At 46.0% G+C, this 144,179-nt stretch overlaps 2 protein-coding genes across 7 annotated transcripts; one reads left to right on the top strand and one right to left on the bottom strand.

The window, feature by feature from the left end:
- Window positions 1-37,131: 37,131 nt before the first annotated feature.
- On the top strand, window positions 37,132-57,201 carry CCSAP (centriole, cilia and spindle associated protein). 4 transcript variants are annotated; one of them, XR_016388009.1, is made up of 4 exons: window positions 37,132-37,646; window positions 49,530-49,798; window positions 50,288-51,294; window positions 51,415-51,451. XR_016388009.1 is itself a non-coding variant. In XM_022553231.2 (4 exons), the coding sequence occupies exons 1-3, from the start codon at window positions 37,265-37,267 to the stop codon at window positions 51,287-51,289; spliced, it is 732 nt and encodes a 243-aa protein (XP_022408939.1). In that variant the 5' UTR covers window positions 37,132-37,264; the 3' UTR covers window positions 51,290-51,294; window positions 51,415-51,510. The 4 variants fall into 4 exon arrangements, 3 of the variants coding, with proteins under 3 accessions (XP_022408939.1, XP_022408937.1, XP_022408938.1); XM_022553231.2 differs by having other exon boundaries at window positions 51,209-51,294; window positions 51,415-51,510; XM_022553229.3 differs by having other exon boundaries at window positions 50,288-51,510.
- An 11,658-nt stretch (window positions 57,202-68,859) lies between these two features.
- On the bottom strand, window positions 68,860-122,448 carry RAB4A (RAB4A, member RAS oncogene family). 3 transcript variants are annotated; one of them, XM_022553232.2, is made up of 8 exons: window positions 122,205-122,448; window positions 90,442-90,522; window positions 88,215-88,329; window positions 82,569-82,631; window positions 81,255-81,409; window positions 79,028-79,123; window positions 75,200-75,334; window positions 68,860-70,562 (listed from the first exon to the last, which is right to left on the bottom strand). In XM_022553232.2, exons 1-7 carry the CDS (start codon window positions 122,233-122,235, stop codon window positions 75,219-75,221), a joined length of 657 nt encoding a protein of 218 aa, XP_022408940.1. In that variant the 5' UTR covers window positions 122,236-122,448; the 3' UTR covers window positions 68,860-70,562; window positions 75,200-75,218. The 3 variants fall into 3 exon arrangements, with proteins under 3 accessions (XP_022408940.1, XP_030619371.1, XP_089753502.1); XM_030763511.2 differs by lacking the exons at window positions 90,442-90,522; window positions 122,205-122,448 and having other exon boundaries at window positions 81,255-81,371; window positions 88,215-88,328; XM_089897376.1 differs by lacking the exons at window positions 88,215-88,329; window positions 90,442-90,522; window positions 122,205-122,448 and having other exon boundaries at window positions 81,255-81,371; window positions 82,569-83,377.
- Window positions 122,449-144,179: the final 21,731 nt, after the last annotated feature.

Below are 144,179 nucleotides of genomic sequence, written 5' to 3'. Positions count from 1 at the left end.
TGGGCGACATTTCTGTGCACACGTGTCTGTGAGGATGTGGGTGCCATGTTCTCTAAACCTCTCCAGAAATAGACGAACTAAAACTTCCACGAGATTGAGGAAGGCTTAAAGCAACAACCCCACTCTAGTCTCTGTGCATTGTAGCTGAACCCTCCATAAATGGAGGTCCCCAGTCATGTCACAGATGCGCCACATGGAAACCAGCAAAGCTCGCGTCCCACGCCCTGCCATTCACGACGGCGCTCAGAAAGCAGCACCTGCGCATCATATAGCATCTTAAACCTATTCTCATTGTACAATTGAGAGCTGCTTCTTTGCCTCTGAGACTTGAAATATGGCAAGTCTGGGCTGTCTAGGTGCTGGGCTCCTTGCCTAGTGTGGTGGTGAGGCAGGTATTTGTCGATGCATCACGTGCCTCACCCTGGAGCCTATAACTCAACGCGGATTAGCTTGCGTCGTGTATACTTCTTGATTGATGGATGCTCAAGTGATTTTCAACAGAAGTGCCAAGACCACTGGATATCCACATGCAAGAGAATGAAGTTGGACCCCTACCTTATACCAACACAAAATTAACTCAAAATCAATCATAAATCTAAATGCAAAAGTCAAAATCTTAGAAGAAACATGGCAATCGATCTTTGTGTCCTTGGAATAGGTGATAGTTTCTTAGATATGATACCAAAGGCACAAGTCACAAAAGAAATAGGTAAATTAGACTTCATCAAAATTAAAAACTTTTTTCCAAGTTCTGTGTCTTCTTTTTTCAAAAACTGAGATATAATTGACATATAACATTATATTCGTTTCAGGTGTACAACATACTGTTTGACACTGTATATATTACAGAATGATCACCACAAATGTCTAGTTAACATCCATCACCACACACATTTATAATTTTTATAATCAAGTAAGTGATTTCTGTGACTGGAAGAAAATGAGGACTCAAAGTAGGTAGGTGCCAACTGCAAGCTGCCAGGGGGAAAAAAAGAAGAAATGAATAAAAAAGTGAAAGAAAGGGGAGGGGAGATGTGTGCGGACAGCAGACCCTGGGGAGCATCAATTTTTCCTTTAGAAATTTGATGGGGAAGAAAAGGCCTTGGTTGTTGACTTCATTTCCTTTTCTTTGTTCACTAGTGAATTGAAGTTTGTTTTTTGTGAAGCGTGTGTGGCATATGCTCACTGGGCAAACTTGGCCTTTTGTGACGGGCCTGTTGCATCCTCTGTTGAAAAGCACATCCGATTTTCTGATTAGTTTGTAAGGACTCTACACTCCAGCTTCTGGGCAGGTTTACAAGTTGTGAGCATATTTTGCGGCTCCTCAATTTGAGAAGCTGTGGTGGATTTGCAGGTATTTACACATTCTCAGCGTGTGTCACACATCTATGGCTGGAGTCTGGTTTTGAATTTCATGTGCGAGAAAAACTCATGTCACTGGGGATGATAAATTTCCTTCCCTCTAGAGTCTGGTAGAGCGGGGCTGAGAGTGCTTTGTGGGCCCGGAGAGGTCTGTGACACCCTTGCTCGTGGGTGAGGGAAGAGGAATGGCAGACAATCATGGCGTGACAGGGAGAATAATGATGCGGACTTTAGATAGTGGGACAGAAGCCTCCTGACTTGCAGTGAGATCTTGGCAAGAGCTGGAATTTCTGCTGGAGAGGGTGTGGAGACAAGGGAACCCTCCTACACTGTTGGCAGGAATGTAAATTTGTACAGCCACTGTGAAAAACAGTATGGAGGTTCCTTAAAAAACTAAAAATAGAGTTACCATATGATCCAGCAATCCCACTCATGGGCATATATCCGGAGAAAACTATAATTCAAAAAGATACATGCACCCCAATGTACATTGCAGCACTATTTACAATAGCCAGGGCATGGAAGCAACCTGAATGTCCATCGACAGATGAATGGATACAGAAGATGTGGTACATATATACAATGGAATATTACTCAGCCATAAAAAAGAATGAAATAATGCTATTTGCGGCAACATGGATGGACCTAGAGATTGTCATATTAAGTGAAGTAAGTCAGACAGAGAGGGACAAATATCGTGTAGGATATCACTTATATGTGGAATCTAAAAAAAGTGGTACAAATGAACTTATTTACAAAACAGAAATAGAGTTACAGATGTAGAAAACAATCTTGTGATTAGCAAGAGGGAAAGGGGGGAAGGGATAAATTGGGAGATTGGGATTGACACATACACACTACTATATATAAAATTGATAACTAATAAGGACCTACTGTACAGCACAGGGAACTCAATATTCTGTAATGACTATATGGGAAAAGAATCTAAAAAGAGTGGATATATGTGTATGTATAACTGATTCACTTTGCTGTACAGCAGAGGCTAACACAACATTGTAAATCAACCATACTCCAGTAAAAATTAATTTAAAAAAAAACTATGTGCCAAAAAAACCAGAAAACCAAAAATCTGAGCTTAGAAGTCAAAGCCAAGGATACTCGGCCTCTCCTGATGCAACAAACGGCAGCCTCTTTAATGATGAAAGAGTCACAGGATAGAGAGGAGGTACGGAGAATAATGACATTTCAAAATATTCTGCTTCATCAACATCAACAGATGTAATGATTCATGTGTCTCAGAGCATATTCAGGGAATAAGCAAAAAGAGGAAAGAAATAGAATTAAGCAACCTTGGCCCTACTTTGTCTCCTAACTTCTTCAATGTGACATGACACTTGTCATCTTTGTTTAGGCCACTTTTCCTCACGGTGCTAGGAACTTCTTGATCGCTCTTAAGAGTGATACTGATTTTGATTACATCTTTGAAGATTACATCTTTGATTACATCTTTGTAATTTTGATTACAACTGATGATACGGTAATAAGGAGAAAAACGGATCAAAACGTAAACAAATGATTCATCGTGTGGAAACTGGCAATTGATCCAGCCCTGTTACCACTGTGTGTGCAGCGCATTTCCCACAGTCAGGGAGAAAAAACACTTTGTACCTTCATACAAAATAAAAATAATATGGCCACTCTATCTAGTTTTGGTCTCACCAAAGAACAAAATCTAGAGCATTTCCTGTAAGCCTGGACTCTCAGCAGGGACCACGCCATCCTGGATTTGGGGTTAATGTCTGAGACAGTAACACAACATCAGGGCGTGAGGAGCTGATCCTTTCCCACCATGAACAGACAGATGTAAACATGCAATCTTGTGGGGTTTTATACTTGTTGGATTTTTTATTGGATGAGCTGGTCTTACTGAAGTCTGGCTCCCTTGCCCTTTTTGCAAATAAAAAAATTTTTTTCATCCTGAAATACTTTTTGCCTCTGAACCTTCCCTTGAACAGACTCAATGAATTTGATCTCACAGTTTTGAAAAGCCATACATGTCGCTCTTTGTAGAGCCATGTGGAACATCTAAGGGGTCCCAGAGCCCCAGTGCCTGCTTTCCCATGGCTCCATCCCAGGGCTAGCACCCTCCTTCACGGTGAAACTGGCATCAAGGCTCAAGGGACAGCAACGGCCTCACTGGAAGCCTGGAAACTCCACGGGGCTGCCTCTCTCAGCCCACTGTGTAATCCATGCAACTGACAGCGCTCAGCTTCATCTCCTTGAGAAAGTGTTAGCCCTGGGGCTGCAGGCGGGCAAGATGTTGCTGGAGGAGTTTGGTGACCTTTGAACCCAGTCCCCATCACCTAGGGCCATTTGTAGGCATCCATGTATTTGGAAAGAAACATGGAGATGTATATGGCCTGATCCCCGGACCAGCCACAACGTGTCTGAAACCACCTCTGCCCTGCAAATCCAGGGCTGTGCTCGCCCCAACTGTGTGTCTGCTTTCCATCGGGGCTCCTGGACCCGGGAGGCTGCCCTCACTAGAGGAAGCTCTGCAGGCGGCATGTCAGCTCTGACGGAGGGAGGGCCGCCCCATCAGTGTGTCTCTAGCTCAATGTCAAAGCTCCGGGGTTCTAAGGGTCCCCATGGTCCTGTGGCAGCTGCCTGTGTCACGCCTGCGTTACACGGTAACTGAAGCCTTCTTACCATAGCAGGGGGTCGCTAGCAGAGCACCTGTCCCGACGCTGCTGTTCGGCCTCAGTGAGAGGACCTGAGCGCTGACATCCCCCGCGTGGACCTTTCCGTGGGGAGAAAGAGAACGGCTGCGCGCAGACCTGGCGGAAGTGCTGCGCGCGCCGCGCAGGCGCAGAACGGGTGCTGAGACTGGCGGGTGCTTTCTGGCAGCCGTCTGTCCACACCCTTCTGTCCTCCTGGGGACTGGCCCTCGATGCTGCCCTGCACTGTCAATCACATTGTGGTGCACCCATCCCCCCACCCCCGCCCGCCAAATCGGAACCGGGCGCCTGACCCGGGATCAGCTGGAAGCAGCATTTGGTCCTGGATGAGTCCGTGATCCAAATGGTCCAGTCGTCGCCCAGATAGGTCTGTGGAGTGCAGAGATGGGGGCTGCTTCTGCGGGGCCGGGGCGTGCCACATGGGGGGGGGGATGGCGCTGTGCGGCTAGGACCCGCCCGGGGAGGGAGCTGGGAGACAGAGAGACAGGTGGAGGCGCTCGGATCGGGTCTGAGGACCCAGTCATGCCCGCATCCATTCCCATTGCTTGAATAATGGGAATTTACTTCCTTCCCACCTTTGTTTGGCTTCAGCTAGTTTGATTTGGGCTTCTGTCATTTTCAACTAAAACAGTCCCAGCTGTCCCTTGTACCCAGGCAGCTACCTAGTGGTTAAAGGCACAGATGCCCGGGTTCTGATGCTGGTTCCACCTCTCCAAGTGCAGGACTCTGACGCCCCAGCCTGTTTCCTCAGGTGCGAGGTGGCCCCGGTCGCTGTTAAAGAGCCTGTTGGTCATGCCCAGGTGATAACGGGTAAGAAAGCTTCCAACACCTGCCAATCATTATGACTGGGTCCTTTCAAGGCCTCCAACTGTTAGGTGCTCCAAAGAAGAGCTTTCCTTTGGAAAGAATGTTCTTATTTTTGAGGCAGTTTTAAGTGTAACTGGATTAACCCGAAGACCTCTACTTGCTTATTATAGGGAAATGTATCCAGAGGAAAGGAACACATTCCCATTTCTCCAGAGAGCTCTTCAAGAAAGGAAATCCTCCTTTACCCCAAACATTCTGCTAAATTCCAAGGCAGAGGTGTTTTAATTAAGTGTGTAATAAATACCTATCGTGGCCAGGACAGTAGTAGGTCACGTTCCTCTTTCAGCTGCAGAGCCTCTTTTAAGAGCTGCAGGGCATTGTTTTGTAGAGTTCTGATTGCTTTTTGTGAAATCGCTGAAGGCTTTCATTCACATAGTGATTTGTATGCAAATCCTTGCAGGAGGCTGAAATGCTGTTTGTTTTTTTATTGGTTTTTTGTTTGGTTTTGTACACCTTCTTGTTCCAGAAAAGGTTTATGATAATTTATACAAGATTATAAAAGATAAAATAAAAACAAATAAGTGAAGAAATTGGACCATGGAGGGTGGAAAGCTAAGAAAAATCTAGGAGTAAGATTTATAGGCAGGTATAAATAAACCATAAATTTAATTCTGAGCTTAGTAGCAGTTTACACAGAGAGGGAAATACAAGCAGGTATGTTTGTGTTAATCATGCCTTTTTTTTTTACGTCTTTATTGGAGTATAATTGCTTTACGATGTAATCATGCCTTTTTATTCTGATGCTTTGACATCTTGGGGTCTTGATGACCTTGTGAAGACCCTCCCCCCCTCCCCTACAAGGGCTGGCTAATTCCTGGAGATAGTAAACAGCTGGCCTTCAAGCACCTTCCAAATGCAAACCAACCAATGCCACACCCCAACTACCTCCTCTATGGGTCTCTCACTCTGGGCCACATCCCCCTGCCCTAATCACCCAGGGCCAGGTAGCAGACACCTAGGGACAGCTCCTATGCCCCAAAGCCCACTGAGATTATTCAAACTCAATTACTCAAAATCAAATTAGCCAATATTACACCTGCTTCCCCTGCCTCTTGCCTTGCTTGCAGGAACCACAATAAAGGCTGCTGGCTGAATTTTCCCCACTCCCTCTCTCCTCTGGCTGACCCTGGTACTTCCCTGTACGGTCGTGCCTCTTATTTCTAGGGACTTGTGGATATACAAAAATTTTTCCTTCGTGACAGATATTTCCACGTCTGCGTGTCTTACCGTACCTGAGTAAAACGAATCCCTGGCACATTCTACAGTAGTGCTTCATGGCATCCAAGGAGAAAACCAAGCCAGTTGCTCAGAAGCACGATTATTTATAAAAGTGAGGCCAGAGGTAATTATCTCCTGTGAGTCCTCTTAAAGAGGACATTGTGCCATGATGTGAACGAAGACTCAAAGGCAAATGCACAACAGAATGCCTTGGTATCAGTTAGGACACTTTCAGCAGCAAGTGATAGAAAACTGACTGAAAGAGGAATAGACACCAAAAGTTCAGAGGTAGGGCGGTTCCACAGAATTTACAGTTCCAGGAGAGCTTGGTTTCTTTGTGATTCTTTGGGTTTTTTTTTTTGCTTCCCCACTGAACACTTTCTGAGACACAGTAGATCTGTTTATCTTAATGTAGTAAGAAAAAAAAAATATATATATATATATATATATATTTTTTTTTTTTGCGGTACGCGGGCCTCTCACTGTTGTGGCCTCTCCCGTTGCGGAGCACAGGCTCTGGACGCGCAGGCTCAGCGGCTATGGCTCACGGGTCCAGCTGCTCCGCGGCATGTGGGATCTTCCTGGACCGGGGCACGAACCTGTGTACCCAGTATCGGCAGGCTGACTCTCAACCACTGCGCCACCAGGGAAGCCCATAAGAAAATATTTTGACATATTAACTGTTCATTTTTACTTTTGGTATTCCTGTCTACCCCGTGGCCTTTCTTTTTAACATTAGAGGCTAAGTCCAGAGATTAAAAAATGGAGTCAAAATCTTAGCCTTGACTTTAAATAAAATAGGCTTGTGAAAACCATAGCAGAGGTAATGTCTTGAAAACTAAGGATTTCAACTGACAAGAATCTGGCCTTTGGGGGAGGATCAAAAAGATCAGAGTGAAGAGCTGAGTGCATGATGTTTACCTGGAAATGACAACTGGAAGAACACCTACCAGCCCATTCTCTCCACCACAGAGCGAGGGGAGGAAGGCCCTTTCTGGGCTACAGGGAGGAGAGTTTCTCCAAATTTCAGAGGGTAGGATAGTAGGGAAGGCTACTGATGCTGAGGGTCTCCGAGAAGGAACTCTGTGTCAGGCGCGTCCAGGCTGAATGAGCCATGATAATGACCCTTGGATAAGTTGGGAGGACCCCCGAGCACTGGGGTCTGTGCCCTAAGAAATGGCCAGCATGGACCAGGGCTCAGAGCATCATCTAAGCAGGGTCTGTGCGTGGCCAAGGCTATGGTTCTCAGGGTAGATCAGGGAAAGGTCCTGAGACTCCAGGAGGTCCCAGAGGTGCTGAGAGAGCTGGGGGAGCCTCGTGGTTCTGGTGAGGGGGTGTAGCTACTTACAGAGCTGGGGATCTGGCATCCAGGACCATAGCAAGGCTGCGGGGGATGCAGAGGCATGGGAATGAGGACCCAGAGGGGCCAGGTGGGCAGAGCTGGACTGAGGCCAGCACCTTCTTCTCCTCACAGCTGCAGCACTTACCTGGGTCCCCCAGAGCCTTGACCAATCCCTAGGGCAGAGTGGGGGAGAAACATCTGAACTTAAATCCTGAAATGGCTCCATAGTCATTAATAGAGTTTGTCTGGAAATACCAAGATTATTTTTGCTCTTGGGAGAAAATAGGGGCTCAAGGCAAAAGTAAACATCACGGAAAAATACTGTTTCGTTTCCTCATGGTTGAGCTCACAGATCCTAGCGAAGCTCGGTGTAAGGTATTTTGGTGTTTAGTAAAATAGTTTCACTCCAACTAATACCCAATTATTGGTTATTAGCTGTAGGCAGGACTCAAATGAGTCTTAAATTTTCTCTTTTATCCTTATAGGAAAATAATTTGCCTATATTTCCTCATTTTTATTAATTTCCTATAGTGAACATTATTGCTGTGGCATTTATTCATTCAATAAACTACTGGGGACTTCTAGGCACCAAAGGCATCATGCATCAGTTTGGCATGAGAGACAAAATACCAGCGACTTGAATGAGATAGAAAAGTATTTCTCTTTCTTATAAAATCCTGGGAATAGACAGTCCAGGACTGGAGTTGTGGCTCCACAACTCCACAGGTCCTCATGCACTCAGGACTCTTCTCTTGCCGTGTATGGTCTCATTTCACATAGTCACTTCCTGGTCTAACATGGCTGCCCAGGTCCAGTCATCACACCCATATTCTGGCTAGTGGGAAGGAGGAAAACAAAGGACATGCCTAGCTGTCTTCTATGGAAAGCTCCTGGAGGCTGCCATGTGATACTGCTATTTACATGTCCTTGGGCGAATCTTGGTCAAAATGCATTGCTTTAAGAGTGACACAGCAAAGTAATTTTTATTCTGAGTGGCATGTACTCAAAAAAGTGGCAGTTCTATAAAGATGTAAGAAAGGGGAATGATTTAAGGGGATAACTGACAATCTCTAACAAGCACTAACAAAATCTCTTGGCATGTTTCATTTATGTCAATTTAGTTCAACAAACACTGATGGAGCATTTATCACAAGGCAGAAACGGGCAAGACAGGTGCTGGCGGGGTCCTCCTCCCTTCAGGCTGCTCTCCCCCTGAGGAGGCAACTGTCTTCTCATTCCCTTCTGATCTGATTTGGCTTTGCAGAGACAGATTTCTTTCAACAATATTTTCCGCTAGCAGTGTTGCCTAATGCTGAACTTTGAGGGTAAAGAATTGTTTTACTTACCTGCCACTTTGATTCTTTATGAGGAATCACCTAGCCTACAATTACCTCTAGGCTTTGAGTGTGAGTCATCAATTGATACTAAATCTCTTAGACCCAGAATCACAGAATTTTAAAGCTAGAATGGTCTCAGAGAACACGGAGCCCACCCCACTCATACACCCGGGAAGGGATGCAGAGGCTGGCCAGCGCCAGAGGGTGCTCGGGGTTTGTGGTCCTGTCCAGGCCCTCTGCCTAGCCCTCCACAGGGGAGGGCAGCATCTCGCTAGACCAGCGCGCAGTACAGTCCCAGGCCTCTGTCACATGTCAGCAGGCAGTGCAAAGGGAGGCTGTAATTGATGCTCCATCCTGCTCTTTCATCCCCAGGTGGCTTGTCCCAATTCTGCAGATACACGGTTCTGAGCCCTGCTGGAGGCAAAGCTTGCTCCTTGTCGCCTCTCTCCACCCTCCTCCCCTCTCCTCATCTGAGCCTTCCAGCCACCCACGCCACCGTCCACCCCCTCAGCACTTGTCCATCTGTCTTTCTACCCATCCCTGGGTGCAGTGGGTGGGGGGCAGAACTTACCCGCACCCGGCCCGGGCAGCATGTCCTGAGTAGGCGGGTTGCGTGTAATTTGTTGTCCTACTAGTAGAAAGAACTCTGGTGGTAAGTGATTGAGTGGGTGTATAAAGAGTTAAAATGACCAAGGTCATTCTTACTTGGGCTTAAGTTACAGCCAGGGGGGCTGGGGATTAATTAGCCTGGTCCTGGCACACCTGGAGGCTGAATCAGCATCTCCTCCAGCCCCGCCCTGGTCACACAGCCTCCGCCTTCGATCGATCGTGTCCCCCGCCTGGCCGGCCAGCGCTCCTTGCCGCCCCTTCCCCACGGTTTCCGTCCTCGGAGCGGAGCGCATCCTCTCCTCGGCCCCTCGCGGGCACCACCTGCGCTTCGCTCGAGCTTTCCGGGCACGCGCGGGAGCCAGGGTGGCCAGCGTTCTCCTCTCCTGTGCGTGAGTAACCCAGAGGTGCAGACAGGGCAGCGGGACAGGTCGGGATAGAAAAAGACTACGGGAGCATCTCACTCCAACGGATGCAAGATGAGTCCCCTTCCAGTCCCACCCTCGGCGAACTGGTCGTCAGATGTCTCCGTGATCCGGATTCATCTGACTCAAGGTCCCAACTGCTTGCCACAGGGCAGGGGTCGCTCAGAGCTGTCAACACTCTGCTTTTGAGCCCTCCTTTAAAGCACTGGGGCGGGGGTGTGCGATGGGGCATAGACGTTGATAAGTGTTGGGGGAAGGGTGTGTCTGTTCTCCACAAGGAGGTTGAGAAAGTGTTGCCTGAGACGCAGAAACTCCTTTTTTCCACATGCTTTGTTGTTCTCTGTGTGTCTCGTGCATTTCAGAATTCCCCGCAGAGAATCGAACCAGAATGGAAAAAACAAATATTCCGGGCTGAAAAAGAAAGATGCTTCCCGGATGTTATGATGGCATCGCATCGCGTGGGAGCGCCTTCCTTCTGTGGCCGAGAAAACGGAGGGCTATTAATGGATACAGATTGTGGGTGGCCTATTTCCTTGCAAGTCATCCTAAGTGGAAGGCCTAACTGTGCTCCGTCAGGCTCTTTTCCTCGAATTCATTTGCAAAAAATTGCTTCCAGAGTTTCCCTGCAGAGGAAGAATACACCATATTATTTTAGAGAAGGCCAAACACCGCGCGAGAATTCCTGGTCCCCTAGCCTTGTCTCCCACACCCGTGTGCATCCCTGACTGAAGGCTTGCAGCTACTTGGTGCTCACTGTTGCTGGCAGGCTGGGGCGGGGGAGGGCGGCCCCCGTTTCCAGGCTCTACCACTCTTTTATTTATTTTTTTTCGGTACGCGGACCTCTCACTGTTGTGGCCTTTCCTGTTGAGGAGCACAGGCTCTGGACGCGCAGACTTAGTGGCCATGGCTCACGGGCCCAGCCGCTCCGCGGCATGTGGGATCTTCCCGGACCGGGGCACGAACCCGTGTCCCCGGCTATCGGCAGGCGGACTCTCAACCACTGCGCCACCAGGGAAGCCCTCTACCACTCTTTTAGGGCACAGATGGAGGAGGGGTGAAGTGTGTTCCTAGGTCCTCCTCAGCACAAAGGTCCTGGTCTAGTGCATTTTGGATGTGACCTCGAGAGACACCTCTGTCCACAAAAATGGCCCCAGGTAGCAGTAATCAGAGTCCGGGAAGGCCCTAGGGCCAGAGGTCCATTTGGCTACCTTGGGATCTGTCCTTAAGGCCACAGAACAGCCTCAGCTGGGGTCCCCCTGGAGCCTGTACTCGCACTTTTTCTTCCTCTAGTCCCGATTCCCTATCAGGAACCTAGTGTTTAAAGTGGGAGGACAGACGTGGTGAGGAAGAATTAGACTTGGGCAGTGAATCTTCTTTGTAGTCTGAGAAATAAGTGAAGATCTACCTCGGGTCATCTTATCCGAGCTTTAGCCTTAACAAGACAGGCTATCCAATGCCACGGGTGGAGGAGATGTTATTCATTGAAAGTTCTCTTAGGGCAAGTTCTCTTAGATATTTCTTTGGAAGCATGTGTCCACAGAATGAAATCCCAAGGGTATAATGAAACCGCAGAAGGGGATTCCCAAACTGATACAAGACCAGAGGTACTTGCTTTGCTTGGTGGCGGAATGGGGATGGCTAGAGAGAGATAGAGGGAAAGGGGCCAGTGAAATAAATGAGCCCTCTGCAATCTTCAGAAAATACACTTGACTAATGAACTCACCAAATGCTCAGAGGCTGGGTGGGGGAGGGTAATGGGGTCACAGACATTGGGGGCTTCTATTCTGATGGGCCCCAAGATTGATAGTTGGGTTGGGGATGGATCTCAGCCAAACAAACTTAGACCTTAGGGTGTAAGGGGATGCCAGTGGACATGTGTATTCCATCACAAATAAACAAGTGAGTTTGGAATGAAAAGCAAAATCTACCTGCACTTTCCTTTTTATGCTACTTGAGAATGTCACCCATTTCCAAGTGGCAGGCTTTGGTCTTTGAGTGTGTTTGTGCTTGACGATGAGTGTCCAGCATCCCTGCTCACCCATGTGGATCACGCGACACATGCATCCCTGTCCGTGGCAGGCAGGGTACAATTCTCAATCTGCCTCCTTGACTGAGAATTCACACCCAGGGAGCGACATTGTGCCTCCAAATACCTCCAACTTTTCCCGTGGTGACTTGGGTTTCCTTTTGAATATTGCAGGACCCCCTTTCTGCCTTTTCCTCAATTCTCCCTCCCCCACAGTTGGGTCAGTGTGTCTCAAGTTTTTGGTGTAGAGTATTGCCCGGAGGTCCTATTAAAATGCAGGTTCGAATTCAGTAGATCTGGGTGGTCTGAGATTGTATTTTTAACACACTCCAGGTGAGGCAGGATGCTGGTTTGTGGACCACAGTTTCAGTGCTGACCCTCTAGATCCCAGAGGAATTTCTCAGCCCAGTGTGGTCCTCAAGCCGTCGGCATCAGAGTCCCAGGGAGGTGGAGGTGGGGGTGGGGGGGGGAGGGACTGGGCTCCAAACAGAATCCAGGGAGGACACCTGGCACCCACAGTAAAGTCCCAGATGACGCCTGTGTGGGCAGACGTTGGTGAGCAGCTGCTCCAGGAGAAGAAAGACTCACAGCCTGGCCCCCCGAGCCCCCCAGCCCCTCGCCGGGCAGAGCCGAGGTCACAATGACCCATGGGCTTGTGCTGCTGCTACTTGCACAGTCTCCTCCACCTGGGCCTCCAGGTTTTGGCCTCCCGAGTCCTGGAAATAGGAGATCGTCTTCGTGGGATGGCTCCAATAAGTAGCACTTCAGATCCTGGCATAAAGAAGCCCTCTTCGAGGGGAATACCACATAAAAGAAAAATCACCCAGGAAAGCACTGGAGGGGGGCAGGGTGGGGAAGGACGCTCCCCCGACTTTGTTCCATGGAGCATCCCTCAGCACAGGGGAATCCCCTGGGCCATCGCTGAGGCCGTGAGGATGGTGAGCCCGGCAGAGCTGGTCAGCAGGACCCTGGCTGCCAACCCAGGATGCCGCCTCGGGGTGGCACCGGCACCCTCCATGGTGGACGCAGAACCTCCCAGGAGATGCGCCTTCCCGCGGGGTAGAGACAGGCATTTAGCCCGGTAAACCCTGCCCTGCCCCAGCCCCCAGCAGAGCATGCACTGGATCCCACGCCTGAAAAACGCAGGTGACAAACCATGTACAAATCTGATCACGTGAGTAGATGGTGTGGTCCCCTTGGCACTCATACCTGGTGACTGCTGAAACCCTAGAAAGAGACTGTAATTAGAGCGTAATTACACCATGCTTGCTTCATACATTCATTTCCCTGGTCAAGTGAGAAGTCTCACCCTTAACCAATGGTTTTATCTTCCCTGAAGGCTGTCTGCCTGCCCAGTGTGGACCTACGGATGATTTCCACTTTCATTTTAACGTAGACATAATAACAACCCTAATGTTATTACCACTTCCCATAGCAATGATGGTGCCCCTCGTGTGTGAAAGGACTTGCACTTTGAAAGCATGGTTCCCCAGCGCCAGATCCTTGGAGACTCCGAGCCGCCTTCCTACCCCCTTCCTCCGAACACGCAGGGTGCCTGTCAGGTGCGGGCGTGGAGAAGTGCAGAGACAGCCAGCCAGTTAGACCCCCTGTGATGAGTGCGGTGAGGAGGGCGCAGCGGGAGGGAGGCTTCTAGAAGCCCCCCCGTGCCTGGACTGAGCCCTGGAGACCGAGCAGGAGTTTTATAGGGAAACACACCAAGGCTGGAAGGTCCCTCCCATTCAGGGAACGGGAAGCAGCCAGCACTGCTGGCGCTGAAGATGGACATGGGCTGGGGAAGGGGAGGAGAGAAAGGCAGGCAGGGCCAGAGCGGGAAAACTTCCTATGTCCTGCCTAAGGTTTTGCCCCCTCCCCCCCCACCGCAGGATCCCCTGTAAGGCCTTACGCAGAGGAGCCTTTAGGAGTGGGTCCTGGTGGAGGCACCAGCCGGCAGTGCGTGGCTGCCCGCCTGGAGAGGATGGCCTTGGCATGCATCAGCGCTGCGCTTGCGCAGGCGGAGAGATCGTTGCAGACTTTGGTGCTTGGCTCTTCATAGGGCAGTTCCCCCACTACCCTTCACGCCCCGGTTGGTGCCCTGAATGGATCTAGAATTCGCCATATGTCTGCGATGGTGGCGGCAGGACTGAGGGAACCCAGCCATCAAGTTCATTTTCAAACAATTGGCGGGGAAAATACTTGGCACAATTAGAGAAATGGTTAATATGGTCTTACTTAAAATGGAAAATTGACCTTAAAAAAAAATCCAGGGCTTCCCTGGTGGCGCAGTGGTTGAGAGTCCGCCTGCCGATTCAGGGGACACGGGTTCGTGCCCCGGTCCGGGAAGATCCCACATGCCGCGGAGCGGCTGGGCCCGTGAGCCATGGCCGCTGAGCCTGCGCGTCTGGAGCCTGTGCTCCGAAACTGGAGAGGCTACAACAGTGAGAGACCCGCGTACCGCAAAAAACAAAACAAAACAAAACAAAACAAAAAACCAGTGATCTAGTAAGTAAAGGGTTTCTCTCACTTCTGGGGGCTGCTCTAGCAAATTAATCAAACCCCAGGAGGGTACCCTTGGAACCTCCAAATTATAGGCAGCTGGTCAGAAGCACAGGTGGATTTGCAGCTGGCGTCTGAAGTGGCGGCAGTCTTGTGGGGCTGAGTCCTCAGCCTGCGGGACCTGATGCCGTCTCCAGGTGGAGAGTGGCAGAACCGAGTTGAATTGTAGGACCCCCGGCTGCCGTCAGAGTGCTGCTTGTTGGCAGTGTAGGGAAAAGCTCCCCGCACGCTGGACTCGGTACTAGAATCATCAGACCTGCACCTGGCCTTGGAGGAGCTCTGGTTCCAGCGCTGAGACCCAGGGCATCTGGTCCAGGTTGGACTCCTGAGTCTTCCTGGACATCACCTGGGCAGCAGGGACCCTGGAGCTGACCTCAAAGCCATCACAGGCCTGGGGCACTCGGACGTGGAACGCTGTTCACAGAGGTACTTGGGGTCCCTCGGTGCCTTGAGTCTTGCTGCAGGGCAGGTCCTCACACTTACATCTGGGAACTCAGCCTTTGAGGCTGGGGGATGCTCTTCCTCCTTCTCCAGCCTGTGTGGTGGTCGGAAGGGGAAATGGGGGGACACAGCATGTTTGCTCAAAGGACCTGCTGAAGTCTGAAGGCTCAGGTTTCTGAACTCTGAGTGGAAACCAGAGCCCTATGGGGCCCTCAGGTTACGATGGACAGACCTGGGAAAGGTATTTTCATGGACCTCTGCTGTGGGTTTGGGAACCAAGGTCGTTAAGCTGGTGGCCATCACGATTTAACTGTAGTGGGAGCAGAGGGGCCAGGGTCAGGGGGCTCCAAGAGAAGAAAGCCATGCAGTTTGGCTGGTATCCACCCGCCCAGTGTACCCAGTTGTCTGACCTACTGGCAGGAAAGCAATCTCAGGCACTCATTTAGAAATCAACACTGTTCCTCCGGCCCCCACGAGGGAGGTGGCCCTGAAAGTCCCCACTGGATGGATACTGTTCTCTGGGGACTGCAGACCTTGCACTCACCCAGCCCGGCTCCTGCATCACCCCTCGGCAGGGTGGCCGTGCCCTCCCTGGGGGCCTACAGGGGACAGTCCCGGCCCCTCCCCACCCTGCTCCGGCTCAGGTGTGCCTCGCTTCTCACAGGGCCGAGGGGCAGGCTAGAACCTGGTCTGCTGCCCACTGCAGTTGGGCCTTGGTGCATCCCACACTCTGGTCCACACCTGTGGGGCTGTGGTCAGCGATAAACAGTGATGCTGACCCAGGGTGACGGTTCTCCGTGTCGGGGTCCACACTGAAAGCAGCCTCCTGCTGAGCAAACAAGCCGGCCATGCAGTTGCTCAGTGGACAGTCAGCATCTTTGAGGCCTTAGACCTCCTCCACGGGTGACGTGTTTCTGTTTCAGACCACGGTCCTGGGTGCTTTACGAGCTGCCTGGGTTTGTGTAGAATACTACTGGGCAAGGATTTTGGCAGTTAGGATCCATCGATTCTGCGGGCCACTCTTCAGATAAATTCCCCAGTCAAATCCACCTTTGTTTCTCCAGAGAAACCGGATCTGGATCTTCAGCCCCCATCAGTGAGAAGGTGCTGAGTCTGCCCGCCTAGCCGAGATGCCGGAGAGGACCAGTCTGAACATAGCGTCAGATCAGAAAGTGGAGAACCGGGTTCCAGCTTCTCAAAAAAAATCAAGCCGTCAGCCTCTTCGGGAGCTAAGTCTTCTTTTCAACATCTCAGTTATTACACACACCCCAAACTTAGTTCCCTAACCTCTGAGAAAACTTCCGGTCCGATACTGACCACTGTTGTCAAACCCACCAAATCTAACTTCAGAAGGGAGTTGATCTGAACATCCTCGGTTCTGTATGGGCTTGGTTCAATGCTTTTATTTCATGCAAAGCAACCGCTGAAGAAGGATAGCCATTTCCTTTGTGCCCAGGAGCCCCTGGCCCCTCCAGAGATGTTTGGAGCTATTTATAAATGTGACACACGCTGATGCCTGCCTTGGCAAGCGGGTCATACAGAACTTGAAGTTTGGGGAGGTTGGAACAGATACCCCAGTCTGAATCTGGCCATGATGTCATTTGCCTTCTAATTCCAGGTGGCCTGCTGCCCGGGGAAGCCATCTGAGCCCTTGAGGGAAGCAGGGCCCCACGGGAAATTTTGGTCCCTGAGGACCCCCGCTGGTAGGTTGGGAAACGTCTGGAGCTGTAACAGGTCCTGGGGTGGGAAGGCTCCAGCACTCCATTTTGGGAATTTATGCCCCCAGAGAAGTTCTCAGGTGTTTTAATGGAAATCAGTTTCCCTCTGCCTCACTGGCCTCTGTCTTGTCCTTTTAGGCAACAGCACAACCCAGGGCAGAGCAAGGTGCTTTAACCACCCAGACCCCAGACTCAGGTAATCTACCGCTGGGTCTTCTGAAGATGCTCCTGGATGTAATTTGGAACCGTTTTTTTTTTTTTTTTTTCTTTTTGGTGATTTTTAAGGCCTCATTGAGAATAGTAGAAATGACAAAAAGATTAGAATCAGACAAACATTCTTTTAAGGAAAATATAATAGATCCTAAGAAACTGTATGTCTGCTTGGCATTGCTTCCCAGAAAACTCCTGGGATCGATGGTTGAACATATGGTTTGTGACTATCATGCAAAGCACGCAGAGGTGGCTGGGGGGCTGCGCTGGCTCAGCAAGTGCAGGTCATGCCAACCTGGCACCCCGTGTCGTTCAGATCATGCTGTTCAGTTTATACCTCAGGTGGAGCACATAGAGAGTATTTTTCTTATTTCATAAAATATGAAATATAAAGTATGAAGTAGATCAGATCAATGAATAAAATACCAACCAAGAGGAATATCAAGTTTGGATTTCAAATTTTAAATATGAAAAAAAGAGTGGATATATGTATAACTGATTCACTTTGCTGTACACCTGAAACTAACACAAGATTGTAAATCAGCTATATTCCAATAAATATTCAAAACAAAACAAAACAAAAATTTTAAGTATGGGAGAAACGTTTTGGCAATTCATGGGAAAAATAACTGGGGAGCTGTTAAACAAACCACAATGTGGTGTGATTGAAAAGCACACATAAACCTGCCCTGCCTGCCTGAGCAGCTACGTCCTCCTTGAGGGTGGGTTCTGTTCACATTGTCACATCTGTTCCTACACCAGTGCCAGCCACACGCTGGGGGCTCAGCCGTCTCTGGCGGTTCCTGCCTCAGCCCTCGTGGGCTGCAGGGAGAGGGACAGCCCTGACCCCAAGGTGGTTCCCAAAGGCTGGGTGTCCCCTGTGAGAGGCAGTGCAGCAGCTGGAGGACCGAAGGCCTGCACTGAGTTTAGGGACAAGTCGGTGCTCGCCCAGGTGACAGCAGTTGGAGGGGCTCCAGATGGAGCCGTGCAGAGGAGCCCGTTTGCAGGTCCAGGTGAATGACCTTGGCAGACACAGTGCTCAGCGAACACCCACGGGCTCCTCTACATTTTCCTCTGCGGTTGGTTGAGTTCATGTGACCAGATCTCACGGCCACGGATGTTACGAGCTGGTGTGTCTCCTCCATCCCTCTGAAATTATAGAATATATATGTACATATATAATCTCTGTCCCTGGTTCCCGTCACAGAACTCCTAAAATCCAGGTAACTTCCCAAGTTGTAAGAACACTTGGAACATCCTTTGTTCTAATATTTGGTCTCTGACTTTTGTTCCTGACACAGATCTCTTAAATCCTGTGGGATTTCTTGGGCAATAGGCATGTCTGCTGTTCTAATGAGGCGACTCTTGGTGGGTTCCTGGGTGGCTTCCAGATGCCGGCTGGGCACGAGAAAGGTCAAGCCGTTCTAATCATGCTTAGAATGTTCAGCCCTACCCCTGCATCCTCCGGGAAGGACAGAGAGCTGGAGATGGAGTTAACGATGGATCTTGCCTATATGATAAAGCCTGTATAAAGACTCCCAGAGTGTGGGGTGCTAAGAGCTTCCGGGCTGACGAACACATCTACGTGCAAGAAGGTGGTGCCCCCCGACTCCACAGGGACAGAAACTCCTGCGCTCGGGACCCTTTTGGACATTGCCTTATGTGTCTCTTCATCTAGCTGTTCATTCATATCTTCTACTGTCTCTTTTTTTTTCCCGGTACGCGGGCCTCTCACTGCTGTGGCCTTTCCCGTTGCGGAGCACAGGCTCCGGACGTGCAGGCTCAGCGGCCATGGCTCACGGGCCCAGCCGCTCCGCGGCACGTGGGATCTTCCCGGACCGGGGCACGAACCCGTGTCCCTTGCATCGGCAGGCGGACTCTCAACCACTGCGCCCCCTGGGAAGCCCCTATCTTCTTTATAACAGACCAGCAAATGTTTCCCTGAGTTCTGTGAGCCATTCTAGCAAATGATCAGATCTAAGGAGGGGTTCATGGGAACCTCTGATTTGCAGCCAAGTCGAACAGAAGGTGTGGGTCACCTGGGGACCAACTACGGGTTCTTGGCATCTGAAGTGGAGGCGGTCTTGTGGGACTGAGCCCTTAACCTGTGGGGTCTGATGCTAAACTTCAGGTAGACAGGGTCAGAACTGAATTGCTGGACACCCAGCTGGTGTCACAGGCTTTCTTGATGTGTGGAAAACCTACATTTCCGGTGTCAGGAGTATTGTGAGTGAGTGGTATCGTGAGAGTGAAGGTGAAACACGCAGGGAATGATTTTCTCCAAGGAAACCCTCCCTTCCCTTCTCCTTGTGTCCTGGAAGCTATGTGTCACGATGGCCGTGTCACAAGGTGAAGGGATCTGGTATCTCTGACTCATGCTGGGAGGACAGTCCCTCTTTGTTTGAGTGAGAAATAGACTTCTATTGTTTTTAATACTGAGACTTTTAAAATTGAAGTAGAGTTGATTTACAATGTTGTGTTAATTTCTCTTGTACAGCAAAGTGAGTCAGTTATACATCTATATACATTCTTTCTCATATTCTTTTCCATTATGGTTTATCATAGAATATTGAATATAATTCCCTGTGCTATACAGCAGGACGTTGTTGTTTATCCATCCTGTATATAAGAGTTTGCATCTGCTAATCCCAAACTCCCAATCCATCCCTCCCTCACCCGCCTCCCCCTTGGCAACCACACTTCTGTTCTCTATGTCTGTGAGGCTGTTTCTGTTTTGTAAATAAGTTCATACGTATCATTTTTTTAGATTCCACATGCAAGTGATCTCATATGGTATTTGTCTTTCTCTGTCTGACTGACTTCACTTAGTATGATAATCTCTAGGTCCATCCATGTTGCTGCAAGTGGCATTATTTCATTCTTTTGTATGGCTGAGTTGTAAATACTGAGATGTTTGAATTTGTCTACTATAGAAGCTGGTGGCTCCTTGCTCTGTCTAATACACTGACCAAGTAGGAAGTGTTTACAGGGACTATTATCTTATCCAGATGTGATGAAAGGCAGCCTGCTCAGATTTCCCTACTTTTCTAGAGAGTGAGGATCGTCACCTTGGTTTCGTCTATCTGCATTACTTGTTCAAGCTCCTTTGGTCAGATTGTCTTTAATAAAAGGCTTCTGCTGATTTTTCAAAAGGCATAAAATAAATGAAATTTTCTAGCATTTATGGAGGGCTTGTGAAGCCCCCAGTGTGCATCTTGCTTCGTCCTCCCAGCAACCCTATGACACAGGTGCTGTTACCAGCCCCATTTTTCAGGTTCAGAAGCTGAGGTGACAGAGGCAGGTGGCTCCCCTGGGCACAGTGGAGGTAGGTGGGGAGCTAGGTTCTCAGCCCTAGTCCAACTGACTGCAGAGTCCTCTCTCCTAACGGCTAAGTGACTCCGCTGATCTCATTTATCCTCCACTAATGCTTGAGTCCCCAACAAGTGTCTTCCGTAGTCTCTCTGGTAGAGCCCTCAAACACATTTCTGGTCCATTTTAATTTGCCAGAAAGTTCTTTATCCTGAGGTGAAATCTGAGTCCCAGACCTCCAATAGATGAATCATGAAGCATTCATGTGTCATCGTTCTCCTTCTACACTGTATTCTGTATGCACCTTTCTATTTTAAGACGACAAAGCATCTGCACAGGAAACGGGACGAGCTAAAGGAGAGTTTCCGACCCGCATCCACTGCAGAGAGAGGCATCACACGGCAGCACAGGAAACGGGACGAGCTAAAGGAGAGCTTCCGACCAGCATCCACTGCAGAGAGAGGCATCACACGGCAGAGCCGATGAGTATTACGTAGTGCATTTCAAAGTCGTGGTGAGGGATGAAGGGTGACGTTCGCCATCGGTCTCAGGATCTTGTGCTGTGCTTTTATTGCTATTTGAACATCCTGTACATCGAAATTATTTTTCGAAACATCTTTATCATGAACCATAGACAATAGTATTCTTCGGAATCATCTTTGGGGTTTATAGCAGGTGGCTCTCACAGAATGTAATATATTTTCTTGCATGTGAATGAGTCAAATGAAGGAGTGGATTCTGCAGCTCTGTCAGTAAAGGTATGATCTTGGGACACTCACTTACCTTCGCTAGGGCCTTGTAAATGTGCTCTCAGCTTGCAAGACTAATGGGATGTGGTGTAAGGAATATCTAGGCAGCCTCTGAATTTCAGAGGACCCATGAGGGAATATTTTTTATATTTAATCCCACCTCCACCACTCCCAAACCCCACCAACAGGGATTCTAATTTAACTTTGCAGTCTTGATCAGAAGGCTCAGATACTTTTCCTCTACTATCTATGCTTTTTAATCAAGATTTCTTGATGACCTGTGTCCGTGTGTTTAATCTCTAGTAGTGAGAAGTTATGGAGCACAGTTCACAAGACAACCTTCCCTTTGGGCACTTGAGTTTGGTAATTCTCTAGAAGGATTCACAGAACTCATTGAAAGCTGATATACTCATGGTTACAGTTTATAACAGCAAAAGGATGTAGATTAAAAACACATAAGTGGAGAAGCACATGGGCAGAGTCCAGGAGGGAGGGCTCCTGACTCGGGCCTTCCAGTCTCCTCTCCCCATGGAGCCATGAACAGTGCTAACTCCTCCCAGCAATTATGTGTGACAGTACGCGGGGAATATTGCCAACCAGGGAAGTTCACCCAGGCCTTGGTGTCCAGGGCCTTTATTGGAGCTCTGAGGCTGGCCTCAGTCTCTAAACCTTCTGGAGGTTGAGCTGATACTGTATGACTCAAAAGCCCCCCACCATCAACATATTGCTAGACACTCCGGTGCAGTCCAAAACCCCAGGTCAACAAATGCCCCACTCATTGGTAGGGCATTCCAAAGGCTTAGAAATTACCCACAAGGGGGTGAGGGCAAAGGTCAGCCCTCCTATTGGTCCATGTTAAAATTCTCACTGCATATGCAGAAATGTTTTCTTTTAGATAAGCTTGCAAACACCAGTCTTTTTTTTTTCTTTTAATCTTGTTTTCTGTTTGAGACAAACCAGTCAACGGCTTCATCCACAGTAAATGCACTTTGAACGCCTGCTCTTGTGCTTGGAGAATCCTGTGTTAACTGCTGACATATTTTACCTTGCCATACCTCAGCCATGTCTTCTCTATCAGCAGGTCACGGCATGTGACATGTTACATGCGCCAGCAGCACAAATGGATGGAGTTGTGGAAGGGTTACCACCGCTTGACCACAGAGTGCTCAAGGCTCAACCTGGCTTCTGACCAGTACTGTTATTTTGGTCGTGGTTGCCAGTTCCCAGGGTTCTGAAAGGAAGGCATGATGAGATGCAGAACAATGTTAGCAGCCTCAAAATCTACAGTTGATTTGTCACGGTCACTCGATTCCCTTTCACATACCCGTTTTCTCCTTCTCTCCAGGCCCAGAAAATGGGCAACACCCTGGCTCCACAAGGCTAAGACCTCTGCCTGTGCGTGAGGTCTCATTTATCCCACTTTCAGCCCCTTTCTCTCCTCGATTTTTCCCCTTCTCCAAATATGAACAAGTTACTCCTGTCTCTGAGAAACATTTTTATTTGACCTAATTATATCCCAATTTCCTGTTAGAGTTATTTATTTGTTTGTTTATTAGATTAAACACAAGCCAAAGACTTATTTAACTCATGATTGAAGGAGCCAGTGAACTGAGAGAGCTGTTTCAAGGGACTATGGGAGATACAGAAGTATTTATAGGCACAGAAAGAATGCTGGAAGAAGATTACAAAATTCCATACAAATTGGTTAATGTTCTATAGCGGAATAATAACTTTTGGAGTCTTCTTTTCTGTAAGGTATGAATCATTTGCATCTCTGCAGGACAAAATTCTTTGGATAACAATAATTTGTGAGTGATATTAGCAAAATTATTTTGTACCTATTTCTTTTCTTTTTTTTTTTTCTTTGCTGTACGCAGGCCTCTCACTGCTGTGGCCTCTCCCATTGCGGAGCACAGGCTCCGCACGTGCAGGCTCAGCGGCCATGGCTCACGGGGCCAGCCGCTCCACGGCATGTGGGATCTTCCCGGACCGGGGCACGAACCCGTGTCCCCCTGCATCGGCAGGCGGACTCTCAACCACTGTGCCACCAGGGAAGCCCTGTACCTATTTCTGTTAAGCCACATACAAAATATCTTTTCTGATCACAATGGAATAAAACTAGAAGTCAATAACAAAATGAAAACTGGAAAATTCACAAATATATGGAAATTAAACAATACTCTCAAACAACCAATGGGTCAAGGAAAAAGTTACAAGTGAAATTAGAAAATATCTCGCAAGAAATGAAAATGAAAACAAAACATAATTATGGGAGGCCAAAACTTATGGGAGGCAGCAAACACAATGCTAAGAGGGAAATCTCTAGCCGTTAACACATTTAAAAAGGAAGATCTCAATTCAACAACCTAACTTTACAGTAGAGAAAAAGAAGAAAAAACTAAACCCAAAGCTAACAAAAGGAAGGAAGTAATAAACACTAGAGTGGAGATAAGATAGAGATAGAAAAACAATAGAAAACAATCCGTGAAACCAAAAGTTGGTTCTTGAAAAATATGAACAAAATTGACAAATCTTTTTTTCTATATAAATTTATTTATTTATTTATATTTATTTTTGGCTGTGTTGGGTCTTCGCTGCTGTGCACGAGCTTTCTTTTAGTTGCAGTAAGCCGGGATTACTCTCTGTTGCAGTGTGCGAGCTTCTCATTGTCGCAGCTTTTCTTGTTGTGGAGCACGGGCTCTAGGCGCACGGGCTTCAGTAGTTGTGGCATGTGGGCTCAGTAGTTGTGGCTTGTGGGCTCTAGAGCTCAGGCTCATTAGTTGTGGCGCACGGGCTTAGTTGCTCCGCGGCATGTGAGGTCTTCCCAGGCCAGGTCTCGAACCCATGTCCCTTGCACTGGCAGGCAGATTGTTAACCACTGCGCCACCAGGGAAGCCCAAAGTTGACAAATCTTTAGCTAAATCGATTAGGAAGAAAAGGGGAGAGAAGAAAAGTCAAGTTACAAAAGTCAGAAATGAAAGTGGGGCCGTTACTACTTATTTTATAGGAATAAAAAGGATTATAAGAGAGTAGTAGGAACAATTGTATGTCAACAAATTGAATAGCCTAGGTGAAATTTACAAATTCCTAGAAACACACAACCTACTGAGACTGAATCATGATGAAATAGGACATACAAATAGACCTCTAACTAGTAAGGAGATTGTATCAGTAATCAAAAATCTTCCAACACAGAAAAGCCCTGGGTCAGATTGCTTCTCTTGTGAATTCTACCAAACATTTAAAGAGGGATTAACCCCAATCCTTCTCAAGCTGTGCTGAAATATTGAAGAGGAGGGAACACCTCCTAACTTGTTCTATGAAACCAGAATTTCTCTGATACCAAAGCCAGACAAAGACATTACAAGGAAAGAAAACTACACACCTTTACTTTTGAATATTATGTAAAAATCCCTAACAAAATACTAGCAAACCAAAATTAGCAGCATGTTAAAAAGATTATACACTGTGACCAAGTGGGATTGTGGGATTTATTCTCAGAATGCAAGGATGGCTCAACATATGAAAATCAATTAATGTAATACATATTAACAGAATGAAGGAAACAAATTGTGTGATCATCTTAATTGATTCAGAAAAAGATTTTTGACAAAATTCAACATCCTTTTATGATAAAAAGACTCAATAAACTAGTAATGGAAAGAAACTTCCTCAACATAATAAAGGCCATATATGAAAACCTACAGCTAACATCATATTCAATGGTGAAAGACTGAAAACTTTTTCACTAAGGTCAGGAACAAGAAAAGGATGCCTATTTTTTGTCATTTCTTTTCAGAATAGTGTTGGAAGTTCTAGCCAGAACAATTAAGCAAAATCAATCTATCAATAAATGACATTTAAATTAGAAAGGAAGAAGTAAAATTATCTCTGTTCACAGATGCCATGATCATATATGTAGAAAACCCTAAAGATTACACACAAAAACCTGTCAGAACTAATAAATGAATTCAGCAAAATTGCAGGACATAAAATCAACATACAAAAATCTGTAGTGTTTCTATACAATAATAATGACAATCCAGAAAGGAAATTAAGAAAACAATTCTATTTACAATAGCATCAGAAATAATAAAATTCTTAGGAATAAACTTAATCAAGGTGGCAAAGGACTTGTACACTGAAAATTATAAAGCATTGCTTAAAGAAATTAAAGAATACACAAATGAATGGGAAGACATCCTTTGTTCACAGATTGAAAAGACTTAATATTGTAAGATGCCAATACTACCCAAAGTCATTCACAGATTCAATGCAATCCTTATCAAAATCCCAATGATATTTTTCCAGAAATAGAAAAACTCATCTTAAAATTCAAGGAACCCTGAACAGCCAAAGCAATCTGACAGAGAAAAACAAAGTTGGAGGACTCACAGTTCCGGATTTCAAAACTTATTGCAAAGCTACAGTAGTTTTAATAAGTGTGATACTGGCATAAAGGCATATATATCAGTGGAATAGAATAGACAGCCCCCAAATAAACCCTTTCACATAAATAAACCTTGGCACAAGGGTACCAAGACCGTTCAATAAGGGAAAGACAGATTTCTCAACAAATGGTGCTGAGAAAACTGGATACCCTCATGCAAAAGAATGAAGTTGTACCCTTACCTTACACCATACACAAAAAATCAACTCAAAATGGATCAGAGTTAACTGTAAGAGCTAAAACTATAAAACTCTTAGAAGAAAACGGAAAAGCTTCATAACATTAGCTTTGGCAACAATGTCCTGGCTATGCCACTGAAAGCACAAGCAACAGAAGAAAACATACATAAATTGGACTTCATCAAAATTTAAAATTCTGTGCATCAAAGTACACTATTAACAGAGGGAAAAGACAACCCGCGGATTGGGAGGAAATATTTGCAAACCATATATCTGATAAGGGGTTAATACCCAGAATATATAAAGAATTCCTGCAACTTAACAACAATTAAAACAACCCGATTTAAAAATAGGCAAAATGCTTAAATAGACATATCTCCAAATAAGGTATACGAAGGCCAATAGGCACATGAAAAAACGCTCTGCAGTCTACATTAATGACTGTTAGGGAAATACAAATCAAAACCACTATGCGATGTCACTTCACATTCATTCAGAGTATTGGTAAGGATGTGGAGAAACTGGAATCCTTGTGCATCGCTGGTGGCATTGTAAAATGGTGAAGCTGCTGTATAAAACACAGAATCACTATTTGACCCAGCAATTCCACTTCTGGGTATACACTCAAAAGAATTGAAAGCAGGGACTTGGACAGATATTTGTACACCCATGTTCACAGCAGCATTAGTCATAATAGCCAACGGGTGATAACAACACAAATGTCTATTGACGGATGAATGGATGAACAAAATGTGGTCTACAAAACGTGGAATGTTATTAAGCTTTAAAAAGGAAGGAAATTCTAATACATGCTACAAAATTGATGAACTTTCAAGACATGATGCTAATTGATATGTCAGTCACCGAAGGATAAATACCCTGTGGTTCCACTTATATGAGGTGGAATTTGACTTAGAATAGTCAAAAGTCATAGAGATAGAAAGCAGAATGGTGGTTGCCAGGGGCTGGGGGAGGAGGGAAAGAGGAGTTAGTGTTTGATGTGTAGGGAGTTTGAGAAGATGAAAAAGTTCTGGAGATGAGATTCACAGCAATGTGAACGCACTTAATGTCACTACAATTAAAATGGTAAATTTTGGGTTACGTATACTTTACCACAATAAACAATTATTTACATTTTTACAAGTTGACACCAATCCTTACACAAGTTAAAAAATTTTAATCAATAACTAAGCGAGATACATACCACTAGCGCAGGGTTTCCCAACCTTGGCACTACTGATGTTTTGGGCCAGATGATCAACTCTTGTGGGCATTGTCCTGTGCACTGTAGGGTGTTTAGCAGCATCTCTGCCCTCCTCCCACTAAATGCCACTAGCACCCCTCTCCCCTTGTGACAACCAAAAACGTCTTCAGACATTGGCAGATGCCACATCTCTATTGGTTGGGAACCGCTAGTAAGGGTTCTGGAAATTCTGACTTAATCTCTGATATTGAATGTCGTCTAAACAGCATCAGCTTGGAAGTCTATAGCCATAAACTTATTCCCTGAGCTATCGATCATTAGAAGTTTCTGGTGGAGCCCTTTGCACCAACATCCTTTAGACCATCATTCTCTGCTGTAATCCAACTTCCAGAGTCTGTAGTTTAGAGCAGAGCAAGTCCATACCTCAGAGGACTGATCTCGTTTATGGTGTGCATGAACTATTTACGTGACTGACTTGAGTTCATAAACAGACAGGTGAGACTATTAAGCACCCCACCCTCACAAAGACTATTAACCCCAAGTCTTTACTGTATTTCGTGTGGCAGAGAAAGATTCTCATGATCTTCCTATATGCTTAGATCATAAAGCCAGATTCCTAATCACCGCTGCCAGTGGGGAATAAATTATTGGCCACGGGCAAATCAGAAGCAGAAACAAACTAGTCTGAGGACCAGAAATAGAACCAAAAATCGTGGGACAAGGGTGGAGGGCAGAGAAACAGAGAGTCAAAGAGGTGTATTCTATTACCACTCGGGATTCACTCCAGGCACCAAGAAAATATGTTCCTGGGCTTACCTGGCCTAGGAGGTGCACCTTTTTGGGCAATGACGTTCTGAAAGTTGGATCCACTTGGACTTCACAATGGGATCTCCAAAACTGTCAAAGTCCCAGATGCGTACGTTGAAGCTCCAACCCCAATGTGACTGGGTTTAGAGTTAGGGCCTGTGAGGAAGTGATAAGGGTGCCCTAATCTGGCAGGGCTGGTGTCCCTATAAGAAGAGGAAGAGACACCAGAGCTCTCTCTCCACCACGTAAGGACACAGCAAGAAGGCGACCGTCTACAAGCCGGGAAGAGAGCTCTCAGCAGGATCTCATCATGCCAGACCTTGATCTTGAACTTATAAGCACCAGAACTGTGAGAAGTAAGTTTCCATTGTTTAAGCACTCCATCTATGGTATTTAGTTAAGGCAGCCTGAGCAGACTCATACAGTGTAATCCCCCCAAAGTTGTCAGCATGACTTACAAATACAGGAAGAACGTGTGTCCAAGATACATTTAGCCCTTCAGTGGGGGCCCAGCGTGATGGGCCTGGATTCATCCCCAAGGCCCGGGGTCATCCTGCTGTGCTGGTTTCTAATGAAAAGACCTACCGTCTATCGATCGCTTATTAAATGCAGACACAGTTCTCACTACTTCATAAACGGTAATTTTATCTAATCCACACAAGAACTTGCTGTTAAGCTTATTTTATACCTAAGATCACTGATGCACAAAGAAGTTAAATTACTTGACCAGGGTCACGGAGTTAGTGGCAGAGCCAAGATTCAAACTCATGCAACCTGGCCCCAGCGTCCTGTATACTTACCCCCACACCTCGTTGTCTGCACCCTCTCTTCTCTCTGTCTCAGAGTGCCTGGCTGATTATTCCTCTGTTGAATTCCTTTTGTCTTAATCAATCCCTTCTAGCAACATGAGTGTTAACTCTGGAGCCAGCCATACCTGAGTTCCAGTTCTATCTCTGTTACTTACTGGCTGTGTAATCTTGGTCAAGTTATTTACTAGGTCTAGTCCTCAGTTTCCTCATCTGTGAAATGGGTGTAATAGTAGATTCTATTTCAAAGAGTTGCTGTGAGAATTAACTGAGACAATGTAAGGAAAATGTCTGAAATATAGTGGGCATTTGATGCCAGTTCTATTAGAAAGCTAATCATATATTGTTTTTCTCTTGAATACAGGATAGGGGCTCTTGTTCTGGGATCCATAAGCCAGCACGGGGAGAGGCTGACAGGCAGGCAAATGTCTTGTGTGTACCTTTATTTTTTTCTGGGGAGAAAGCCTACAGCTTTTATTATATTCCCAAGAGAGTATGGACCTCCCCGAAAGTTGGGAACCACTGAACTTTGAGTCTGGAGGCTGAGACCGGAGTCCTTCACATGTCCTGCCCTCAGCACAGCTGGGCCACAGCAGGACATGGGTCTTTCAGGTCTCCTCCCCCGAGTGCAGCGCTGGGCACACAGAAAGCTTTCAGCAACGAGCCTGGAATTGAATTCCACTGGAATTTAGCAGCTATGTCATGGCCTGGGACAGTGAGGTCCCTGATGTTACCAGCCTGTCCTCATTCCATTCAAAGATGCCCACGGTTAAAAGATTTCCAGATCACGTCTCTGGTCCAATAACAATATTTCAAAGCTGAATATCCCAAATGCTGCATTGGCAAAGGATACTGGTTACATCAATCAAGCTGCACTGTGACGTTTACTGCTGGCTGACTACTACACGGGTGGAGCGGACGACTGTGTGTATGGCAAGTCTCTGTTATCCCTCTTGGCCCTGGCTTCACTGGAGTACCTTAAAATAATAGCAGCTATCATGTAAAGAGTAGAAACAAACGATTCATTTTAATTTTTACCCTTCTACTTGGGGTTTGTTATACCCATCCCCAATTCAAAAAGGATTCATACATACATATATATATATACACACACACACATATGTATATTTATTTTTTGAAGTATAGTTGATTTACAATGTTGTGTTAGTTTCAGGTGTACAGCAAAGTGATTCATTTATGCATACATATATATGTATCTATGTGTTTATATATGTAGGCATAATGAATAGATATACATATATACATATACAGTATTCACGTATATTTAGATATTGATTTCCAATTAAGGTATTAAATATATCTTATGTATCTTATATATCTATATGAGATCTGTGTAGTTTTATAGTACACATCTCCTGCAAGTCTCATTGAATTAAAAAGTTCACATTTTACATGAATTCTGGAAAATAAATAACAATTTTCAAGCATTTAAAAAAGCATTTAAGTCAGCTTCCAAAATATACATGATACAAAAGGATCAAATCCATAAGAGAGGAAATCAGAGGAAAAGAAAAGAATATAAAATAGAATAAAACTGTGGTATGTTAATGTACAAAATTGGTACACAAATTTGGCTCTATACTTTATAGCAGCTGAAGCAAAGAAAAAAACCAAAAACAAACAAACAAACAAAACCCCCCAGGATTTCCAGTGTCCAAAATGTAAAAAACTAGTCAGCTTGTCAATAAAAGCCCGAGAAGAATTTGTGCCATGAGTTGTCACAAGGGGTCACAGGGGAAGCGTGGACCAGGTCACCTCCCTTCATGGATCTAACAGTTCCGTCTGCCTGTTTCTGGTCCAGTGCCTCAGAGAAGCTGATGCCCTGACACTAAGTGCAATTCAGAAAAAGCAATTCTGTGAGGCGCCAGAGCAGTACTCTTGAAGTACACTGTTTTCTAGTAAATTGGCTAGAAGGCAAGGGGAAAAAAAAAAGGCTTTGGAATCCTAGAGCAATGGAGAGAGTGCGTATTCATTAGCAAGCCTCCATGAAGGATATTTTCTTTCTCCCCAGCCTGGCGCTGTTCTCTAGGGGGGAAACCTGAAGCGTAGGGAGTCTGTGCTGCTCGACTAAGAATGTCATCCTCTCATGAATATTCTGAAGCCTCAGAAAATGATAGGTATCCTGATGTGCATGGTGCCGGGCTGATGGAGTATGGGCAGTTTGGTTGAGAATGCCTTCAGAAATGCACACAACTAGGCAGCCCAGGGCTCAGCACTCCACCGCACAGAGCAAGACAGCCGGAATTCGAGTCTGGGCACGCCCTCAAGGCAGGCGTGCCGGATGCTGCCGACGGACACACACGGAGAATTCCGTTCTGACGAATTGCCATGGTAATCGCACTGCTTTTCTGGATTTGCTGGCCTATTACCGAGTAGTCAGGCGATTGGGGATACCTTGGCTTCTCTGTTAGATGGGACCAAGAGTGGGAGCAGCAGGGAAGGGGAGTTTTCTGGAGGGAGACAGAGGCACTGCTGGAAGTGGAGGGGGGGAGGGAGGGGGAGGGTGGGGGAGAGCTGGGGGGCGGTGCAGGAGAGGCCCTAGAAGATAAGAAGCGGCAGCGGGGGAGGAAGGGCAGAGGACAAGTGTTGCTATGGTCTGAATGTCCACGTCTCCCTAAAATTCATATGTGAAGCCTACTCCCCAAGGTGATGGTATCAAGAGGTGGGGCCTTTGGGGAGCCCTCATGAATGGGATTCCTGCTCTAAGAGAAAAAGCCCCAGAGAGCTCCCTGGCCCCTTTGCCCACCTGTGAGAGAGAGAAAGCGGATTCTCCCCAGAACTCGACCATGCTGGCGGGCACCTTGATGTCAGCGCTGTCAGAAATAAATGTCTGTCGATGATAAGCTGCCCAACTTGTGGTACTTTGTTATAGTGGCCCGATCGGACAGAGACGGGGTCTTCACCTGAGAGCCCGTCCCAGGGCTGAGTAGCCTCTCAGGGAAGAGCTTAGCTGGTGGTCCAGGTCAGGGTCTGTGGTCAGTGGGTGCCAGCACAGAGCCTCTCTTTGCCTCTTCTCAGGAAGTGAAGGACTCCAGGGCTTCCCTGGTGGCGCAGTGGTTGAGAGTCCGCCTGCCGATGCAGGGGACACGGGTTCGTGTCCCGGTCCGGGAAGATCCCACATGCCGCGGAGCGGCTGGGCCCGTGAGCCATGGCCGCTGAGCCTGCGCGTCCGGAGCCTGTGCTCCACAGCGGGAGAGGCCACAACAGTGAGAGGCCCGCGTACTGCAAAAAAAAAAAAAAAAAAATTAGGTTACATCAGGAGGTGAAGGACTCCAGAAGCCCCTGAGATAAGCAGGGGTCTGGACACCCTCACTGCTGCATAGACAGAGTGTGTTCTGCACTGAGGCTGGGGCTTGCTGTTTGGGAACCCTCTTCCAGTGAACAAGGCTCCAGGCTACCAAGTTGCAGGTATTTCTCCCAGGCTTCTTGGTAGGAACTCAAGCTAAATACTTCGTTGTTTTCAATGCATATTCTTGATTTTTCCTGTGGCCGGTATGGCCTTGAGACAAAAGGTTATGACCACCAGCACTAATCCAGTGACACAAAGGCTTTGCCCAGACCTTGTCCACATAAAAGGAACTGTTTATATGTATTTTTCTACAGGATAGCCCCTGGCTACATCCACTATAGACAAGAAGGGAGAGAGGGCAGTTAAGCAGTACTGAGCTGCACTTGAGGATATTTTGGTTTTAATATTATTTTTCTTTGCCCTCATTGAGCAGTCTGGACCAGGCTGTGGCTCTGACAGCCCCCTCTGGGGTCAAGGGGGCTTCCCCAGCAGTCGTGCATGGGGGCGGGGCCGAGGGTGCAGCAACTAGCCGGGCCCGCTCGGGCTGCAGACCCCTTGTTTGGATCAGGTCCTCGCTCTCTGCAGGGCCTCAAAGGGGGCTTGATGCTTGTGAGTGTGCCCCCATCCCCGACCAAGGTGATAAGGGGAGGGGGGATGGACATGTGAGACACCATCTGATGGACATGATCGCCCTAGCCAGTGATTGCATGTGGGCAGCCAGGCTCAAGGATGACCCTGACATTTTGACCCTGTGACTGGGAGAATGAAAATGCCATTAACAGAAATGGGGAAAGGAGACAAAGGGACTGGTGGCGAGAGCACGATGGTAAACATGAACACTGAACATGAGCTGTTGGCAAGCTATGCACCAGGGGAGAATGGCCAGTGAGCTGGACGGCGGTCTGCAGGGTGGGGGCCATGGAGGTATTGATGCCCCGGTAGAGAGCAGTAATCACTGCTATGTGGTCCCTTGTGCAGAGATGGCAGGCGGAGAGAGGTGAGGAAAGAATGAGGAATCCTTACTTTAAGAAAGAGGAGGGGCTTCCCTGGTGGCGCAGTGGTTGAGAGTCTGCCTGCCGATGCAGGGGACACGGGTTCATGCCCCGGTCCGGGAGGATCCCACATGCCGCGGAGCGGCTGGGCCCATGAGCCGTGGCCACTGAGCCTGCGCGTCCGGAGCCTGTGCTCCGCAACCGGAGAGGCCGCAGCAGTGAGAGGCCCGCATAGGAGGAAGGAGTCAGGACAGACCAGTGTATCCAACGAAGTGCTCGATTGCTCTCAGAGAAATCAACTCTGCTCGTTTCAGCAGTAAAGACACATATTTAAAAGTCACTTGGGTGGCTTCCAGAATCTCTGGAAGAGGTCTGGGGCTCTGAGAGGAAGAGCATCAGTGGAGACCAATGGGGCTTGCATTGCTGACACCATTGGCTCTGGACACTGGCATTTCTGCAAGCACTGGGGTCCCTGCTGCTCCAGGAACTCAGTTCTGAAACTGGCATTTCAGCCAAAGAGACCCTCCTGGTCCTTGCTTCTCTGCACCAGCAGACCCTGATTCTAAGCCTGGGGGCAGGAGTATCTGATTAGCAGAGTTTAGGTCTCAGGACTACTCTAGCTGCAAGGGAGGCTGGCAGAAATATAGCATCTGTAGCTTCCACACTGGGAGATAGGTTTATAAAAAAGGTAGAGGGGATAGGGGACTCCTGAGTCTTGTCTGTGTTTGGAGAGAGAAGGAGAGGGAAAAGGCAAGGGAGGGGGAGGGAGGGAGGGAGACAGAGACAGAGAGAGGCGACATCCAGAGACGAATGGGAAGACGGAGGCTGATGGAGGGAACACCGGCTGGGAGGGGTCAGGAGAGGCAGGAGGCGAGCATATGACATGGAAAGAACAACTTGGGAGGAAGGAAGTGTGAAGTCAAGGAAGCTCTTGGAAGATCGCCTCTCTTGGCTCAGAAGGATACGGATTGACACAGGATGGGATGGCACCCTGAGGGGAGGGAGTGACAGTGCCGGGGCGGCAGGTGGCAGGGCTCTGGAAGTAGGGAGTGCAGGAAGTTCAGCCCAGCAGCCCAGAAGGAGGACAGCCTGCGGGGTTCGCCACTTTGTGAGGCTGCCATCCCAGTGCAGCCAGACTTAGTCAGTAGCAGGCTTCTTATATGGAATCTGTATGTCTAGGTAGCAAATCTCTATTATCTTTCTATGATCTTTCAGGAGTCCGCCATTGACCTTCCTTTCTATTGGCTTCGACTCTCCCTCATGGAGGGGCCCGCCCAGGGTTGCCTCTCACTGAAGACTCCTTCTACCAAAGTCCTCTCCTCTCCATGCGGGGACTCTGCTGCCCGGCCTCTGAGGTCCCTTTGGTGCCTGCCCATTTTCTACTCTCTCTGTTTCTTCTGTGAGCTCCTTAGGCCAGTCCTAAAGTTTCCCTCTTGCTTCAGAAACCAGTTGCAAGTCCACAACATTGGCCACAGTTGTGTCTTGTAATCTCTGCTCGTTGGTCCTGATTCTACCTGCAGAACAAATCGATACCGTCATCCACACGGGCAGTCCTTCAGTGCCGTATGAACAGAGGATTTTCTGGAGGAAAGGTTTACCTCCCCTGATATAGAAATACAACTTTGTAGTTATTGCTTATGATTGTGTTCAATTTCTTAACAGCCATACTTCACTTATGGTCAAATAGATCCCAGAAGACTTCCCCTCACAAATGCTGTCAGACGAGATCTTTCTCATCCTGTTATTCTTCCAAACACAAAGATGAATATATAGATGGGCATATGTTGTTTTGTCTGCCTACCGCTCCTTCCTCTGGGAAGCCACTTCTTCCTTGTTCCCTGTGGTTCTCCTGTCAAGTTCAGCCTCCCGCCCTATCCCCATTTACAGGGATGGGCACATGACCCATGCCTGGCCAATCACATCACCTCCTACCCCCGGCAACAGCTAAGCATGTGACTGAAGAATCTGTCTCTATAATTGGAACACCAAGAAGTTCTCTTTTGCTGGTGGTCCTCAGCGAAGACAACATAAGCTTGGGGTACAAGTGGCGTTTTCTCCAGCTGTGTGCAGGAAGTCCATTGCAGTGGGAGAAGAGGCCAGCCCTCCTCCCACCCTCACCCCCCAGGAAAGCAGAGGTCAAAAAACCAAGAGAAAGAAGTAGAGTCCCAGTGACATCGATGGATCCCCGGGTCTAGGTCTGCTGGAGCCAATAAATATTCTTTCTGTTTAAGCTAGTTGAGTCGGGTTTTTGTCACTTCCAAGTGGATGAGCCCTGACTAGTAATAACACTTTACAAAATTAGAATGAATGCAGTACACTTAACTGTGCAAAATAGGGAAAAGTAAAACAAAACAAAAATCATTCCTAACCCTATTTTTCAGTTATACAAAAAATGGTATCATACCTTATATACTTTGTGCATGTGTGGTTGTGATTTTAAGATATAGCTGCACATTCCTCCATCCAGTGTGCATGCCCCTTTGCAATGTAAGTTTGCTGCTGCTACTCCCGTGGAGGGGTGGAATTTCTCTCTCCCTGGATCTGGGCTAGCCTTGTGACTTATCTGAGCATTAGAATGCAGCAGAAGAGATGTATATGACCTTCAGAGGCCTTCCAACTTCTGCTATTAACCTCTTGGAAGAAAGGGCCAGGTGAAGAAGCCAGGCTAACCTCTTGGAGGATGAGACCGCAAGGAGGAGATCAAGACAGCCCAGCCCACAGCCAGCCTCCGTGCCAGGTGTGTGAGTGAGGCCATCTTGAACCTTCCAGCCCAACTCTCCCTTCAGCTGAACACAACTGTTTAAGTGAGTCTAAAGCAGCAGAGGAACTACCCAGCTAACTCATAGAATCGTGAGAAATAATACACGGTAGTTGTTTTAAACCACAACAGGTGGTTAATTATGCAACCAAAGCTAACCGAAACAGATTGTGTTCTGACTGCACATCGTCATTTCCCCCACGTTATTAATATATTTATTAAGGTTCTTTTGTTTGCAACCATGGGAAACCAGTTTAAATAAAAGGGGGATACATTAGAAGGTTCCTGGGGTATTTCAAGCTACAGAAGGTAAAGTTGGGGAGGGGAGAAGTCAGGGCCACCATGGGGGTGTCAACAGTAGGAGGAAACAAGTGTCTCTCCAGAAAACTGCCATTAACAATTAATGTTAATGACTTCTGGACAACTAACTTCAAGTTCTCAGAACAGGCTTGGGCCCAGCGTCTACCTCTGGAACTCCTGGCTACGATGGGGGGCGGGGCAGGACGCAGAGACAGGAGACAGAAGGGAAAACAGCCGTAAGTCTGTGGAAATCCAGGAGGGAAGCCGGAACCGGGTAACTCATCGTGGCCCGGGCCTGTTTTTTCAATTGCTAATGTTTTGATTTCCCCGAACTTCTTTTCTTTCAGATCTTTTTTGTTACTAATGTATCCAGGCTCCTTTTAATAAAGGGTGAGAATCTGCATGGGGCCACGTTGGAAACTGTTAACAACCAGAGCAACGTTGTATACTTAGCACAACGCAACTGAGTCAGCCAAGGTTTTCTGTGAAAACGAGTCTCTGAGAGGGTGGCTTGGCAGTTTGAGTCAATAGCTTCAAACACGTTCGGGGTGTAGACGAGAAAGGAGTTGTACCAAAGCGTTGAAAAGGGGTTAAAGCCAGAGTAACAGGTGTTGTGAACAGAGAGAAGGAAGCAAGAGCCAAAGTGCGGACTTGGGGTTGTTTCTGGGGAGCGCGACCGGCGCTGGTGTCGGGAAGAGAACACAGAACGTCGCGGGCTGGGGGGGCGGCCTCGTTCCCGGATGCGTCCTGCGGCGTTAGGGGACCGGGCCAGCCGAGTCGCCCGCGTCCCCGCGCGCAGCGCCGAAGCCGCCGCCCACACCGAGCGGGGCGGGGGCCGGGGCCCGGGGCCCGGGGCCTGGGAACGCGCGCGGTAGGCATCTGCTCCTGGGACTGAGGCGGCGTTTTGCCCTCCCGGCTGCTGCGGGAGCGCGGGCCGCCGCGCCGGCGGCGACATCTTGCTCAGCAGGAAAGCGCGGGGAGAGCGGGCGGCTCCGGGCTGCTGCGCCACACGCGCAGAGGACCGGCCGGCGCCGCGGGGCCGGGGGCGCACGGAGGAGGTAAGCGGGTCCGACCCTCCCGCCCGCACGCCGCGCTCGGAGGGCTCTCCTGGGACCGCGAGGCCGCCCGGCTCCCCGCGCCCACGCCTCCTTCGCCTCCCTCCTCCACCGCCCATCCGCGGGCTCCCGCGGCTTCTGGCTTCTGAGCTCCGGAGCCGCCCTCCCGGCTGACCCCCCCCCCCACCCCCACGCCCCGCAGCCGCTGCCGCTCGGCCCCCACCCCCGCCGGGGCCGCGCGCCCAGGTCCCCTCCCCTCCCCCTCCCCCTCCCCTCCCCCTCCCCGGACAGGCCGCGCGCTCCCTCCGCCCCTCGCCCCGCCCATCGCCCCGTCCCGCCCCCGCCGTGCCCGCCCCCGCGCCCCGCCCTCGCCCTTGCTCCCGGCCCCACGTCCCGCCCCGTGCGGGCGGGGCTCCGGGTTTAAACGTCGCGGCGGGCCGGGCGAGTGGAGGGGCGGGGCGCGCCTCTGTGTCGTGCCGCGGGTTCCGTAGGCGACAGCGCGGCGCGGAACGGCGGGCACTCGGGGCCGGCGGGAGGCACCATGTCCCCGGGGAGCGGCGTGAAGAGCGAGTACATGAAGCGCTACCAGGAGCCGCGCTGGGACGAGTACGGGCCGTGCTACCGCGCGCTGCTCCACTACCGCTTGGGCCGCCGGCTGCTGGAGCAGGCGCACGCGCCCTGGCTGTGGGACGACTGGGGCCCGGCCTGCGCCTCGGACGACTCGGCGTCGTCGGCGTCCTCGGGCGCCGGGGCCCCCGCGCCCCAGTGCGCCCCGGCCTCGCCGCCGCCGCCCGTGGAGCCAGCGGCGCGCGAGGAGCCGGAGCAGCGGGCGCGCGCGGCCCCGGAGGAGGAGCGGGGCGCGGAGGCCGCGGGGGACGCGGAGGCCAGGGACGCGGAGGCCGCGGAGGACTCGGCGCTGCCAGGTACCTGGCCGGGGAGGGCCCCGCTCGCGGGACTGGATTTGCTCTTGGGTCTCCTCTGAATCGCCCAGCTGTTTGTCGCAGCGCTCAGAGCAGGCGCTTCCTTGATTGTATTTAATCTAGGTATTTTGGGTAGGCGGAGAATGCGCCTCCCTTGACAAAATAATGAAGGTGGCTGCCCCGCCTCCGCCCTCCCACCCTTTATTCCGTGATGAGGTGGCTCTGGGTTGAGCCCAATGTGAACGCCTTTGACGTGTCCCTGGCGAAGTCCCCGGATCTTCATCCGCTGGCCTTGGTGGCCTCTGGACCACTGAACTCCCATCTGTTTATTTCTGAGCGCCCGTTTGTTTATGAGAGGCGCCCAGCTTTCATCAGATTCTCGAAGGTGACCGCCAGAGGTTAGGAACCACTGAGCTAAGCGCTCCGTCTTTTGAATGGGGCCGTTGTTTTCTGTGTTAACTCCCTGACCTCGCCGCGCTGTCCCTAAGGAATATTTTGCATTTGTTTACGCAGACTGTTGCGTAACTCCCGGCTGGTGGGAGATAATCATTGTAAGTGCCTGGCTCCCTCCGCTTCTCGCCACCCCTCCTCCGGCTGCTGCTGTGAGCGGGAGGAGAGGCAGCTGGAAAATGGCTCTTGGGGGCGGTGCATCTGCAGTTGCTGCCGGGGCCCCGCGCCTTCTCTCCTGCCCGGAGGAGCGCAGAGCTGGGGGAACTCTCGGCGTGTGAGGCGGGCTAGCTGGTCACTGGTGCTAGGGGCCAAGTTGAATGGATGCCCCAGATACATCCTGGAGGAACCCCCGGTTTCTTCCTGATACTCTAACGTGGGCCAGGCACCACCCGGCGTCGCTCAGTTTTAAAGAGGCTCTGGTGAGCAAAATAACTAAAACGTACTGAGAGCTTGTCATGCATCCAGTCACTGATCTTAGAATATGTATTTTCTCATTCAACGTTCAAAACAATTCTAAGAGATGGGACCACAGCTTTTATCTGAGTTTTATAGATGAAACTCAGGATACATGATCAGTGATTTTATTTTTGTTTGCCAAATTGCAAGTGGTACTCAGTCAGACTCTCATCCTAGCTTCTCTGTGAGATGCTGAGCAGGAGAGGAAATTGAGTCCTGTTATACTGTTTTCAGCTACTCTCAGTTCATCGCCGGTGGCAGAGCTGCCCCTCTATCCTCAGGTTACTTGTGAATTCCCACCCATTCCTAACCTTTGCTAGAAGTGCGCATAACAGAAGGTGGAGAGGGTAAGGGGGCACTGACCTACCAGCTCAGTTATGAGATGTGCTTTATCAGACTGAATGGGCTTTTCTCTCCCCGCCTCTCCCCCTTCATTGTTTGCAAAAGAGCTGTCAGCTATTTCCATGCGTATATAAATGCGGTTTTTAGACAGCACTGTAGTATGGATGGGGTCTGTGTTTGCAAGAGTTCGTGATTATTTTGATTTCCTTAGAGACACTAAATCCTCCCAGTGGCTAAGGTAGTTACTTTTTCTCTGCTAATATTTCTGGTTTAGGCATCCAGGAGAAGAAAGGATGTTTCTGCTTTCAGGACTCCCAATCCCAGGATCTTTTGGTTTGCTCATGCCTGTCACAGCCCCTGTCTATCCCTGTGAATGGCAGGATTGAAAGTCCTTGTTTTTCAGTGGACAGTTTCTGGAATGATGAGCACGCTTTTGAGTTTCTATAAAACGTAAGCGCTTAGCCCTTGTCTTTACTGAAGCCATGTGTGCGCACAGAATCGTGTAGCTCTATATGGCTGAGCACCGCTACAGCAGCTCCCCTCCCCACCTGCCTATTCCCTAGGCGGCCACTTCCCACTCCTCTGGTTTGCCTTGCTGTGTATTTCTGTTTCTCCAGGTAACATGGCTTTTATTGATACTTCTTGATCTTTTTCAGTTTTTAGCACCATCTGTTGGCTTTAATTCTTTTTAGTGATCTCCTAACCCATACACATGGCCTATCCCCACCCTCTCAGTACCGTCATCATAGAGTTTGTTAGATTCACAGTTAGTTCCTGTGGAAAGGTGGCTCACAGCTGCCCTATATTGTTTTTGCCGTGATTCCCTTTTCTTTCTTTTGCAACACCACGGACACATCAGGTTCACTGTCACCCTCCCCATCTTAAGACGTCCCTCCCGGGGCCTCTGACCTACTTTCATCTGGCCTGGTTGCATCTTGGGATGGCCCTTGGCCACCGCTGCAGGGCCTCCCTGGCTTCTCTCTTGGGTAGGACCCTCTGTTGTGTGGCTCTCACATGGTCTTCTTTCTTGGTTTACCCTCTCCTGACAAAGATTATCTTCTAGTACCTTCCTGAGAAAGAGTGTGTGAGAGGCTTAACTTTCTGAGACCTTGCATGTCAACCGATTCTACCCTCACTATTCAGTAGTTTGTGGCTGGGCATGAAAGTCTAGGTTAGAAGTAATTGTCTCTAAAAAATCTGGAGGCGTTGCTGTCCAGTGTTGGAACTTCTGATGTTGCCATTACACTTCCGTGTCATTCTTTGTTGATAACACGTTCCCCGCCTCGGAGGCTTTTCAGGTCTTCTCTTTGTCCTCTGTGTTCTGAAAAGTTTCCCCGATCCAGGCCTGTTTTCCTCCAATGTGCTTTCATGGGTCCTTGCAGTCAAACTCATGTTTTGTAATTCTGGGAAGTTTTCTTGAATTGTTTTCTCATTTCTATTTATTTTATTTTTTTTCTGTTCCTTTCTTTTTGAACTCCTTAGTTGGATGTCACACTTCACAAATGTGTCCTATAATTTTCTACCCCGGCCCCCATTCCATCTGTCTTTTTCTTCTGTTTTTCTGGGCAGTATTCTCAACCTCATCTTCCAACTCTTGGATTACATTTTTCATCTGTGGGATCCTATTTATTTTTTAATGTAAGAGCTGTTCAATTGTTTTCTAGGTTTTCCTCCCTCCCCTCCTTCCCTCCCTCTCTTTATTCCTCTTTAAAAAAAATAGTATTTTGTTCTTGATTCGTGCACATAGTATCCTCTCTTACCTTGCTGAGAATATCGCTAGGAGTTTTTTGTCCACTTTCTTCTTGCGTGTTTCTTCAGCACAGTCTGTTTCCCCTCCGTCTCCCTGCATTTGTTTCTTTTGCTTGTCATCCTGCATTTCCTGTTAGAAGCTTTTCTCAAATGTCTAATGATCCTTGGCTTCTCGTTCTTATTTAAGAAATGGGTATAAGAAGCTGTCGGGAAGTTCCCTGTGTGTAGGGGGTGTGGGTGGAGGTGCTCGTTCACTGCAAAGTCCCTTCTCTCCGTAGCAGCATGCTTCAAAGAGGGTCTAGAATGTCTCCAATTCCTTTCTTCATATTCCTTTTTAAATTAAATTTTATTTTCTAACCAGTTATACGTATGCATAATTTTTTAAAAATAGGCTTAAAATGAAAAAATAATCCTGACCCATCCACCAGCCATGCTCCTCGCTCCCTAGGGGCCTCCTTCCAACTCTCTACCTTTCGTTTCAGCATTGTGGGCAACACTCTTTTCATTCAGACTAATGTTGGCTTTTTTAGTTTAAACATTATATACTGACTTCCCGTCAGTATATTTATGATGATTTAGCTCGAGATCTTAGCTTGGCCATCCCCACCCCTAGACACACACCAGCACCTACTTTGTCCCACAGTGTTAACTATGTGACGGTTCCATTAAAGCACTATTCTGTGTTTGGATGACCGCGGCTATGTAAATGTTATTTGCAGGTAATCCATGTAGTACATGCCGATTACATTTTCTTGGTTATTATTTATGTTTTTCCTGGAGTTAATCATAGCTTTACTTTTATGTTTGTTTGTTTGTTTTTGGTACTCCCGTCACTCATTCAGCCTGAGTCTGGTAGTACTGTAAAACTTGTCATATGCCAAGCACATTAGGTGTTCTGTTCGTTTCATTATTTTCCTTGGAGACATTTTTGAGGAACCCTTGGTTCCCCTGTTTTAATTTAGACTTTATGCTGTCCAGACCTGACATAGCTGTCAAACTGAGGCTTCTCTTCACTGATTGCCTGAGGATTCCTTTTGCTCAACTCCTTTATGCGGCCCCATCTCACAAGTCTCAAGTCTCCCTTCCTTTTGGTGGAGAAATGTTGAAGGGGAGTAAGCATTTTGTCACCTTGCAGTCTGAAAATGCCTTTATCCAAGGGCTGGACTGCCATTTTGGCAAGATAGAGACTTCCTAGGTTAGAAATTTCAGTATTTGAAGGCATTATTATGTTGAACCCTAGGTTTAGGTCTTACTGTTGAGAAGTACCATGTTATTCTGATGCTTATTTTGTATACATGACCTCTTTTCTTTCCTTCTTTTTTCTTTGGGGAGGGAAGTTTTGGGACATTCTCTTCACCCTAGGTGCTCTAAAATTCTATGTGTCTGTCATTTTTCATTCATTGGGCTGACAACTTGGTGGGCCTTTTTAATCTGGAAACATTTCTTTTAGTCCCGTGATGTTTCCTAGTACTGTTTAAAATAATTTCCTCCACTCTATTCAGTTTTTCTTTCTATAATTATTTTTAGTTGGATGGTGTACTTCCTGGATCAAACCGCTAACATTTTTATTTAAAAATTTTTTGATTTTGGAATTTTTGGTTCTGTTTTCCAGAACTCTTTAATTTTATCTTCCAAATTTTGTATAGAAATGTTAAATTCTACCATTCTAGTTTTTAATTTCAAAGAGATTACTTTTACTTTTTTGTCCCAAGTGTTCTTTAAAAAATTTTTTTTAAATAGCATCCTATTCTCTCTGGATTTCTTTTAACTCCCCCCTCCCCCCACCCCAAAGCCATAAATATCCTTTGAGCGCTCTCTTATATTCCCAGCCTAGTCTTTTTCTCTATATTTTGGTCTCTTTCTTATTAAAGGATGTACTTGAATGCTTGCTCTTAGCCTGTCTGCCCATATTTAAGAGTGAGGCTTGAAGGGCTTTTCGGGAGCTGTGTTCCTGGGGGAGCTTGTGACCATAATTGCAGGAGGACCCTGCTGTTTCTCTGGTGGCTGCCAAGGTCAGTACCTGCCCGTTTCTCTAGTGTCAGCTTCTCAGTGCTCATCCAGCCTTCTGCCTGGGCGGGCACAAGCCTGGCTCTCAGCATCCGGCAGCAGAGTTGGGGGAAGGGAGGAGGGATCCCGTTCTTTACCACGTCATCCTGTTCTCAGGAAGGTGCCCCCTTACTTCCGCTGTGCCTGGTGCCCTCCAGTCGTCCCTCTCCAGGCTGTAAGGCACCTGCATTCTGGGGCGGGGGCAGGGCGGTCGCCTGGCCAGAGGAGCAGAGGAAGGACTGTTGGAGAAGTATGCATCGCTGCCCAACAGGATTACCCTGGAAACTAGTGCTTCAGACTCCAGTTCTCACTCTGTTGTTGCTCATGGTTTCTGTGGGTTGGAATTTGGCCCCAGGCACAGGACGTGCCTTGTCTCTGCTGCGTCGGACTGCGGCCGTCTGCTAGGATGCTTGCAGGTGACATCTTCAGGTGCCTGGCCCTCCTCGTCACATGCAGGCTGGCCTCCAAGGGCGAGCGTTCCCGAGAGAGAGCTGGGCACCTGCTGTATTGCCCTTTATGACTTATTGCCGGGAGCCACGTGGCACCTCTTTCACCCCATTCTCTGCTCATAAAAGTCTGCCCAGGTTCAAGGGGAAGCAGCATGGACCCTGGTTCTAAGCAGAAGCACATTCATATTACACTGTCAGAGGAACCCCTGGGGCACTGATTGATGCCGGACCTTTGGGAAGGCAGTCTGCCGCACTGGCCTTCTGGGGAGTCTGGTGCCTCGGTGCCAATTCCTGCGGGGCTGTGCTGTGTCCTGGGCCCTTCTCCTGCAGGGAGTCAGTAGCATCCTGCTCTTCCTGTGAGTCACTTCTATCTCTTCGTCACTTTCCATCTTCCAAAATTTGTCTGACGTCATCGCCTCCTTGCTCTTTGTCCTGTGGGTTTATACCTTTTTTCCTTCACTTTAGTGGGGTTTTGGGAGGAAGGGACTATATGCATGTGTCGCCAGTGCACATTTAGCCTGCTGACCCCATTTGCTCTATTTTTACTTATTTTTCACTTTCTTTATTAGTCTTAGAGGTTTGTGAATTCTGTTAATTTTTTTCCTAAACTAACCCTTGGCTATGTTGGTTTTCTTTATTATATGTTTATTAATTCACGATCTTTTTTCCTTACTCTAATTTTTTAATGCCTACTTTTTTTTTAGTTTTTTATTTTTTAATTTATTTATTTGTTTTGGCTGCATTGGGTCTTTGTTGCTGTATGCTGGCTTTCTCTAGTGGCGAGCAGGAGCTACTCTTCGCTGTGGTGTGTGGGCTTCTCATTCTGGTGGTTTCTCTTGTGGTGGGGCACGGGCTCTAGGCTCACGGGCTCAGCAGTTGTGGCTCGCGGGCTCTCGAGCGCAGGCTCAGTAGTTGTGGCGCATGGGCTCAGTTGCTCCACAGCATGTGGGATCTTCCCAGCCAGGACTCAAACCCATGTGCCCTGCATTGGCAGGCAGATTCTTCACCGCTGTGCCAACCAGGGAAGCCCCTAATGCTTATTTTTATAACATTTTAAGATGTATGCTTATCATTGACTTTTTTCCCCTGCCCCCCCTTTTTTTTGATATATTGATTTAAGGCTATACATTGCATTCTGATTACTGCTTTAGCTGTGTCATGTTTAATGAGGAAACTGTAGAAACATTTCTAATAGGAACAGGATTAAGAAAGAAATGCCCTCTATCACCATTTTTTTAATGGTTTTTTTTTTTAATTTTTAAAAATTGTGGTAGGGGCTTCCCTGGTGGCGCAGTGGTTGAGAGTCTGCCTGCCGATGCAGGGGATGCGGGTTCGTGCCCCGGTCCGGGAAGATCCCACGTGCCGTGGACCGGCTGGGCCCGTGAGCCATGGCCGCTGAGCCTGTGCGTCCAGAGCATGTGCTCCGCAACAGGACAGGCCACAACAGTGAGAGGACCGCATACCGCAAAAAAAAAAAAAAAAAAATTGTGGTAAAATACACACAACAGAGATTACCGTTTTAACCATTTTTAAGTGTATAGCTCAGTGGCATTGAGTACATTCACATTTTTGTGCAATTGTATGATTTGTTTTTGACCCATACATTATTTAGAAATGTTTTTAGGGGGAGGGATAAATTAGGAGCATGGAGTTAACAGATACAAACTACTATATATAAAACAGATAAGTGACAAGGATTTCCTGTATAGCACAGGGAACTATATTCAATACCTTGTAATAACCTGTAATGGAATACAATCTGGAAAAAAATATGTGTGTGTGTGTGTGTGTATATATATATATATGAATTACTTTGCTGTACACCTGAAACTAACACAATATTGTAAATCAACTATACTTCAATTAAAAAAATTTTTTTAATTTCAAAACTGGAGATTTAAAAAAGTGATTTATTTTTGTTGTTGTATCTAGCTTAATTACATGATAGTCAGAGGATACATTCTATATGATTTCAATTTTGTAAATGTATTAAGATTTGCTTTATGACCTTGCTTGGATAAGTAGATTTCTGTAAATGTTCCACATGTGCTTGACAAAATTGTATATTCTGCAGTTGTTGGGTGCAGTGTTCTGTATATACCCATTGGGTCAAATATGTTAATTCTGTTGTTCAAATAGTTTAAAAAGTCAATCTGTTCAATCAGACTTCCTGTGATGAGGGGCGGGTTCTCTGTCTGCAGCATCCAGCGTGGCAGCCACGAGCCACACGTGGGAATCGAGCACTTGAACTCTGATTGGTGTAACTGAGGAGCTGAGTATTTATTTTTACTTAATTTTAATTAATTTAAGCATATTTAATAGCCACATGTGGTTAATGGCTTTTGTATTGCACAGCATGGTCCTAAATCAAGACTGAGCTTATTTTTCAGTTACTGAGAAAAGGGGGTATTAGAATTTTTCACAGTAACTGGTGCTGACACCGTTTTGTCTGTCTGGAAATGTCTTTGTTTAAAACTTTGAATAGGATTTTGAAACATATACGTGTATACACTTATCTTGTACCAGGCAGTATTTCAAGAGGTTTTTTTTTTTTTTTGCGATACGCGGACCTCTCACTGTTGCGGCCTCTCCCGTTGCGGAGCACAGGCTCTGGATGCGCAGGCTTAGAGGCCATGGCTCACGGGCCCAGCCGCTCCGCGGCATGTGGGATCTTCCCAGACTGGGGAACGAACCCGTGTCCCCTGCATCGGCAGGCGGACTCCCAAGCACTGCGCCACCAGGGAAGCCCTCAAGAGTTTTATAAATATTAATTGTATAGTTGTAAGTTCTGTCTCTTCTGTGTTTCCCATCTTTTGTCTCCCGCTACAGATATCTTTGAGCTTGTTTTTTCTTTAAGTACAGAGCGTGAACACGGTTGTCTTATGGTCAGTGATCATCCCATTATTCCAAGTCTCTCGCTGCTGCTGGGCCTTCCTTCCTGTCTTGTCTCTTGTGTGCCTGGTCATCGTCCCAGGACACTCATCGTTGTGTCTGGAAGATTACCTGTAAGAATAATGTGAGGCCTGGGCTCTCCGGAGAGGGTTTTAGTTTCTCGTGTTGGCTGCTTGTGGACCCTGCTGTTTTTAGTGTCAGCCCTTTTGGTGCTCCGTGGTGAGGAGAGTTGGTCCATTACCTGCATTGGGGTCTCCCCACTCTTCACTCCGCAGCCTGCTGTGACCTGCTTCCCCCCCTCCCCCCGCCATGCTCCCCTACATCCCCCGTGAGACAGCCTGGCTGCCCAGTGCTGAGTCTTCCTTTAAAAAAAAAAACAAAAACGGAATACTTTATGTTTAATTGTGGTAAAACACACCTAACATAAAAGTTACCATCCTATTTTTTTTTTGTTGAGGTTTAGTTGATTCAAAATATTATATAAGTTTCAGGTGTACAACATAGTGATTCACAGTTTTAAAGGTTACGCTCAGTCTATAATTGTTACAAAGTGTCGGCTGTATTCCCTGTGCCCTGCAGTACACCCTTGCACATATTCATTTTGTACGCAGTAGCTGGTGCGTCGTAAGCCCCTGTCCCTAGAATGCCCGGTCTCTTTTCTTCTGCATCCTCCCGCCCTCTCTGTTGTATTTGGCCCTGTTCACTGCTCTCTCCTTTTCCTTTTTTTTTTTTTGCTGTACGCGGGCCTCTCACTGTCGTGGCCTCTCCCGTTGCGGAGCACAGGCTCTGGATGCGCAGGCTCAGCGGCCATGGCTCACGGGCCCAGCCGCTCTGTGGCACGTGGGGTCTTCCCGGACCGGGGCACGAACCCGCGTCCCCTGCATCGGCAGGCGGACTCTCAACCACTGCGCCACCAGGGAAGCCCCATCCTTTTCTGAGAGTCCTTCTCCGGCTTCTCTCCTGGAAGCTTTTCGACTTTGCTGGCTGTTCTCTCCCTGGCTCCCTGGCTGCTCCGTCTGCCAGCTCAGCCCCGGGGCCGCCCTCCGCCCCCTTTCCCCTCACTCCCACCGCCTACACCGCGTCCCCGCTGGGGGACCTGCACTCCGTCTGAGCCTCGGCCCCCATCCGCCTGCTCAGGACCCCCTCCGATTCCACGTTCTCGTCTCGGCCCCGGATTAAGGGTCCAGCTGCTGCCTTCTTGGTGGCTCCAGGGGCATCTCACACCCGAGGCGTCAAGCACCCTTTCCCCATCCTTTGGCGGCCTTCTGCTGGAGGACGGCATGACCAGCCGCTCCCAGCCCCTGAGGACGCAGACTCCTCTTTGCCTGCCAGCATCCTCGCGGTGTCCGTCGCCCGCTCCCCTGTCCATCTCGCCCTGTGCCGCTGGGCTCTCCGCACTGTGGTCTGATCGGTGTGCAGTTCACAGGTGCCCGGTGACTCTGAGCACCGGCCAGGTGTGGTGGGCGCCATTCTGGTCTTTCCCACCGCTCCGCCCCTGCCATCACTGTGGGTTACCCTCCCCTCCCCGGACTCTGCTATCTTTCCCTAGCTGTCCTTTCTGTCCCCACCACTCTGATCTAACCTGTCCTTCACGTTCGTTGCTAGAGACCTCATTCCCGAAATGAAAATAGGACCACATCATTTTTCAGCCTAAAATCCTTCAGTGATTCTTCTTCATTTTCAGGAAAAAATAAAACTTCTGAGTTTGGCACAGAAAGTCTTTTCTCCCCGCTGCTACCCGCCACCCCTGCCCCGTGCGTTCATCTCTAGGCTCTCTGTGTGCCTGTCATCTTGAACTATGTATATTCTTTCTTCTGTCCAGGCCGTTGAACAGGCCAGTCCCTCTTTCTGGAATTCACTTTCCTAACCTCTTCGTGGCTGGCTTTACCTTGTCCTTTGAACCAAATCATTATTGTCTTCTCTGGGCAGGCTCCCCACGTGGGTTAGAGGAAGAGAAGGAAGGGAAATGAATCGATGAAGATGATTTAGGTTGTTCCCATCTCTCTCAGTGTTTTGACTACACCAGCCTCCGTCCGCCTTCTACTCTCTGTTGTCTTGGTTCTGATGGGCTCTTTCCTCTTTTCCTACATCCAGGGACGAGAAGCGGACGAGGTGTGGACACATCACTCAGAGGAGTGTGTGTGAGTGATGGGTGGATTTGGGTTCTCGTGATACAGTGGAGGGCGGGCATCTCACCTCACCCCCAGGCAGCACAGGGCTGGGTTTATGGATATGGCGCACGGGGGTGCGAAGCACTGAGCCCCAGGGTCGGACGCAGGCTGTCTGCTCCCTAAAATGCTTAGCAATAAATGAAACAATTCGGTAGATCAGGGTCATTGCAGAAGACAGAAATGACGGTGATCTGTCAGGGTTCACACGTGTGCATTTTGTGTGAGGACCTCTACTTCCACGGGGACGTGGATGTCTGCAGGGAAGGATCCACTAAAGGGGTGAGGGACCCGGGTGTGTCCTAAAAGTGATGGGGTTTGGGAATAACAAGCTGGAAAATCATCACCTAGAGCCAAATTCTGGAGCCTCGGAAACGAGGGGTTTCCCACAGATGTGAACAAGGGGGTCTGTGAAGTGGAGCCTGGATGCACAAGGAGCTCTTGTTCGCACATAAGTTTAGTCTGAGATGAAACGCAGGTTCACTAGGGGTTTACACAAAGAATACAACCTTTACAAGATCATAAAGTGCTTATAAAAATAATGAATGGAAAGTCACGAAGGGTAAAAGGGAAATAGTTACGTTTTGGACTGTGTTCTTAGTATCTGAGTTCACCTCAGGCGGGCAGTCTATTCCCCACTGGAGTTTCCCCAGCCCCGCTGAGAGATTTAGGACTGTGTAGACCAGGGGCCCTGGTTCACGTCAAGAACAAGAGCCCCCTTCCCAGATGCTCACACTGGGGGCGCCCAGCTGTGTGTGTGTGTGTGTGTGTGTGTGTGTGTGTGTGTGTGTAGCTATGGAAACCCTCCCTATTGTGATGGAGGGCTTTTGAAACTAAGGAGCGTTTTCCATAATCATGGAGCTTCACAAAGAAATGCAGTCCTGGAGCTCCAGTTGAGTAATTTGAAGACGAACCTTTTGCAGCTGTTGAATGATTGTCACAGGTCCAGATCTGCCCCTGAAGCAAGACGATAAGATGATTGGACTTTTCCTGGGGAAAGCCATTAGGCCGAGCTGCTGTCTAGCTTTTAGTATTTAATTAAGATGCTTAATCTCAGAATGCGAGTGACCTGACAGTTGTAACTTTTGAATAGGCTCGGTTCAATCTTGGTGTATTTATTGTTGATGTTAAAATGGGATGGACTGAAAATTATTATACTAACGTGTTTCTGTCCTTCCGTTTTAAGTGAAACTTGTGAATTGAGCTATAAGTGAAAAAGTTACTGACTTTATTAAGCATTATGAATTTTTCATCCCAAATATTTAAATCATATGTAATTATATGTAAACCAGAATTTAAAGCATTCATCTTGTTTTATCTCCTTTTCCAAAAAGCACTGCCAGTGAAAGACATAAAAGAAAAACCTGAACGACAGATCAGGACCAGAGAGCCTGACAAATTACCCAGCAGTACCGAACCTCAGCCACCACCAAGTGCCTTACCTGCCAGAGGAAGTAGGAGAGCGGTCAAGAGTCCTCAAAGGTCATCAACTAAAATAAAAGAACCTAAGCACCCGTTTGCCCTTTATGGGTGGGGAGAAAAGCAGACGGATACAGGGAGCCAGAAAACTCACAACGTCTGTGCTTCTGCCCCCGTGCATGAGGTGGGTGCCAGCGAACGGGCTTCTCTGCTTTCCCCCTGCAGGATGGGGGATGGCCTCGTTTCTGTCATTGGCTGTCATACCCTGTGGTCACTGTGATGCTTTGGGACATGGTAGGTCTTAGGTGGCCCAAGGAAAGCCTAGAACTGGGCATCTGATTTGCAAACAGGATGCAGGATGTTAGCTGCCTGGAGGTCAGGGGGTTTTGCTGGTACCTGGAAGGGTTTACCGACACCGAGCCAGGCGGAGAAGTGCCAGGACTCGGGGTTCTCAAGTTCTTGGGGGGCCAGGAGGTGCAGCCGAGGGGCATGGGCAGGGCTGGCGGCTGCCCGTCTAGATTTGCCTCTGGCCTCCCGGGAGGCCCCTGCTCCATCAGCCTTGATAACTGGTATCCATCCCCTTGACCCCTTTGTTACTGTCTGTCTGTTAGATCACATCTCCTGCATTCTCGACATCTCTCTAGACTCTCGTTTTCTCTTTGGATTAAATTAGAGTGATTGCGTTTCCCCTGCTCATCCATCCCCCGGAGGTCTGGTTCTCCTCGGACTCAGCCCTGGAGTGTCCCTGTGTGAAGGCCTGAGGACACGGCAGATGAGGGGGCCTCACGTGTGGAGCCACAAAGCAATGACTGTGTTAGCACTAACACTGTCACTCCAGCCCAAAGCAAAGAGGGAATGAAAAGCAGCAGAAAGTTCAGGCTGTTTGAATTCTGGTTAAATACCAGGATCCACTGTTCACCGAACAGACTTCTGAGCCCTAGCAGATGGTGCCGTTTAGAGTGATATTTGAGACAACAGAGCTGTCCTCTGGCAACCCGGTGGGATTAAGTTGAACAGGGTTCATTAAACGTCTTAGCTGGTAAAATCCTTTGAGATTTGTTAGTATTTTGCTGTAAGACATTATTTATTTTGTAAGTATTTATTTTTTATTTTTTGGCTGCGTTGGGTCTTCGCTGCTGCGCGTGGGCTTTCTCCAGTTGCGGCGAGTGGGGGCTACTCTTCGTTGCAGTGCGCGGGCTTCTCATTGCAGTGGCTTCTCTTGTTGTGGAGCACGGGCTCTAGGCATGCGGGCGTCGGTAGTTGCGGTGCATGGGCTCAGTAGCTGTGGCTCACAGGCTCTAGAGCGCAGGCTCAGCGGCCATGGCTCACGGGCTTAGCTGCTCCGCGGCATGTGGGATCTTCCCAGACCAGGGCTCGAACCCGTGTCTCCTGCATTGGCAGGTGGATTCCTAACCACTGCGCCACCAGGGAAGTCCCTGTAAAACATTTAAATTCCTTCAATGGAATACTGACCCATGCTTAATGCTAAGGAGTCCCAGTAATATTCCAGAGCCAGTTTCTCGAGGCACCTGCAGATTAGTTGCTTACCATTTATATCTGAAATTTAGTCCGGTGGTCATTTTCCGTTGCCTAGTTTCTTTATTGCCGACGATGGGTAAGACAGAATCCAGGGCAGTGGCTCTTCTGGAGAAGCCTTTATACACAGAAGTCCTGAACATGGTGAGTCTGGCTTGCCTCTGCCCTGCTCCAGGTGACGTGGGGGAAGCTTCATTGTAAATGTTCTGGAAAATTAGCGCCAAAGCCACCTGAGTGAGTGTCTGTTTATTCTGACTCCCTTAGATTCATGAATCGGCGTTGCGAGCCAAGAGCAGAAGGCAGGTGGAGAAGAGGCGGCTGGCGGCTCAGAGGCAGCGGGCTCACTCTGCCGACGTGGACAAAAACAGGCGGGTCAAGCCTGCCTCGTCGGAGAACCCGTGGATGACGGAGTATATGAGATGCTACTCCGCCAGAGCTTGAGGGGAGGGACAGTTGCTCAGACAACCTCTTTTAAAAAGTGTAAATGAAAGAAAGGAAAAAACAAAACAAAAGAAACTGGACACAGGTTTAAGAAACCAACTGATTATGCAAGATTTTTCTTAGGGAATTTCCAAAGGATTGTCTCTTTTGATGAATCCTGGTCACCTACCTCAGCAGTAGGGTGACAGTTGAAAGCCATAGACATTTGGTTATTTATGAGAATTCCCTAAATCTTTGATACTCTTATAAGGGTTTTGTTTTAAAGCATCTTAATCTTTTAAGATACTGACACCAAATGCCTTTAAATGGCTTACAGATTCTTAACTTCAGTATCTTCCCTCAGTTTAGGTGGAGCCCATGTTGCTCCTGTTGTGAACGACTTCTGAGATTCCGTAGCTGGTAAGATCACGCCAGCTTGCGGCAGAAGACTCATTTTCCTTCTGTGTAGATTTCTTTGTGAAAGAATATCACGTTAAAAGTGAGTTTCAACGCTAGTACTGATTCCACGTATAGTGAAAGTAGAGCTTTGGTAGTTCCTAACAGTTCACTTTCTTTTGCATTTCAGTTCAGCACCACTTCACGTGGACCGTGATATTTAAGAATTATTGGGCTGGGTGAGGGTCATGTTTTCTCTTTAAATTGTCATCTAGGCACTTATTAATAGTTTAATAGTTCAGGTGCATTCCAGTACGCAAAGTACCAGTGCAGTGTGTTTAGAAGTAGTACTGGTTTCTTTTGAGTCAAAGACTGTCCCTTTTTATTGTGAGATTTTTTAAGAACGCATAATGGGTACCGTTCACTTGCTTGCAGTCTGGCCTTCTGACACACATGCGCTGTGGACCTTTGCCTCCTTTCTGATAGCTTGGCAGTGACATTTAGAATGTAACTGTCCTGCTCGTTGGGGATGGGGCCAGATTTTTAAGACACCCATTAGAGATGTGGACCACCCCTACTTTCTCCTCCATAGAACTCCCCAGTAGCAAAGCCTTGATGATGTACACCGTTCAGACTTTTGGTTGAAATACCTTCCTCCGAGGTTCCTAGCCGGTAGGTCTTGTGTAGGACCTAACGCGAGCGGACGCTGGCGTGTGCGTGGGCAGAGATGTGTGTAAACGAAGTGCTCCTTCTCTCTAGTACATTTGCTTTCGTGGTAGAAAGTGGTTTTGAGAAACACTGCTTTCCATCCAGGAGAGACAGGAACCTGCAGGAAGGATGAATGGTGAACTCCTCCTAGGAGAGAAGGAAGTACTTGGCCAGCTTAGCACGTGCAGATGTGAATGAAAATCTGGTGTTTGATGTGAGTTTGAGCATCTCCTTGACAGTTTTACTCTGGGTCTTTGAAGTATTACGGTCAGTTTTTAGAACACAAGCGTTTTATTCCATGTAAAGTCTTCACACGGTATCATCTTACATCACTGTATTAAGGTTTGCAAACTCATACTGAAAATCATGAGCTTTTTTTTTAAAAAAAAAAAAAACCTTTTAAAATATTTGCATTGTTTTTAGGTGAATACATCGTGAGCTCTCCCGGTCACTGCGATGTATATTTAGTACGAAGAAGGTCTGTGTGTTGTCCAAAACAACCTCGCTAGTGATTCTGGTGAATCTTGCTGTTATTATAGTCCTTAAACACTGCAGGTACCTGAAGATGAAATTCCTGTGGCGTCGTGATGGTGGAAACTGTAAAATCACTTCCTGCATGTTCAGTTTCAACCACTGGCTCTGGCGTTCCATTCCCGTTGCAGCTGACAATCTTAGGAAGAGGCCGAGGGGAGTAGCTCGGGTCCACACTGATGGACTGTCTTAGAAACCCGACCCTTCGAGGCTCTGAGCAAGCCAGACTCTCTCCTTTAGAAAACAGACTCATATTCAATGTGCTTACTTATTACCGCAAACTCCAGATGCAGATCTGGAAGAACCTAGAGGGCAATGCTGGCCAATTTTTCCCCATTTTTAAGTAGAGGACAAATGAATAAAATTTTTAAAGTACTTTTAATGTGCATGAACAATGAATGAGTCAATATGAAGTACTTGTGATTTCCCTTCCTATGTCCAAGTCATTAGTTGGTTAGGGTTTCTTTACTTTTCTCTCTCTTTAGGGGTAAAGATTGTCTTTTAAGCCTACAAAATTGGCCTCTCCCGTTGCAGAGCACAGGCTCCGGACGCGCAGGCTCAGCGGCCATGGCTCACGGGCCCAGCCGCTCCGTGGCATGTGGGATCCTCCCGGACCGGGGCACGAACCCGTGTCCCCTGCATCGGCAGGCGGACTCTCAACCACTGTGCCACCAGGAAAGCCCCCCAAATTTTTTAAGTTGTAACAATTTGATGTCCTTTTTCCTTCTCATTCTAGAAACTGATGTTGTGATCATGTTCCCATTTCTTTGGACAACTTATAAGACGTCAAGGTAGTTTAAAATGACCTATCATGTTGCAAAGTTTGAAACTGAGAATCCAGTGATATTTAAAATATAGAATAAAATAATTGCTACATAAGACTCTTTTTAAAATTTTGGTTTTAAGTTCTTAATTAAAACAATTTGCCATAAACATGTTTTCTGTGTTACTTTGATTAAAAGCAATAATAGAATATTGAGTAACACCTGAATGCCTCTACTGGACCCAGGTGAGTGAGGACTAAACAGGACTCTGTCCGTTTCCTTGCTTTTAAAACCTAAAAGATCGCTCTTATTTAGGAGGTGTCAAAATGCTTGCACTCCCCTACCGTCAGAAAATTTCCACGCACTTATATACATTTTTTCAAGTTTACTGAAAGTAAAATAGGGCATAGGTTATCTGAATTAACTTGTCGTGAGCACACGTTTGTGGTGCTTCTTATGAAGTAGCTTTGTCACTGATTCATCAAATGTAAATTGCTAGTAACCTGAAAGGTGTGTATACTGGGTCACATAAACTCAACCATCTGAACTGCACAAAAGAAAGGTGGCTTTTGAGTTCTAAGGCTGTGCTGGGCGTAAACTTTATCAACGGAAGGTTAGTACTTGATAAAGTGTTCAAACGTATTATTGGCAAAGAGGGAGAGAGGCCAAGCACATGTTAGAAGTAAAAACAACTTTCCTTGTTGACTCCTTCAGTAGAAAATAGTTTAGTGGATAGTTTTACATTTCACTGGACTAGATAAAAAATGGTGCTAATATTTACACAGTCTGATTCTGTAGTTGGTTTGGGATCAAACTGTCAATGCCTGACTTATAAGGTTCTTACTGTAGTCTTGTGATCAGCTAAATTATATTTAAAAAGTGATCCTAAAAGTGTGACCTTGTATTTGAAATGGATTTTGTACAATAGGATGAATAGGGAGCTCTTCAATGTAAGGTGTGTGCTTAATACCAAATTCTGTGCAAGGAGTGACGTCTAGGTTTTGGGTCCAGATTTGCTCCCTTCCAGCCTGCTAGTGTGAGAGGGGGAAAAGCGGCTCGTCTTATTACTTATTTCCATTTTGAAAGTCAGGACACCTGAGTGAAGACGGTAGAGGCCTCTTTTTGGATTTCTTTTATAATTAGCAAAACTGTGTTTAAGAACAGTCTCCCTGTGTTGTTATTGTATATTTATTTTGAGCACTGCGTTCACTTTAACATTCTGAAGAACAAAGGCTGGGCACTTACCATCACAAGGCTCAGGCAGTGGGAATTTGGGGCTGTGTTTTCTAAGAACTATGTATTGCTTTTCGCTTGTATTGAATATTGCAGTTACTTGGAAAAATGTGAATAAAGTTCATTAATGTTACAGGCTGAAACTTCTGTTTTGTGGAAAATAACTCTCATTAGCACATAAATGGTTGAAGAAAGTGGGTGATCACATTGACCCCTAAATGGATTTTTCATTAGATAAATGTTTAACAAGACACGTTAGATGCTTGCAGGAAAAGACACGTTCTGTGTATATACTTTGCGTTAAATGCCACATTTTCCCTCACACCTTCTTATTGTTTTGAAACTTACAAAAGCGATAGGGCATGGGTAAAGTCACTCAGAGAGAAGTTACAGAGTAAAAAGTGCAGGTCCCTTTCAGTACCACCCCCTCACCAAAATTCTACACCCCTCCTTAGAGGAAACCAGTGTTAAGTTTGGTGTGTAAACTTCCAGACCTTTTGTCCAGGCACTTGGAGGTACATACACACTTTCTCTTTTTTTTGTGCGCAAACATGGCATAATGTTATACACGTTCTGTAACTCCCCGGCTTTCCCCCACCTGCTCCCTTGTCCACACGTCCCCCCGTGGAGCTGACCCTGATTAGCCTACCAAGCACCCTTGAGACTGGCCTGACGGGCAGACCCCTCCTCGGGTCTCAGACTGACCACAAGATGGTGTACACATGGGGCAGGTCCAAATAGCACTGCCAGAGCTTTGAAGACTGAACTGACGTTGGAACCAACACCCACAGGACTTGGGGCCTGAGCCTAGATAGGTTGGTTACTTGCTAAAACAAAAATACCAGCATTCTCCACAGGACTTGGTCATGTCTCATCATGTAATATTCAGATGCCTAAGGTTCAATCCCAAGTTACTCAGCACATGAAAACCATGAAAATGGCTCTCATGGAAAAAGAAAATCAGTAGCTGCCCTCACAGGCTTGACGGAAGCTATTATGGAAAAGTTCAAACGAGAACTCACCCTCCTGAAATAAGCATCGAAATAGAAATTATCAGTAGAGAAACAGATGATAGGAGAACTAAATGAAAATATTAGAACTGAAAAATACTCCGACTGAAATTAAAAAAACCTTCCTGGATAGACTCAATAGAAGATTGAAGATGACAAAATAAAGACAATCAATACAAATCATCCAGTCTGAACAGAGAGAAAAAAGGGCTGAAGAAAAAGTTTCCGGGTTGTGTTATAGGAGTCCTAGAAGGATAAGAGGAAGAGTGTAGTGCTTTAAAAACGTGCAGAAATGATGGCTAAAAACCTCCCAAGTAAGCTGAGTGAAGCTGAAACAGGATAAACCAGGAAATCCAAGCCTAGATACATTGAAAACTGTTGAAAACTAACAGACATCTTGAAAGCAGCAAGAGAAAAATGAAAGATGACCTACAAGGGAACAACAATTCAAATGCCCATGCGTTTTTTCATCAGAAACTACGGAGGCCAGGAGGAAGTGGCACGTTTCTTAAAGTGCTGAAAGAAAAGAACTGTCAACTCAGAATTCTGTACCCAGTGAAATATCCCTCAGGAATGAGGGAGAAATAAGGATATACTCATGTGCAGGAAAACTAAGAATTGATAGCCAGGAGACCTTCTTTAAAGGAATAGTCAAAGGATGTGCTTCAGACAGAAGAGAAGTGATACCAAAAGGAAACTGGGAACATGGGGAATAGAACAGTAGTTCTAGAATTTGGTCTTTTGTTCTCGGTTCCTGAAACAGCTCCAGGGCCAGAAAGGTGAAAGGAGTGCCTTGTCATTTCATTCATAACAAGCCCCTTCCCAACACACCTTTTGAGATGACTTTTGGCCAGCCCCTAAGAATGGGGGCTGGTTGCCAGGGAAACCAACTGGGAGGAGAGGGTTGGAACTTTCAGTCCCATCCCTGACCTCTGGGGAGGACAGAGGGGCTGCAGATTGAGTCAATCACCAATGGCCAATGACTTAATTTAATCACTCACACCTATGTGATGAAGCCTCTGTAAAGCCCAGAAGGACGGGGTTCATAGAGATTCCAGGGTGGCAAACAGATGGAGATGTGAGGAAAGTGGTACCCACAGAGCATGTAAACTGCACTCTTTCCCTGTACCGTGCCCCATGCATCTCTTCCATCTGGCTGTTCTTGAGTTATATCCTCTATGATAAAGCAGTAATCCAGTAAGTAAACTGTTTTCCTCATTTCTGTGAGCTGCTCTAGCAAATTAATTGAACCCAAGGGAGGGGGTCCCGGGACCTTCTAATTTACAGCTGGTTGGTCAGAAGCACAGGTAACAACCTGGACCTGTGATTGGCGTCTGAAGTTGGGGCGGGGGGCAGTCTTGTGGGGCTGAGCCCTTAACCCGTGGGACCTGCCACTGTCTCCAGGTAGCAGCACTGAGCTGAACTGTAGGACACCCAGCTGGTGTCAAAGGACTGCTTGATGTGTGGGAAGCTCCCACTCACCTGGGGTCAGAGGTGGAAGAGTGCTGTCATGGAGGAGACACAGCAGTGGATTTTTCCTGAGAACCTAACAAGAGCTTCCAAACACAAGCGTCCGAGCCCACAGTGAATGAGTGGGAGCGCATGAGCGTTCCTAAAACCTGGCAGGCTCCTATGGGAAGCACGGCAGATATCACCCCTACAAAATGACAGAATGCAAGACCCACAAAGGGTTCTCTGCATGCACGGGGAAAGCCGCACTACGAAAGTAAACAGAGTGGCTATGGAGGGCAGATTAAGCTGATCTTCTGGGAAAAAGGCTAAAACTACAAAGAAGACTGTCCTGAGGCAAAATGCAATACATGAAGGAACATCTGACCCCGAAAGGAGAACTAGACAAATTTACAATTATAGTTAGAGACATCGACATGCCTATCGGTAACAGAACTAGTAGACAAAAGATTGGTGAAGACACAGAAGAGCTAAACAACATCATTAACCAAATCACTGACATTTATAGAACACTCCCCAGCAAAAGCAGAACACAAAATTTTCATGTTCACATGGAACATTCATCAAGACAGTTCAGATCCTGGTTATTAAAATAACCTAAAATTTAAAATCATACAAAGTATGTTTCTGACTATAATGGAATTAAACTAGAAATCAGTAAAGATAGGAAAATCTCAAATCAGTCAGAAATTAACCTGCTCATAAATAATCCACCAAAAAGATGGTCTCAAGAGGAATTAGAAGATACTTTAAATGGAAGAAAAATGCAATTACAATATATTAAAATTTGTGGGCACAGTTAAAGGAAGTAGTACTTAGAAGGAATTTATAGCATTGAGAGCTTATATTAGGAAAGCAGGCCTCAGATCAATAAGCTTCCATCTTAAGAGACAAAAGTAAGCCCACATCTTCCAGAATGAAGGAAAGAGAGCAGAAATCAATAAAATTGATAACAAAAGCAAATGAAACCAAAAGCTGGTTCTTTGAAAAGATTAGTAAAATTGATAAGCCTCTAGCAAGCTTGACAAAAAAGAACAAGCCGTACTGTTAGCAATATCAGGAATAAAACGTGATTATCTGAATTTGCATTTCACTGACTATTAGTGAGGGTTACCTTCTTTTTCATGTTGATCAATCATCTATTTCTTTGATGAATGGCCTATTTATGTGCTTTGCCAAGCTTAAAATTATTTTGGGAAAACTAGAAAAGCACACTGCCTTTCCCCCACCCCCACCCCGCAGTGGGTATCTGTCTGTTTAACTAGCTAGGATCTCTGTATTATCTATCTGACCCCAATCTTGTGTCAAACGTGTTGCAAATGCTTTGTCATAGCCCGTTGCTGACTGTATGCTTTCTTTTGTATAGAAAATGCTAATTTGCAGAGTCAAACCTCAAACCCTTTCTTTATGGGGTATTTTGAGTCACCTACAGAAAGATTCACCCTTTGGTCATAAAAAAATTCTTATGTTCTTCCAATGCCTTTAAAAAAAAATCTTACCTTTTGCTTTTAGATCTTTAATCCAACTGGAATTAACTTTTTTGGTGAATATGAATTAGGGATCCAACCTTTTTAAAAAAAATTCAATTAAAGGGGAAGAAAAAGGCACTAACACCATCCAGGGAAGAGCCCTTAATGATGTAAAATGTCACATCATACTTTTTCATAAATTGCCACAGATACAAGGGAAAGTTTCTAGACACTGCTCTTCTGTGGATCAACTGGTTTACACCTGAGCTCATAGCACTGTTTTAACTTAATTTTGCAGTGCATTTTAGTATTTGGTATGGCAAGTCTCCCTACCCGCCCTTGTTCTTTGCTTTCCTTGGCAATTTTCTTTTTTATGTGAACTTTAGAATGAGCTTGTCGATTTCTATTTTAACATTCCATTTGGGAATTTTATTAAACTGCATTGAATTTACTAATTTTGGAGGACTGACATCTTTATAATATTGACTCTTTCTATCCCCAAATAGAGTATGTCTCCATTAAGTTGGTCTTCTTATATTTATTTCAATAAAGTTTTCATCAAAAGGTCTTTCACATTTCTTGCTGGATTTTTTTTCCCGTTTCCATCAAATTTTGTAAATGCTTCTTGCCTCTGCATAGGAAAGGGGCTGAACTGGGAGGAATGCTGTTACTTTTTCTAATGAATGAAGGAAGGAGACAGAAATGTGGGTGAAGACAGAAGTTGACGATGCTGTCATTAGTCATGTATTTTGGAATTACCTCAAAAGAACCAGGGAATTGGAAATGACCCAACTGTTTATCAGCAAGGAAGTAGTTAAAGAAAACATGGCATATTCACACAATGGAACATCATTCAGCCTTCGATAAGAAGGAGAAAGCTCTCAATGTACCCAGACGTGCCAAGAGCTCCAAGATGCAGTATAGATGGAAAAAGACAGTGTGTGTAACATGTTGCCTTTTGTTTGAGGAAGAGAGGAGGAATAATACCTGTGTCCACATCAAGGAACTCTGGAAGGATACACACACTAGCCAGGGGTTACTGTAGGTGTGGGGTGAGCAGTGAGGGAGGGAGAGGCAAGGAGGCCCCAGGCTGACCTTCCATACTGCTTTGATTTTTGACATATGTAAGAATGTATTAGCTATTTTTAAAAATCCTAGAGAAAACAGGAAAAAAAAAAAACAAACCCAAAACTGAATACCCACTCTTGGAAGGTATGTCTCCCCCTGAAAACTCCAAGCTGTGTGTGGTTAAGCTAGGCTGACGGCAGAGCCAGCTAGGGGCCTGTAGGGGCCTCCTGGGCCTGAACCTGGCTGGAAGGGTACTTTGAACCTTACCATATTCAAAACACGTAGATTTTTGGATAGTGAGGTGTAAATCCTGAATTTCCACCATAAAAACTAACCTTTCCTAGGAATAAAATTTGAACTTGATTACACCAACAATAGAAGCTTATCGAGTTTTTCAGAAGGACCAGGGCTTCCTTAGGTGAGCCAGGCTGCTGGCTTTTCCATGTGTTCTGATTGGGACACATAGACTCTGTTCCACTTTCCTCCACAGCAGGACTGATTTCCCAGGGATGCCCGCGGTGTGCCCTTCATAACAACAGTGCTCCTGTAGCCTGTGACTGCTGTTTATAGATTAAAGGACACCTTCTTCATGACTGCCACAGTATGTATGGCAAAGGTTAAAATTTAATAATACAAAATATAAATCTTAATTTTTTAAAAAAACGGCTTCTTCTTACGTACAGCATGGATTGAAGTTTGGGCCTCCTGCACTATTAGTGGGAGGGTAAATTGGCACAAGTTCTCTGGAGGGCAGTTTGGCTTTACGGCTCTTAAAAAGGAGCACATCTTTGACTTGGCAATTCCACTCCTAAGTGTTTCCCCACGTACCCACGTGGGCCCAGGGAGGTGACCATAGCGCAGCATCCCGGGCAGACGGGGCACATCCGCACGCTGCCCCCATCGGCGCTCCTACGGTGGTGGGGAATGAGGAAAGGGAAGTGCGGGCAGCCCTGAGCATCTGGAAGACCCAGCCAACGCTCTCTGCTCACGCCTGCACAGGTTCAGGAAGCCCGGTGGCCCACGGGCAGGGGACACCACGCCTGCTGCCCGGGATCTTGCTGTGAGTGTGGCTTCGACTTAAACCCCAAACACTGGCCGTGTTGACTGTGACCGGTAGTGTGAACCAGTTAAGAGTGACTGCTTGTGACAGCTAACATCGCCATTAATCCATCTTTTACTGGTTTTATGACCTAGGTGTTGACTAGGGCCCGAGACAGACAGCCTGTTTCACTTGAGGATTTCAAGGGAACTGGAGGTTCTTCTGTCTCTCTGCTGCCTTCTGCTCCTTGAGAGGAATCCTGGGGGTCAGGAGCAAATGCCTGCTTCCTGCCAAGAGCCCCCTCCAACAGCCCGCCTTGCTGGGGGCCCCGGCCTGGCACCACACACCCCTCCCTCGTGGATGGATCCCGACGCTGCCCGCTGTGCTTTCTACGACGTTTTCCGTGGACTCGACTCATACCCACGCACAGCCGAGTGCTCTGCTGTGTGGCGTCACCCTGTGAGAACGGCTCTGACAACGGGTGAGACACCATCTCACCGCGACATCCCCAGAGACAAACACCAGACCCGGCCTAAAGCCGAGGCCGCTACATGGATCCCCAGACGTAACTACGTTGGCTAAAAGTCTGAAGTCACGGGCTAGTGCTTCAAGCCAACATTACTGCTGGAAACAAAAAGAGGAAGACAGGAAGGCCAGAGCACAGTAATTGGATAGTTGCAGATCAAGTAAAAAAAACGCCGAGTACCTAAGGACATTTTCCTTCTATTCTTGTTCAAGGACTCAGTCAAATAAACAGAAAAGCAGCAGCACCGACGAGGGCCAGCCGGCTCAGGAGTTTATTGGCAGAGGGCACAGGAGTTGCCACGGTAACTGCAGACATTAGATGCTGCTGGGCGAGGGGCGGCAGGCAGAGACCACCCTCCTGCGGGCGAAGGGCGGCAGCCTCGGCTCAGGCCCCCAGGCACTGCCTCACCTTCACAGAGAAATACCCGACTCACAAGCGACTTCGGCACCAAATACAAAACGACTGCGACAAGCGTTCGGAAACCAGCTGGCACGCATTTTCAGTCATGCATTTTTTTTTTTTTTTTTTTTTTTTTTTGCGGTACGCGGGCCTCTCACTGTTGTGGCCTCTCCCATTGTGGAGCACAGGCTCCGGACGCGCAGGCCCAGCGGCCATGGCTCATGGGCCCAGCCGCTCCGCGGCATGTGGGATCCTCCCGGATCAGGGCACGAACCCATGTCCCCTGCATCGGCAGGCGGACTCTCAACCACTGCGCCACCAGGGAAGCCCTCAGTCATGCATTTTTAATTGATGATGTTTTCAGTGTACTGAACGCAGGGACAAAAAGGCAAGTTATCAAGCTTGCACGTTTCTTTTTCTTTTCTTTTGAAATCAAAGCATGGTTTCACAGTGATGAAATCAACTTATTTCCCACCTCCAACAACTTGGCACTAAAGGTATGTTGAACATGGAAACTACTCTTACCAGTTAAAATGAGAACGCTTTATAGTCCTTGAAATTCCAGTAAACACGTGTGTTTGAAATTTCCATGAAGTTTGAAGAAAAAAAAGGTGCCACTCAACAGAAATCCCGGTGCCTTGTCCTACTGTGGAGACCACAGGGCTGTCCCCCGGGGCCTGCCGTCCACTTCCTGGGAGTGGCAGCCCTGGCCTCTGCATCTCGGGCCCCTGTACTCTGAGCCACTGCAAAGGGCTATTTTGAAGGTTAAATCAGATGTTAAATGTAAGAACACCTTTAAGTTGTAAAAAAGTGCTATGCCCCTTCGAGGCTTTACGATAGACATTTCACATGACAGTATTAAAAATGAGGAATCTGTTAAAACAAAAATTCTCCAGTGATTTCTCAATAAGCTATGTTTTCTTTTAAAAGAAGAAAAGAAAAGTGGGCATGAAATCCTATACTTTGATCGGAGACACACTGAACAAGCAACGCAGCACTTGGGTACTGGATTTCTCCAAGTGCAGAAGTATATTTCTCACGGCTCAGATAGGGCTAAAGTTTGAAGAATCAGGTAAAAACATGTATAAACAACCTAAATAGAAAACCAAATTTAAAAGCTTCAGGTGAAATCATTTCATCTTAAAATTAGAGGAGGAAATCTATTATTTGCCACTCCTCTCCTACTGCTTCGAAAAGGTACAAGTTTTCATAGCTCTGGCTTCTGCTTCAATGTGAGGACCTGTCAACTGTAACAGAGTGTGTGTAATTCACAGAATTGAGAGATTCGACACATTTCACCCCAGGCATTTATGGCCCATCCTACAAGTCTTGGACAGCTGAGCAGGCCTAGCCCTGAAAGCAGACGTTTATCGACAAATCGTCTGTTCTATTGCTTCTCACAGCCTCAAGTGACCGGTCAGTGCACACGGACAGCACAGCAGTCTGGACGCCTGCTTGCCCACAGGCTGTACCGTCAGGTACCAAGAGGCCAACTAAGAGTGCACAGACAGAGTTCCCAAGAAATACTGGTCCAAACAACAAAACCTGCAACCTAAACAGCAAAGCTCTTAACCCTAGAATGTAAAACAAGACAACTGGGTAACTAGGCACTGACGTCAACAGTCGCAAACGAAGAGGCTGCTCTGAGAGTTACGATTTTAGACAGTTTCATTACCATGTGTCTTGGAAAGAGAGTTGTGGACTGAAACTTGGACTCCAAACGCCTCCCAAGGTTTGGGAAGTTCTCAGCCATCATTTCTTTAACCAAACTTCCCGCTCTCCCTCCCTCTCTCCTCCTCCCGGGGCTCTAGTGATGTGCAGACTGTCTCTTAACGGTGTCCTGTAAGTCCTGGAGGCTTTTCATTCCCCCCCCCCCCCCCCCCGCTTTGCTTCTCCGTTTCAATAATTTCCAATGCTATGTCTTCAAGCTCACTGTTTCTTTCTTCCGTTGCTGTTGAAGCTCTGTATTCAATTCTTTGGTTCAGTCGTTGTATTCTTCAGCTCCAAAATGTCTGTTTGGTTCTTTTTTATGTTTTCTATCTCTTTGTTGAACTTCTCGTTTTGTTCTCCTGATTTTGTTAAGTTGTTTTATCTGTGTTCTCTTGTAGCTCTCTGAGCATTCATTTTTGGAACAATTATTTTGAATTCTTTGTTGGCCAACTCATGTGTCCCCATTTCTTTGGGGAGAGTTACTGGAAGTTTGCTGTGTTCCTCTGGTGGTCTCACGATTCCCTGATGCTTTGTGATCCCTGCAGTCTTGCTATTAATAGGTATCTGTGCACTTGAAGAAGCAGCTATCTCTTCCAGACTTTATGGGCTGACTTTGGTATAAGGAAAGACCTTCACCTGCAGGCGGGGGCATGCTGGAGTGTGCTGTGATCCCAGGCCTAGTGGTGCTGGGTTCCAAGTGCAGGGTCAGGGGTAGTCTGGGTGGGAGGGATACTGTGCCATTGGCTCAGGCAACTGAGGGTCACAGCATCAACTGTGTGGTTCCTGGCAAGCACTGTGCGGGCTCTGCAGTGGCTGCAAGGGCCGGTGGGTTCCTCAGTGGTACCTCCAGGTTCAGCTGCTCGGGCACAGGGCAGGAAGCAGTGATGGCCACAGTTGGAGGTGTGCACACACCTGGCTGTGGAGACCAGCTGCAGGTGCCTGTGTAGTGGCAGGGGCTGGTCGCAGACTCACACGTAGTGGTGGGGAACAGGGCCAGTTGCAAGGGCTTGGGCCAAGCGTGGGCCCACAGCAGCTGCGGGGGCCCTGGCAGGTGGTGTACTTTCCTAGAGCTGCAGAATCTCCCCACAGGTGTGTACACAACAGCGGAGGTTGGTGACAGGGATCAGCCTGGGGGTGTGCAGGTGCACAGCTGGGAGGGGCCGGCCACACTGTGCACCTGGCAACGGGGGTCAGCCGCAGGGGCCTAGGCGGGCATCTTGCACCTATGTAGCTGCAGAGGCCTGGGCAGGCTGCCAGTGCAGATCCTGGGCTCTGGCGGGGCCGGGGAGAATGGGGAGGGACTCAGGCAGCAGGTGCCCAGGAATGGGGGTACCCATGGGGTGATAACTACTGAGAGCTGGCGGGCTCCTCTGCGGAGCAGGGCACTAGGAACCATGGTTGTTCCAGCTGCACGGCTGACACTTTGCTTTGCTGGTCTCTTAGGTGGGGTGAAACTGAACAGGTCCCTTGTGTGGTGCCCCAAAAGGCTGGGGAAGCTAGTCGCTCACACCACCCCCCTCTTTCCTGGGGAGGAGAACTCTTTCTAGCTGGGGAGCTCCCTCTTGGTGCTGAGCAGTGCTGGCCTGGGGGATGGGGTCATGCAGACAAAAGGAAGCTGTTCTTCCCTTTCTGTGTGATTATTTTCAGGTTTTTGTTCCACTGAGCAGCTGAAGTTTCTGAAGTGGACTCCCGAGTTCTCCCAGAGCTGTTTTTCTCTGTGGATGGCTAATTGTTGATCTTTGTTGGGAGTCGGGGGACGGAGGCCGGGGTCTCCCTACTTCGCCATCTTGGTGCTATCATTTGAAAGTGAGCTCTAGGAGTTACGAAACTCCTTCCCAGACAGGAAGGGACTGAGCAGGATCAGATAACCACCTTTTGGGAGATTTTGCAAAACAGGCATCTTGCAGTGGATAGGCTTGATGTCCAGGTACTTTAGAAGGACTTGGGGACACAACTGACTCTGATCATTTGTCCTTTCCACAAGCACTGGAGTCCTATTTGCCAGGCCCTAGGCACACAGAAGGCAGCCCTTTCCTAGGGAAGTCTCAGCCCAGTAGAGAAGACAAATAAAGACAATCTACGGACCAACGTGACCGATACCAAAAGCAAGGTCAGGACAGCGCAGGACTGGAGCGGTGTGTCTGCACGTGTCAGGAGTGGGAGAGGGTTACTGAGGGCTCCCAGCTGCACCCGTCAGGACAAGGGGGCTGCAGCCTGACAGACCTGGACCGCCTGCAGGGAGCGTTACAGGTGAGGGCAATGAAACACAGTCCATGCAAAGGCAGAGAGGCGATGAGAAAGCAAGGGGCATTCGGAGAAACACAAGAGTGTCCTATAAAAGCACCATTTTCCCCAGGAAATAGGCATAGCATGAGGGCATGTGACAGATGTTTATGGCCACAGAAACCCACACGGTGACTTTTCTGGAAAGGAGGGTGGTGTGGTGGACTTTGCCCAAATTAATCACATCACAAATTTTCCTAGTCAATGTAAAATGATTTGACGGCTCCCCACCCAACGTACAGAACTCAGCACTTTACTCTCACACACAGTTAGTTGGCCCTTAAATGTTTAGTGAACATAATTATTTCTATGGCATTTTGGAATGTGACATACTCAGAAATTTAGTGTTTTTCTGAAAATGCTAGCTTTTCTTTAAAATGAAATTTACACATGACATCAAGAAGTTAGAGAAAGGAGCTGTCAGAGCACAGGCTTATCTGTTTTTCATCCAGTTCCCGCAGGTGAAGGGCAACGTGCTCTAGGATGAAGGAGCGTGCTGACATTATTGCAAGCTCGACCCGCTTCACACTTGGTAGCGTAACTTCCGGAGATGCACGGGTCAAGTTCAATACGTCCTTCATGTAGACATGCTGAGGTGATTAAATTAGGTGTGCCTCACATTACTACAGCAGCAAGCGTGATACTGAGAAGGTCTAACAACCAGTTCGGCGAGGGGTCCCACCACTCTGAAGCTGCGCTGGCTGTGGGTGGCAGGCTGGCTGCCCCGTGTCCCTGCTGAAGGTACAACTGTCCCCTGGGCTCGGGGACAGAACTTCCAGTACAATTAGCCACATGTTGGGAAATGACCGCCCGTAATGCTGGATTAAAGATGTGCGTCTTCAATACATGCCAGAAAGACAACTTTATATAATTGCAAGGAAAAAACCATAGCCATTCTTGGCTTGTAACAGTATCTTTTATGAAGTTCCCAATGGTATGTTGATTATATAAAATTAAAAAAATATATTCTTGTCACAGATGCATACTGAACTATTTTTGGGTGAAATGACAGATGTTTTGGGTGTTGCCAAATATTACAGCATAAAAAAAGTGGGGCAAAGGTACAGTAGGTAAAACAAGATTGGCATAATGCGGACAATTGTGGAAGCTAGCGGCTATAGTGGTTCTATGTGCTATTTTCTCCATGCTTGTTTAAGTTCAAACACTCCCATAAGTCCGTTGCTGACCTTAGAGGGTGATGGCCGGCAAATGACTCCTCTTTCTGAAGCTGGCACGTTGAGCGTTCTCAGATAAATCCCTCTACGATCCTAAAAGCAACTCCTTAAAGAAGTAAATACAATCAGGAAGCGACCGAGCAACAACTGGGATAAACTCAGATTGTCTGTAGGTGCACAGGTAGACTGATTCGTAAAGAGAAATCACTTTACAGCTAGCACAAAAAGTTATTTTAAACTTTACAGGTGTTTTAAAGTCCCTCTAATTTTCCCCTCCAAAAAAAGCAAAAAAAAAAAGGACAAATTTGACAGAAAATAAAGAACCATCTACTGTGTCATGGTATGAATTACAAATCATTTAAATTACTAATTTTAGCACTTTCTTCACTCTGAATGATACTGATCTGCTAGGAATCAATGTTCTTAAAGATTTCAAAAACTCTTACATAAGTCACAAGTAATATGTTTTCAAAAAACCGTTATAGTTTCCCAAATTGTGATGTTTTCATTTTCACTTAAATGCTGGACTGTGAAAGAATAAATTACAATCTCAAGTCCAGATGGAGTGTAGAATCTTTTTCTAGGAAGACTGAGAAAATGCTTTTCTAGATATGTAAATGAAGAGCATCCTGAAAACTTAGTAAGTTGTGGGAAATACATACATAACATTTGTAACTAGATATATTTGGTCTTTATCTCTGGTTCCCGACACAAAGCTCCTAAAACCCTTAGAATTTCCTGAGTTTTCGGGGTCCCTTGTGAGCAGAGTTTATGCTAATGAACTGACTTCAGGTGTGTCCCCTAGAGAGCCTCAGTGTGGGGCTGGTCACCAGAAAGATCGAAGGAACTTTTAGCTCCACCCACTGGCCTCAGGGAAGGGGGATGCTGGAGATTAAGCTCTAGAAAAATTCTTGAACAGCAGGATTTGAGGAGCTTCTGAGCTTCCGGGTTGGTGAACAGGAAGACATCCATGTGCCGCGAGGGTGGTGCACCCGAAACTCCACGGGGACAGAAGCTCCTGTGCCCGGTACCCTTCCAGACCTGGCCCTATGTATCTCCCTGTCTGCTGTTCATTTGTATCCTTTAATATCCTTTGCCAACAAGCCAGTAATCTCATAAGGAAACCGTTTCTCTTAGTCCTGTGAGCTGCTCTAGAAGTTAATCAAACCCGAGGAGGGGGTTGTGGGAACCTCAGACTTAGTGCTGACTTAACCTTAGCACTTAACCTGTGCTCGTAGGTGAGAAGCACAGGTAACAACCTGGACGGGTGACTGACATCTGCAGTGTGTGTCTGGGGGCGGGTGGTGGTAGTGGTGGTGATGCCGACTCAGCCCTTAACCTATGGAATCTGATGCCATCTCCGGGTAGACAGGGTCAGAACAGAACCCATCTGGTGTGTGAAGAATCAGAGGATTGGTTGGTGGTGTTGGAAAACACTCCACGGACCAAATATCACATCTTCTCCCCTCTTCATTTTTCCTAAAGGCCTTTATTAAGAACCACCATGGTTTGGTTCTCCAGCAACTTTTATTGGTCAAGGGATGTGGAATTATATGCAGTACCTGGGGTTTAATTAACAGGCTCACTTATAAATCAACTTAACATTTATCTTATTTAAAAAAAATTTTTGCTTTTGAATAAACTGATGTGGTCAAACAGACATGCTCCTACCCCATGCAAAAAGCTGTCCCCAAACGAGCAGCTTGCAAACCCACTGTAAATGAGATACTGAATGAAACATTCTTCTAGCGAGGTCCAAGAAGCAGCTCAGTCTGAGAATTTGCTTCATATCCTGACTTTTCAAAATCAAATATTCGAGACATAAAAGAAGCAAAATTAAAGTACGTAAAACAGCTATATCCTGATATTTTTATCCGAGTCACTTCCCAGAGTTTGTAGTGCTGCTGTGCTCTGTTGGTTAAAACAACAAAAGCAGTAGGCAGCTTCCAACTTAAAGGTAATGAAATTTACCAGTTTGCAGCTAAAAGTCACAGTGGAAGAACACATGTAAGGTGAAGAATGCTTTTAAACCTTTCAGCTTTAAGTAGTGCTGTATTTTAACTTTAAAGAGAAGTTCTATTATATATTTTTTGCATAAACATTCTAAAATATTAGAACAAGTCTTTGTAATACAATATATATTAGACTTCAGTATAACTCATGTGAATTAAAAACATGTTAACTTGATAACTGTCATAAGGCAAAAGTTGTACACAAACTTCTTAGTGGTGTCCCTTTAAAATTAACTTGATTTAGTGGGTTGCCTTAAAATGAACACGAAACAACAAAAGACTAAAAAAGAGGCAGTGATGCTCTAATACTGAATCCCAGAAAAAGCACAGTAGCAAACGATGTGTTTTCTAACAGGGAGACCAGGCGGTTCAGCAAACTGGGACCAGGTGAGCAGCCCCTGGTACATGGTTCATCTATTGCACTGACCAGATGCTGAGAGTAGATCGCTTGCCCAGGAAGTTTGGTTAAAGGTACCAGCATCTTTAGTACTGATCACAGTGCCTGTGACAGAGCAGGTGCTCAGCTCTACTTCCTGAACTGGTCTGATGAAGATACTTTAAAATCAACAGGGTGCTGGACAGTGTAAAGTTCGTGGAAAAACTCCATTTTTCATTTTGTTTTGGTATGTGAGTAACTACTGATCTAGTATTTGGAGTGTGGCTCACATAACACATTGTGGACTGTGGTAAATGGAATTAACTAAGCACTGCATTGGCGATCAATGCCAGAGTCTCTGAATATCAGGTCATAAACATAACCAACTGTGCAATATAACCGACACGATGATCAAAGCACACCTCACAATGAACAGGTTTTAGTTCAGACGATTAAAAAAAAATAAAGTATTAGACTGCATTTAGTGCAACGCTCTATCGATCATACCATACATCAGATACCATGCTGTGGAGACGTACTGGAGTAGCATATATACAGTACACAGCCAGGATTCAAACTGGGGTGAGAGGGCGAATACGGAACAGAACATTTTTACATATATGTGTACATTTAATGGTCTTGTCCACTGAACTGGATTTATTATACGTTTGCTGTGCCACATCTACTAGCTTGCCTAACAACCCAAATTATTTTTTTTGCACAAAGATCTACTTCCATTTAAAGTAGAAAAAGATGGTGGTTAAAAAAAAAAAAACTTCTTCAAGCTCCAACAATTGTGTCCCAAACACCACTGTATGAACACCTAAAAAATATTAAGAACAATTTAGAAATATGCATGACTAAAAATGTACAAACAAACATCGATTAAAGTCACAAAGGGAACTAGTGAATGAATACTTCCAATTTTTATTTAAACTTACCTAGGCATATTAGATAATGTTGACTATACATAAAAAAGAGGAAGCTTTAGAAAGTTAAAATCTCTACTTGCAAATTTTATAAATGAGCCTTGGCTACAGGCACATTCATTTAGACTTCAATGAACCCAGGAAAAGACTCGTCACTGACATATAGGGAGAAGAACCTCTAACTCAATCACTCCCATCAACTTTCCTTTCTGAGCAAGTGCATTAAGGATTTCCTACAAATTCTTTCAAGCAGAGAATCTAATTTTTTTTTTTTAATTGGTAAGGCTGGGTTTAATCTAGCATTTTGCTATTTGTTTTATATTTTCCCCATCTGTTCTTTACTTCCTTTTTTCCTCTTTTCCTGCCTTCTTTTGGATTTATTTAATTATGTATTTATTCCATTTTAATTCCCATGTTGGCTTATTAGCCAAAACTCTTCATTGTGTTGTTTCAGTGCTTTAGGATTTTTTTCTTAAGGTTTTATTTTTTTAGAGCAGTTTTAGCTTCGAAGCAAAGTTGAGGCGGGAAAAGTATGTAGAGCTCCCAAAGACCCCCTGCCTTCACACATACACAGCCTCCCCCATTATTGACGTCCCCACCAGACGGTACATTTGTTACAGCTGATAAGCCTACACTGACAATTCATAACCACCCCAAATCCATAGTTAAACTACAGCTCACTCTTGGTGTTCTATGTTCTAGGGGTTTGGACAGATACATGATGACGCGGATCCATCACATGGTATCATACAGAGTCTTTTCACTCTCCCCAAATCCTCTGTGCTCTGCCTATTCATCCCTCCCATCCCCAGCCCCTGATCTTTCCCCTGTCTCCAGAGTTTTGCCTTTTCCAGGATGTCACATAGTTGGAATCATGCAGTATGTAGCCTTTTCAGATTGGCTTTTTTTTTTTTTTTTGGCTGCACCGCATGGCATGTGGGATCTTAGTTCCCCGACCAAGGCTTGAACCTGTGCCCCCTGCATTGGAAGCGCGGAGTCTTAACCACTGCACCTCCAGGGAAATCCCCAGATTGGCTTCTTCCACTTAGTTATATGCCTTGAAGGCTTGACAGCTCATTTCTTTTTAGTGCTGAATAATATTCCATTGTCTGGATAGACCGCAGTTTACCCATTTGCCTTCCGAAGGACATCCTGTTTACTTGCAAGCTTTGGCAATTATGAATAATGCTGCTGTAAACATCCATGTGCAGGTTTTTGTGTGGACATAAGTTTTCAACTCCTTTGGGTTAATAGCAAGGAGTGAGACTGCTGGATCATATAGTAAGAGTATGTTTAGTTTCATTCATCTATCTACCTACCTATCTATCTACCTACCTACCTAATGGTTTTACCCGTGTTATACGATTGACAGTTTAAACACTGATTATAAACATGTCTTGCTAATTTATTTATTTTTAAGCATTACTCTTTTTTTTAAAATTTAATTTTTATTTTTGGCTGCGCTGGGTCTTTGTTGCAGTATGCGGGCTTCTCATTGCGGTGGCTTCTCTTGTTGCGGAGCACGGGCTCTAGGAGAACGGGCTTCAGTAGTGTAGCATTCGGGCTCAGTAGCTGTGGCACATGGGCTTAGCTGCTCCGCAGCATGTGGGATCTTCCTAGACCAGGGATCGAACCCGTGTCCCCTGCATTGGCAGGTGGATTCTTAAGCACTGCACCGCCAGGGAAGTCCTAAGGTTAGTTTTATAAGAAAATGCCAAGCTGTCTTCTAAAGTGGCTGCACCATTTTGCATTCCCACCAACAATGAACAAGAATTCCTACTGTTCTACATCCTCACCAGCATTTGGTGCTGTCAGGGTCTTGGACTGTGGCCATTCTAATAGGCTTGTAGTGATATCTCATTGTTTTACTTTGCTTTCTCCTTGATGGCATATGATGTGGAGTATGTTTTCGTATACTTATTGCCATCTGGATATCTTCTTCGGTGAGGTGTCTGTTAAGGTCTTTGGCCCGTTTTTAAATTGGGTTGTTTGTTTTCTTACTGTTGCGTTTTAAGAGGTCTTTGTGTATTTAGGATTAACAGTCCTTTATCAGGTATGTGTTTCACAAATATTTTCTCCTGGTCTATAGCTTGTCTACTAATTCTCTTGACATTGTCTTTTGCAGAGCAGAAGTTTTTATTTTTCATGAAGTCCAGCTTACCAATTCTTTCTTTCATGGATTGTGTCTTTAGTGCTGTGTCTAAAAAGTCATCACCACACCCTAGGTCATCTACATTTTCTTTTATCTTCTAGAGTTTTATAGTTTTGCATTTTACATTTAGGTCTACGATCCATCTGGAGTTAATTTTTGTGAAGGGTACAAGGTCTGGTATGTAGATTCATTTTTTTGCATGGATGTCCAGTTGTTCTAGCACCACTTGTTGAAAAGACTATTTCTGCTCCATTGTATTGCCTTTGCTCCTTTAACAAACATCGGTATGTGGGTGTATTTCTGGGCTCTCTATTCTGTTCCATTGATCTACTTGTCTATTATTTCACCAATACCATACTGTCTCGACTACTGTGGCTTTATAGTGTTTTGGAGTTGGGTAGTAACAGTCCTTCAACTTTGTTCTTCTCCCTCAATACTGTGTTGGCTATTATGGGTCTTTTGTCTCCTCTCCACATAGACTTCAGAATCAGTTTGGTTTTCCTCATATAGATGTTGTTAGAGTTCTACCTATTTCCTTTTTGGGGGGATGCTAATGTGAAGGGTATTGTGTTTTTCATTTCGAATTGCACTTGTTCATTGCTGGCATAGAGAAAAGTGATGGACTTTTGTATATTAACCTTGTATCTTGCAACTGTGCTATATAATCATTTATATAGTTTGTGGATTTTTTGGATTTTCTACACAGATTATCATCAGCCAACAAAGTTAGTTAATTTCTCTCTTCCCAGTCTGTGTACCTTTTATTTCCTTTTCTTATTGCATTAGCTAGGACCTCCAGTATGATGGTGAGAGGGGACCTCCTTGCCTTGATATTAATAGGAAAGCTTCAACTTTCTCACCATTAAGCAGGATGTTAGCAGTAGGTTTTGGGTAGATTTTCTTTATTAAGTTGAGGAGATTCCCCTCTATTCCTACTTTACTGAGAGCTTTCATTGTGAATGGATATTGGATTTTGTCAAATGATTTCTCTGCATCTCTTGATGAAATCATGTGATTTTTGTTCCCTGTTGATGTGACGATTACATTAATTGATTTTGGAATGTTGAACCAGCCCTGCATACCTGGGATAAATCCCACTTGGAAGGATGTAATTCTTTGTATACATTGTTGGATTCAATCTAACATTTTGTTGAGAATTTTTGCATCTATGTTCACAGGAGATACTAGTGTGTAGTTTTCTTTTCTTGTAATGTCTTTGTCTGGTTTTGGAATTAGGGTAGCGCTGGCCTCATAGAATGAGTTAGGAAGTGTTCTGTCTGCTTTTGTTCTGTGAAAGAGACTGAAGAGAACTGGTACAGTTTCTTCCTTAAATGTTTGGTGGAATTCACCCGTGAACCCGTGTGGGCCTGGTGCTTTCTGTTTTGGAAGATTATTAATTATTGGTTCAATTTCTTTAATAGACATAGGCCTATTCAGATTGTGTATTTGTTCTTGCATAAGTTTTGGCAAACTGTGTCTTTGATGGAATTGGTTTATTTCATGCAGGTTGTCAAGTTTGTGGGCACAGAGTTGTTCATAGCATTCCTTTATTATCCTTTTAATGTCGACAGACTCTGCAGTGATGCCCCCTCTTTCATTTCTGATATTAGTAATTATATATATATATATATATATATATATATATATATATATATTTCCCTTAGCCCGGCTAGAGTCACTGATTTTACTGGTCTTTTTCAAGGAGCCGGCTTTGGCTTCGTTGATTTTTCTCTATTGATCTCCTGCTCTAATTTTATTATTCCTTTTCTTCTGCCTACTCTGGCTTTAGTTTGCTCTTCTTTTTCTCGTTTTCTATGGTGGACACTTATATGATGGTACTTAGACCTTTCTTCTTTTCTAGTACGTGCACTCAATGCTATAAATTTCACTCTAAGTACTGTTTGTGTTGAATCTTCCCAAATTTTGATAAGTTGTGTTTTTTCATTTAGTTCAAAATATTCTTCCATTTCCCTTGAGATTGCTTCTTTCACTCATGTGTTATTTAGAAGTATGTTGTTTAATCCCCACGCATTTTGGATTTTCCAGTTAGCTTTCTGTTACTGATTTCTAGTTTAATTCCACTGTGGTCTGAGAGCAGACACTGGATGATTTCTATTCTTTTAAATGTGTTCAGGTGTGTTTTATGGCCCAGGATGTGGTCTGTTTTGGTGAGTGTTCCGTGTGAGCTTGAGAAGAATGTGTGAGCAGAGATTCTCACTGCTGAGAATCTCTAACTTTTAATTATGCAATCACCTCTCCTTTTCATAACGCGGCTGCAAAAAGCAGTGACAGCCTCCACCTCTAAGCCTGTGCGGGGCTATGGGTGGCGAACAGAGGGCGAGGCCGAAAGCGGCAGGGCGCCGCGACGCAGGCACCTACCTGTGCTCCCTGCGCTGCTTCAGCAGCCGCAGTCCTGTGCGCTCGGGGCCTGTGCGCGGCGTGGAGACCGCAGCTGTCTCAAGGCAGCATCTCCATACTGAATACCTGAGCCCATTCTTTCTGGGTCCAGCTCACCTGAGGACCAAGCAAGTCTTTAGAAAACGTTTTCATGTTTCTGTGATCCCCACAATATATTAAGTGAAAAAAGCAAAGTGCAGAACACTGTGTATATACAACACAATTTTGAATACAGAGGAAAAAATACACACGTTTGCTTGTATGGGCATAAAAACCTCTTTGGACGGATACATAAAGAACTGGTAATAATGGCTGACTTCAGAAAAGTGCTCTAGATAGCTAGGGGACAGGAGACGGGGTAACAGAGGGTGACTCACTCTATCCTCTCCTGCACTTTCTGGATTTGGAATTATGTGAATATATTATGTATACAAAGATTTAATTTAAAATTAAACCACAAATTAAAAAAGATACCATTTTTCACTTATGAGACTGGTAAAAACCCACGTATGATAATACACCCTGTGGGTGTGGCTTTAGTGAAATAAACACCTTCATTCACTGCTAGTGGGATGATAAACTGCTACAACCCCGATGGAGGAATTTGACAGCTTCTACCTAACTTCCAAATGCTTGTGTTCTTTAACGCAGCAAATCCACTTCTGGGAATTTATCCTATACATACACTCACACACATGTGAAATGATATACAAAAGGTTATTTACTGCAACATTTTTTGTTACAGCAAAATACTGGCAACAACTCAAATGCCCAAAGTAGACTGGTTAAATAAATTATGGCAATACACAAAATTGAACACTACATACACACACACATTATGTGTGCACATGTACATTAGCATATATATATGTATATGGAAGTCTCTAAATACTGATTTGTCATCACTGGTAGGTAGAGTAAGTGCAGAGTTCATAGTATGCTGACTTTTGTATAAAAAGGAGGGGAGAAAATAACGGTTTTTGAACCATATGAATGTACTGCCTCTTTAGAAAACTAAAATTAAAAAGTACTGCTGAAATGGATAAACAACAAGGTCCTACCGTAGAGCACAGGGAACTAGATTCAATATCCTGTGATAAACCATAATGGAAAAGAATATGGAAAAAAAATATATATGTATAACTGACGGAATCACTTTGCCGTACAACAGAAATGAACACAACATTGTAAATCAACTATACGTCAATAAAATCTAAAAAAAAAAAAAAGTACGGCTGAAGAGTTCTAACATGTCCTTATAGTTTTTTATCTGATGTAACTATGATTTGGATGATCTCAGAAGAAAAAGATCCTGAAAGCTTTATATGAATGAACTCACACACACTGTATTCAAGGGTGGACACCAAAGGGGGAGGTAAGCTAAAGAAACGCCCGTGTTGAGCCTGCTAATACGCAACATCACACCAATTTTCGTGACAACTATTGAGGCTCTAGTCTTTAAAAATAACAGTTCTGTACCAGCTTGAGGAAATTTTTGCTGCTGTTTTCAGGTCAAAAGACCACAGGAGGATGAAGCAGCCCTGTTCCTGCTGAGCCCAGCCCGCCGTCTGGGACCCTGGGGCTCTCCCACTACCTCGCCCGCCCCTACCTTCTCCGTCCGCTCCCCTCCCGCCTTCTCTCCTTTCCGTCCCTCTCGCTCCTCTCGGGTCACTTACTGAAACCTCTCGTTAAATTAACCGTCCTCCGGGGAGGCGCCAGGCTCTGCTTCCTCACCCCCTCTTGATGCTCCGCTGCCCCCTGTCTTCTCCTTGTCATTCTGCTGGTAAAGATGACTGGTGACTTCCTACTGCCCGCCCCACCGGACACTTTTCAGCTCACGTCTTGGCTCATGAGACTTTCCTCTGATGCATTTGATAACGAACAACCCTTTGGCTGAAGCTTGGCTAAAGTGATACCCACGTTCCCGGGTCTCTTCATATACCTCTGACTTCCCCCTCCTCTCTCTCATCCTCCGGTCTCCAGGGCTTCGCTCTGGGCCACTGCCCTCCCCAGCGATCAGCAGATCGCTGCGTGGTCTCGCTCCTTCCAGAGTTGCCACTACTCCTACAGACTGATGGCTCCCAAGCAGACACCGCCAGCCAGGAATTCTCCCCACAGCCTCCTGCATGCCTCCTCGCGTTTGTCCCAGCGACGCTGCCCAGGGAACACTCCAAAACAGAAGCATCTTGATTCCCTTGAACCGGCTTGCCCTCTGGCTCTGCCATGACCCTCTGGGTCCCCGAGTTACCCAGGTGTGACACCTAGTTGCCCTCAGCCCCTCCTCCCTTCCTGACCCCACCTCTCAGCCCCCTCCCCAGAGGCAACGGCCCCGCCCCGCTAGTTAGCATCTGAGTCACGATGCCACTGCCAAAACGTTTCTTGGATTCATCTATGTCTCTTCATCTCCGCTTCCACATCCTCGATAAAGCTTTAATCAGGCATCTTTTTTCGGATTACTCAAACATGCCTTTGTTGCTATCCTGGCCATCGGCCCTGGGCTCCCTCCAGTATGTCCCTGATGTGACCACCCACACACACGATCTGCCTCCAGCCACAATCTGACCATGTCATTCACGGCCCCCGCCCCTGAATGGCCACTCACCCCTACCGCAGTGCTCAGTCGTGGACGAACATCAGAATTAATCACACGAGAGAGCGTTTTAAAATCTGATGCTGAAGGCCTAATTCAGCATCTCTAGGGGCGGGTCTTGGAATTCAAACTTTTATGCATCCCAGGAGGCTCTAGCATACAGGCAGGGCGGAGACTCGGTCACGCTTTACAGGGTAAAGTTCTAGGTCCCGGATCACGATCCCTGGCCTGGCTGCTGCCTCTCCTCAGCCTTCTCTCCTGCCATTCCCCGCTGTGGTCCTTCTGTTCTAGAAACTTCAACTTCTCCCCCAGTGTCCACTAGCGCTGTCCCTGCTGGCCTCCCCTCCTCACACTTGACAGCCTGAGCTTGGTCACCACCTCCTCCTGGAAGCCCTTCCTGATATCACCTCCTAAGCAGGTAGGTTCTCCTCCTTCGTGTGCCCCAAGATCCTGTGCGCTTCTCAGTTACTGTATCGACCACACCGTATTATAAGTATCTTTTGACTGCTTCCCATGAAAGACAGTTTCTTGAGGGCAAGGGTTGTGATTAATTTATTTCTGTATCCCAGCACCTGACAAAGAACAGGCATTCAGATATTTGAATGAATCAATTAAAAACTGAATGTCCACATATAATTGCGGTGATACTTAAATAAAAAGTAACTCTAATAAATGACAACTACATATTACTTTGTCAGCTGCCTAAATTAGGGGTATTGTAAATTTATTTTTACTGAAGCAGCAAACAGAACAATGATGAGATAGGTTACTACTGAGGCACACTCAGTGAGCTTCGGGAGTAAATTCTCCCCGATGCCTGATCTAAACCAGCGGCACCCCGCGAGGTGCCCATAGATCACGCCAATCCACCACACACGACTGCTGGCCCAGCACAGTCCGAGGTGCTGACGGAGCGCGGACAAAGGTCCGTTCTTCCTGAAGTGATGGCTCCAACAAAGGCTGTGGTTCTAAAAGCAAACACGCCCTGACACCCTGACTCTGTCCCTTCCGTCACTGGGGCCAAGGAGGCCGCCGTGAAGGAGGCGTGGGCTCCCACCTCAGCCGCGGACAAGACCTTCAAGCCCGTGAGTGGTGACTGCAGGTCGGCAGGGGGAGAGGCCGCTCTGACCAAAGCACTCCTGGAAGTACTGAAAAGTGACACTACTGAGCTAGAGAGGAAACGACGCTAAAGGAAAGTTTATTAATGGAAAGCCTTTTACCTGATTCAATTTTGTTAAGTATTTTTCTCGCACACTGTACAAAGGCCTCTTCCACGTTCTCCCCGGTTAGTGCACTCGTTTCCAGAAACATCAGCTCTGAAATCGACATCAAACAAAACACGAAGCCATATTAAGAAGACAATCACAATTATCCGATTCATAACTGCCAGCTTGGTACACTCTTAGAATAATAGACGAAATAAATTTAGTACTTAAAACCAGGTATTTCTGCAAATATGAAATCAATGCCAAAATATTTTTTTAAATATTAGAAGAAATCTAACTTTTTCCGAAAAGTAACTAGTATTTTGTGCTAGCACTTAAATGTGTTGAAGAAACTAAGCAAGCAGGACGCTGGTAAGGAAGCAGGCTGGCTGAAGGCACCCGGCTGTTGATATAAGACAAAGTAGCAGTTGCCTTCCCAATAGTCTCCACGTCACCACAGATACAACCTACAAGTGCTGACATCTGGTGAGCCGCCCTGACAGTGAGGGGACCTTACACGAATGAGCCCTCTTATGCACCAGCTGGTGACTCATGCAGCAGAAGGCTGCTCTCTTGCTTTTGTGAGCAAACCACAACCTCTCCAGACCTTTCTTTCCTTCCTTGTAAAAATGAGTTTCATTTAAATGACAGATACATTCCTTTCGACCTTTAACATTCTAAGCGTGCATGTTTCTAAACAGCTTCTTTACAAACTCATGAAGGCTTCTGTTTATTTTCCTAGCAGAAACCCTGCTCGTTTGTGAGAGTGTAAGTGGGTGGTCCTGGAGTCCAACTGAAAGGTGATAGTAGGATATTTTAGTTGTTGACTGCTTCCAAAAATTAAAGTTATTTTAAAATGTCTGAATTCTTTTTTTTTAAACCTAAGCTATGTTTTTCTAAGTATCTTTTTTCTTTTTTTGTGAGATAAGTGTTTTTGTTTTTTTTTTTACATCTTTATTGGAGTATAATTGCTTTACAATGGTGTGTTCGTTTCTGTTTTATAACAAAGTGAATCAGTTATACATATACATATGTTCCCATATCCCCTCCCTCTTGCGTCTCCCTCCCTCCCACCCTCCCTATCCCACCCCTCTAGGTCACAAAGCACCGAGCTGATCTCCCTGTGCTATGCGGCTGCTTCCCACTAGCTAGCTATTTTACGTTTGGTAGTGTATATATGTCCATGCCACTCTCTCACTTTGTCCCAGCTTACCCTTCCCCCTCTCCATGTCCTCAAGTCCATTCTCTAGGAGGTCTGCATCTTTATTCCCGTCTTACCCCTAGGTTCTTCATGACATTTTTTTTCTTAAATTCCATATATATGTGTTAGCATACGGTATTTGTCTTTCTCTTTCTGACTTACTTCACTCTGTATGACAGACTCTAGGTCTATCCACCTCATTACAAATAACTCAATTTCGTTTCTTTTTATGGCTGAGTAATATTCCATTGTATATATGTGCCACATCTTCTTTATCCATTCATCCGATGATGGACACTTAGGTTGTTTCCATCTCCTGGCTACTGTAAATAGTGGTGCAATGAACATTTTGGTACATGACTCTTTTTGAATTATGGTTTTCTCAGGGTATATGCCCAGTAGTGAATTCTTCTCACTCAGCTGTCTGTAAGCAACTATTAATTTTACGTGTCATCCTTATGTATTCTAGATGGAAATTCAGAGAAGTTTAAAAGGCATCTTTAGCCAAATGACTTAAATTTAATGTAAGTGAAATACAGCCAATTAGTCCAGTATGTCTTCTACTGCTTCCCTTTCTATTTACGTCTAATATTTCACTAACTTAGCTTCAAATTACATTTTATAAAAGATGACATCATCTGATTAGGGCCTTTAAAGATGGTTATAAATTTCACTTTAAACCAAGACCTGTGATATCAAAGATCCTAGACTGAAAAGTCACCACAGAATGCTAAGAGATTAGCTTTTATCATCATAGTAACCTCTTTTTTTTTTTTTTTTGCCCACACCACGCGGCATGCGGGATCTTAGTTCCCTGACCGGGGATGGAACCTGCGCTCCCTAAAGTGGAAGCACAGAGTCTGAACCGCTGGACCACCAGGGAAGTCCCTCATCATAGTAACCTTCGTGGGCAGAATGCAATAGGGTGAGACTATGTTAAGTGAGTCTAATGTACAGTAAAAACAATAGGAAGTTCCACACTTCCTAACTACAGCTGCATCTTAAACCTCCAGCAGGTGTGACAGGTGCAAGGCCACTTGCCATTTTCCTGAGCAAATCGGGAGGCTTCTAGGAAAGTGACTTCCCGATCGGGGTCCAGGTCCTTCTTGTTCCCACAGAGGATGATGACGATGCTCTGACTCGCGAGCATTCTGGCATCTGTTAACCAATTAGTAAGCGCATTGTAGGTTTCCCGGCTGCGTAACATAAGATTATGAAAACAGCACATGTATTTTATAAAGCTAGCAACTCTTTCCAGCCACTCACGCCACTCCCAGCGCTTCTACACACGCAGGGCAATGCCCACAGCCTTTAAGGTGACGCAGACAATCTGGGTGCCCCTGGTGTACACCACACCCACAGGGTGCATTTCATCTTGTTTCCACGAAAGTGAGGCAACAAGCCAGAAGCTTGCTGTCTGTTGTCTGCCCAAGCAGGGTCAGTATTTACTGGGCTCTCGGTTCATGCAACATGCGAGCAGGACCTAAGGCTAACTGCTGCCACTCAACGGATCCGTGTGACGCGCTGGTACTTCGCTTCACACGAATTTAACACACTGATTCTCTGTAAGGACTCTGTGACACAGACTCTTATTATCTCCTGTTTCCACAAGAAACCTGAGGCCCAGAGAGACTAAGTTGCCCAAAGTCACACAAGCAGCCAGTGGCAGAGCCAGGACTGGATCAGGTGCATCCACCTTCAGGACTGTTTTCAGCCCTCATCTATCTAAGGATAAAACTCTCAAAAAAAAAAAAAAAAAAACTCTCGTATATTCTAAGGACTGACCGAGGAACTGAACTTTACATTTAATTGTGATACCTGGGTGATAGCTACACGCAGGACAGTGCACTCAGATCCTTACGATGGGCCAAGAGCTCTACGTGAACCAAATCAACCACCCAACAACCTCACGAGTATTACGTGGTCATTACTCCATGGAACAGACAAGGAAACTAAAGTCCAGACAGCGGAGCACCTCGCCGGAGGACTCACACCGCTGGTGACGGCAAGTGGGCTTTGAACCCAGGCTGTCCCAGCCTAGAGCCTGTGCTTGATGGAGGTCCGTTACTTCTAATAATTTACCACACGCAAAGCTTCACTTTGCAAACCTTAAGGAAAGTATCAAAACATCATGTTAAAAGAAACATGACACTGGGGGTGCTTATCTATCTGAAGCTTGGGAACATGCTGCTTTACATGGTAAAGTGGTGGAAGGGGCTGCTTCGAAAACGCCCAAGACCCCCAGGAAAAGGGCTGAGGGGCTTCCCGCCCCACAGCCCTGCCACCGACGTGCCCAGCACACCCGCGGGGAGGCTCGGACCTCGGGGAGCACAGGCCGGCGAGGGGTGTCATTACCTGGTGATGTCATAGACGAGCAGCGCCCCTGCCGCACCCCTGTAGTAGCTTCTCGTCACAGACCTGGAAGAGTTACAGGCTTTCACTTTCCACCACGCAGAGCCCGTACCCCTGAGCACCATCTTCCCACACAAAACACCCATTTTTGCCTTGGAAACCACAACATAGGGACGGAGGTGGCTTTAAAGAGAAATGATTCAAAGTTATCTGAACATGGGCATGAAGGGCTGTCCTGCCTGAAATCGTGTCACAGGAGTGACAGGGAGGTGGGGGCGTGAGGCTGGGATGAGTGTCATCCTCCCTGGAGGGCGTGAGGCTGACCCGCACAACTGAGGGTGCCTTTGAGAACGTCGGAGGAGGGGCAGAAAGGGGGCATCACAGAGTCCCAGGGCACGAAGCCCATGGCAGCCCCTCTGCTTGCCCGGGGTCCGTGCCTTCCTGCGGACGAGGGGCCGCGCGTGGCTGCGCCCCCGACGCCCGGCCGCGTGGCCTCACCTGTCTTCAGCGAGTCCCCACCCGAACGCATCTCGCCCGTTCCCACAAGCTCCAGGATTTCTCCTGCAGTAACACACCTTCTACCCTGTATCTCGACTCTCTCCCTGCGTGTGAAGACTTCCCCACTCGCAGAATACAGTGGGCTGCGGCACCTCCCATCTTGGACGAGAGCCAGGCAGGCGGAGCTGCCGTCCCATCGTGGGCCCCTCGCGCACCCACACGTCTCAGGAGCTGCTTCACCAGCACCGCCTCCTCCTGCCCCAAGGACATAGCAGCTCCACCGACCCCGCGGCACCTGCCCTCCCCCGCTGCCTGGACCCTCCCCCCGCCCCCAGGCCGCAGCCCCACTCCCTCCCGGTCTCCTCTCACACCAGCTACTCTGGACCATTCCTCTGAATCTGCCCCGCTGGTCCTGGAGCTCCTTCCCCCAGGCTGGGTCCTGGGCTCTCCCTTTTTTTTTACATCTTTATTGGAGTATAATTGCTTTACAATGGTGTATTCGTTTCTGCTTTATAACAAAGTGAATCAGCTATACATATACATATGTCCCCATATCCCCTCCCTCTTTCGTCTCCCTCCCTCCCACCCTCCCTATCCCACCCCTCTAGGTGGCCACAAAGCACCGAGCTGATCTCCCTGTGCTATGAGGCTGCTTCCCACTAGCTATCTGTTTTACGTTTGGTAGTGGATATATGTCCATGCCTCTCTCTTTTCTCCCAACGCTCTCAACTCCGGTTTAATCCTCAGCTCAGCCTACTTCCGTAAGAGCCATCCGCCAGCCCGGCAACTCTGTGTGACCACAATGCACGCGTCACAGTCAACATCTCAGGCAGAACTCTGGCTCCCGGCCTACAGGCCCCTCCGGGAGGCGGCCCCACCACCCACTCTGTTTACACAGCCAGGAATCTCTCCACCCACTCTGTGCCCATCACAAAGTGATGTGACACAACGTGTCCCACAGTGGACACATCCGTCAGGACCCGTCTCACCAACTGGTCAGCTCCTACACCGTGCACGTCTCTACACCTTCACCAGCACCGTCCTGATCCGAACCACCAGCTCTGCCTGGAGCCCTGCCACGCGCGTCCCCTCTGTCACCTGTGGCCCTCAGCCCCTCCTCCAGGTCTTCCTCGAGGCCTGCAAGGCCCTGGTGCTCAGGGACTGGGGCTCAAGTTCAACCCCCAATGGTCAGTGATCGAATCGATCGTGCCTACGGACTGGAACCTCCCTAAGGACCCCTAAGAAATGGGGCTCAGACAGCTCCCGCCACCTCCCTGTTCCCCAGGCTGGGGTCCCGGTGGCTCCATCTTCCTCTCTTGGTTCCTCCCTTGTGCTGGTGAAGCATATCGGAGAACATATGAAAGACCACCTTTGTTTTCCTCCATTCTTGTATAACTGAAGGTATTTCTGATTTTATTCTTACACTTAATGGAGAGTTTGGCTGAGTTCAGAATTTTAGGTTGGAAAAGAATTTTTCACGTTGAGTTTTGAAGGCAAGGCTTAGTTATCTCCTAGCTTCCAGGCGCTGCTGCTGAAGACTCCGCTGCAATTCTCGTTTTCGATTCTTGATATGTGATTTGCTCTTCCCTCCTGGAATCTTTTGGCATCTTCACTTCATCCCTGGTGTTGTGAAATTTTACGTGGCAGACCTGGTCTGGATGTTTCCCCCCTCATCTGTGTTTGGTGTAAGGTGGAATCTTACAGAGTCTCATTCCTCTAGTGGAAAATGTTCTTCAATTGTTTCTTTTACTGTTTCTTCTGCTCTTCTGTCTTCGGGAAGGCTTAACTGGTAAGGCCTTGAGCTTCCTGGACTGACTCTGTATGATTTCTTATGTTGTCTCTCTTTTTTTTTTTTTTTTTTTGTGGTACACGGGCCTCTCACTGTTGTGGCCTCTCCCGTTGCGGAGCACAGGCTCCGGACGCACAGGCTCAGCGGCCATGGCTCAGGAGCCCAGCTGCTCCGCGGCATGTGGGATATTCCCGGACCGGGGCACGAACCCGTGTCCCCTGCATCGGCAGGCGGACTCTCAACCACTGAGCCACCAGGGAAGCCCTTATGTTGTCTCTTCCCTTTCTCATCTCAAGTTTACCGTTTCACTTTCTGGAAGGGCACTACTTTATTTAATATATTATTTTAAATTTGCTCTTTTTAAATTACAAGTTTGTTCTCATTCCCTGAACACAATATCTACTCTTATTGCTGAGGATACTGTAGTTTTAGTTTCTGTCTATTCCCTGAAAGTTCCTATTTTCTTTATTTTGGGCTCTTTGTCTTATCCTAAAAACTTTCGTCAAGTGTCTGCTGATCCTTGGTTGATCATATATATTCAAGAACAAGGATGCCAAACTCTAAAAGACGCTCTTTATGTGTGGGCTATTCACTGTGAGATGGCTGGACAGAAATTGGGCTATTTCATTGGGGAGCCAAAATGTTAGTATCTTTAAGCCTTTTCTTTGGGGCTATTTTTCTGCAGATAAGAATCGTTTCTCCTGCCTGAGACATACACACTTGGCTGCCAGCAGCTAAGGAAGAGGTGGGGGAAGAGGGTGAGGGTCAGCAGACTTTCACTTAATTTCTGTCTTTCCAGTCCTTGCCTCACTCATCCCTGCCCTCGGGTGGGCCTCTACTTTTAGTTTTTAGAGGAACCTCCATACTGTTCTCCATAGTGGCTGCATCAACTTACATTCTCACCAACAGCACAGGATGGGTTCGCTTTTCTCCACACCCTCTACAGCATTTATTGTTTGTAGACTTTTTGATGTTGGCCATTCTGACCAGTGTGAGGTGGTACCTCACTGTAGTTCTGATTTGCATTTCTCTAATAATTAGTGACATTGAGAATCTTTTCATGTGCCTGTTGGCCATCTGTATGTCTTCTTTGGAGAAATGTCTATTTAGGTCTCCTGCCCATTATTTGATTGGGTTGTTTGGGTTTTTTTGATATTGAGCTGCATGCTGTTTGTATATTTTGGAGATTAATCCTTTGTCAGCTGGTTCGTTTGCAAATATTTTCTCCCATTCTGAGGGTGGTCTTTTTGCCTTGTTTATGGTTTCCTTTGCTGTGCAAAAGCTTTTAAGTTTAATTAGGTCCCATTTGTGTATTTTTGCTTTTATTTTCATTATTTAAGGAGACGGATCAAAATAGATATTGCTGCGATTCATGCCAATGAGCGTTCTGCCTCTGCTTTTCCTGCAGGAGTTTTACAGTACCTGGTCTTACATTTAGGTCTTCAATCCATTTTTAGTTTATTTTTGCATATGGTGTTAGGGAGTGTTCTAATTTCATTCTTTTACACGTAGGTGTCCAGTTTTCCCAGCACCACTTATCGAAGAGACTGTCTTTTCTCCATTGTATATTCTTGCCTCCTCTGTGGAAGATGAATTGACCATCGGTGTGTGGGTTTATTTCTGGGCTCTCTATTCTGTTCCACTCACCCATATGTCCATTTTTCTGCCAGTACCACACTGTTTTTTTTTTTTTAAATAAGAAAGTCCTTCTAAGTCTGTCCAAGGTACTTTCTCTTTTTTAAAAAATAAATTTATATATTTATTTATTTATTGGCTGCGTTGGGTCTTCATTGCTGAGCGTGGGCCTTCTCTAGTTGCAGCGAGCGGGGGCTACTCTTCGGTGTGGTGTGTGGGCTTCTCATTGCGGTGGTTTTTCTTGTGGCAGAACACAGGCTCTAGGTGTGCAGGCTTCAGTAGTTGTGGCACGTGGGCGCAGTAGTTGTGGCTTGCAGGCTCTAGAGCGCAGGCTCGGTAGTTGGTGGTGCACGGGCTTAGTTGCTCCGCGGCTTGTGGGATCTTCCCAGACCAGGTCTCGAACCCATGTCCTCTGCATTCGCAGGCAGATTCTTTTTTTTTAAATTTATTTTTATTTATTTATTTGTTTATTGTTTTGGCTGTGTTGGGTCTTCGTTTCTGTGCAAGGGCTTTCTCTAGTTGTGACGAGCAGGGGGCACTCTTCATCGCGGTGTGCAGCCCTCTCACTATCGTGGCCTCTCTTGTTGCAGAGCACAGGCTCCAGATGTGCAGGCTCAGCAGTTGTGGCTCACGGGCCCAGTTGCTCCGCGGCATGTGGGACCTTCCCAGACCAGGGCTCGAACCCATGTTCTCTGCATTGGCAGACAGATTCTTAACCACTGCGCCACCAGGGAAGTCCTACCATGCTGTTCTGATTACAATAGCTTTATAGTGATACTGTCTGAAGTCTAGTTATGATACTTTTTTTTTTTTTTTGCGGTACGCGGGCCTCTCACTGTTGTGGCCTCTCCCGTTGCGGAGCACAGGCTCCGGACGCGCAGGCTCAGCGGCCACGGCTCACGGGCCCAGCTGCTCCACGGCATGTGAGACCTCCCGGACCGGGGCACGAACCCAGGTCTCCTGCATCGGCAGGCGGCCCTCTCAACCACTGCACCACCAGGGAAGCTCTAGTTACGATACTTTTGAAGCAAACAATTATTGCGCATTTAAAATATTATACCTGACTTTAAGTGAAATGCTTGCACTGGGACTGAGTTTTATTTAACTGCATTTTGTAACTGTGAATATCTGTTCTGTTTGACTTTCTGTATCTATTCAAAAAAACACAACTAAAATATTAATCTACTTTCCTGCTTTAGTAGTTACAGAATATCAAACATGGAACCTATCTGCTGTGGACTGTGGTCATCATTCCAAACGTCAATCATGACTTCAGCGTAATGCAAGTGCTGAGGAGAGAATATTCTGTGGAATGTTTTAATGTAAAGCAAAACCAATCCCCAAAGAGGTTTTAAAAAATTCTCCTTTTAAAGTGAAATACAGAGAAAAATTGTTTGTGCTACTACTTTGCCTTGCTTTTAATCCAAAAGTAATGTGTGGAATATGCAATGCCACGACCTCCTAATGTACCACTAGGTCCCAAAGAATAAATTTGCCTCCAAATTAGGATGCGTGCACTCGGAAGAGATTCTAACGTATTCTTTCGTAAATCAATGCTATGTGGAGAAAAACTGACTTTTAGCTTGTCTTAAAGCTTCCAGAGGTGAACTTTCTAAAATCTGTGAGGGTGTGGGGAGGGAGGAGGGGACCACATACATTATGAGAATATAATTGATTATTTCAAACCCACTTTTCAAATATTTTTATTAAGTTAGAGAAAAAGCTACCTGAATCGCTCTTGGCCTGCTGTGTCCCATATCTGTAACTTTACATATTTACCACCAACATTTATTATCTTTGAGCCAAATTCCACTCCTATTGTGTGATTTGAGTCATCTTTGACTGAAAAAGAAAAAGAAATTTTATTTTAGAACGTTAGGGAAACAGGCTTATAGATTTATACAAGTAACACTGAAATCAAGAGTGCTGTCAATGGAAAATGTAATTTACTGTTGCCATTCATTTCTCCAACAGTCAGATGCTAATAAGCACTCACTGTTTTAAACAGAATACACACAGTTCCTGTTCTCAAAGAGACAATAAAGCTTCTTCTCAAAACACCTAAACGAGCCATGTATTTAAAGCTGAGGCTTGGTGGCCACGCCATGTAAGACCACATCTACCTGACCACCGCTAAGGTTCTCGTGAATGGCAACTGCACAAAATACTGGGTACCATCTTGGAGGGCTTACTGCCCAGTGACAGACTGCAACTTGGCCGATGATAGTTTCAACTAGTCGGACGAACATTCTAAAGAAATAGAAGTAAAGGGAAGGAAAGGCACCGTGGCCCAAGAAAGAAACTTGATGCTCACCCAAGATTAAGGGAAAAAGAAGAAAAGATAGAGTAAAAACTCAGAACAAACACACCCCAAACCAAGACCTCTATGCACATTACAGCTGTTGAGTTTCATGAACTCGAGTATTGTGTGTGGCAATCATTTGGAATGAATTTGCTGGAGAAATCAATACTGTCTGAATGGGCAGGGAGGTTGGCAAAATAAGTAGTTTGCTAAACCCAACTGGAATAAGCTGTCTTATAAAAGAAAATTTCTGTGATGTGAAAGGAAAAGAAAAAACAAATATCCTGGCTACACAGTCCATGGACTGGTTTATATTTTATAACTATAGGATAAAATTTAATTGTACCAGAAACCAGGGCGCCATCTGACAGCTGTGTTTGTTCATTGCTCCCTGGGGGCCTGGGGGAGGAAAGGGTCTGACTCCAGCAGCTTGTCTCAGGCCCAGACAGTGCAGACCGGCGTGGACATCCGCTGGTGTCCAGCTACTCGGCCAGCCTGGCGGGAGAAGCCTTCAAAGGCAGTAACGAAAGGCCAAGGGCATCCTGATTAAGACACAGCTACGAGAGCAATACAGTGAAGCCTCCTTATGTCCTTACTGTGGGCGTGAGGGGTGAGGGGAGGATGTGAAGGGAGAGTGTCCGCCGAGGCCGGGCACCTGGCCCAGCGTCCCCTCTTCTGGGATGGAGCAATGCAAAGTCTGGGTAACTCGTACAGAACCCCAGGCCGCCCAGCGGGTGAACGCCCGTCAAATTCAAGAGGGGCTGAGCCACGCTGGGTCCGTGTCACTACATGAAGGTTCCAACAAGCTCCTGGTCGATGGAAATGGAAGCAGCAGAAAACGCTTCCAGAATCTTATTCTTCAGAGCTCTTTCCCAGGACGCCCTTTGCTGCCTCTGTCTCCACCGCCCGCCACCTAATGCATCTCACACATTCTTACTTAAGAGGCGCTTCATTAAGTGAGATTAATTTTCTGTGCTCGGGCCTTCACCTGACTGCCTCTAGACAGACAGGTCATTCTCCACAATTCTTTCCATTACTACATAAGCACGGCTTATTTTAAGGGCCTTTCAAACCTACCGTCTTTTACAGTAGCTTGGAATACAAAATTCAACCTCTCTCACCAACACAGGGCAAGTCAACGGTACAAGATATTTTCTGTGGTCGAAAGGCCTGAGTTTGAGTCTAACATGCACCGTTCCTAGGTGACCATCCCAAGTGCACACACCAAGTCCTGTAAACCTCTGTTTATTTACCTGTAAAACAGGACTGATGACGATAGCTGCCTTAAGGACAATACAAGGCCGCTGGGGAGCAAATGCTATCTTATCCAAAATGTACAACTAGGGTTCTCGGGCCACTCCTGCCAGGAAACAGAATTCCACAGCATCATACTGTATTTTAGTGTCTGGAAAATGTACAGGACAATGCACTACATAATGAACAATGACCCACTACGCAACTGAAATGCTAAGTAAAAAATCAGATTACTAAACGTTTAATAACATAAACTTTTTATGTCATTTAAAAATATTTTTAAACTATGACATTTTCCCTGGAAACGTATTCGGAAGTTTTGTCCTAAACAAATCTGCACAAGAGTGCGCTCTCGGGAGAAGACATGCAAGAAACACTGACCATGTGACGTCACTTACATTTGTTTTCAATAAACTGATGAAGCAGGCAAGACTTGCCAGTCCCCGCGTTCCCAATAACCAAGAATTTAAACAAAAAATCTGAAAAACAGAAAGAGACCGTGAAACAGAACTTTAGAGCAGGTGCCGCGAACTTAGACTACAATCATAAAATTTAATGAAATCTCAGTTAATATAAAAAAGAGGTAACTGAATATTTTGTGAAAATGGCAATAAACACACTGACTTAACCTTTCCAACTTTTCGATACATGGCTTATATGCTAACCCAGTGCCTTTTCAAACTGCTCTGGGGACAATTTCTTTTGATACTGGAAGTTTGAAAACTCCTCTTGTAATGACTGAAATCTCTTTGCTATTCAAATAAATACACACACAGTGACAAGCAAAAATCGCCTAGAAATTGCAATTGTTCTGTACAAAAGAAAAAACCTGGTAGACTTACAGGCTTCGAGAAGTCCACTCCTTTCTTCTTTCACAAACAGGTATAAGTTCTCCCTGCACTTGTAGACTTCTGTGGCCTTGCCTTCATTCCTGTGTCTGTGACCTTTGGGAAGGCCGGCCTAAGCCCAGGGGTTTGGGTCAGTACTCCGCGTGTGATATTTGTCCCATTCAATATAGAGAGAGCTCTTCACTTCTTCTTTACACAGGGGAATAGATTTAATTTGGGATCCTACTTTCCATAAACTGGAAATAGAGGCTTCTAGAATGGAATCTGTGAATCGGAATGATGGGGCATCGGTAGCCTGACACTGGCTTGGTGATTCCTTTTGCTTTTTCTGTTGGCGAAGAACTCTAGTTCTGTTCAGCCTAGCGCTGCAGGCACCAAGCCCCTCTCCACCCTCACACTTTGACCCCGACCCACATCTGCTGACCCCCGGCTGCCAGGCTCAGCCCGTGGCCCTGAAGGGCCTGCTCCACATTCCTGGTTCTGTCGGGGGCACCTCTGAAGGTGTCACCTCCACACTCCTGTTTCAGACCCGACCACGCGCGCCCAGCCCTGGTTCCTTCCCCCCCACCACCCACCCAGCGAAGCACAAACGGTCAATTTGTTTGCTGGTGCTTGGTCCAGCCCTGTTCCTAAGAACTACATTCCTTATCACCCAAAGGTCAAGCCTATTCAACCTCTCGTGCTTTTCAAATAGTTACAGGCAATTAAACTTGCAGGATAGTGCTATTCACAATTGTTAGCATTTAAAAATACCTACAGTTTTATGCATCTCACTGCCTGTTTTGAAAGCATGCCACACCAGTGTTCATAACAGCACTAGTCACAGTCGCCAGAAGATGGAAGCCACCCAAATATCCACTGACAGATCAACGATAAACAAAATGTGGTACATACATGCATTGGAATATTATTCAGCCTTAAAAAGGAAGGAAATTCTGATACAGGCTACAACATGGATGACCTTTGATTGTGCTAAGTGAACTAAGCCAGTCACTAAAGGAGAAATACCAGAAGAGTCCATTTATATGAGGTGCCCAGGGTGGTCGAACTCACAGAGACAGAACGTAGAAGGCTGGCTGCGAGGAGGCTGGGAGAGGGGAAATGGGGAGTCAGGGTTCAATGGATATACGTATCGGTTTGAGAAGGTGAAAAAGTTCTGGAGATGGATGGCGGCGATAGTTGTACAACAATGTGAAGGTACTTAAAGCCACTGAACTGTTGATTTTAAAATGACAAATCCCATGCTATGTATACTTTACCACACATACAAAATAAAATACGCAAGTCTCATCATTGTCGCTGAACAGCTTTTACAGCCCAAGAAATTAAGATTGCCAGGTTAAAATGAAAATACTGAAATTTCTCAATCTTGTTCAATATCCTCTTCTATTTAAGAAATAAAGCCCAATACATTACATAGGTTGTAAACACTGGAAGATGAGAACCAGGTAAAGATGCTGCCAATAATATAGGCAAAAGTAAGTCTTGAGAGCAAAAATAATTTATACATACAAATGCAAATGTTTCTCATGTTTTATGTGCACATAGTAAAAGGAGTTTCACAAATCCATCTAATCCTGAAACAAAAACTCAATAGATCTAAGCACAGTCTTTGGCTTAATGCTTGTGCCATTATTATTTTCTGCTTTGGAAGTTTTGCTTAAATGGACTCTATTATGGTAATCGCTTTCCAGATTATACCACAACCTCAACAGGTAAAAGGGTAACATATCAACTGACTTGCACCTTGCTGGACAAAAGACAAGTAAGATGTGTAATTTCCATATGTAAAAATATTTAATTCCTCCAAAAAACTCTTCACACTCTGAATCTTGTAGCTCCAAGAGGTAAGTTTTCATACTTAAATAGAAAACCCTATTTTTGAAAACCCTCTTGGGTTAAACAACTAGAAATGCTGGAAAAAATATATTAAAAAAAGACACATAGCTGACCATTTAGGAGAGAAAAGGAAATCTCTAGATGCTTGGAACTGGAAAAAGCAGTAGGGGCCCCAGATGGAGGGTTGTCAGTATTGAGTTTTAACATCTGTGGGACAGGATTCAAGCGCTTGTGCCCATGTGAAGGAAGGAGTAGAGAGCTGAATCTGAACAAGTGAAGGACAGGCTGGAAAAATCCTCTCACCAGCTCAGGAGGACAAGGAACCTTCTCTGACTCTGCCCGACCTCTCAGCAGGATCAGCAGAAAAACATTACGCTCTGAAGATTTATCATGGACTGGCTCCACAGGTGAGTGTGAAATTCAAACTTAAAAAACATGTCGACAATGAACCTCCAAGTCAAGAAAGTTAAAACAATAAAAAAGGCCTTAGAAAGTGATATCAACAGGATGCCTGGAAGATGCAAATGCAGGTCACTCTGGAAGGACACATCCTCAAACCGGGGTACATAGGAGACCCATGCTTACAGCTCCTCTGAAGACGAGCAATCCTCACAATCTAAAATTACAAAACATTCAAACAATCCATCATGAGTGAGTCAGCAATCCAAAGACATTACAATTTCAAGAATCTGATAAAAAAAAGAGGCTGACAAAGTATACTCAGGATGATTAATACCATAAAAAAGGAACTGAATCCATACGAAAAGATGAATCCATAAAAAATGGTATGAAAGAAAAGGTAGATTTCCAGAATGTGTCTGTCTAGAAATAAAAACTGCAGTCATTAAAAATAAATAGTCAGTGGGTGAGTTAAAGAGTAGAATCAACAAAACTAAGGAGAAAATTAGTGAACTGCAATCCAGACTGGAGAAAATTACTAGGAGGCAGAACAAAGAAATGAAGAGAGAGAAAATATGAGAGTTTAAGAAAAATGCAGAATTGAAGGGAAAGGTCCAACATATAGGTCTAGTACATATTCTGGAATGGAAAAAAAAAACAAACCAGAGAATGAGGTAGAGTCAATATTAAACTGTAAAAGCAATCAGCAAGAAAGGAAAAACTCCCTATTAAGAAACGAGGTTCCTTAACCCCAAAGGTCACCATCTTCACAGTGTTGGGGCAGGAGCACAGAAACAAGGAACTGTCTAATGTAGAATTCGATGTGCAAAAAATGACGCTTAACACCAAGGTGGACTTCTGCTTCCAAGAAGATGGAGTAGAAGTACTTTTCCCCATTCCGCCTGCTCAGGACAACTTAGAACCCTAGACACTACATAGAAAAGAAACGTAAGAAGACTTTGAAAAGTGTAGAGAAGGTGGCAAACTGCCCAGGGATCTTGGGGCCTGAGGAATGACACAGTGATGAGTCCCTTGGGTTTTTCCTTTTCCCTCGTATTTCCCAGAATTGGAGCTGAACAAGCTGGCAGCCTGGAAATGCCAATGGAGGCAGATTTTAAGAAGCCCCAACAACAGCCTGCTCTCTCAAGTCATCGAACCAGGAAAGGGCAACCCAGCAAGAGAGAAACGTTTTACACAAAACTGCTCTACTCCAGGCAAACACTACAGGAAAAACTGTGGCCTCACGCCACCAATGCCAGCAAAGGCTGAGTGGGGAGCCGGACCACCACCCTTCCGAGGCTGCAGTGAGGTTCCCTGACGCCCCCAGCAGGGTGGTGTCCCAAGGCCAGGTACGGAGCCACAGTGCCCGTGGGGACATGTGGTCATGGGGTATGGGAGGCCGGACACCGGGACTCTCATCCCGGCCCAGCAGTACAAGGAACAGCCCTAGCCCTGGCCCTGGGTGTCCATGGGAGCTCGGCGGGCAGCCTGGGCTTCCATCTCACCCAGCAGTCACGGAGCAGCGCCCGAGAGCAGAGACGAGTTAAACAAGAGATTTAAATAAAAATCTAAGGTCTCATAACACAATGAAACAATGCCCAGAATTCAAACGGAAATCCTTCATTATATCAAGAACCAGGAAGATCTCAAACAGAAAGAAAAAATATTATCAACAGATTCCAGTGCCAAGATGATAGAGACGTCTGAAAAATCTGACAAAGATTGTAAAGCAGCCATCATGAATGCTTCAACAAGCAATAACAACATGACTGAAACAAATGAAAAGGAGAAATCTTCAGCAAAAAGAAAGGCTTAATAAAGAAAAAGAAGATATAAAGAAGAACAAAATGGACGTTCTGGAATTGAAAAATACAATAACTGATGTATGTACCTCAGTGGATGGGCTCAAAACAAAATGGGACACAGGAAACAATCAATGAACTGGGCTTCAAAATGATAGAAAATATCTAATCTGAACAACAAACAGAAAATAGCCTGAAAATATATTAATAGAGCCTCATGGAGTTCTGAGATTATAAAAAAAACAAAAAAAACAAATCTAACTTTCATGAGTCACAGAAGGAGAGAAAAAAGAGGATGGGTCTGAAAAAGTATTCAAAGAAATAACGGCTGAAAACTTCCTAAATTTGGCAAGACACATAAATCCAGATTCGCAAAGCTTACTGAATTCAAACAGCTAGATTCTTCCAAACAAAAGTCCAAATACATCCATGCCAAGATATATAATGAAATTTCTAAAAACTAAAAACAAATAAACAAAAAAAATCTTGAAAGCAGCCAGAGAGAAGTGATACCTTACCTACAGGAAAAAAACAATCCAAATGACAACAGATTTCTCATCAGAAACCACTGAGGCCAGAAGCGGCACCAATATTTTTCAAGGGCTGAAATAAAAGAACTCTCAATCCAGAATCTTATATCCTTATATCCTAAAAATATCCTAGAATGAAGGAGCGATCCAGACATTCTTAGAGGAAAAAAAGAACTAACAGAATTTGTCACCAACAGATCTACCCTAAAAGATGGCTAAAAAGGAAGCTCTCTAAACCAAAAGGAAAGGAGTTCCCTGGTGGTCCAGTGGTTAGGATTCCGGCCTTTCACAGCTGGTGCCCGGGTTCAACCCCTAGTCGGGGAACTAAGATCCTGCAAGCTGCGCAGCATGGCAAAAAACAAACAAACAAAAAAACCTGAAAGGAAGTGATAAAAGGAATCATGGAACATCACTGAAGGAAGGAAGACATGGTAAATAAAAATATGGGTAATTACAATAGGCTTTTCTTCTTCTCTTCCTGAGTATTCTAAAGTATGTTTGGGTGTTTAAGCAAAAGTGGTAACACTGTTTGATGTGACTAAATACAAGAGGAGGAAATATTTAAGATGGCTATATTACAAGTGGGGGAGGGTGAACGGATGCACAGGTCTACCCCAGAGATACTGCGGGTTCAGTTCCAGACCGCTGCAATAAAGCAAAAATCACAATAAAGTGAGTGACACAAATGTTTTGCTTTCCCAGTGCGTATAAAGTTATGTTTACACATCTTGTAGTCTATTAAGTGTGCAATAGCATTCTGTCTAAAAAAACAATGTACATACTTTAATTAAAAAAATACTTTATTGGTAAAAACTGCTAACCATCATCTGAACCTTCAGCAAGTCATAATCTTTTTGCCACAGGAACATCGAAGATCACTGATCACCACGACACATATAATAATAATAAAAAGTCTAAAAGATTTTGATTATTACCAAAACGTGACCCAGAGACACGAAGTGAGCAAATGCTGTTGGAAAAACGACGCCAACAGACTTTCTCAATGTAGAGTTGCCACAAACTTCAATTTGTAAAAAACACAGTCTCTGTGAAGCACAATAAAACAAGGTATGCCTGTAAGAGAAGGCAAGGTTTTTATATTTCACTCAAAGTAAGATGATGACACCAGTAGACTGCGATATGTATATATAATGTGATGCCTAGAGCAACCACTAAAAAGGCAATGCAAAGAGATATACTCAAAAACATTATAGGTAAATCAAACGGAATTCTAAAAAACGTTCACATACACCACAGAAAGACTAGAAAAAGAAAAGAGAAAATGAAAAACAGAACAGAAAGCAAAACTATAAAATGGCAAAAATAAATTCTAATAGATCAATTATATTAAATGTAAACTATATAAATATATCAAGTAAAAGACAAAGGTTGGCAGATTAGTTGAAAAAACATGACCCAACTATAAGCTGCCTACAAGAAACTCCCTTCAATTATGATGTTCAGGCAGGGTGAAAGTGAAAGGATGGAAAAAGGTGTATCACACAAATATTAATCAAAGTAAATCATTATCATTATCAGCTACAACAGTCTTCAGGGCAAAGGAAATGACCAGAGAAAGAAAGTGTCACTATATAATGAAAAAAGGGTATTCCACCAATAAGACATAGGAAGCCTCAATGTGTGCACCAAAAAACAGAGCTACAAAACACATCAAACTAAAGCTTGATAGAACTGAAAGGAGAAACAAACCCACGATTATGGCTGAGACTTCAACACCCCTCTCTCAACACTGATAGAACAACTAGACAGGAAATCAGCAAAGACACAGAAGAACTCAGCTTAGTCAACCAAGAGGATGGAGTCAACATTTACAGAACACTCTGCCCAACAAGAGTGGGACACATATTCTTTCCAAGGGACGATGGAACGTAAATCAAGATGGACTATACCCTTGGCCATAAAACAAACCTCAACAAATTTAAAGGAATTGAAATCATATAAAATGTGTTTTCCAACCACAAGGGAATCAAACTAGAAATTCATAATATAAAGACAATAGGAAAATCTCCAAATACTTGGATACTAACCAATCCACGTCTAAATAACCCATGATTTAAAGAAGAAGTCTCCTGGGAAATAGAAAAATACACTGAGCTGAATTGAAATGAAAATATAGCTTATCAAGACTTGTGGGTTACAACTAAAGCAATGCTGAAAGGAAAATTCAGAGCACTAAATGCATATATTAGAAAAGAGGAAAAGTCTAAATCAGTTATCTAAGCTCCTACCCTCAAGAACACAGAAAAAGAAGAGCAAAATAAATAAAGCAAGTAGAAGGAAGAAAATAAAGAGCAGACATCAGTGAAACTGAAAACAGAAAGACAAAGAAAATCCATAAAACAAAGAACTGGTTCCTTGAAAAGATCATTAAAATTGATAAACCTCTAGCAAAACTGGTGAGTTCAAGGTCTGGGGCAGATCAAGGAAAAAGACAGGACCTTGAGATGGTCACAGCACACACCGCCTTCATTTGGGTAGCACTTTGACCGGCTGCATAGGAGGGAAGCCAGACAGCACCTGCTAGAGGCCTGTCACAGCCCCAGTGTGTCTAAGCAAGAGTTTGCAGATGACAGCGCGGCTTCACAGGGTATTCAAAGCAGGCAGCCTCTGAATGGCTAAAAATATGCGTATTGGGGCTATATTTAAAGCACCTGAGTGTGTAAGAATGGAGTTTGGTGCTGACAAGGCTTTGAACTAACGTCTCAGCTTGCTGTGAAGAACGCCACAGAGATACCAACATGAAGGACCATCTTTAACTCATTTATGTAACGAAGACTCACAACAACAACAACAACAACAAAGGGAGGACACACAGAGCCAATTTCAGGTCACAGCACTACAGACCCAGCAGGGTAACAAAGGAGTAACAAGAACAGCTCCACATACTTTAATTTGACTTCTTAGATGAGATGGACCCATTCTTCAAAAACACAAAGTAGTACAACTCAGCCAATAAAATAGATAACTTAAATAGCCATATAACTTAAGGAAACTGAATCTGTAATTTTAAAACTAACAAAAAAGAAACATTTAGGCTGGATGGTTTTACTAGAGAATTCTATGAACATTTAAAAAAAGAATCAACACCAACTCTATATAACATCTTTGAGAAAACTGAAGAGGGAACCCTTCGCTAATTATTTTATGAAGCTAGTATTCCCCTGATACCAAAGCCAGAAAAAGACAGCCTTAAAACAACACAAATGACAGAGCAGTATCTCTTATGCACATTAACAAAATATTAGCAAAAAGAATTCAGTTTTACATATATAAAAATTATACACGAAGAACAAGTGGGCTTTGTTTCAGGGACGAAAAGCTGTTCAATATTTGAAAATCAATCAATGTAATTTCTCTACTAACAGGCTAAAAGGAAAAACCACACGATTATATCAATTGATGCAGCAGAAGCATTTCGTCAAAGTCAACACTCATTCATGATAAAAACACTCAAAAAAACAAAAAAAGACAGCAACCCAGAGAGGAACTCCCTCAACGGATAAAGAGCATTTAAAAAATTCTACAGCTAACCTTACACTGAGCGGTGAAAGACTGCTTTCCCGCTAAGATCAGGAACAAAGTAAGAATGTCCGCTCTCGCCACTCTATTCAATATCATACAGTAAGTTCTAGCCAGTGCAGTGAGGCATAAGGAAACAAAGGCACACAGATCAAAAAGGAAAAAACAAAATTGTTCCTGTTGGCAGACAATATGATTGTCTACATAGAAAATCCAAGGAATCAAAAAAAAAAACCCAAAACCCTCCTATAACTGATAAGTGAGTTCAGCAAGGTCCAGATTGTAGGACATAAAAATCAATCGTATCTCTCCATACTAATGACAAACACATGAGCGTCAAAATTTAAAATATAACACCACTTGCAATCACTGGGAAAAAAAACTCTGGCATAAGTCTAACAAAAACATGTAAAGGGTTTCTATGATAAAAAGTACTGCACGATGCTGATGAAAGAAGAAAAAAGGAAATCTAAATAAACAGAGAGACATACTGTGTTCATGGATTAAAGACTAGACAAAGTAAAGATGCCAATTCATTCCTATTTCTAGCAAGACTTTTTGGTACATAGAGACAAGATTATTCTAAAATTTATATGGAAAGACAAAGGAGCTAGCATAGCAAAAACAATTTTGAAAAAGAAAAACAAAGTGGAAGCAATCACCTTACCTGGGTTATTATGTAACTACAGCAATCACACTGTGAGGGACTGATGGGGGAGACACATAGATCAATGGAACAGACCAGAACCAAGAAGCAGACCTACATTAATACGTCCAACTGCTTTTGAAAGTGCAAAAATCATTTCACAGAAGAAAGTGAGCCTTTTCAACAAATGGTGCTGAAGCAACTGGACATCCATGGGGGGGAAAAAAGAACTTTGACCTAAGCTTCATATCTTATGCAAAATTAACTGAAAATAGATCACGGACTTAAAAGGTAAAACATTACTATGAAACTTTTAGGAAAAAATAGGAGAAGAGCTTCAGGATCTATGGCTAAGCAAAGAGCTCTTAGACTGGACACCAAAAATAAATAAATAAATAAATAAAATAAAATAAAATAAATAATAATAAAAATAAAATAAAATAAAATCCAGAAAAGGAAAAACTGATAAATCTGACTTCACCAAAATTGAAAATTTTTGCTTTGTAGAAAACCTTGCTAAGAGAATAAAAAGACAAGCTACAGACTGGATGAAAAGATCTGCAAAATATCCAACAAAGGACTAGCATCTAGAATATATTCATCAATTAAAAAAAAACCCTCTCAAAACTCCACAGTAAAAAAATTCAAACTCACCATTAGAAGTAATAAATGAATTCAGTAAGGTAGCAGGATACAAGATTAAATACATAAATCTGTCAAACTCACCATTAGAAGTAATAAATGAATTCAGTAAGGTAGCAGGATACAAGATTAAATACATAAATCTGTTGCATTTCTTTACACTAACGATGAAATATCCGAAAGAGAAAGTAAAAAAAAAAAAATCCCATTTAAAATTTCATCAAAAAAATATCTAGGAATAAACTTAACCAAGGAGGTGAAAGACCTATACACTGAAAAATATAAAACATCGATAAAGGAAATTGAAGCTGATTCAAAGAAATGAAAAGATATCCCACACTCTTGGATTGGAAGAATTAATATTGTCAAAATGTCCATACCACCCAAAGCAATCTATAAATTTAGTGCAATCCCTATCAAATACCCATGACATTTTTCACAGAACAAGAATAACAATCCTGAGATTTATATGGAACCAAAAAAGACCCATAATTGCCAAAGCAATCCCGAGGAAAAAGAACAAAGCTGGAGGCATAACCCTTCCAGACTTCAGACTATACTATAAAGCTATAGTAATCAAAACTGTGGTATTGGCACAAAAACAGACATATAGCCCAATGCAATAGAACAGAGAGGCCAGAAATAAACCTACAGTCAATAAATCTATGACAAAGGAGACAAGAATATACAGTAGAGAAAACACAGTCTCTTCAACAAGTGGGGTTGAGAAAGCTGGACAACTACATGTAAATGAAATCAGAACACTCCCTCACACCATATACAAAAATAAACTCAAAATGGTTTAAAGACCTAAAAATAAGACATGACACCATAAAACTCCTAAACGAGAACACAGGCAAGACATTCTTGGACATAAATGGTTGCAATATTTTCTTAGAAATAAGAAATAAAAGCAAAAATAAACAAATGGGACCTAATCTATATTAAAAGCTTTTGCACAGCAAAGGAAACCATCAATGAAATGAAAAGATAACCTACAGACTGAGAGAAAATATTTGCAAATAATGAGACCAACAAGGGGTTAATCTCTAAACTATACAAACAGCTCATGCAGCTTAATATCAAAAAAAACAAAAACCCAATCAAAAAATGGGTGGAAGATCTAGATAGACGTTTCTCCAAAGAAGACATACAGATGGCCAACAGGCACATGCAAAGATGCTCAGCATCACTGATCATCAGGAAAATGCAAATCAAAACCACAATGAGGTACCACCTCACACTGGTCAGAATGGCCATCACCAAAAAGTCTACAGGAGGAGGCTTCCCTGGTGGCGCAGTGGTTGAGAATCTGCCTGCTAATGCAGGGGACACGGGTTCAAGCCCTGGTCTGGGAGGATCCCACATGCCATGGAGCAACTAGGCCCGTGAGCCACAACTACTGAGCCTGCGCGCCTGGAGCTTGTGCTCGGCAACAAGAGAGGCCGCGATAGTGAGTGGCCCGCGCACCGCGATGAAGAGTGGCCCCCACTTGCCACAACAGAAACAAAGACCCAACACAGCAAAAATAAATAAATAAAATTAGTAAACTCCTACTCCCAACATCTTTAAAAAAAACAAAGTCTACAGGAGGAGCTTCAAGATGGCAGAAGAGTAAGATGCGGAGATCACCTTCCTCCCCACAAATACATCAGAAATACATCTACACGTGGAACAACTCCTACAGAACACCCACTGAACGCTGGCAGAAGACCTCAGACCTCCCAAAAGGCAAGAAAATCCCCACGTACCTGGGTAGGGCAAAAGAAAAAAGAATAAACAGAGACAAAAGAATAGGTACGGGACCTGCACCAGTGGGAGGGAGCCGTGAAGGAGGAAAGGTTTCCACACACTAGGAGCCCCTTCGCTGGCGGAGACTGCGGGTGGCAGAGGGGGAAAGCTTCGGAGCCACAGAGGAGAGCACAGCAACAGGGGTGCGGAGGGCAAAACGGAGAGATTCCCGCACAGAGGATCGGTGCCGACCAGCACTCACCAGCCCGAGAGGCTTGTCTGCTCCCCCGCCGGGGCGGGCGGGGCTGGGAGCTGAGGCTCGGGCTTCGGTCGGAGCGCAGGGAGATGACTGGGGTTGGTAGCGTGAACACAGCCTGCAGGGGGTTAGTGCGCCACAGCTGGCCGGGAGGGAGGCCGGGAAAAGTCTGGAGCTGCCGAAGAGACAAGAGACTTTTCTTCCCTCTTTGTTTCCTGGTGCGCGAGGAGAGGGGATTCAGAGCGCTGCTTAAAGAAGCCCCAGAGACGGGCGCGAGCTGCGGCTAAAAGCGCGGACCCCAGAGACGGGCATGAGACGCTAAGGCTGCCGCTGCTTCACCAAGAAGCCTGTGTGCGAGCACAGGTCACTATCCACACCCCCCTCCCGGGAGCCTGTGCAGCCCGCCACTGCCAGGGTCCCGGGATCCAGGGACAACTCCCCCAGGAGAACGCACGGCGGGCCTCAGGCTGCTGCAACGTCACGCCGGCCTCTGCAGCCGCAGGGTCGCCCCGCACTCCGTGCCCCTCCCTGCCCCCGGGCTGAGTGAGCCACAGCCCCCGAATCAGCGGCTCCTTTAACCCCGTCCTGTCTGAGCGAAGAACAGACACCCTCCGACGACCTACACGCAGAGGCGGGGCCAAATCCAAAGCTGAACCCCGGGAGCTGTGAGAACAAAGAAGAGAAAGGGAAATCTCTCCCAGCAGCCTCAGGAGCATCGGATTAAATCTCCACAATCAACTTGATGTACCTGCATCTGTGGAATACCTGAATAGACAACGAACCCTCCCAAATTGAGGAGGTGGACTTTGGGAGCAACGATATATACATTTTTTCCCCTTTTTCTCTTTTTGTGAGTGTGTATGCTTCTGTGTGTGATTTTGTCTGTATAGTTTTGCTTTTACCATTTGTCTGTTTTTTTTATTACTTAAAAATTTTTTTTCTTAATAATAATTATTTTTAATAACTTTAATTTTACTTTATTTTATCTTCTTCTTTCTTTCTTTCTTTTTTTCCTCCCTTTTATTCTTAACCGTCTAGGGGACAGGCTCTTGGTGCTCCAGCCAGGAGTCAGTGCTGTGCCACTGAGGTGGGAGAGCCAAGTTCAGGACACTGGTCCACAAGAGACCTCCCAGCTCCACGTAATATCAAATGGCAAAAATCTCCCAGGGATCTCCATCTCAGCGCCAAGACTCAGCTCCACTCAATGACCAGCAAGCTACAGTGCAGGACACCCTATGCCAAACAACTAGCAAGACAGGAACACAACCCCATCCATTAGCACAGAGGCTGCCTAAAATCATAATTAAGGCCACAGACACCCCAAAACACACCACCAGACGTGGACCTGCCCACCAGAAAGACAAGATCCAGCCCCATCCACCTGAACACAGGCACTAGTCCCCTCCACCAGGAAGCCTACACAACCCACTGAACCAACCTTAGCCACTGGGGACAGACACCAAAAACAATGGGAACTACGAACCTGCAGCCTGCGAAAAGGAGACCCCGAACACAGTAAGTTAAGCAAAATGAGAAGACAGAAAAACACACAGCAGATGAAGGAGCAAGGTAAAAACACACCAGACCTAACAAATGAAGAGGAAATAGGCAGTCTACCTGAAAAAGAATTCAGAGTAATGATAGTGAAGATTATCCAAAATCTTGTAAATAGAATGGAGAAAATACAAGAAACGTTTAACAAGGACCTAGAAGAACTAAAGAGCAAACAAACAGTGATGAACAGGCAGAAGAACGGATCAGTGACCTGGAAGATAAAATAGTAGAAATAACTACTGCAGAGCAGAATAAAGAAAAAAGAATGAAAAGAATTGAGGACAGTGTCAGAGACCTCTGGGACAACATTAAACGCACCAACATTCAAATTATAGGGATCCCAGAAGGAGAAGAGAAAAAGAAAGGGACTGAGAAAATATTTGAAGAGATTATAGTTGAAAACTTCCCTAATATGGGAAAGGAAATAGTTAATCAAGTCCGGGAAGTGCAGAGAGTCCCATACAGGATAAATCCAAGGAGAAACATGCCAAGACACATACTAATCAAACTATCAAAAATTAAATACAAAGAAAAAATATTAAAAGCAGCAAGGGAAAAACAAGAAATAACCCATAAGGGAATCCCCATAAGGTTAACAGCTGATCTTTCAGCAGAAATTCTGCAAGCCAGAAGGGAGTGGCAGGACATATTTAAAGTGATGAAGGAGAAAAAACTACAACCAAGATTACTCTATCCAGCAAGGATCTCATTCAGATTTGATGGAGAAATTAAAACCTTTACAGACAAGCAAAAGCTAAGAGAATTCAGAACCACCAAACCAGCTTTACAACAAATGCTAAAGGAACTTCTCTAGGCAGGAAACACAAGAGGAGGAAAACACCTACAATAATAAACCCAAAACAATTAAGAAAATGGTAATACGAACATACATATCGATAATTACCTTAAATGTAAAAGGATTAAATGGTCCAACCAAAAGACACAGACTGGCTGAATGGATACAAAACCAAGACCCATATATATGCTGTCTACAAGAGACCCACTTCAGACCTAGGGACACATACAGACTGAAAGTGAGGGGATGAAAATAGATATTCCATGCAAATGGAAATCCAAAGAAAGCTGGAGTAGCAATTCTCCTACCAGACAAAATAGACTTTAACACAAAGACTATTACAAGAGACAAAGAAGGACACTACATAATGATCAAGGGGTCAATCCAAGAAGAAGATATAACAATTGTAAATATTTATGCACCCAACATAGGAGCACCTCAATACATAAGGCAAATACTAACAGCCATAAAAGGGGAAATCGACAGTAACACAATCATACTAGGGGATTTTGACACCCCACTTTCACCAATGGACAGATCATCCAAAATGAAAATAAATAAGGAAACACAAGCTTTAAAGGATACATTAAACAAGATGGACTTAATTGATATTTATAGGACATTCCATCTAAAAACAACAGAATACACATTCTTCTCAAGTGCTCATGGAACATTCTCAAGGATAGATCATATCTTGGGTCACAAATCAAGCCTTGGTAAATTTAAGAAAATGGAAATCGTATCAAGTATCTTTTCCGACCACACTGCTATGAGACTAGATATAAATTACAGGGAAAAATCTGTAAGAAATACAAACACATGGAGGCTAGACAACGCACTACTTAATAACCAAGAGATGACTGAAGAAATCAAAGAGGAAATAAAAAAATACCTAGAAACAAATGACAATGAAACCACAACGACGCAAAACCTATGGGATGCAGCAAAAGCAGTTCTACGAGGGAAGTTTATAGCAATACAATCCTACCTTAATAAACAAGAAAAATCTCAAATAAACAACCTAAACTTATACCTAAAGCAATTAGAGAAAGAAGAACAAAAAAAACCCCAAAGTTAGCAGAAGGAAAGAAATCATGAAGATCAGATCAGAAATAAACGAAAAAGAAATGAAGGAAATGAGAGCAAGGATCAATAAAACTAAAATCTGGTTCTTTGAGAAGATAAACAAAATTGATAAACCATTAGCCAGACTTATCGAGAAAAAAAGGGAGAAGACTCAAATCAATAGAATTAGAAATGAAAAAGGAGAAGTAACAACTGACACTGCAGAAATACAAAGGATCATGAGAGATTACCACAAGCAACTATATGCCAATAAAATGGGACAACCTGGAAGAAGTGGACAAATTCTTAGAAATGCACAACCTGCTGAGACTGAATCAGGAAGAAATAGAAAATATGAACAGACCAATCACAAGCACTGAAATTGAAAGTGTGATTAAAAATCTTCCAACAGGCTTCCCTGGTGGCGCAGTTGTTGAGAGTCCGCCTGCCGATGCGGGGGACACGGGTTCGTGCCCCGGTCTGGGAGGATCCCGCATGCCGCAGAGCGGCTGGGCCCGTGAGCCATGGTCGCTGAGCCTGCGCGTCCGGAGCCTGTGCTCCGCAATGGGAGAGGCCGCAGAAGTGAGAGGCCCGCATACCGCAAAAAAAAAAAAAAAAAAAAAAAAAAAATCTTCCAACAAACAAAAGCCCAGGACCAGATGGCTTCACAGGCTAATTCTATCAAACATTTAGAGAAGAGCTAACACCTATCCTTCTCAAACCCTTCCAAAATATAGCAGGGGGAGGAACACTCTCAAACTCATTCTACGAGGCCACCATCACCCTGATACCAAAACCAGACAAAGACGTCACAAAGAAAGAAAACTACAGGCCAATATCACTGATGAACACAGATGCAAAAATCCTCAACAAAATAGTAGCAAACAGAATCCAACAGCACATTGAAAGGACCATACACCATGATCAACTGGGGTTTATTCCAGGAATGCAAGGATTCTTCAATATACACAAATCAATCAATGTGATACACCATATTAACACACTGAAGGAGAAAAACCATATGATCATCTCAATAGATGCAGAGAAAGCTTTCGACAAAATTCAACACCCATTCATGATAAAAACCCTCCAGAAAGTATGCATAGAGGGAACTTTCCTCAACATAATAAAGGCCATATATGACAAACCCACAGCCAACATTGTCCTCAATGGTGAAAAACTGAAACCTTTTCCACTAAGATCAGGAACAAGACAAGGTTGCCCACTCTCGCCACTATTATTCAACATAGTTTTGGAAGTTTTAGCCACAGCAATCAGAGAAGAAAAAGAAATAAAAGGAATCCAAATTGGAAAAGAAGAAGTAAAGCTGTCACTGTTTGCAGATGACATGATACTCTACATAGAGAATCCTAAAGATGCTACCAGAAAACTACTAGAGCGAATCAATGAATTTTGTAAAGTAGCAGGATACAAAATTAATGCACAGAAATCTCTTGCATTCCTATACACTAATGATGAAAAATCTGAAAATGAAATTAAGAAAACACTCCCATTTACCTTTGCAACAAAAAGAATAAAATATCTAGGAATAAACCTACCTAAGGAGACAAAAGACCTGTATGCAGAAAATTATAAGACACTGATGAAAGAAATTAAAGATGATACAAATGGATGGAGAGATATATCATGTTCTTGGATGGGAAGAATCAACATTGTGAAAATGACTCTACTACCTAAAGCAATCTACAGATTCCATGCAATCCCTATCAAACTACCACTGGCATTTTTCACAGAACTAGAACAAAAAATTTCACAATTTGTATGGAAACACAAAAGACCCTGAATAGCCAAAGCAATCCTGACAGTGAAAAACGGAGCTGGAGGAATCAGGCTCCCTGACTTCAGACTCTACTATAAAGCTACAGTAATCAAGACAGTATGGTACTGGCACAAAAACAGAAATATAGATCAATGGAACAGGATAGAAAGCCCAGAGATAAACCCACACACATATGGTCACCTTATCTTTGATAAAGGAGGCAAGAATATACAGTGGAGAAAAGACAGCCTCTTCAATAAGTAGTGCTGGGAAAACTGGACAGCTACATGTAAAAGAATGAAATTAGAACACTCCCTGACACCATATACAAAAATAAACTCAAAATGGATTAAAGACCTAAATGTAAGGCCAGACACCATCAAACTCTTAGAGGAAAACATAGGCAGAACACTCTATGACATAAATCACAGCAAGATCCTTTTTGACCCACCTCCTAGAGAAATGAAAATAAAAACAAAAATAAACAAATGGGACCTAATGAAACTTAAAAGCTTTTGCACAGCAAAGGAAACCACAAACAAGACGAAAAGACAACCCTCAGAATGGGAGAAAATATTTGCAAATGAAGCAACTGACAAAGGATTAATCTCCAAAATATACAAGCAACTCATGCAGCTCAATATCAAAAAAACCAAACAACCCAATCCAAAAATGGGCAGAAGACCTAAATAGACATTTCTCCAAAGAAGATATACAGATTGCCAACAAACACATGAAAGAATTCTCAACATCATTAATCATTAGAGAAATGCAAATGAAAACTACAATGAGATATCATCTCACACCGGTCAGAATGGCCATCATCAAAAAATCTAGAAACAATAAATGCTGGAGAGGGTGTGGAGAAAAGGGGACCCTCTTGCACTGTTGGTGGGAATGTAAATTGATACAGTCACTATGGAGAACAGTATGGAGTTTCCTTAAAAAACTAAAAATAGAACTACCATACGACCCAGAAATTCCATTACTGGGCATACACCCTGAGAAAACCATAATTCAAAAAGAGTCATGTACCAAAATATTCATTGCAGCTCTTTTTACAATAGCCAGGACATGGAAGCAACCAAAGTGTCCATCAACAGATGAATGGATAAAGAAGATGTGGCACATATATACAATGGAATATTACTCAGCCATAAAAAGGAACGAAACTGAGTTATTTGTAATGAGGTGGATGGACCTAGAGACTGTCATACAGAGTGAGGTAAGTCAGAAAGAGAAAAACAAATACCGTATGCTAACACATATATATGGAATCTAAAAAAAAAAAAAAAAGAAAGAAAAAAATGATCAGAAGAACCTAGGGGCAAGACGGGAATAAAGATGCAGACCTACCAGAGAATGGACTTGAGGATATGGGGAGGGGGAAGGGTAAGCTGGGACAAAGTGAGAGAGTGGCATGGACATATATACACTACCAAACGTGAAATAGCTAGCTAGTGGGAAGCAGCCACAAAGCACAGGGAGATCAGCTCAGTGCTTTGTGACCACCTAGAGGGGTGGGATAGGGAAAGTGGGAGGGAGGGAGATGCAAGAGGGAAGAGATATGGGGACATATGTATATGTATAACTGATTTACTTTGTTATAAAGCAGAAACTAATACACCATTGTAAAGCAATTATACTCCAATAAAGATGTTAAAAAAAAAGTCTAAAAATAACAAATGCTGGAGAGGGTGTCGAGAAAATGGAACCCTCCTACACTGTCGATGGGAATGTAAATCTGTGCAACCACTATGGAAAAAAGTATGGGGGTTCCTCAAAAACTAAAAATAGGGCTACCATATGATCCAGCAATCCCACTCCTGGGTATATATCCAGAAAAGACAAACTCTAATTTGAAAAGATACATGCACCCCAATGTTCATGGAAGCATTATGTACAATAGCCATGATATGGAAGCAACCCAAGTGCCCATCAACAGACAACTGGATTAAGAAGATGTGGTATGTGTGTACAATAGAACATTCCTCAGCCATAAAAAGAATGGAATATTGCCATTTGCAGCAGCATAGAGAATATTACACTTAGTGAAGTAAGTCAGACAAATATTATTGTGATATCACTTGTATGTGGAACCTAAAGAATAGTACAGATGAATCTATATACAAGAGAGAAACAGGCTCACAGACATAGGAAACAAACTTATGGTTATCAAAGGGGAAAGAGGGAGGGAGAGGGATAAATTAGGAGGTGGGACTTAACAGATACAAACTACTATACGTAAAATAGATAAGCCACAAGGATTTACTCTATAGCACAGGGAACTATATTCAATATCTTGTAATAACATATAATGGAAAAGAATCTGAAAAACTATATAAATGAATCACCTTCCTATACACCTGAAACTAATACAATATTGTAAATCAACTATAATTCAATAATTAATTAATTAAAAAATCAAACAACCCAATTAGAAAATGGGCATAAGACATGAAGAGGCATTTCACTGAAAAGGAGATACAAATGGCAAATAAACACATGAAAATATGTTTAAGGTCATTAGCCAATTTTTAGAAAAATGTAAATAAAACCATAATAAGGTATCACTACACGTTAACAGAAAGGCTAAAATAAAAAGGAGTGACAACACCAAATGCTGGCCAGGATGTGCAGAAACTAGATCACTCATACATTGCCGGTAGAAATATAAAATGGTACAGTGAACTGGATAATAGCTTGACAGTTTCTCAAAAAAGCTAAACAAGCAACCACCAGATGACTCAGCAACTGCACTTCCAGGCATTTATCCCAGAAAAATGAAGACTTATGTTCACACAAAACCCTGTACATGAATGTTTGTAGCAGCTTTATTTGTAATCGCTAAAAACTGGAAAGAACCCAGATGTTCTTCAACAGGTGACTGGCTAAACAAATTAGTACATTCAGACCAAGGAACAGTACTCAGCAATAAAGAGGAGTGAACCATTCACACATGCGATAAGCTGGATGGATCTCCAGAGAATTATGCTGTGTGAAGAAGTCAATCCCAGAAGATTACACACTGCATGATTCCACTTACAGAACACTCCTGAAACAGATGAACAGATGAGCGGTTGCCAGGGCCTAGGGAGGGGTGGGGGCAGGAAGGAAGAGTATGTGCCTTTAAAGGGTGCAGGAGAGATCTCTGTGCTGATAGAAGTGATCTGTATAGGTAGCCATGCCAACATCAAAATCCTGGTTATCTTACGACCATTTTGCAACGTTCCCACTGTGGGCAACAGGGGAAAGGGTCCGTGAGATCTCTATTTTTTCTTAAACTTATGAATCTATCATGATCTCAAAATAAAAAGTTCTATAAAAAAATGAAAGAATAGGTGGTATTATCAGACAGTGACTCTGTAACTTGACTCTGCAGATCCCACACTGAAAGGACCACTGAAGGGTGTGCTTCAAGGAGGACGTGGTACCCAGAGGGAGGGACCGGCAGGTGAGATGCGAGGCTGTGTGTCCTGTTATTTTCCATCTGGAGATACATGTGTTCGGTTGACACAAACACGACCAAGCACCACAACCGGCAATGACTTATTCCCTGTAGGTGACAAGGATCCAACTTACGAAGAGTTTCCGTTAAACTCCTCCTGTTGACGAGGGGCTCTGGATTTCACAGCCTTCCTCGGAGCTGAGTGGCATCATCTACAAAACCTGGCACTCTCTCCTCGGGGCGTGAGGTTGGCTGGTTTTTCACAGCAGTGAGGCTTTCACTCACGAGGCCCATATCCATGGGTTTGGTAGAAAGTGCACTCGCTGGCTTTACTGATTTCTTTTGTTTTTATGATCTGCGTTTTTTTTTTTTTTTCCCCCTCTTTCCTTGCTGGAAGTTGGATGACATACACATTGCATATCATGTATGTTTTATATGACAAGTGTACAGTGCTTAACAGCTACAAAAAAAGCTTACCAGGAGCAGGTAACTAGGCATGTTACAAAGTAATTTATGGAGGGACGTGTAGGGCACATTGTTAGGTTGTATAAGATAACTAATTGTGAGCTAAATAATTATGTCTACTTCAGTTGGATTTGATGTTGTTTTATAACAGTGGATGTCACTTTGCTCAAAATCACAAAGAAATTTTTTGCATCCGACTTATGATCATTATGAGGGTTTCCTCAGAATGAGCTAAGCTTGAGTGTGGGGGAAAGAGCATATCCCAAAATAGAAAACCTAAAAGGGATATATGCTACTAATGTATTTTTAATTTTGCATGAGAAATGTTAAATGAGGTAACAGGAAAGGTAATGAATAGAAACCAGTCTTGGGCAAAAGTCAGTCATTGAGGAACACGGACAAAATTGGATCAGGAAAAAATGGCCTCTGCTGAAGCAGCTAACACAAAGCCAAAGGATTAACTCCATGGCGGAAACCTCATTTGGAGCCTACTGACTTTTTTTTTTTTTTTTTTGCGGTACGTGGGCCTCTCGCTGTTGTGGCCTCTCCCGTTGCGGAGCACAGGCTCCGGACGCGCAGGCTCAGTAGCCATGGCTCACGGGTGCAGCCGCTCCGCGGCATGTGATCCTCCCGGAGCGGGACATGAACCCGTGTCCCCTGCATCGGCAGGCGGACTCTCAACCAGTGTGCCACCAGGGAAGCCCTACTGACTTGTTTTTACACTCGTTTCAAGTAACCTCCAATTTCCCGGACCACAGCAAATCGGCAGCACGTGCTACAGCATGACTGTGGCTACACGGACAATGACGAGTGACGGGGAGCTGGGCACCGGGCCAGAAAGGGGCACTAAGAGCCCCGCACATCCGCTCCACCACTGACCTTCAGCCTCAAGAAAATCAAGTCACGCTGAGTAGACCAGATGGCCTCTGCCTTCCTCGTTTCTCCAAGCACTGGTTCTGCTTTTAAGGTTTCCAGAGGTCAGAAAGGAAGCAAAGGTGGATGACGGCCTTGACTGCAGGATTCATTCCGTGTATTCCACTTCCTGGCAGAAAAGGTGCTGGGACAGTGGGTCATCTGAGAAGGGGTCCTGGGTTTCCGGCTTAGGGACCAGCTGGTCAGTGATACCAACAACTGAGGTAAGAAAGCCTGAAGGCTCTGAGGACATATCCATGTTGTGGGTGCAGATTCAGAGATCACACTTCAAATGCCCACGACCATGGAGGAGATCTGGGCAGGTGGCTCCTCTAAGTGCTGTGAACGGAAGCTCGGTAAGGTCACCCCCAGCACCCCGAGGTGAGCCAGGCCACTGGAGCTGGGGCCGAGGGTGGGCTGCTGAAGGGCGGGGGATGCAAGAGGCTGCAGATAAAAAGCGCTGGCAGCTCTGACCAGAGCTTGGCTGGGATGGAAAGAAGGGCCAGGTCAGTGAGGGGAGAGTGCAGTGTGGATGCCAGCAGGTGGGAAGTGACCAGCGGAAAAGGGATGACTGGTGACACACGTCCGTAAGCCTTGAGAGATGAGGTGTGAGGCAGGAGGCAGGGCTTAGTGTCCGCCGCGACAGAGACCTCCTTTCTTGAGACAGTAGGACCAGGGCTAAGGTGAGGTGTGGAGGTGAAGACAGGCAGAGAAGGGGTGGCAGGGCAGGGAGTCTCCTCGGCATGGCACCTTCCTCTTCCTGTCACCTAGTGGAGGTGAGCTGAGGGCTTGAGATCAACGAAGGTTTAAAACAGCAGATGCAGAGGAAAAGCGAGCCGGCCAGGAGAGAGGGAAGGGTGGCCAGGCACCCCGAGCACCCAGCCGGATGCACAGGCCATCCGTCTACAGAGGTCTCAATTGGAGAAGAGCTTTGCCCGCAAGGCAGTGGGCAGGGCAGATGGTGGGGAACCAGGGCCGGGGTCATAGCGCGAGCGCAGCTGAGGAAGAGGCGAAGGGAAGGCGTGGGCGCTCATCGCCCCAACAGAAGGGGCTGGAGGGGCCGGGAGCCCGCAGCTCCTAAGGGGGAGGGCGGGTGAGGGTGACTGGGACGGGGCATATGACAACGTCCAGAGAGCAGCTGGGGACGTGAAGGCCTCAAAATGGGGGCAGAAGAGAAGGCGAAGAAGGGGACAGGCAATGACATCAAGGAACTGAGAATCCAAGCAGGGACCCCGCCGTCGCCCAGGGTGGACAAGGGGCTGTAGTCGAGAGCGGGACCCCAGACTAGGGGACCTTGGCGGGTAAGGAACAGCCCCGAGGACACCAGGGAACAGCAACAAGGAGGACAAAGTATCGCACAGAACATCAGATGACATGTAGTGCTTCCAAAAAAAAACAGTTCTGGTTCACTGGGCAGGGGGAATCAAGCAGCAAAACCCTTGGTGGAGCGTTGGCTTAGGCGAGGCAGCCGGTCTGGGTGGCAGGAGAGCAGTGACCTATGGATGGCGGCAGGACAGGCGGCGAGCAGCCTGGCTGGTGGCAGCGGCACTGGGGCCTTGTCTGAGCCTGAGTTAAATGACGGCAAAGAGGAGCTGTGACACGGTGGGTTTAACATTCTCAGCACAGACCCCAGGGGCTGCTCAAGGTCACGGACAGGCTCTGAGACTGTGCGGACACGCTCGTGTGGGTCAGACCCACTGGGGGCCTGAGGTTCCTTCGCAGGTGAGTGAGCCTGGCCAGCGACCCAGCATCAAAACCGCAAGTTCTTAGGTGATACCTACTTGATGTAATAATATGAAAAAAAAAGAAAAGGAATTCTTCTCCTAAAGTAGAAACTGCCCAGAAAAGGAAGTTGGCAGCCAGTGAAGCAGACAGAAATGAAGAGACCTAATAAAAAAACAATTATCCTTAACCAGGAAATAAGTTTGAATACTTTAAAGAGTAGAATGTTAAATCTGATTGAGGTATACGAGAGGATAAAATTATATGAAGAAATAAGGGCAAGCTGTTTGTCAAAATGTTTCAGGGAACACTCCAACTGGGGTAATGAAAAGAGAAAAGTTGAACAGTAATTCTTGTATTTGAGGATTCATACAGAAAACGTGTCTTTCTGAACTACAACTTTGGAGCAAGCCTCGAGTACCATAATAGTATCTGCAATTTTAGAGATTACACAGAAATGAAAGCACCCCACGTGAACGGGAAAGGTCTCCGGCATTAGTTGAGAAGGTACAGGCTTCAGCGCCCACCTCCCAATTGTGTCCTGAGTTAGAGATAGATTCTGACTCGTATCAAACATCCAGTGTGTGTCTAGCACATGCACTAGAGCAATGAGATCCAGGGGGTCATCAGTGATCAGAGACGAAATGGAGGAGAAGGATTTCAAAATTACGTACAAGTTTATGACAAAATTACTCAAGGTGTTAATTTATGAAAAGTGGGGAAACAGCAATGGCCACCAAATAATTGACTTCCATTCCCCGTCCCCCTCCACAAAGTATTAGTGGTTCTGAAGGTAAATGGTTAAAGGTAAAGTGGTTCTGAAGGTAAATGTTAGTCTTCAAAACACCAAATATTTTTATCAGCTTCACAAAGACAATGAGAACTGAGGTCAAAGGCAAGTATATTGTGTCTGCAAAATAACAAGAGAAATTTCGCTCTTCCTAAGAAGATCAGGTTTTCCCATCTGTGCTTGCCCACCGTGGAGGTCCGTGCTCTTTCCACAACTCTGCTGCGTCCTCCCCATTGGAGAAGGGACATCTAAGTCTGTCCTCTACTTCAGGAAAATCACTAACTGGAAGAAACAAGTTCAAACTGAACCGCAGCTGACATTTTTTTGAGACTAAGAGGCACTGCTGTGGTAGATGTTGTCTGCCTAACAGCCTTCCCCCAAGGAGCCACAGTAACCTCGGGAAACAGGACCCCAGAACTCCAGGACAGGCGCTGTTTTTAAAAACCGATTCCCAGGCCCCTTCTCCCTTCCTGAGACTGGATTAGAAACACAGGTTTCAGCTAAAGAGAGCAAGGCATTACCCTGCCTGTAACTGGTCCAGGGCAGGCACTTGACCTAACTTGGCCCAATCAGATGGGGATGATGGACTTTATTTCATAAACATGGGAAAGCACTCCTCTTTTCTATGGATGTAAACAAGGAAGGGTACCCAGATTACAAACAGTAGCCGTTTTATGGCTCTGGGGATGAGGATAATACAGCCAGAGGAGAGAGATGTTAAAAATTTAGGTCCTTGCTGACATGGCTGAGCTTCTGAATCAACCAGCCCTGAAACCTCATCTATAGCTATTTTCAAAAATACATGTTCAAACTCAACAAGAAGAGTGCACTAGAATGAATTCCGACAGACCAATACTTGAATAAAGTACTCTAAAATGAAAAAAAATATACACTTTCATAGTACCTATGCCACTTGCAGTTGGAAACCTTCTACCTCAGAAAATGACCAAAAGAGCTAACAATCTATTATCTATAGAACAGAAGTTTTCTTTTAAACATAATTTCTAAAAAATTTTATTTTTGATCCTGTAGAGTCAATTTATAATCAGAAGGTGGTTAAGTAAACATGGATTTAGAACGAGGTGAGTGCATTCAACGAATGTATTTAATAACTACCAACTGCCGGGCATTTGAATGTTTGGTGAACAAGGACTCCGGTCACCTGGTATCTGGCCCCAGGGTGGGAAGAAGTCTGCCTGGGTGCCCCAGGCCCCAGGGCAGGGTGCCAGCCTCCCTGAAGTGCCTGATGGACACACTGAGGCTTGCCTCTGGGCTCTTGCACCTGCAGGCCAGCCAGCTGCCATATGACCATCATGTTCTCTCTGCAGGTGCAGTTACGTTCAAATGGGCAGCAGTCAAGGGCTGCTGCCCCAGAATCAAAGCAATGGTGCCTCTGCAGCCCTCAGCTCCAACCGCTGGGAGCTGATTTCAGGTGTGACTTCCCAAGGGAAGTCCATTCTCAAAAAGGATGCCTGTGTGACCTCTTTGGAGAGGTTTTAATTAGAATTGCATTTATATTACATACAATGTAAAAAACTGGTAGACTTCTACCATAAAGAAAAGAATTAAACTACATCTTCCAGTCAGCTTTTCTATTCATCCTGACATTTTGTTTCACATCCTGTAACTGAGAGGAAAATATACCACCTCCCCAGTGGAATCAAAGTGAAGGTTCATTCAACATTCCCTGACGGCTGTCCAGGGGCTGGTCACAGCATGGGGGACAGAAAATCATGCAAGCAGTCCCCTGCTTTCAAAGAGCTTACGGTCTAGTCTTGAAAGAGATGTGCTTTGCCACCATCAAGAGTTGACTGAATTGCAAAATCGATCCGCCAGTCCCCACAGGCAGCAAAGCTGGGTGTTTATTTTATGAGGACTCCTATCATAACCCGTGTAAGCAAGTGAACCAGAGAAACTTCTGTAACGAAGCGAGCACGTGGCACATAACAATATTTTAAATTACAACAAAGGAGGGAAAGATGCTGTGTTTTTAAGTCTGCGGTCTCTTCTGGAAGATTAAAACTTCACATTTGAAAAATGGTAAACCTCCCTCTAAAATACATCGTCTCATTCATAAAGTATCAGCACTTTATGAATGGTGTCCCTCCCCCCCATTTCTAAACATGAGCTGCTTTTTACGACTTCGGAACTGCCCAAAACACAGCATATAAGAGAAATAGGAAGAGTCAGAAGGCCAAGGTCACTAAGTGTTGTCATATAAGCAATTACTGTTCTGTAGTGTAGTGTAGGGTTGCATCTAGCTGTGGCAGAGCAATCAAGCATGATTCCCCAGGTATCACAACCGTCATCATCAGGGATTTATTTATTGGCCAAATCTCTCTCAATGTAAACTTATTTTTGTTTAGAAAGCTTAGTGGGGATTACAAAGGAAGACAATTTGTAGACAGTGTTCGTTTGACTTATGTGTTGTGCTGTAGTACCCTATCCTTTACATCTGCCTTGCTTGATCCGCCTTTAGACAATAGTATCCTGCACATCATTTTAGCTTTTGATTCATATTCACAGCTACAGAGAAGTAAAAGTCTTCTTTAGACACGTGGAACTCAGTCCATTACCAAGATGAGACAGGCAGAGAAAGCTGTGACGTCCAAAGGCAAGTGTTACAGACAGGACACAGAGGAATCACAGGTTTTCCCTCAAACTATTTCCACTGGCGTGTATTCTAATGGATTTGTTAGAAATGGGAAATCAAAAAAATCTATTACATCAGTCTGAGCAATCTCTAACGGATGGTTTAGGAGAAAAAAAAAAAATCAAAGAAACTTCAGCTTTCTTCTCATTCCAAAAAAATATTCAGAGCAAAGATCATCTCTTAGGCAAATGGGTACCTGGGGAATAGCAATGGGTAATTAGTTGGGTTTGGGACATGGGGTAGGCTACCTCTAGGCCATCCACATGCAATAGGTAGGTAGGGAGTTGAAAACAAGATATTTAGCTTGAGGGACTGACGTGGCTAGAAATATTTAGGAGACTTCAGAGAAAGGCAAATGACAGGCAAGGATTGGAATGCTTTATAGTTCAAATGACCATCAAAAATTCTCATAAACTTCTGATTTTCCAAAGAACAATGTTTCAAAGTTCTAGGGCCTGGAGGCATTGTACAGAATAGCGTCCTGATATGCAGCTGTGGTCCTTGGACCAACAGTGCATGCACAGCCTGGGAGCTGGGCAGGTGCAGAAGTGAATATGCAAAACCAGAATCTGCATCTTAACACAGCAGGGGGCTCGGGGCACATGCAGTTGAGAACCACGGTGGTTATAGTGTTCCCCAAGCTTTGGTTCTTGTTCACCAATTTTCAATGGTGAGAAAAAGAAAAATACAAACATTTAAAATGATAAATGTATTCAATTTAGAGAAACGTCCTTTTATTCTGATGTTATATGCTTCCTTTGTTGACATTTTTTACATGCCCTGTCTAACAAAACACAGTAATGGCAATTTAGGTGATTTCCCTAACAGCAAGTTTTTTCACACTTCATTGGAACCAGATGACTCTGAAGATGTTATTTCCTTTGCCTAGAATGTTCTCCTCACTCCACTTTGCTTTATCAAGCCTGAATTTCTCCCTGAATCATATTTTGACTACCAACGCCTATGTATTAGTTTCCTATGGCTGCTACAATGCCTGTGTATTAGTTTCCTATGGCTGCTATAACAAAATGCCACAAACTGGATGGCTTATGTGGTAGTCTCGTAGTTCTAGGTTAGAAGTCCAAAGTCAAGGTGCTGGCAGGGCCAGGCTCTCTCTGAGGATGCCAGGGAAGGACCCCTTCCTTGCCTCTTCCGAGCTGCCGGCCATCCTTGGTGGTCCTGGGCTTGCAGTCACATCACTTCGGCTTCAGCCTGTCTTTACATCACATTTTCCCTCCATGTGTCTATATCAAATTCCTCTCAACTTATAAGGATGCCAGTCATTGAGTGAGAGCTCACCCTAATCCAACATGACCTCAACTCAACCTGATTACATCAGTAAAGACCCTATTTCCAAATAAGGTCACATCCACAGGTTGCCTGGGCTTAGGACCTGAACTTGAACATACCTTTTAGGGGACACAGTTCAACCCATAGCAACCTATAGTGATAACATTCTAAAAAGAACATGTCCTGATAATTCTCGAAGTTATATGTCAAATGTTGTAATACTTTCAAAATAAAGCACAAAATAAAAATATTGAGTATATACTGTATCACTAATAAAACTAGTATATGACCAACGATTTGTGTCCTGGCTTCATAAATTGTTGTCACTGTAGAATGCATAAAGTCCAGTGTATATAGAGATTTGGCTTAGACTTTTCCTCACTCTCAAACTGCCTCGGCCCTTACATTTTTTTTTTTTTTAATTTCTAGCATCTTCTACACCAGGGGTCCCCAACCCCAGGGCTGCGGACCATTACCGTCCGTGGCCTGTTGGGAACTGGGTGGCACAGCAGGAAGTGAGCGGCGGCGAGCAAACAAAGCTTCATCCGCAGCTCCCCGTCGCTCCCCGCCGCTCCCCATCCCTCCCCGGCGCTCCCCGTTGCTCCCCATCACTGGCATTACCGCCTGAACCCTCCCCGCCCCCTCGTCCACGGAACAACTGTCTTCCACAAAACCGGTCCCTGGTGCCAAAAAGGTCGAGGACCGCTGTTCTACACCACTTACGCTTCTCAGCTCCTTTCTGAACATCACTGCTTGATACTACCTATTCGATTCGTTCGTTTTGTCTCACAGATCTTGGTATCAGAAATTAAAGGCAATTTCTGATCAGCCAGTCTGGAGCTCCTTGGGAAGCCCCAAGCCATACTAAGTGGCCAGAGCATTAAGAACGCTGTGGATCTAACAATCTTTGGGAAACACTGTTTCGGTTTAGGGATATTCAGAGGGAGGGTTTCAATCAGAAACCTATGTGTTCGAGATTTCAATGTTGTATTACAATATTAAGTAAAGTATTACATAACATATGTTATTCATGTGGTTGGTGCTTTCAGAGCAGCAAAATACTGAACCCTATTCAGTCCCTGGCAGGTGAAATACTGCCTTAATAAGCGAAAAGGCAAGTAGACAGAGCTCACTACCAGAGTACACTGGTAAGCAGTGGTTCTTTATGTTTCATCATATACCTGTCAACCTACAGAGACTCCTTTTCCAGAAGGGAGAAAATGAGCACAGAGTACAAAGGAATTTAAAGATTAGGCAAAACATTCCTTTACCAGCTACCTAACAGGCAAACGTCCAGAAGCAGGGAACCTGACTGTTTTCCTTTTGGGAACCAATGCTGTGCCAATCTACCAATGATAAGTGAAGGTGATAGCTTAGGACTTGGTTTTGGGTGACTTTTATTTTGGGTTGGCACTTTCAAGTGCCACACTTGCTCTTCCTAAAACTAATTTCTATGAGTTTCTTCTACTAGAGGGAAGGATTAAGTTCAGTTAGTTAAAAGTAAAAAACAGGGCTTCCCTGGTGGCGCAGTGGTTGAGAGTCCGCCTGCCGATGCAGGAGACACGGGTTCATGCCCCGGTCTGGGAAGATCCCACGTGCCACGGAGCGGCTGGGCCCGTGAGCCATGGCCGCTGAGCCTGCGGGTCCGGTGCCTGTGCTCCACAATGGGAGAGGCCACAACAGTGAGAGGCCCGTGTACCACAAAAAAATAAAAAATAAAAATAAAAAACATATTTGGAAGGTACCATGAAATAAGAACACTAAAGGTCAAAGCCTGATGAACAGAATCTGATCAGTTAACCTGTGATGCTTGATGAGCTCTGTCTGAAGTGGAGATGCCAGATTTTACCAAGGTTATTGTTTCATATGAGACAACTGAATAACAAAATCTCTATCTTCCCATATTCCTCCTAACTCATAACCCCACTTGGTTTCCTACTTGGACTTTCCACCCCTCCCATGTGCTCCTTTCTCCGGGTCAGAGGAAAAAGCAAAGTGTGGGCAAAGGAGCACTTGAAAATAAAGAAAAAGCAAAAGCATAACCAAAACTTGCTGGAGAAATGGATTTTCTTTAGGAAATCTGACTGTGGTTCTCTACAGACAGAGGCAGACCACGTGGATGTGACAGGTGCTGTAGCATCAGAAGCTCCCATGACACTGATCCTTACAAGCCAGGGACGTCCTGTCGGACTTCCTAAGCCTTCTAGGAACAGCCATCCTGCTCCCAGCGTTACCAAGAACAGGGCAGGTACCAGTCACAGGAGTGGCTGAAGGTGAAGCAAATGCCCAGGGGCCAAGGGGCCTCAACCACACTCCTCTTACAGGGACCCTGGATCCCTCAGGGCCTGGGTATGTGCGCACTGGTTAACGCCTCTCTGACCTGGGTCTGGGTCAGGTTTCTTTCTAACATACCTTCAGAGACCACATTCCTTCAGAACTCCTGCCTTAAGTTTTTAACATTCATTAGTATCATACCTGGATTAACATTGTATCCCCCCCGGGCCGTAAACTCCCTGAGAGCAGAGCAGGGCCGGTGGGTACCTTGTAGTGTTGGAAACCACGCAGGCCCATAAAGCCGGTCCATACCTATCTGTTGATGGGAAAGGGGGCAGCATGTCAGGACACACGGAGGAGAGACATGACTGATTTGACGAGAAGTAATGGTTTTGAACTTGAGCCCCTCCCTGGGACTGTAAAGTCCAAATCAGACTTAATCTGAGAATGCACACATCTGAGAGTGATTCCAGACTGGTGAACACCTCATCAACCTTGATACAAAGCAGAAGTGTACTATGTTGTTTATTTTTACCACGCAGGACAAAAAGAAACACAGTTTATGAATTGGGAAGGCTTTCGTTTATTAAAAAGAAAAAAATCTCTCTTGGGTGCCTTCAGGTGTGGGTGCTACAGAGGAAGCAAAGATCAAGCAGACTGGGCTGTGCTTCGGAGGTGCTTACGGTCTTAAAAAGACACATTTATAAAGAGCCATCACGCAGCCTGAAAAGTCTCTGGAAATAGAAATGGATGAAGTTGCCTATCGGTAAGTCCTTGTAATTTCAGTGCAAAGGAAGACTTCCAATCTAGGAAAGCTCCAAGTGCAATAGCCGAGGAGCACACTCAACTGCAGGCGTCGCCTCAAGTCCTTCACGTCCCTTGCTAGGGACAATATCGCAGATAAGCCGAGTCTCCAACTGGCTGCCCAAACCTGACTACTGATATCAGACTAAGAAAGGGAAACCCTACCGGCGTGAACGCGGAGAACCAGCAAGAGGACCCTCGGAGAAGCAGATCACGTAGGCTGGCCACACTCGGCCGGCCGGCGCCCCGGCACTCGGATCCGCGCCCCGCCGCCCGCGCCCACCCCACCCCGGCCCGCAAGGCCGGGCCCCCAGCACCCCACCCCGGCCCGCAAGCCCGGGAACCCGCGCCCCGGCCCGCGCCCCCGCCCCGTACCGTAGGTCTCGGACATGGCCGTCTGCGACATCTTGGGAGCGGCTCCGCCTCTCGCGGGGCAACGTCTGCAGCTCCGCCGGGTCGGCGGCAGGGAAGCCGGATCGGCGGCCGCGCCTTGGTGGGGAACGCCACCGGCAGAGGACCGGAGGAGGGAGGGGCCCGCGGTCCCCACGGCAACTGCCTGCCACTCCGCGGCTGCGGCCCCGCCAGACTGTCCGCTCCGCGCAGGCGCACGGCCCCGCCCCCCCACCGGTCAGGACGCGGCGGAGCGGGCAGGGGAAGAGGGAAGGGGCGCGAGGCCCGGCCCCCGCTGTGGTCGCGCGTGCGCGCGGGGAGGCCGGGGCGGGGAGGGCCGATGGGCGCCGAGGATCCGGGTCGGCGCGCGGGGAGGGTGGGGCGCGGGGGGGCGGGGAGGGCGGGGCGCGGGGAGGGCGGGGAGGGCGGGGCGCGGGGGGGCGGCGAGGGGAGGGCGGTCCACAGGCCTGGGGGTGACGGGGTGGGCACAGGGCCTGGGACAGCGGGGTCCTTTCTCGCGCAGAGGAGGCAATGTGCCTGCACTGGCGAGGAAGGCAACGCTTTGTCAAAGGCTCGGTCGTCGTCATCTGGGGCGCTCGGCCGGGGAAGGACTTCCTCCGCGCCGGAATGATCAACCCGGGGACGGGGTGAATGTGTAACTAGGAGGCCGTGCGTGGCCTCAGGTGTCCAGCTGGAGGCCAGCCCTGCGGGCGGGGAGGCAGGCTGACCTGCCGGGGCCGTCGCCGCTGGGGCCGAGCTGGCGTCTGGGGGAAACTGACGGAAGCTTAGGACGTACCGGTTCCAAAAAGTCCCCAGAAGACTGACGTTGGCCACCCTGCACCTCACTTTAGGGAATGTGGCCTTTGGGCAGGAAGCATCTCTGGGCTCTCAGCCGCGGACGCATTTTTACGGGTACGAGTCGTTGGTTGAATATTTTGATTTAAGGAGCACAACTGAATTCAGAATCCCCTTCTGTTGGAAATGCAGCGATAAACATTTACTGAGAAGAGATTTTTGGTTGGGATTTTGCTCCATCGGAGCATGACCAGGGCCACGTGGTATCTCATAAGACCCAACCTTGTTCAAAAGACACAGTAGAATACTAAAAATATGCCCTGGCTAAGCTCCCAAGCGACTTGGATGGTGGGGAAAATGCCAGGAAATGCATTTTATTCAAGCCCATGTGGCTTTGTCCTCCAAATTGGCATCAGACCTTCCCGAGATCTTCCCCTCCCCTCCAAAGGCTATCTGGCTCGGCATTTTACTCTTCTGTCTGATGCTAGCAGAAAAGAGATATCCTTGCTTCTAAATCACAGAGGGGGCCCCATCCTGAAATGTGGTGAGAACTGTAATTTCCTGGAATTCTTTTGTATATATCCCTTGTTCAGTGGCTGGGACACTTTGTTTTCTCATCTGGCTTTGTGCAAGTTAGGTTTGATTTGCACTCCTGTGTATAGCAGACTGACTCTGATTAGAGCTATTTCAGAAGAAAGACAGTGATCCCATTCTTTACATCTAAGGCTTCTTCCTGTCAGGAACTTCTGTGGATAATAAGAAAGGAATCACTGAGTTATCGAAACTGGACCTCGTGATTTGTGAAACCTGGACAGAGTGATGGAAATTAAGCGACTGTTTCAAAGCTGAGAGCAGTTTTCTTTACTGTGGAAAACGAATGCTTAGATAGGCCTATGGAAAAGACTATTTGTTTTGGAAAAACCACCCAGAGAAGCCATTTTTGTTCTAGTTTGCAAATACAAAGCCGAATATCACAACTTGAAAGGGAAGTACTCAAGAGCTGAGGTTGGAAGGAGCCCAACTTCCTTGAATAATAATGTGAAAGATGATTTGCATCTCAGCAGCGTTGGATCTTTGAGAGAAAATACATTTCTCCTAAATATTCTTGGAGACTGCTTTGATTCTGAGGTACCGTTGATTGTGTGGAAGGGAAGCTTACTGCAAAATTAATTTGTGGTCTCTCCAGTTATTTTCTCCTTTCTCTTCAGGGGAGCCTTCCAAAATCCTAGGCACATCGGAAATTTGTCTAATGGAAATGAAGGGAGAAGGATTTCTTCCAAAGTAGGTCTTGCCCACCCCTCCTCAGGTCATTGGGGCCTGGAAGCACCTGGTACTTTCCTTTTTGCTCCCTGGCAGTGTGTCACATTTAACGAGCAATTAGGAGCTTCAGGGGCTGCAGCCTCGCAAGGAGTCCTATACCCCAGGACTGGCAGAGGCCCACATGGGTAGGGGCCGTCGTATCTCTGGAGGAACCAATGGGGACAGATGGGCTCCTAGACAAGGGTCAGACCTAGAACAGCGGCCTGGTCCCCTGGAGGGGAGCCTTAGAAAGGGCTCGGGATGAGAATCCAGCATGACTCTGACATTCTGGGGGGCAGTGACACTGGGAACAAAGGGACGTGGCATCCTTGGCAGAGGCAGTCTTGGCGGGGGCACTGGTCACAGTCTCTGTGTCACTGTGATTTTCCTTGATTAACTGAAGGAGGTGGGAGACAGGAGCCAACTTGTGTCTGAGTATTTGGGGACTCAGCAATACCTGGGTGATGCTGTGAGAGGCACCGAGCTCTGCACAGGTCGGTGGAGGCTTGAAAGGGAACCTTAGTTAGACACCCAGGCTGCTGACACTTGTGACCTGTAACTCATGTCTTCAAGGTGGAAGAGACCTCGAAGGCCACCAGACAGGTTTGCCTTCTAGTGCCAAACAGAACTTCCACTGTAATGGGACCTGTGTGGTGTCGGGGTATTCAGTCAGGATGGGCTAAGTTAGCTGTAGTAACAAAGGCGTCCCAACATACATGCAGTTCATCTCTCACTCAGACTGCCTGCTGCACTCATGCTGGCAGAGGCTCAGCTCCACTTGGCATTGGTAGACCCAGGGTGCCTCAAGTCTCAGCTACACACATGCTCCTGCTGTCTCTTGGGCACCACGTGCATTAGCTCGTGAGGACCCCTTCAGGAACTGGTAGAACCACTTTCATTGACATTTTGCGGGACACAGCAAGTGACGTGGCCACACCTAATGTCAGAGCGCACAATGTCGTCACTGCTGCAGAAGGAGAGAAGGGGGTACGTGGAGAGATGTGACATCCCCCCAGCCCAGGAGGTCTCGCCTGTGCAGGCAGCTCATCCCGCTTTTATTTTAAACAACTTTGTTGAAGTATAACTGAAATTTAAAGCACACGCTTTGATAATTTCTGGTATCTGTGTGCACCTGTGGTCACTACGACTGGGGTGTCACTGCTTCCAGGCCTTTAAGGTAGACAGAAGCATTTTTTTTTTATGATTCTATTTTATCTGCCGTGTGCTTATTAGGAATAACTGCTTGTGAGGTTATCTGAGTGGTGGCGTTAGGGTTTATAACAGGGTCTTCGCCTCACCACTGGCCACCTTCCATTCCTAGCAGGTCACCGCCATTCTCCCCACCCGTGGTGCTGTGGATCTTCTACCCCCATATTTCTCATACGTCCCACATATGCTGTTACTATTTTTGCTTTAAGCAGGCAATTCCCTCTGTTTGTAAAGTTGTGGTCAAATACACATAAAACTGACCATCAACCATCTGACTTGAAGAGTACCGTTCAGAGGCATTCAGTCCCTTGGTATCCGCAGGGGAACTGGTCCCAGCAGGCCCTGCAGATACCAAAATCCATGGATGTTCAAGTCCCTTAGATAGGATGGCATGGTGCAGTTGGCCCTCTGTTTCCATAGTTCCACAACCACAGATTCAACCAACCACAGAGAGAAATTTCAATCCGTGGCTGGCTGAATCTGTGGATGCGAAACCCATGAATATGGAGAGTCCACTGTGTATTTATGGGAAAAAATCCATGTATAACTAGACCCACGCAGTTGAAACCTGCACTGTTCAAGGGTCACCTGTATTCACATTGTACGACCATCACCACCCTCCACCCACAGAACTCCTTCCATCTTGCGGAAATGTAACTCTGCACCCTCCGCTCCCATTCCCCTCACCCCCTGCCTCCTACAACCACCATTCCATTTCTCGGTCTGTAAATTTGACTGCTCTGGGGACCTCATGTGAATGCAATCACACGGTTGTCCTTGGTGACAGGCTTATTTCACGGAATATCATGTCCTTCAGATTCAGCCATGTTGTAGCAAGTGTCAGAATCTCCTTCCTGTATATTCCACTGGATGTTTTTACCACATTTTCCAGCAAATTCCCTTTTCAATAGGTTTAAACAATAAGACCCAACATCTCATATTGAGCCCACCTCAGCCCTCGGTGTGAATGCACATCTCCACTTGCTGTCATTTCCCTTTTGCCTGAAGGACTTCCCTCAGTGGATCTTGAAGCACAGGTCTGTGGGTGATGAATTCTTTCAGCTTTTGTATATCTAAAACAAAATTTTTTTTTTTTTTTTTTTTTGCGGTACGCGGGTCTCTCACTGTTGCGGCCTCTCCCGTTGCGGAGCGCAGGCTCAGCTGCCGTGGCTCACGGGCCCAGCCGCTCCGCGGCATGTGGGATCCTCCCGGACCGGGGCACGAATCCGCGTCCCCTGCATCGGCAGGCGGACTCTCAACCACTGCGCCACCAGGGAAGCCCTAAAAAAATATTTTTTTATCTCTGTTTTTGAATGATATTTTTGCTAAGTTTCGATTTCTAAATTAATGGGTTTTTTTTTACCCCTAATAAAATGTTTTCCGGCTTATGTTGTTTTTTATCAGAAGTCTGCTGTCATTCTTACCTTTATTCCTTTGTGTGCACGGTGTCTCTTTATCACTGCCTGCTCTTAAGATTTTCTCTTTATCTCTGACGTAAGCAGTTTGATTATGATGTGCTATGATGCGGTTTTCTTCATGGTTTTCGTCCTCTGGTTTCATTACATTTCTTTGTTTTGTTTTATGTGTGCGTGTGAGTTTATAGTGTTTATCAGATTTGGAAATTTTTCACCCATTATTTCTTCAGATAGTCTTTCTGCCCCTCCCCTCTCTTCTGCCTTGGTAACTGCATCACACATGTATCAGGCACTTGAATTTGTCCACAGTTCACGGCTACTCTGTTTCATTCCTGGCCAGTCTTTCTTTCAGTGTTTCATTTTGGATAATTTCCATTGCCCTGCCTTTAAAGTCACTAATCTTTCCTGCAGTATTTCATCCGCTGTTAACCCCATCCAGTGTATTTTCCACTTCACATATCGTAGTTTCATCTCTAGAAGTTCGCCTTGGTGTGTGTGTACCATGTTCAGTGCTTGGTCTCACCTCTGGCATCTTGAACCTATGGAATATGTTCTAATAATGGTGTTCATGTCATTTTCTACTAATTTGAGCATCTGAGTCATTTCTGAAGCTGTTCCTATTGGTTGGCCTTTCTGCTTGTTGTGAGTAATGTTTTCCATGCCAGGTAATTTTTGATTGGATGCCAGACATTGAGAAGTTTACTTTGTTTATATATGTAAGTATTGCTGTACTTTGTTCTGGGATACAGTTAAGCTATTTGGAAAGAGTTTGATGCTTTCGGGTCCTGTTTTTAAGCTTTTGTGGGGGGCCCAGAGCAGCATTTTGCCCCATTACTGAGGCCAACACCTTCTGACGACTCCACCCAGTGTCCTTGAACTTGAGGACCCACTGTGGTTCTGGACTTAGGCGCTCTCCTGGGCCCTGGGTGGGTGCTGGGGATTCTCCCCTCCACTCTCCACAGGTGACCCTTCCCCTGGCCCCAGGTAGCTTCCTCGCAGGCCTGTGTGGGTCCATAGGTGAAGGCGTGAAGGGACCCCCTCTCTGCACAGCTCTGCCCCTTCCTCACTGGGCCCCGAGTACTCCTACTCTGCCTGCCCAGCTCAGGGGTGCTGCCTGCTCCTCAGGCTGTGATCTCTTACCCTCACTCACTGTCTCATTATTGATCGCATCCAGTCTCAGGGCTTTAAATATCTGGTAAAGTTGATGCTGCCAGGTCTCCTTCTTGCCTGGGCTTCTGTATACAATCGCTTCCTTGATATCTCTTACTTGAACACCTATTAGGTTTCTTACTACTCACAAAATAAACCCCAAACATCCAACGTTCTCAGCAAACCCGCGCCCTCAGCGAACGGCAGTTTGCTCAGGACAAAACCTTGGAGTCCTCAGCTTCGCTCTGTCGCTCGTGCCCGCGTTTGGCCGTCAGCAAGTCCCCCTGGCTCCACCTTCAGAATCACCTTTGCCCACTGTGCTGCCCCCTCACCCACGTGCCCCTAACTGGCCTCCCTGCTGTCTGCTCTCCCACAGCTGCTGGAGCGAACCTATCAAAATGTGGATAAAAACAAAAAGAACGATCCTTTGAAGCAGCCAGGGATGGGGGTGGGGTGGGTGGCCACGCTCTGCTCAGAGCCCTTCCTCTCATCACTTCCCAGGGCTCTATCTCTCCTCTGATGCTCTCCTCCCCCACCCCCACCCCCACTAGTCTCATGGCTCTGATCACATAGGCCCTCTTGTTGTGTCTTGAACACACCAAGCAGGCTCTGGCCTCAGGGACTTTGCACGTGTTGTTTCCTCTGCCTGGAATGCTCTTGCCCAGACGTCTATGTGGGTTGTTCCCCCAGAGCCTTCATGTTTTCTGCTTATATGTCACCTCATCCATGAGGCCCTCCCTTTCAGACATCAAACTGTGATTCCCTCTCCTCCCCAGCCCTTCACACGCTTCCTCCTTTGGTCTCCCCAGCATCTAGCCCGTACAGCATTTATTAGTATACCATCTGCTCCCCTCTAGGCTGTAAGCTCTGTAAGGAGAGGGGCTGTATCTATCTGTCTTATTCCCTGCTCTGACCGCATGCCTAAAATAGTATCGGGCACATAGAAAACCCTCAATAATTAAGTAGCTGTTGAAGGAGGAATGAATGAAATAAAACTCAGCAGCTCTTTATTAATTTGGATTTAGTTTAATATAATAAACTTAATTTTAAACTTGTTGATTTATGGGAAATTTAAAAGTCAGTAGTTTCATATGCCACCATGTAATTGTGGAAAGGCTGTAATAAAGCCATTTAAAAGTATCATTTAATACTATTTACTGAGGACTTAATTAAACATTAGGTATAGTGCTAAGTGCTTTACATGTATTATAAAACCCAGTCCTCACAACAAACTCATAAGGTAGGTATCATCTCATTTTGTAGATTAGGAAACAAAGGTCTAGATGGATTACATATTTTGCCCCAGTTCTCACTGCTAGTATGTATCAGTGTTGGGATTTTTCTCTAAAGCCAAACTAAACAAGGCATGTCTCCTTTTTTTTAATTTTTATTGTATGGTTCCATTTATACGAAATGTCCAGCAATGGCAAATCCATACACACGGAAAATATTATACATTAGTGGTTGCCAGGGGTCTGGAAGAGAGGGAAATTGGGAATGACTCCTTCAAATGGGTGTAGGTTTCCTCTTGGTTGATGAAAATGTTTTGCAGCTAGGCAGTGGTGACAGCCACACAACATTTTGACAGTAGTAAATTCCACTGAATGGTACAGTGAATTGTAAGATGATCCAAACGGTGAACTTTGTGTTATGTTCATTTTACTAGAATAAAAAGGAGAAAGAATTAGGGAAAGACTTAGAGTTTGGGAAACTAAGGTGAACTGGTCAAGAAAAAGACAGCTCTATTGTTCAGTTTTCTCTCAGCTCTCCCAGTGCATTATTAATCCTCAGGAAAAAGTAGCCTGAACTTGTCGATGACAGTCATTCAACACAGTCCAGGGAAAAGTAAATAAAATAAAACCCAACTCTTCTTCTTTAGCACATCTGTGAAAGGTTAACTTGCTGCTCAGCCACGTGCACATTCATGAAGACGTTTCACTTCTGGTGTCCTCTACTTCAGTACTTTACTCACAGCTCATTCACACACGTAGGCAACAGCATTCCTTAATTGGATGGAATCTGCAGTGCTGGTTGTGATCGGTCTCATGAAAAGAAAAGGGAAGGAGGAAAAAGCCTCCACATTGGCTTGGTCATCTTGGGATGAAATGGATGCAGAAGACAGCTTGATTGTCAAACTGGAAACTGTTATTTTCCTTTTCCTCTTCTTTTTGTCTTTCCTATAAGGTCTTCTGTCCACTTCCCACCACCTTCTTTCAAACAGAAAAGACACTAATTAGCTGCTGGGTTTTTTTTGTTGTTGTTAAAACAACGATTGTTTTAGATTTCTTGTTGTCCACTGAATGTTATTGTTTTTACTGCCAAATGAGCTCCGGTGGTTGATGTAGGGGGTCTTTTGGGAACTTTTTCAAGTTTAAATGGAAAAGTGTTTTTTTTTTCAACATCTTTATTGGAGTATAATTGCTTTACAATGGTGTGTTAGTTTCTGCTTTATAACGAAGTGAATCAGTTATACATATACATATGTTCCCATATCCCCTCCCTCTTGCGTCTCCCTCCCTCCCACCCTCCCTATCCCACCCCTCCAGGCGGTCACAAAGCACCGAGCTGATCTCCCTGTGCTATGCGGCTGCTTCCCACTAGCTATCTACCTAACGTTTGGTAGAAGGCATGTCTCCTTTTTATCTATAATATGTAAGAGAAAGAAAATGCAGTATAAAAACATCCAAAACACAGAGGTGTGACTTGAAAAGGCATTAAATTGTTGAAAGTAGGGGAACCTAAGAAAGCCGATGGCCTCTCTGGGTGCTTTCTGTCCCTTCCCTTGACCCTCACAACACCTGCCCCGGTAGCTCCCCTCACCCTCCTTTACAGCTGAGGATGCACCAAACCCAGGTTCTCTCGGGCACCACAATGCTGAATGTACAGAGATGTGAGTGGGAGACTTCCGGTTGTGAGATAGAAAACAACGCTGCAATTAACATCCTGTTCTCCATGACCAAGCTCAAGGCCTTGGACCTCCTCTAAAAGCACATGGACTTGTTTACGTGTGCGGAACATACCGCACATGCTCCATGTGAGTACACAGTGTATAGTGTTCAGTCGAGGCTGGAGCTACGGGTACCCTTCAGTGATGTGGTCACTCCCCCCCTTCATATTTTAATTTGAAACTTACCAGTGAACCGTCCATTAGTTCTAATAGGAACGCTTCTCTGCATATTTCTGCATTTAACAGCATCTGTATTCAGGGATTACTCACGAGTTCTTTGAATTTTTGTTCTTAACTCAGAAGAAGAAGATTGGGGCTTCCCTGGTGGTGCAGTGGTTAAGAATCCACCTGCCAATCCAGGAGACACGGGTTAGAGCCCTGGTCCAGGAAGATCCCACATGCCGCAGAGCAACTAAGCCCATGCGCCACAACTACTGAGCCTGCGCTCTACAGCCCGTGCTCTGCAACAAGAGAAGCCACCGCAATAAGCCCGCGCACTGCAACGAAGAGTAGCCCCCGCTCGCCGCAACTAGAGAAAGCCCGCACATAGCAACGAAGACCCAATGCAGCCAAAAATAAATAAATAAATATTTTTTAAAAAAGGAGAAGAAAATTTTCTGGTTTTTGTTTTCTTTTTATTATATTTTCCACATCAGATTAGCTATCTGCCTGAGGATATTAAAATGCACGTGTTTTCATTTTCTGATAAAAATGCTATAGAATTATCTTTCTTCTATTTTTCTATTTCTTTTCCATACCGTGTTTTAAATCAAATGGCCTATTTTTAGCCTGGTTTCTTATTTAAAAGATGGTTTGCGGGCTTCCCTGGTGGCGCAGTGGTTGCGAGTCCGCCTGCCGATGCAGGGGACACGGGTTCGTGCCCCGGTCCGGGAAGATCCCACATGCCGCAGAGCGGCTGGGCCCGTGAGCCATGGCCGCTGAGCCTGCGCGTCCGGAGCCTGTGCTCCGCAACGGGAGAGAACACAACAGTGAGAGGCCCGCGTACCGCAAAAAAAAAAAAAAAAAAGATGGTTTGCAAAAACAAGTGGTTTTTTTTTTTTCTTTTCTTCTTGGATTTTCTCTCTAATCACCACCAAACAAAATTAACCAGAAATTTCTTTCCTGGGCTGATTTTTCAGTTTAATCAGTTTTACTGAGTTATAATTTACATGCAACAAAATTCATCACTTTTGTGTACAATTCAATGAGTTTTGACAAATTTTACCCCGTCGTGTAACAAACAACCACAACCATCATGATATAGAACCTTCATGTCACCCCAAAAGCTCTTTCATGCTCTTTCTAAATCTTCTCCCGGCTAATTTTTAAGAAGTTCTGATAGAAGATTACTGGCTTTCCCATGGGAAAATATAATATGTTCCATGAGATCGGGGTGGGTTTTTCTACTGCGAGGACACCCACCATATCCTCTATTTCCAGCCTGCTTTCCCTCCTCCAAACTCTGTCCTTTCTGTTGGTCTCCACATCTTTATTTGGGCCCAAACTGTAGCCAATACCATTTCTTTTGTGAGAAAGGACCACAGAGCGGGGGGCTTAGACAGCAGACATTTACTGTCCCCCAGTCTTGGAGGCAACTCGACCAAGATCCAGGTGTGGGCAGGGCTGGCTCCCTCTGAGGCTGTGGAGGGGGATCTGTTCCCGCTGCTCTCAGCTCCTGGCGGTCACTGGTACCCCCGTGATCTCTGCCTTCATGTTCACGTGGTCTTCTCCCTTTGTCCGTCTCTGTGTTTTAATTTCCCCTTTTCATAAGGACACCAGTCACATTGGATTAAGTCCTAATAATCCTAACGACCTCATCTTAACCAATTACATCTGCAACGGTCCTGATCCTAAATAAAAGGTCAGTTTCTGAGGACCTGGGTGTTAGAACTTCAACATATGAGTGTGGGCTGGGGACACCATTCAACCCATAAATAACACTTTTCCTCACCCAGATGCTCCACAGAGCTGTAAATGCAGCACAGCAATGCTGTGTGTCAGTACAGGTCCTGCTCTCTCCTCCCAAGTGAAGACCAGTCTTCTGCAGGGTCTCTGAACGCCTGGGAGACAGGCAGAAGCACAGACTCTGGATCCCATCTTCAGAGGGTCTGATTCACTGATCCTGGCTCAGGGCCCAGGGATCTGCATTTTTTTAACAAGCGTCTCAGGCTTCTGATGCAGGTGGTCCCCACACGTGAGGAATCCTGATGTGGGCTGGGGTGGGTAGCGCTTCATTGCTTAAGGACTCAGGCACTGACTGCCTCTGGGGCATGGAACGGAGGGCAGCAGAGGCTGAGTGGAATGTTAAGTGCGGTGGGTGCCGGGGCCTTTGTGTCTGGCAGTGAGGACGTCTGGCTGGGAGCTAGTTCTCTGGTTAGAGGTATAGGCGGGTTGGAAATCCACCATGGGCTAAAGTTCAAGCTATCCATGTTGGGGGCAACTCCCTCCCCTTCAGGGCTCCCCACCACTGCCCCAGTCAGCAGAGCTTCTCTCCAGGGATGCAGCCGACACCAACCGTCAAAGCTGGGGGGACCGGGTGGGTTGCAGGGCCCCCTCCTCACTCCCTCATCTTTCTCAGGAGGCTCTTGACTTGGGACTTTCCCTGATCCCCTCTGCTGAGATGGTCCGTTTCCTTCTTAAAGCCCGATCTCTTCGGTTTCTTTCTTTCTTTTACTCTCCTGACCCCATGATTGAGCGATGGCTCAGTGTCAGCCTGGCAGGGAGTCTGGAGCCTCTGGCCCAGTCAGAGCACGGGAGCGCTTTTCAGATGCCCCCAGATACGTGTGGGATGAGTGAGTGGATGAGCGAAAGCTGGTGTCACCTGTGTGGAATCAGTAACGACGGCCACGGAGATAATGATGAGCCTTTAAACTGTCCCAGGGGAGCCCACAGTCTGTGCCGAGACTGCACACCAGCATCCCCAGGACGGGTGAGCCACCCAGGCCCAGGGCTCAGGGACGCTTATTCTGAGGCTGCTTCTGTGGGTTTTCCTCCTGCCCCTTCTCAGACAGCTTGCGAGTTTCACTTTGCGTGTGAGTAAAGAGGGACCTTTCATAACTAACGACCCTCAGGGAACTGGTGATGTTGTTTGTGGGAGACGTGGTCTTGGAACTTGAGGGCTCTTTGGGAACCAATGTGCAGTGGGTTTGGGGGCAAGTTTGTGGCACATGAGTCTGAGCGGGAAGGAGGATAGAGAGACGGGGCCCATGCGGAAGCGGTGGCCAAAGCAGACTTCTCTTGGGCAACTTTACTGAGAGTTGAGATTACCTTAGCGAGATAGGAGCTTGAGCCAGTCCTGGAGGAACAGCCACCCTACGCCTCCATGTATTTTTCTGTTCACTTGGATCTCAGAATCAGTGGGGGCTCCTGGCTCCTCTAACTGAGCTTATTCCAAGGGAGTGCCCAGTTTAAGGACCGAGGAGACCCACTATCTTCCTGAAGAATCTACCAGCACAGGGTGGCTCCAAGTCCATGGCTACAAGCGTGGGTGCAATGAGTTTCAAAGCTGCTCAGAAATCTGTGATTGGGAAACCAGTAAATCCTTGAATCTCTCTGCACCAGCAAATTTGAAGATCATAATTTAAGAAATAAAATTGAGAAACAATTCATGAAGGAATTTAATAAACCCGTAGGTATTTTGGAGTTATTGTCTGGTCAAGTGGTGCCCCCTGGTGGGCACTTTGTGGACTCTCTGCTTGAGCCCCAGGCTGCACTTTGGGGCAAAGCAAGGACAATCCCAGGAATTCCCAGTTTAGGCCCAGTTGGATGATTGTCTATGGATTGTCTACTAGGAAAGCATGTAATTTATGAAGGTTTTCTGGGTTAATTTGTGTCCCCCCAAAAGATATGATGAAGACCTAACTCCTGGTACCTGTGAATGGGACCTTATTTGAACACAGGATCTTTGCAGATGTAGCTAAGAAGTAAGTTAGGATCAGGTCTTCAGGGTGGGCTCTTAATCCAATAACATTGCTGCCCTTATAAGAAGAGGAGAGAGACACACCAGGAGAGAAGGCCACATGGGGATGGCAGCGCAGCAGAGATTAGATGGTGCAGCCGCAAACCAGGGGACTTGTGGTAAAGGCTGCCACCAACCCAGGAGCTGGGACGGGGTGGGGGGAGCACATCTTCCCTCAGGGCCTCCAGAAGGACTTTGCTGACTCCTTGATTTTGGACTTCCAGCCTCTGGATCTGTGAGCGAATGCATTTCTACTGTTTTAAGTCACTCCACTTGCCCTATTTTGTTACGGCAGCCCCAGCAGACTAATAGAGAGAGGCGGGGATTTGGAATCAGAAGACCTGTTTGGAATTCCAGCTACCACGCACTACCTCTGTGACCTTGGGCAAATCACTTCAGTTTCTTTGAGCCCCATTATTTTAAACTGCAAAATGGAGAAATGCAAACGTGTTTCCTTACCCCAAGGTTCCCATGAGGATGAAGGGTGATGCTGCATTTTGTAAGCTGTAGAGCTCTGCGCAAGTGTTGCATTATTATGCAAGGGAAGCTGGGATGTCGTGCAGTGCAGAGGCTAAGAGCTAGGCTCTGATGTCAGTTTGCCGTGGTCCATGTAGGGAAATATCATAAAGGAGAATATCATGGAAACTGGATTATCAGGTGAGCCAGAGGCAGTGATGCCCAGGAGAGCTGGAGAAAGTTAAAGGAATCTGTCATTTATTGCCCTGTGACAAATTACACCGGAACTGGGGTCTGAACACAGTAACTGTGTATCGCTGCACACAGTCTCTGTGGCTCAGGAACCCGGAGCAGTTTAACTAGGTGCTTCTGGTCTGGGGTCTCTTGTGAGGCTGCACCGTCCGGAGTTTAGACTGGGGCTGCGGGCGCACTTCCAGGATGGTGCCCGCACGCGGCTGCTGGCCAGAGGTCTCAGGTCCTGGCTATGGTCCCCTCCGGAGGTCCGCTTGAATGTTTTCATGGCATGGAAATCCCTCCCACTGCCCCTTCTTTCCCACCTCACCATCTCCTTCCCTTCCCAGTGGTTCTTGACCTTCATGGGCCCGCAGACTCACTGAGACCTAAAGAGACCTATGGACCCTCCCTCCAGTGAGGCACATAATCCATGTACACAGAATGTCCTAGAGAGAGTTTCAGGAGGCTTCAAGGTCCACAGAGAGCTCTGAGAAACACAAATCTAACTGTGTAACTCCCTGTTTAAAATCCTTTCATGACTCCCAGTGCCCCAGGATAAAAACCCCTCAGCACATCCTAATGTGACCCCAATTTACTTTTAGCAACAACAAGAACGCTAACATCGTACTGAGTGTCTTCTGTGTGGCAGGGACCTTCATACTCTGTCTCATCCTTCAAAGGCCCCTGCAAGGACCGGGTTTTAGTATTCCCATTTTGGAGAAAAGGGAAATCTCGGAGCTGAGATGTGGCTGGTCCAAGGCCACATCTTCGAAAGCAGTCAGTTTGGGTTGTGTTGTCCAGTAAAAAAAAAAAAAAAAGTCTGAGCTAAGGAGGCAGAAACGAAGGTGGGTTCCTCTGTTCACTCACAGCTGTGCTGACAGTGCCCTTTGCTGCTGGTTCTGTTCATTCACCTGTCAGCAAACATTCACCGTATGCCCGCCAATTCCGGGCTCTGTTCTGTTCCTGGGCCTGCAGCAGTGGACAAAGCCACGTTCCTGCCTCCTGTCTCCAGACAGAACTTGAGGGAATTGATAAGTAAATGTGGAATATGCCAGGAGGGATACGTACAGTGGAAGAAGGGAGAGTGGCCCCGCGTGCTGGAGAGCGGGGGTTATTGCCACCATCCCCCGATATCATGGAGGCTTGGGGGTGGGGCAATGAAGTAATGGGAAGTGGATGGACTCTGGGGGTAATTTGGTTTTTTTTTTTTTTTTTTTTTTGCGGTACGTGGGCCTCTCACTGTTGTGGCCTCTCCCGTTGCGGAGCACAGGCTCCGGACGCGCAGGCCCAGCGGCCATGGCTCACGGGCCCAGCCGCTCCACGGCATGTGGGATCTTCCCGGACCGGGGCACGAACCCACGTCCCCTGCATCGGCAGGCAGACTCTCAACCACTGCGCCACCAGGGAAGCCCACTCTGGGTGTATTTTGAAGGTAGAATCGACTGGATCTGGATCTGAGACGTGAGAAGAGAGCCAGCAGTGCATCCGGTACTGGCCTGAGCTGTGGGGTAAAGGACGGTTCTATCATCTGAGAAAGGGAGCCTGCGCGGGGAGCAGGTTGGAGGTTCCAGCTGTCTATCAATGAGGGACAGACCATCCCAAAGTCAGCTCTGGTCACAAGTCTGCCGTGTGGGCAGAGCTCAGAGTGGACCCGGTGGTCGCTGTGGCTCACACGCTGGCTGGACCATCTGAGCCTCTGTGCACGTGCTTGCTGTTGATACTGGCTGTCGGCAGGACCCTCAGCTGAGACCTTTGGCCAGAAACCCCACATCTCACCTCCCTCACATCCTGGGGGCTGGGCTCCAAGACTGAGGCTCCCCAGCCAAGGTGGAAGCACATGGCATGTTAGGCCCCAGCCGCGGAAGTCCCTCAGCTCATTTCTACTGTCCCCTATTGCTTGAAGGAGTCTCAAAGGTCGGCCAGGTTTAAGGGGAGGGGACACGGACCCGGCTGTCCGTGGGAGGGTGTCAGCATCACGTTGTAGAGGAGTGTATGGAATGGGGATACCCTGGTGCTTATCTTTGGGAAACAGAATCTGCCACATGAGGGATGTGGAAACCAGGATCTGTCAAGTGTGAGTGGGGATGCTGAGTAGGTAGGTGGATGCACGAGTCAAGTGAGGTCAAAGTCAGAGAAATACAATGTGGAGGCTGCCGTATACAGCTGGTATTACAGCCGGCGGGGATGAGTGGAGAGAGGGAGAGGAAGGGGGTTGTGAAGCACGGCATTACTTACCGTGCACTGAGTGGATATATAGACTCTGCATCGTGGGAGACATGTTGTGGAGACCATGCAGCTGGGCTCCCTGCTGATATTAGCGTCCATTTCAGCTCAGTTTCTGACTCTGCACTTTTTTCTCCCTCCCAGCTGACCCTGGTGCCAGAGCCCCACGGTCAGATCTCACACAGTTCCTTTTGTCCCCAGGAAACTGGCCTCTCTGCTGTGTTTTGCAGTGCCTTTGGGCTTCCCCTGCATAACAATGGCCATGAGTATTCAGATTTGTAGAAAACCTTTAACCTTCACCAGAGGTTAAAAAAATGAAAAATGAAAGAAAAGAAATGAGTGAAGAAAGCCACTTTTCATCCTTAAGAGAACAGATGAAGCTTAGAAGCAAAGCTCTTGTGAAGCATCAGGAGATCTTTATTTTGTGATCAGACTAAATGCCAGACTATCAAAAAAGGGTGAAACCCCAGCTTCTTAGCATGGTGCATAAAGTTGTCATAATCTGGCCCTTCCCTTTCCCACCTCATGTGATGCGAACTCCCATCAGGTTCTGGTTACTCCACTCAAATTCCCAAACCTGCCACACCTGCTCACCTCTCCAGGGCTTTGCTGCCCTTTTCTATTCCTGGCAAACTCCTATGCATCCTTCAAAGTCCAGCTTAAATGTCCCCTACCCTACAAAACAGGTGTCCCTTGTCTTTGGTAGTCCTGTTGTGCTTATCCCAAGCAGAGAGTCAGTTCCTTCAGGGCTGTAATCCAGGGTACTCTTTTCTGCAGCTCTGGCACCCAGCAATGCCAGACACAGAATTGATAATCGCTATACTTTTTGCTTTTGAAATGGATACACTAAAACTTTAACGCTGCACTTTGGTGAAGAAAAGCACTTCGTTTCCCCTCTAATTTCTTGGTATTCCTTCTAGACTTGCCTGAGTGGCTGCTGAGGGAGGTCTGACCCCACTGCTGAGGTCCCTCATCTGTAAGGCAGCCCCACAGCCTGGACAGGAGGACAGTGTTGTCCCCAAACTCGGCTTGATTTCTGCCTGCTTCACAGATGGGGGTGAGGGAGCCCTACAAACTCACCAATTTCCAGGTCACTTGGCAGGATGGCTCTTATCCTGAGCTGCCATAGCCCAATGTCTGTTGACTCCTGTTCATAAAACCTGAATTCTCAGGAATCGATGGGCTTAACAAATCATTTTGACTAACTAAATGCATGGGCTACAGAAGCTGGTCCTAATGTAGTTTTAAGAAGCTTGAAGAAAAAGGGCAGAGGGATGTATACTGTAGTACTTTGTGAAAATGACATGGCTCTTAGAACATATGACCTTGCCTATAGGGAGCTCTGTTTGTTCTAAATTTTTTGATTTACAATGCTGTGTTAGTTTCTGCTGTACAGCAAAGTGATTTGGTTGTACATATTATATGTACGTTCTTTTTCATACTCTTTTCCATTGTGGTTTATCACAGGATATTGAATATAGTTCCCCAGCTCTACAGTAGGACCTTGTTGTTTATCTGTTCTCTATATAATAGCTTACATCTGCTAATCCCAAACTCCCAATCCTTCCCTCTCCCACCCTCCCTCCCCCTTGGCAACCACAAGTCTGTTCTCTATGTCTGTGAGTCTGTTTCTGTTTCATAGATAGGTCCACGTCATATGTTAGATTCCACATATAAGTGATATCATGTGGTATTTGTCTTTCTCTTTCTGACTTACTTCACTTAGTATGACCACCCCTAGGTCCATCCATGTTGCTGGAAAAGGCATTATTTCATTCTTTTTTATGGCTGAGTAATATTCCATTGTATGTAAGTACCACATCTTCTGTATCCATTGATCTGTTAATGGACGTGTAGGTTGTTTCCACATCTTGGCTATTGTGAGTGGTGCTGCTATTAACACTGAGGTGTGTATAACTTTTTGATAGGAAGCTCCGTTTATCATAAGGGATGATGGCAGAAATCCCTGTGTGACAGTTACTGCAGACAGTTACTAGGACTTCCAAATAACATCCTCTGGTTGTGCATGGGTGGCAAGAGCCGTCTCCAGGAGACTGAAGATTTGTGGGAGGGAGCAGGTGTGCCAGAGACGCCCCTTCCTGTGTCTCTCAGTGTCTGTCACTACTAAGAAATAAAGAGATGATTCTCTTATCCAAAGAGCAACAAGGAGTTCCCCTCCTCTGTCGTTGTCCTACAACATCAGTGAAGGGCTGTCTGAGGTACACAGACCCCTTTACAGCAATGCCAACATTTCTGGTCTCCACCCATGGGTCCTGGCGTGGGGGACGAGATCAGCTCTCACGGTTCAGAAGGTACTGCATCCCCGCCTGCTCATTCCCTGGGCTCTCAGGCAACCTCGAGATCCTCCCTGGAGCCCTGGAGGCCCTCCATCCTCTGGGGTGTATGGCTCCCTGGTGGGGAGTTGTCAACCAACACGCCGGGAGACGCGACAGCCCACGTGATTCGTGAGGAGCCAGGTGGGCACGTGCAGAACTAGGAAGCCAAGGGCCATGTGCAAGCGGGGAAGGAACTGGGGAGAGGCTGGAGGGAGAGAGTGAAGGGAGCAGGATGATAGGGGTAGACTTGGAATCAGCGAGGCCAGAGCCAGTGGGAGAAGCTGGGGCCAGACATGAGGCTGCCCAGCATCTGCTCAGCAAGACGTAGCCTTGTCTTGACACTGATCTGATGCTAATGGGCAGAGGGGGTGGCCTGGCTTCTGGTGCCAGGTGGGCAGTCGTGTCCTATCACGTCCCTGCCAGTGTTTGGGTTCAGCATCCTTTTCACTCCCTGGCAGCACGCTGAACTGGAGCACAAAGGGATAGGTGTGTGGACCTGAGCGGGACTGCGGAGGGGAGAGGCAGCAGCCAGCAGCCCGCGTGCTGGGTTGTTTCCTGCTGGTTCCTTCCATGAAGTCCTTGGACATGTCTCTGCCTCCAAAGATACTGTGATCAAGTCCTGATCTAGAAAATAAAACACGCTCGCCCTTCTACTGCTGTGGAGCCCTGTTTGAACCAGGAGGCAGCCAGCAGCTGAGACGCCCATCCTTAAATCTGGAACAGCATCCCAGTCTGTGGATTGCTGCGTGCTCATGTCTAGACACGGGAGAGGCCTGGGACTTCCACACGCTGGCCTGGAAATGTCACGAGAGGCCCTGGGTCTGCTGCTCTTCCTGTATCTCCAGGGGACAGCTTGGCACTGACTGCCCTGTTCTCAGTACATGCTACTGAATGAATGAATGACCTCCCTACCCTGACAGCCTCAAATGTTAGGACCTGGGCTCCTGTTTCCAGCAGGTGGGGATCGTGATTGTGTTGAGACGTGTCCCCCAGGCCTCCCTACGTCGGTTCGCTGAGTTTCTTCCTCCCCTTCAGCCTTGTCCCTGAGCACAGGCAAGGTGCTGGGGGGTGAGGGGAGGAAGTGAATCTGAAGTCAAGACAAAAGAAAATCATCCCCACCTGCAGCCCTCATGCTGTCTCCCTTCTTTCTCTTGCATTAGTCGTCTTGCTGTGCAACAATTTACCCCAGGATATAGCAGTTTGAAACAACAAATATTGTCTCACACGGCTTCCAAGGGTTTGTTTTATTGTTATTCTTTAGCGGTTTCTTTAGGGTCTCCAATAAGAATCATACAACAGTCCATTTCTGTCTTCCATCTTTTCTGCTGTTACTGCTATGTATTTTATGTCCACATACATTATAAATCCCATAATCCTTTGGAGTTTTTTTACTTTAGACCAGGGTTGGCAAACTTCTTCTGTAAAGAGCCAGATAGTAAATATTTTAGGCTTTGAGGACTGTATAGTCTCTATTGCAACTATCTAACCCTGCCATTGTAGCACAAAAGCAACCATAGGAAGTAAATAAATGAGCATGACTGTTTCCCAATAAAACTTTATGTACAAAAACAGGCAGCAGACAGGTTTTGACCGGTGGGCTATAGTTTGTAACCCCTGCTTTAAATAGTCAAAACTTATGTCTTAAAGAAGAAGATTAAAAAAAATTACCCACATATTTACCCTATCTGTCACTCTTATTACTTTTTTTTTTTTCCCTTGAGATCCCAGATTCCCTTTGGTATCATTTTCCTTCTGCCTGAAGAAATTTAGCATTTATTGTACAGAAGGTATGCTAATAATGCATCATCTCAGCCTTTGTTTGTCTGAAAAAAATCTTTAATTTGCCTTCATTTTTGAAAGACATTTTTGCTTGGTATAGAATTCTAGGTTGATAAGCTTTTTCTTTCATTCTTGTAAAGATGCATTTCATCTTGTTACCAAGTCCAAGCTCACTCTGCTCACTGCATGACAGGCGAGGTGGTGAAGCAAGGAATATGATTTTATTCAGAAAGCCGGCAGACCGAGAAGATGGAGGACTAGTGTCCCCAATAACCATCTCTTTGGGGTCTGCATGCCAGTTTCTCTTATAGAACAGAGATGGGGAGGGGGTGAGGAAGTAAAGTAAAAAGGCCATTAATCTTGCAAGATATCTCCTTGCTTGGCCTGCATCAGGGAGGGGATGTGTTAATTTTTTCTTTTCTGCAGCCTTTCATAGGTGGGCTGTGTTCCCTGTGGCAGGCCATTATGTATGCTTACAGCTATAGACAGCAACCTTTTAGTGATTATAATAACAAAAGCAATAAAAAGCAAAGGTTAAAGTAAAAGGAACAGATCCACATGGAGTCAGATTTTGCCCTTCCCTGTTACACTTTGTCTTCTGGCTTCCATGGCTTCTCAGGAAGGCAGCTATAATTTTTATCATTTCTTACCTTATATAAGTAATATTTTTCCCTAGCTGCCTTCACGATTTTGTTCTTTATCTTTGAATTTTCGTTACCAAACGCAAGTTCATGTGCCTGATGCACAGTGAGGCCAAACAACTGCAACATCAGAGTTTGGAGCAGAGAAAGGTTTATTGCAGGGCTGAGGAAGGTGAATGGGTGGCTCATACTCAAAAAAACCTGAACTCCCCGATGCTTTTTGGAGAGAAGTTTTTATAGGCAGAATTTGCGGTGAAGGCTGTGGGGTATGTGACTTTCTTCTGATTGGTTGTTAATGAGGTAACAGGGTGGGGCTCCAGGAATCTTGTGCTCAGCCTGAAGTTACCATCCTTCACCTGGGTAAGGGCCTTAGTTCCTGCAGAAGAACTCAAAGATATTGTTATGTATATTCCTTGAAGAGGAACCAGGATCCTGCTTTAATTGCTGCACTCTTGTTTCTTGACTCTTCCTCCTTTGTTTCTGCTTCCCTTTAAATCCTTGATTAGCAACTGTTTGAATCTGCCTTTTGGTATTCAGGGAGGTCTAGGAGTCCGAAGCCTTTTTCCTGCAAATAAGAAACAGGGAACACAGAAAAGCTTGGTTTCGTTTTCAGCAGTTTGACTATGATGTGTCAGGTGTATTTTTCTTTGTGCTATCCTGCCTGGGGTTCTCTGAGCTTCTTGGATCTGTGGTTCTTCAATCATTTTAGAAATTCTTGGGCATCATGTCTTCAGATATTTCTTCCGTCTTATTCTTTCTATTCACTCCTTCTGGAACTCAAACGGCATGTATGTTAGACTGTTTCAAATCACCAGCACCATCACCTCTACCACCTCCATCACCACCATCATCACCTCTACCACCATCACCTCTACCACCTCCATCACCATCACATCTACCACCTCCATCACCTCTACCACCTCCATCACCACCTCTATCACCTTTACCACCTCTATCACCATCACCTCTACCAGTTCCATCACCACCTCCATCACCACCACCTCTACCACCTCCATCACCACCTCCATCACCTTTACCACCTCCATCACCATCACCTCTACCACCTCCATCACCTTTACCACCTCCACCACCATCACCTCTACCACCTCCATCACCATCACCTCTACCACCTCCATCACTACCTCCATCACCTCTACCACCTCCATCACCATCTCTATCACCTTTACCACCTCTATCACCATCACCTCTACCACCTCCATCACCACCTCTATCACCTTTACCACCTCCACCACCATCACCTCTACCACCTCCATCACCATCACCTCTACCACCTCCATCACCACCTCCATCACCTCTACCACCTCCATCACCATCTCTATCACCTTTACCACCTCTATCACCATCACCTCTACCACCTCCATCACCACCTCTATCACCTTTACCACCTCCATCACCATCACCTCTACCACCTCCATCACCACCAACTTCACCACCTCTGCCACCTCCACCTTCACCTCCACTTTTACAATGCTTACTATGGGGCAGGTAGTATTCTAAG

This window comes from Delphinapterus leucas, chromosome 16, assembly GCF_059928025.1.
Source record: "Delphinapterus leucas isolate spDelLeu-1000000601 "Yukka" chromosome 16, BTC_Dleu_Yukka2, whole genome shotgun sequence".
Lineage (NCBI taxonomy): Eukaryota > Metazoa > Chordata > Mammalia > Artiodactyla > Monodontidae > Delphinapterus > Delphinapterus leucas.
The sequence above is the reverse complement of the archived record's forward strand: the minus strand, read 5'-3'. Positions and strand labels throughout refer to the sequence as shown.

Excerpts from the sequence above, each read along its gene's own strand:
- CCSAP (XM_022553229.3), top strand. The coding sequence starts at position 37,265 with ATGTCCCCGGGGAGCGGCGTGAAGAGCGAGTACATGAAGCGCTACCAG. Across the intron at positions 37,647-49,529 it reads GGAGGACTCGGCGCTGCCAG|CACTGCCAGTGAAAGACATA; the intron begins GTACCTGGCCGG and ends TTTTCCAAAAAG. Across the intron at positions 49,799-50,287 it reads CTTCTGCCCCCGTGCATGAG|AGTGATTGCGTTTCCCCTGC; the intron begins GTGGGTGCCAGC and ends GGATTAAATTAG.
- RAB4A (XM_022553232.2), bottom strand. The coding sequence starts at position 122,235 with ATGTCGCAGACGGCCATGTCCGAGACCTACG. Across the intron at positions 79,124-81,254 it reads CCGATTTGCTCAGGAAAATG|AGCTGATGTTTCTGGAAACG; the intron begins GCAAGTGGCCTT and ends TGTCGATTTCAG. Across the intron at positions 75,335-79,027 it reads ACTTAACAAAATTGAATCAG|GTGAGCTGGACCCAGAAAGA; the intron begins GTAAAAGGCTTT and ends CTTGGTCCTCAG.